The following is a 144,179-nucleotide window of genomic DNA, read 5'->3' on the forward strand; positions in this document are numbered from 1 at the left end:
TACACCCCGCCCCCTTTTATCTGCAAGATCTCGCCTGCACAGGGTATAGCCATTTATACCTGTGGCCCAGTCATAGGTGGAGTCCCACTAGGTCTTCATTATCCCTATGATGTCATAGTCATTCTTGTTTAGCAGGAGGACCAGTTCCTCCTGTTTATTCCCCAAGCTCTTAGCATTGTTGTACAGGGAGGCAAGTGTCCCATTGGGGGTATCCTGCCTTCCCCACAGATCGATCTTGGGCTAGGCTAAGGATGGGTTTCCTCCAGAGCCTTAGCCTGCTGAATTTACAAAGGTTGCCCAGTGTTCTTGCAGTGGCGGTAATCCCCCAACTCCCAGCGGGCTTAGTTTAAAGTCTGGTCAAGCATGTCAGCCAGTTTGGCTGAGAAGAGCCTCCTCCCCAGTGGAGTGAGGTGGAGGCTGTCTTCTCCCAGCAGACCACTGCCTTTCTCACCAAAAAGCAGACTGTGATCATGGAAGCCAAAGCCTTCTTTCAGGCTTCAGGCTTGAGTGCCATGAGTTTTCGAATATTTTTGCCAATGGTTGGCACCAGTGCCGTGGCCTTTGGTTGCCTACCTCAACTTGTTTCTCCCTCCTTAACCCATGACCCACAACTGGGAGGAGCAAGGAAAACACCACCGGTGCCCCCAACCCCTAAGCCCCACTCCCAGAGCCCTATGGTCTCTCATGACCCGGCTGGAATTGCTCTGAGCCATGTCATTTATGCTCACATTGATAAGGAGCATAGGGTAGTGGTCGGAGGGCTGGATAATCTTTGGGATCCTCTCTGCTATTTCCCAGATGTGGGCCCCTGGGAAGTAGCAGACCTCCCGGGCTAGAGGGTTGGGGCAGCAGATTGCCCCCTCAGTCCCCCTCAGGAGGGAGTCTCCCACAACAACCACTCTGCATTTCATCTTAGGGAGAGTAGGGGTGGGTGATCCTCCCTTGCCTGCAGGAGCTGGCATCTCTGCAGGCTCTACTGGAGCTACAAGAGGTTCATACCTGTTGCACAGCCCCAGAGGGGAGGGGACCTTGGTGTGGCAGGCCTTGGGGCCCTTGATCACCTTGGTTCAACCCTCTGGCTGGACAGTATGGGAGATCCCCAAGTCCTCTCTTGTCCTGGAAGGTGACCTTGGTCTACCTTCTGCCTCCAGGGGATGAAGGACCTGGCAGTAGGAGTCTATCTCCTGCTCGCCATCCCTGATGGCATGCAGTATCTGGACTGTGGCCTGGAACTCTTCAATCCATTGCCCCATAGGCTCCAAAGTTGAGCAAACCTCACAAGGGGAAGTGACCATGCTCCTGGTCCCATGTGCCTGGAAATGTGCCGGGCAGCCCCTGCAGCCAAGAGCCAGAGGCTTCATCTGCATGGAGCCCGGAACCATGGGCCCCAGACTGAAGAAGCTGCTGCTGCCATCAGCAGTGTCGGCAGTGCGGGGGGTAGGGAGCGGGGGTAGCAAGCTCTGCTCTGCCCAGCTCTGTGCCATCACTGCGCCCAGCTCTGTGGGGGCCCCCAAAGTGGGGGGCCCAGGGCAGTTGCCCTGATTCACACCCCCTGGGATGATCTTGGGTGCAGTGCTTCAAAATTAAATGAAATGATGAAATGGAATGATGAAACAAAACACTTTCCCTTCAAAACAGCAAAATGGACATCGAAACGAAACAATGTGTTTCGCACAGTCCTATTGTACATGTTCACTTTTCTCATTAGTCCCTAATAGTACCCATGCTAAGAGTGTAGCTACTTTTAAAAAGCTAAGTGGAGGTACACTAGAGGGGCCCATCAACTACATTCCCATCCTTGGCCCAGACAACTTACTACAAGTTTGAACTGATTGTCCCTTTTTCTTCAGGTATGACTGACATGACTGATCTTGATTTATATTAATAAAATAACACTAAACCTTGAGTGTTAGCTTATAAATATGAGATCAAGGTTTGAAATGTGAGCTGAGAATGACACAAAACTTGAAGATTAAAGACATAGGGTAAGGTAACCTGGACAGTATAAAGGGAAGGAGCAGGAATGAGAACAATATTTGAGTGAGAGCAAGGAAAGGGGGGGTCAGAGTTGACCTAGATATTTTCCTGTTCTCTGGATGGCCCTTTATTAAGTAGCTGGGATTGTTTCTTATTACCCTTTAACCCCTCCCTGGTTGTCTTCTTACCTTCCCATGTTCATTAGCCCCCACTACTGCCACTCTCTCACCCCGCTCTCTCTGTTCACTTACCTCCTTAAACAGTTTTTCCCACCCTGTATATCTGAGGTTTAAAGGCAACTCCCGTATTTTCTGTGTACTATCCCACTTTGCCTGGGCTTCAGCCTTGATTGTAGGTGCTTCTAACCAGTTCTTTGATAGCAGCTTCTCCATTAACCCTTAAATGATTTCTGTTGTCTGGGTTGTTTTATGTCTTCTAGCTTTTATGATTTTAGTCACATTTTTTTATCTCTTTTCTGGTATTGTGAAAGCCAAAAACTTACTGCTTTTTAAGCAAAAGCTGAGAGTCCCACAATAACTTGTTTACAGAAGCTGGGACTGCAACCAAAGAATCAAACGTTAGAAGACTCCAAGAAAATTGCTGGAGTCGTCAATATTGGTATAAATAATTACAGAAAATGTGAAAATAGCAAGGTAGGCACCAACCATCACAATTAATTTGCTTTTATGGGGCCTCCCTTTCCTTCTTGCTCATCTGTATTTTAGCTACTTGGATTGTAAACCCTTCAGGGCAGGGACATTATCTAAAATGCAGTGAGCAAATATGCTGACTAGTGACTCAGCCTTCATTGGAAATCTTTAACTTTGGATATTATGGCTGAGCTGGGGATATGCCTGTTTTACTATTAAGCTCATAACACTATTGCAGCTCACATAGAAGCTGATCCTGCCCTCTTGAATCAGACAAAATTCCCATTACAGTCAGTCAGAGCTATGGATTCAACTTTTTATTATCCAGTAATGCTTCTCACTGGATGATGTAATTATCAGCTAAATAAGATCTACTCCTACAAAGTCATTCACCCCCTTTCTCAGAAAGGCCAGGAGCCTTTTTTAGTTTGCTACTTAAGAGGAACAATAGAATAGTTAGTCTGAAAAGGCTCAGCAAAAATTGAAAGTGCCCTTCTGTGCAGTGCAATATAATATTTGCTTAGGTACATTGTACAGTTAAATGTGTAATATGCTAATAGCATGCCAGACTGATAACATAGATAGTTCAAAATGCAGTGCTTCACCATCTTACATTGCCTTCCATATAACTTGCAGTAGCTGCAAAATATGATATTTTTTGAAAATTCATGCCAGGAACATTTGAGTGTGTATTCATACAGAAATATGCAACACCTTGGTATGTAGAACTTTGAGCACACGCATATAATAAGAATTGGCATGGCTTACGTTCCACACACTCAGAAGAGATAAGAAGTCTCCATTATTAGTAATTTGCAACTTCTGTTCTGATATACTGAAATAGTACTGTTACTGTATGCCTTTCCGCAAACTCCAGAAGAATTTACTTAAAATCAGTGCACTTCAATGTCTTACCATGTTTTTGTTTAACGTTTTGACTCATTACATTAACCTGAGCTGCACTTTTACTGAAATTTACATCTTCATGAATATTCAATGGCTGTCCCTTTCACTTGCACTAAAAACCTTGACACCACTCCATCAAAAAGGCCTCAGTGTGGGGTAGATTACCTCTGACTGATCGGTTATTATAATCAATAACTGATACCTGCCCTTTTGAACAATTGAACACTTGACACCCTCCACCAGCTCTATGTAGGCTGAAGACATTCCAGTATGACATAATCTCTCTTTGCCTCACTTTCTCCATCTGTAAAACAAAATTATTAATAATCACCTTAGGCCAAATAGAAAGCCCACCGGAATCTTTCTGTTGACTTCATGGCTCAAGCTTCATAGGCTCTTCACACAGTAAGTTTGATGTTGATTAATATTTGTGTACATGGCTCTTTGATTAGTAACCATGGCTCCTATACAGAGGAGTTTACCATCTCCTGACCAGGACGTTGAAGACCAGACCTTCAGGTGAGGAAAAAAGGATGGAGAGATGCAGACATATTTAAAATAAGTCTTGGCCACATCATGTTACTACTTTTAAAGGAGGCTGTCCTTTAAAATTTAAATATCCTTTAGATTCATCTTTAAAAAAATCATGAGAATAGTCAAGCTCTGAGTCTGGGTTTGAAGGAATGAGGAGGCTGTGTTGCATACATATCAGGGAGAAGATTCCAGGTATAGGGAGCCCCTTGGAAAAATGTAGAAGTGTCAGCCTCAAAAAACAGTTAATTTCTTTTCAGCATATACTGAGGCTGCTGTCAAAAGGGTGTGTTTGGGTTTTAGGGACTCAGTGATATTACCAATGCCTTCAGGAGTATGGACATACTGAAAATAGTCTTTGTTCATTGGATGTTTAGACATCAGCAAAATACAACTGAATGTATTGTGAGTGTTTTACACCACACCAGTCCCTATTTTTTAAACAAATAGCTTGTTTTTCTGCAAAGACTAATCTCTACCTCAAATTTTAAAATCCAGGAGTGTATATCATACATTGTTTACAAGGCAAAAGTGTCTTTTTGAGAGAAAAGAGGGATCACTATAAAAGCCATCTCTGCATACCTAGACTTGTGCATTGTCCATAAAAATGCATCAGTAAACAATAAGAAATCAGATTATAGTTTTGACAAACACATACCAGATTTAAATATCTAGCCACTAACTAAGCCTAATAAATGCTTAGTTGAGGAGATTATATCCATCCAAGCTTCACCTTATCACACAATTCCTCCCTCCTTTACCATATCAATCTGGTTGCTAAACCTGTGGTTCATAGTTATCTGCCACACCTCCTTGATGTGAAAACCATGCGTATGATATGCACAGTGTTCAAAGTGTAATTTTTTTGTATTTAATGAGATGTGATTGGTTGAAATGTCTGCAGAAAGCTAGACAGGATTGAATATATTTCAACTATGTGTGAGAGAGAGAGAGAGAGAGAGAGAGAGAGAGATAGGCTTCCTCTCTATGTGCAGGCTTAAGAGTGCTTGCTGTGGCCTTAGTCATCCTCATCTTAGCCTAGTTCCTCCAGCCTCTGAGTCCCTGACCCTGGCCAAGCTGCTTTCAGTGCCTTAGCATGCAGCCTTCTGGGTCCCTGACCCTAGGCTAGGTATCCTGACACTGGCCTTAGCTCTCCCAGATTCAGTTTAACTCATCACAACAGCCTCAGCCTTCTAGGTCCCTGTCCCCATATTAGTTGCCTGCTACTGAGTTCCCTGCCTGGCACCCCTTTGTGACCTCCATGCCTCCCCCATAGCCATAACCCAGTCCTCCAGTATCCAGTTTAGTCAAAACATGAATACAAGCAAACTTCTTCAACTAAACTTTCCCCACTCTGGGTCATTGTCTCTCCACAAGCTCTAAATGCCCACTTGCTCTTAGGTAATAAGTTTATATGCCCTAAAGCCACACTCCTTCCTGTCAGGTGGCTCTCCAGCCATACACAGGGATTTACATTTTGGCCTGATGACTAGCCTGCCCTTCTCTGCTGTGGCTTAGTCCAGCTGCTTGCCTTTCTTACTTCTGTGCTGCTTGGAGGCTTTCCCCTGGGCTGCTTATTGCAGAGCAACTAGCTCTAAGTCCCTCCTCAAGTGGTAGTTCCTACCCTTACTTTCTCTGGCCTACTTACTTTCTAGAAGATGGCCTTTGCCCAGTTGCTGGCCTCACCTAACAAGTTTGGTTTGCCTCTCTCTCCTTAATGTAAGAGGAGCCTCTGTCTCCCTGTTACAAAATAACTCTTCATTGTGTCATCCCTTGAGACATCCTTACTAGTATTACACGCTGGAAAGAATTATAATGCTCACTAAACAAGGGATAATAAAGTAAACCACATCTCAGCAGACAATCAAATAAGAATATTTTGGGGGAAAGGGAATATAGGAGAAGAAATATAGAATCTGGGGAAGGAAACATTTAAGGTGAAGAAAATACTTGAACCAGTTTCCTGTCTCCTAATTCTCACAAAGTCCAGAGTCTCTCTTTCCCGTCACCTTCCTGTGATGAACGGTACAGCTAAAGATGTGCATCCTAATGTGGAATTTTACCAAACTGAAATTTTCATGCAACTTCTTAATAAAACATCTAGGCAGTGTTGACATTCAAAATATCACTTTTCCGGTAAGATGTCATATATATATATATATATATATATATATATTTAATGTACTTTGATCATAACATACCAACTAGCAGATTGTTACCACCCTAGCTTGCTAAGTGGGTATTGCTAAATGACTTAGCTAGATAGATGAGAAGTACAAAATCATTGGGGACCAGGAGGGTGCATTTACATGTGAGATTAATGTGAAGCAATAAACTCTGGCGCTTATTGCGCCAGCGTTTATTGCTCTCTGGCACTGCTTTTTCATGTGCATCTGGGATTGCAGCACATTGAGCTGGGTCGAAACAGCCTCAGCTGGCAGCATGTCTGGGGTCAGGTCAACCTGCCAGCCTGAAGCCGCTTCAACCTGGCTCAGTGTGCTGCAGAGGGGCTGGCTGGGGCACAAGGGTGCTCCAGTGCAGGGCTAGCTGGCAGTCACCTTGCACTAAAGCACCCTTGTGCCCCAGCTATCTCCTCAGCATCTACATGTGCATTGCTGCATGGTAAAGAACTCTTCTTCAGGATAGTACTTGCATTTGCAAGTACTAATCTGCAGCAGACTTAATTAGTTTCCTGAAGCCTAGTAGGGCCACACATGTAGACTTCGAGATTTTACTGAGGAGCTAGGCAGCTCTGCAGTAAATGTCTCATGTAGATTCACCCAGAATGAGAAGTTTGAGAACAATTTAATACAGTACTTTATAGGTATAAATGAAATATTTGTAAAGTAGCCAGTTCCTCAGCAAGTCTGTAAAGATTCATCAAGACATTAGAAAACATGCAGAGGTCTTTGATTCTTTCTAAAAATGTCCATGCTTTCTCTCTGATAACATAGAATGTGGGAGTATCATCACGGGCAGCTTTACACCACCTGCCCTTACTGTCTATCTTAGCATGACTACCAGCCTTTTGCAAAACAATCAGGTGGAAGAAAGGTGGCATAGTCATGATGGGAACAGCATACATTGCTGGCCATGCTTTTTATCGTGGCAAGAGTTTGTTGATTGGTTCTAATTTTCTTAGTAATTAATTTCCTTATTTGTAAGCTTGGGGAGTAGGTGAAGAAATTTTCAGAAAGATCTTGGATCCAATTTTTGTTAACCACTTTTCAGAGCAATATCATAAAAATATCTGTTTTGAAATCATGCAGGACTTTTCTCTAAGAGCTCTCACTCAAGGGCAGGTCAGAAGTAAAACATAGTGACATTTTAATGTGTACGTTTCATCAAAAAGGTCAATGCAAATCCATCTCTTCACTTTCATTTTCAGGAGAGGAACAGTAAGAATGCACTAATCAGGCACATCAAGAATATACATATTCAGTTATTTTTCAAGTTCTGCCTTCATTTTAAGCAAATGGAGAGCAGGTATTTTCTGAACACCATTCATTTTATCAGGGCCCCACATTAGATGCCAAAGCAGCTTTTAAAGTTGTCATTAGACTAGTGCTTCTAAACACAGAACTTACCTGGTTTATATTTGCAACTATGGGCATGTCTTCTATGGTGTATGAAGACACAGGTATAAATTAGTGCAGACAACAACAAAAAAATACAAGCAGAACATATGGCCTGATTTTAATTCTGTGCACAAGTTATCCTTTGTATTTGAGAACACCCCCTGGAGATTCTGTAATATCTGTAGCCGTGTCCTCAATCTACTGTAAATCAATTCAGCTCTCACAGGAGCATCTGAGCCAGCCTTAAAATTCATAGTATGCTACATACCTTTACATTAATTCTTCAAGCAAGTGTTAACTCACTTTTCACATTCCAGGGATCCCAACAACTAACTTTCCCTTTTCTGTTCAATCCTAGACTGCTCTGGTGTGACAGTCATAACTGGCTGATTTCCTTTCAGCCACAAATGTTTGCTCTTATTTCAGGTTCCAGGGAGCTCTCTTCTATCACCCTTCTTGTTCACTTCATATCTCAGGTGTCAATAGGAGACAGGGAAATGGGTGGTTTGGGCTGAATTACCATTAGAATGCTGCTGGTGCTTATCTGGTTTGCCAGATGGGGGGACCCTATATGGTTCAGATGGGATAAAGATCTCGGACAACCTAGGCATAGTCCAAGAACAGGACAAATACTTTGCCTCAGTTTTCAGTAAGAGTGAAGCAGTGGCATAACAAGGGTTGGTGATAAGGGAAACTGCCCTAGGTGCCGACTTGTTGGGGGAGATGAAAAAAGTGGCTGCTGCTGCTAACAGCAACACATTCATTTTTGTCATTATAGCAGCAACCAGAAGTCATTAATTTCATGTTGCCCTGGGTGTCTGGCCATGTCTCTACTCTGCTGGGGTGAAGATGTCACTTAGGACATTGCTGGGGTACCATATAACAATAAGAACATGAATATAGTTATTGCCATATCTAAGAAGATATCTAATCAAATCGAAGGAAAATTTAGATTGCTTGCTGACACAAAATTGCGAGGAGGATTAAGGATGATCTCCATCCTAGGATCATGAAAGAGCTGGCATGTGAAATAGCAATTCCTTGAGCCCTGACTTTCATGGAATCGTGACTGGGAAAGAGCAAATGTAGCATTGTACCTCCTGTCACCTAACATTGATGTACAAATTAGCATTGTATCTCCTGTAACCTAGTTCCGTTCCCCTCCTCACCCTCATCCCTTTATTGTTAGTCCCTCGCTCGGGCGATCTGTATTTCCCTACCGGCTTTGTCATCTTTTTTGGATTCACAATCCTAAACATCTACTAATAAAAGTCAATCTGTTCTTTATTAAAAAGAGCAAAAGAGTGGCCCAGGAGATTGCAGGTTTGTTGGCTTGACTTCAGTAGTAGATAGGATCTTAGAAAAAATACTGTAGGAAAGAATGGCCAAAGAAGAAAACTCCTGATGGGACAAACACAACATGAGTTTATCGGAGGATGATCATATCAAGTTAATTTAATATCCTCTTATGACAAGATAACAAACTTTTGGATACGGATAATACCACTTGATTTACCTAGATCCAAGGATACCATGCCTCATGGGAAATTATTGGCCAAACTCAGAGGGAAGGTATCAGTGTCACCACTGTGAGGTAGATAAATTGATACATCAAGGTGAGACTGCACCAAGTTACAGGATTTATCTGACTGAAAGCGTTTATCACTGGTGCTCCTCAGAGATCGGTATTGGAACCTATCTTGTGTAACATGGTTATCGGTGACCTAGGTATTGGAACTGTATGCACCTTCATGAAATCTACAGCTGACACTCAGCTGGAGGATATTGGCAAAACAGAAAAGGGAAATTTGAATAATACTGTGGAATGCAGTATAAAGGTGGAATGAAGTTTAACAGTACAAAGTGCTAAGTTATGCACTTAGGGACCCAACACCTGGACTTCAAGTATAAAATAGAAAATAATGGACTGGAGACAACTAAGAAAGAGGGATCTGGGTGTGTTGGTCAATTGTATGAAAACTGAACTGCCAATGCAACACAGCTGTGAACAAAACGAATGCAATCTGAGGCTGTTTCCACAAGAGCACAGACATTTGGTTCCCTGGGGACAACTAGCAGTGGCACACCTTGTGCTGCCACTAGTTGTCCCCAGGGAACACCTGTGCCACTTGCCCTCTGGCTCATGGCATGTTACCCTGGGTTGGGTAGGGGAGGCTGCGACCAGCACTGGGCTGGCCCCAGCAGCCTTACTTGAGGTCCTGGGGCCTCCTGGGGCTGCACCAGAGGTGTTCCTGCTGCTCAGATTCTGGCTGGCAGTTACACTGTGGCTCCAGCTGGCCAGGGTTTGGTTTTGAGCAGGCACCAGTCTGCTATTTTTATGCCCCTTTTTTTGACCCTTGGATATCCAGGGGTCATAAAAAACAACCCCATGCTGCTCCCTTGCAGCGCAGAGAACAGTTGAATGTGTGCTTTGTGGTGCCACAGACATGTCTATGGTGCCATATATGACATGGCTGTGCTTGTCTGGATGTGGCCTTTGTGTGTATTAGGCATTGTGTATGCCATAAAACCAATGAGGTACTATTACTAGTATTGTACTCAGCATCAATTAGCCTCCATCTAAAATACTGTGTGCAGTCCCAGTCACCAACATTCAGAAATAAGTGCTCCTGCTGGCATTAAAAAACCAGGAACTTCCTTGTTAGAGGGTCTTGCATTTCTACTTAGGTTCAGATTAATCATCACATATGGGATCAAGAAGGAATTTTAAAACCCAGATTGCCATGGATTGTCTGGGTTTTGCCTTCCTCTGTAGCAGGGGCCATCGTCCTCTTCCTTGGATCTCTTGAGTGTATTATAACAAACTACTTCCTGTGTTTGCAGTAACAGGACATCAATAGTGTCATTTCCCCCCTTCTTCACCTGTGGCACATTCAGGTGTTTTTCGTGTTTGGGGAATTCTGCTTGGTAGTTGTGCAAAAGGTCCTTAGATACACAAGACCCTTCGCAGCTGCATCTATGATTCTTTGATTTTTGCAATACATAGATAGGTTCATGTTCACACTGCAGGAGTCCTTTTGTTTGTTGCTTCTATATATCCAGATGGCAGCAAGGACTAAGTGCTTTTTCTAACCTCAGTCAGTGAAAAGAGTGTGAACTTTCCTCTGGGAAGTGATTGTGACTGCAGTTGTTTATGCTTTTGTCAAACCTAGATAATGTTAGCCAAAGTTCCTTGTACATAGCTGCATCTGGCCTGAAAGGCATAAACTAATGCAAAACGTGCTCAGTAATGCTTCACGCTGGGGCATATTACACCCAGGTTTCAGAAACAGTTAATTTCTGATGACTGGGGATCCTGGTTTTCTTTGATAAAAAAAAAATCCCCAATTTTTGGATAAAAAGAGGAACCCCAAATCCTCATTTTTCTATGATTAAAGTGACATTTCACTTTACTCACAGAAAAATGTGGATTTTGGGTTACTTTTTTAAATCAGAAAATTGGGGATTTTTTTATCAGAGAAAACCAGGATCACCCCAATGACAAGCCAAGGTGCTTATTTTGACTTGTAAGGCCTGCTATAGTTTGTGCACTTCCTGTTTCACTTTGATAGTGGAGATAGGCTGAGATTCTTGAACTGTCAACTCTCAATCCCTAAAATGAATGTAACAGTGCAGTATTTGGTATTTCCCACGCCTCTGGGCTTTGCGGTTTGTCACAAGGGGCTGGGAAAGAATTTTTTCCCTTTTTATTGCTGGAGATTTTAACTGAGATGTGTCAGTGCTCCTGCTTTACTAAAACCCAGGGGTTCCTGGTTAGAGGGTGTCTCTGCTCAGGTCAGACCGATTACCATATTTGAGATAGTGGTCAGATTGGTACAGACTTTGCACTGAGAGAAGGGCAGGAGAGGAGGGGTGGGTTGCCTCCTTCTGTGGCAGGAGGCATAGTCCTCTTCCTTGAATCTCTCAAGCATATTTTAACAGCCCTTGCAGCAGAAGGATACTAGCCATTGTTGTCTCCTTGCTATATATTGGCAGGATAGGGTGCTATGCCTTGTGGTTGTGTGATAAGTTTGACAGTGTACTTTCAGTAACATGTTAGACAAGGATTTGTATGGGAAAGTTTGGATAGGGCTGATCTCTCAGGCAGGGGGCTGGACTAGATGACCTCCAGAGCCTCTTTCTATCCTGACTTTACTATGATTCTGTGACCTATAAATGTGGTCTTTCCTCAGCTTCCTGTTTTTATGTATGTTGTTGGATTGGGAATCTGATTCTTTTGACTTAGCCTCACTGTGAGCTGCATTTACATTTTCTATTTCCATTCTGTACTTTCCAAGGAGGTATGGAATTTTATGGCATCCCCCTTAAGGCCTGCATCAGTCCAAACCACATACTTTTCAACAGATATCAGTTTTTCCCCAGTTTTTACTTTTAAAACTCCTCTGCAACCTTTTTAAGTGTTAGGCCAGCAGTCTTGTTCTGTTTCAGTTTGTTTCACCCTTTCTATGCAGGCTTCTCTTGTCCCAAATTGTTCCCAGTTCCCAGGGCATGTGGAACATGAAGCATTTCACAGAATACTACTATGGAGGTCCTGAATTTTAGCCTCCTCCAGAATAGCTTACATTTAGCTTCCGGGACCTTAAATTTAGCCTCCTATACTTTTCTTCATTGCTGGTACCCATGTGAACCATGACTGCTGACTCCTCCTTGGCACTCTCAAGTAGTTTATCTACATGAGGTCCACTACCTTTTCATCCAGCAGGCAAGTCACCATGTAGTCCTTCCATACATCACAAACCCAGATATCCATAGGCCCCCACCTGCTTCTTCCTATCCCATAGGAGGAGTATGCTTGGTGTAAGAGGATCCTATGATATCAGCTGGAGTAGTGGATGCCTATCTTTTTGGCAGGCATGCCACAAATTAACCCTGTACCCTCCCCAAGTGCCACTTTTTTCCCTAGGAGCACATGCAGATAACAAGGGGGCAGGGACTGCTTTTCTGCCATCACACAGGCAAGCACATAGCAGCAATTAACATGTGTTAAACAAATTAACACAAAATCAAATTAATGCTTTAATCCCTGGTGTTAATCACAATTAATTGACAGGCCTAGTATTTACTCATTTAAATCATCAGCTCTTTTCCTACACTACAGGTCTTATATCACTTTTTTGGCAATGTGTCTTTCATTTAGATACACTCCTAAAAGCAAAAGTAACATAGAAAGAATGCAATGTTAATTCTAATGCTCCTGATAACTCAACACATTTTATGAACAGGTTTCCAGCCACATCTGATGCATCTTAGAGCTTGAAAGCTAAACAAACGTAAATAGTTTGGGGAGGCATGGTGGGCAGTGTGTGCACACAGGGGGAGAGGGAAGTTAAATTTCTCTTGATACACTGCAGCATAGATTATATAAAAGAATCCATTTGCATTATAAAAACAACTAATTGAAAGGATAAAGTATGCAAGACGTTAGAAAAATTGTAACTCTTGAGGTAATAAGGTAACCATAATCTCTAATGGTTTGGCAATCGCACGACAGAAAAATTGTATCCAAAGGAGTGCACTTTCATACACTCTACCTGTCAGAATACATTATTTCTCAGTCTTACCCTGTGTCTGCAGTTATACAAATCTTTCCAGGTCTGCATCCAACTGAAATCTAAAGGAATGAACATTTCAGATTAGGTGTGTAGAGAGAAAAGACAACACACTTGCTAAATAATAGATAATAATTTTGTAATTCTGCAGCTTTTTCTAAGATCTTGAAATGCTTAACAAATACTAATGGATTAATTCACCCTCAAATATCATTGTGAAGCAGGCAGTTATCAGCTTCCCAATATTATAGATGGACTTCCTTAAAATTCCACCGAATACCCTCAGAATCAGGATAAATGAGCATGTAGAGCACATATGTGCTTCCACTGGTTTGTCATCTCAGCAGAAACAGTCCTCCAGACAGTGGTTAAAAGTTTAGACCAAAATGGCCATACTATTTTGCCACCAGTATATTTTTTTTACTTCTCTTTGGTAAAATGAAGTAAAAAAAATAACTTCCATAACTCTTCTCATCTTAAACCAGCCAGGGAATGGGAAACATCTCAGCAAATGCCACATGCTTAGTGCATTTCCATAGCCTGTTTTTCAGATTATTCCTTTTAATTGTGTAGGAATTATTCCTTTTAATTGTGCTGGCATTGACAAAGAAATCCAACATTGCTTCAATCCAACATTGCCTGCTCTTCTCTGAAAAAAAAATCCCCAATTTTCAGATTTAAAAAAGTAACCCAAAATCCAAATTTTTCCTTGATTAAAATGAAACACCAGTATATATATATGTGTGTGTGTGTGTGTGGCATTTCATTTTAATCACAGAAAAATGTGGATTTTGGGTTACTTTTTTCATCTGAAAATTGGGAAATTTTTTTATCAGAGAAAAAAAACTAGGTTCCCTGTCTATTACTGAGTACCACTGCACTGCTTGATGTTGACTGGAATTCTCCAGCTTTTCACTGAGGCACTGGTGGAACAGGTCTCTCTACTTCAAGTCCTCAAGTCCTTCAACACTGATATTCCATCGGCATTACTTCAGCTGTAGCTGTCATTTTGGAGCCAGTCTGAGTGATATAACTGAGTGGATGAGACAGTGTTCAGTCCAGCAATCATCAGCTCCTAGTATAGTTCAGGTGATGTGGACTTTTTTGTGATCCTGGGCACGAATGATGACATAGTCAATCTGGTGCCAATGCCTAGCTTGTGGGTGTTGCCAAGATGTCTTGTGCCTATTTTTCTAATGGAACAGGGTGTTGATGGTAAGTCCATGTTCCACGCATTTGGTCGAGAGGAGAATGCCATTGGAGTTTACTCTTCCTAGTCCTTCCTTGCCGATGGTTCCATTTCAGAGGTTAGAGTCCTTTCTGATTCTGGCACTGAAATCACTGAGAAGAATAAGTTTGTCTCTCTCTGGAACATCAGAAAGAACTTGGTCAAGGTTGGCATTAAAATTTCTCCTTGGTTTCATTGGCAGCATCAAGAGTTGGGTCATACACACTAATGACAATATTGGCTCCCTGACAGTTTAAGACAGGGAGTCATGAAACATTTATTAATTCTGATAGGGAACTCATTGAGTTGGTTTATGAGTTCCTTCTTAATGGAAGACCCACCTCTGTGAAGTTGGCGTTCTCGTTCCTATTTACCATTCCAGAAGAAGGTATAGCCACCTCCGTGTTCTATTTGCTGCCCATCTTCCACTCACTGGGTCTTGCTCAGTGCAGCTACATTGATGTTGTGTCACCTGAGTCCTTAGGCCATGATTGCAGGGTGGTGCGCTGGGCATTCACTATTAGGGTTGCCCATGATGCTTTAGGTCCCAAAAATGACGGTGTGTTCACTGGTGCTTTTGTCCACAGTAAAGGTGATCCCACTGGATGTGGTTATCCAGTCAGGAAGAAATACAGAATACTTTATTAGACAGGCTGTTTAAGGAACCTTTTCTAGCATCCTCCCCATGAAGGGTGAGCAGAGTGGATGCTGAAGAGGGCTGTTCAGTCACAGTTACAGCTGCCAAATCACACTTCTGTTTCATCCAAGTGCTAGATGACCTTCATAGAATCATAGAAGTAGGGTTGGAAGGGACCTTATAGATCTTCAAGTCCAACCCCCTGCCAGGGCAGGAGAAAAAACTGGGCTCAAATGATCCCAGCTAGGTAGGCATCAAGCCTCCTCTTAAAGACCCCCAGGGTAGGAGCCAGCACCACTTCCCTTGGAAGTTGGTTCCAGCTCCTAGCCACCCTAACTGTGAAATAGTTCTTACGGATGTCTAATCTAAACCTACTCTCCAACAACTTGTGGCCATTATACCTTGTTATGCCAGGGGGCACTAGGGGAAACAAGGTCTCTCCCAAACCCTTCTGGTCCCCCCTAGTGAGTTTACAGACGGTCACCAGGTCCCCCCTCAGCCTTCTCTTGTGAAGGCTGAACAGGTTCAGGACCTGCAGTCTGTCATTGTAGGGTCTCCCCTGTAGTCCCTGGATCATACAGGTGGCCCTCCTCTGGACCCTCTCAATGTTGTCCACATCTCTTGAAACTGCTGCCTTCTTGTCAGTTCATTAAGTAGGAGCTTTCAGACCTCACAATCCTACTTTTGCCACCATTAGTTGGTTGCCAAAGGATTTGAGAAATGTGCTGAAAAAGCTGTTTTCATGGAAGATACCTGTGCATGACTTCTTTTACTACGGAGAAGCTGCTGCACATCAGCTTTCACACAGCTCCTGACAGAATGGGACCTTGATCCAATGGCAAGGAGACCAAGACAACTGGGAATCTCGTTCACCTGCAGCCTTCACCCACCTTTGCAGCTATTGAGACTCTAGCAATCTTCTTCCACCTGCTCCACCACTGAGGCCATGTAGACCCATGGCTGGGGGATGAGTAGATTTATTATGGTCGTGACCCGTACTCACCATGTCACAGCACCATCAAAAGATATACGTGATTTTTCAGGAGGGACACCATTGCCATCTGATGTCCTCACCACATTCTGGTGGTGCTACCACTGCTTGCTCCATGACTGATTATTCATCAGAGTTACCCCTGCTTATTTCTTAGCTAATCTTCGCTGAAGGTCATTCCACTGTCTGCTACCTGTTGATGTGCTGGGGAGCAGTACAGTTCTGCTCCACAAAGAAAGATTATAGAGAGGATGGAAATAGGCTTTTCTCTGTGTCATAGGGGACAGACTAGGAGCAACAGCCTCAACTGTAGCAAGATCAATTTAGGTTGGAAATTAAGAGGAACTTTTTGACTATGAAGGTGGCCAAGCACTGAAACAGGCTACTTAGTCAAGTGGAATCCTCATCCTTGGAAACTTTCAAAAGCAGATTAAACAGACACGTGACTGGGATGGTTTAGTAAAGGGTGATACTGCCTTAAGCAGGGGGCTGGACTAGATAATCCTGTGAGGTCCCTTCCAGTTCCACTTTCCTATGATCCTATGACTTTCAAAACAGACCACAAAACAAGAAGCAAACCCTTTTGTTTTTTATCAAAAAGTTAGAAGTTACACGTAATGGTTGGTAGCTTTTCCTCTGTCTCTGTCAGCCAGTATCTATCAGTCACATTTCAGTGTTTTAAATGATTCTGACATAGCAATTAGGAAGAGATATAGATGCAGTGACTTTTCTAGTTCAGAATTTGTTTGTGAGGGTTTGTTCTACAAATTGCTTCTGGAAAACTTCCTTTTGAAGTTTATCTTAAATGGGAAGTTTCTGTTTCCTGTCATGCCATATTGAGTAATGAAAGGTATTTAGTCTTTCTGTTTAACACAAACAATTAATGTAATCAAGGTGAATAGTGCTCTGTGGTACAAAATAATTACTGGATTAATAAGAAACAATAGGATGATATTAGTAGTAATTTGTTAGCAATAGATACATGCTTATGCACGTTGCATGTCATGAAGGAAAAGGCCAAAAATATCCATAAGCTGAGAGATGTACATGTAGCTAACTAATACATACCTTGAAGTTGTCTCCTTATTGCTGGATGTGGCTCTTTAGTTATACTAAGGGCTTGTAGCTTCTGTTACTCAGGTTGCCTGACATTTTCCATTATAAGACCCTGTTTTCAGCTGTATATAGCTTTGCTACATTTTAACTATTTGAGCTGAAATGTTACACTCTTGGTAACATAAGAAAAGATTAACTGAAAATGGCTCAACTGTTTCTGTAAATGAGAGGAGGAAAAATGCAACTTTTTTGCTAATGGTAAACAATTCTGGCAGTCTTCCCTTTATACAGCTGTAGTGCCAGCATAAGTCAGAGCACAGGTTTGGAATCTGGCAGTGGGTAGCCATTGCAGCAGTGTTGTGAAAAAATCCCTGCAAACATCTGCCGCAATTTGGCAAGCTATGAGTCTTTGAAAAGTTGCAGGTCACATGCTCAGTAGAGCTGTCTTCAGTTTTAGCAACTAAAACTCTTGAAAATTCCATCATCATCAAGCATGCTCAGACCTCTTACAGCTCCTAATGCTGACTGGACAGCACATGGATCCCTCCCACAAAAGCACCAACTATGCTCTACCCTTTTACATCTCTGGTGATAGCTAGATTGCATGAGTGCCATCCTCTCTGCACATAGCAGCTGAAAATGCTCCATTTTTGGGCCAGAAGGCAAAGGCTAGTCTTTCCATGTAACAGCTTCTTTAGAAGCAGGGAGGCTATATCTCCTGGTGCCTCAATGAGCCCCTCCCCTGCTGACAACTCTTTGTCAATATGGATGTCTATACACATGCTCCAACACATTCTAATAACGCATCAGAGCAGACTCAATTAATCGAGCACCTGGAGCATGTATATAGACACCCCATTATTCTTCCAATATTTTAATAATTTGTTTCCTTTCATTAAAATGTTTTAAATTACTTTTATCTTATCCTCTATTCTTTACATACCCAACTACTTATTATGCAGATTGGTAGCCTAATAGCTGTATTCAACTCAATACATTTGTAAGGAAGATTATGCTTAAATGTAGGGACCTACTGAAATTGTGATTTTGTGATTTTTTGCAGAAACCATGAAATTGGTAGGTCCCCTGCAACAAAGCCCAGTACCCTTGAAAAAACATGAGGACCCTTAAAAGCAGAAAAACAGCTAGTGAAGGGTGGGGAAAGGGGGAGACTGCAAACAGAAAGCAGCAGAAAGCCCTAGTGTTTTGAAGCATGGTGGGAAAGGAGGGGTAGGAGGGGGTAGAGATTTATATGGCAGAGTGCAAAGGCACCCCCCTCTGATTGGTCCAGGGGTCCAGAAGTCCCACCCCTCCTCAGAGATTGACAAATATCCATCTGTCAATCTCTAGGGAGGGGCGGGACTTCCAGGGCACCTCCACCAACCAGAGGTGCGGTGGGCCCCACTTAAGTCCACTGCAAAAATGGCAACCAGTGCTGTGCTTGGGCTGTGAAATTGGAGTATAGCCACTCCAATTTCAGTAAGTCCCTGCTTATAAGATAGTTTTTGTAAGAAAAAGTGAGAACTGAAAGTGGCCAGAGGGCCCACTGCAGCCTTCTCAGCTTACTGGCAACTAGAATTTGGAAGAGGATTTCTAAGTATTATAGGAGTGAAATTTTGAAGTAGTTTTCCAAGCCAAAAATCAGGGACCACTAGTACCTGAATAACTTTCAGACTGAACTGGAGAAGCTTATAGAAGAGATAGGAAGATATAATAGGTAGTTCTGTGTGTCATGTATGGAATCATGTACTTGCAGTCACCATATTTGGGTACAAAAGCTACCCCCTTGTAGTGCGCTTGGTGCCTGGTAATCCCATGCTTCAGGGCTTTCACTAGATTTCTGTCCCGCTCCCTGCCCTCCCCCCAGCTACCGTATTTTGTTTGCTTGGGTTATGTTTTTACCTTTATCTGCAGCATTCGGATGTTAACCACAGATAGGAGATACTTAATGGCCCAGGTGTCTTCTAGTGTTATGTGCCTATGAGAAAGAGGCAGTTAAAAACCCTAGTCAGGTGTCAAGGCAGAGGTCTACAATTCAGTCACTACCAAGGGCAAAGTTATATTTTCCAATAGAGAGCAGTTTTACCAAGTCTCCAGGACACTGTTGGTACTCTGCACCCATTCCATAGCCTGTAAATTATGGACCCACATTGGAAGGTTTCAGAAAATCTTCACATATCATGGTTTTGCCTTACTTGTATGTACCAACAAGCCTCGCACACTTCATCTTAACCTACTGTAGATTATAAGCATGTCAGGGCAAGTGCATCATCTTGTGTTTATCTGTAAAATACTGGGCAGCACACAATTATTTTTAATGAATTTGAGCTATATTAATGGACACGTTGGCTAAACATTGGCTTGGGATAGTTTAGGAATAGAGTTTTTATATTTGTGTAGGGGGTTAGACCAGGATGATCCTTGAAGTCCTTCCAAAACTGTGATTCTTTGAAATTTGTTTTAGCCACTGGGAACAACTGGATAAGATTTAAAACACAAAAAAGAGCCCGACTGGATTCTCATTCTACATATCAAATGAAAGTGTTACTGAAAACAAAGTCTTTTCTGCCCCTCTAAATTTATAGCTTGTCAGAAGCAACATGTTCCCACTTACTGCAGCAGAGGTACAGAATTGAATAAAGAAAGCATGCATAGCACCAGCTGCAAATTCTCTTGTGAAAAAGAATGAGTTAAGTGTGTACAGCTCTAGTTTTTAAATAGCAGTCAGGAAGCTCTGTGTTGCCAATGGGGATAATATATTAAGACTATGCAGAAGCTACTGCAATGGAAAAGACCAGAGTGTTAACTCTCCAGGCAACATTGATGGTAGTTCCTTCTTCTGACAGTTCCTATAAAATCAGAGCAGCTGCAGGGCTCAGTTCCTAACCTTCCATCATGCTGGGCCTCTGCAGTCCTCTTACTAGAACACCCAGGGCTCCTTCCAACCCCAGTGATTACTCCACGATATGTGCATAAGTGTTCATATATTTATATATGCACACACTCGGGTACAAGTCACCAGTAGCAGGGTTCTTCTCCTTTCAATGTTATAAGGAAGTGGAGGAGAAAGACTTTGTATATATTAATAAACTATCACGCTGCATGGACACACCAGTTTATCAAAAGTGGGCACAATCTCTAGGTTCTACATGCTGCCAAGACAACCAGGCCTGGTTATCTCATTGTGGCTTTTCTGATAGGCTGCAATTTCTATAGCAATATGTTGCATCTCAGGCTTTTCTGGTGAATGTGAAATTTGATTCTTTAAAAAACATGTACCTGCACTGAAACCTAACATTGGATCCAAAGTGCTTTTAATTAACCCAATTAGTAATTCCATGATTATAGACAGGATTATTTCTTAATAATCATTTAAATTGAATACTGGTAAATTTTTAGGGTCAAGAACTGATGGGACATTGCATTTACAAGCTTGCCTTGAGTGAGAAGCTACAAAACCAGAGACCAACTAGGCACGATTACATGTAATGCTATGTTGCTGTAGCAATGCACTATGGCGATGTAGCATCGGCGGTCACAAATCATGATGCTGCAGCTACATTGCCGCAGCAACATACTCCCTCATTATAGTGTATTGCTATGGTGACACAGCAGCAAGAATAACTGTGCGTGGTGCATGGCACAATACAGAGTGTTACTTGACCATTTAGTAGTTCCTTTTGGAAGAACTAAATGAAGGTGCAGGAGCAATGGCACCGTACGGGCACATGTAGACTCGCCCACTGAGCTCAGATTTTCCAAGTGCAATAATTGCCTTGAAGTACACTCATTAGTGGGAACAACTGTGGTTGCAAAACAGAATTTCAATACAAAAATAAGGAAAAATACCTGCGTTTTCAATGGACAGCATGTAGTGGGTTGTAAAGAGAACAGTTTTTGCCACACCAGAGAACAAAATGTGTTAGCCAGTCCTCAGAAGATCTTGGTCCCAGAAAACCCTGGAATAAAATAACTACCCAAATCAGAGACTAAGGGGCTGATAAAAGAGTATAACATTGGAATCAATTCATAAAAATCAAACTATAGATGAAATTCCCCTCAGCTAATCTATACCCTGTTGCTATAGAGATTCTGATTCTTAGAATACTTGCATAAGACAGCTGGCATAGAACTTGCTCAGCAAGCATTCATGAATAGTTGAAAGACCTGCAGCCATAAAATATTTAGTGCCTTCCTCTCAGACACAACTGCATCAGCCAAATCACAACTGGCAAGTTTGCTCCAGGCAGAAATGTCACAGATTGGCCCCAATGCCAATCATTATATATAGACAGAACTCTGATATGGGGTCTCTCTCTCTCACCCCCACCCCATAGCAAAGTTCTGTCTGCCATGTGCCTCATGGCTGCACTGGTCTAGTGAGGAATACCTATATTTCATGGTAAATCACTGCATCCTTCAAAGGCATCACGCTGTTCCAGAATGCAGTAGGCAGACTGAAGAAGTCTGAGTTGGACCCCTACAAAACTTAGTGAGTTTCCTTGCAAGGCACAAGTTGTGCAACTATCACCACTCGGGTGGAAGAGGAAGTGCCCTCTTTCTTGATAGGCCCCAATTTCCTATCAAGTTACTGCATAATTTCCACATAACTAGGTCTTGATAAGAATATGTAGTGGTCCTGTAGTTTCAGGTTTTTGGGGCATGTAGGTGAAACAGAGGGCCTAAATTAAAGCGGTGGGTTTTAAAAAACAAGGCTTCAATTTTGGGCTAATTAACCCCCCACCCCCACCAGTCATGCACACACCCTATTGATGACTTACCTGCCTCTCCAGCAGGGGGAGGGTGAGATGCCAGCAGGCAGAGCGGTCCCTGGGCTGTGGGGGTTGGTGCTTCCCCCCGCAGCAGCTGCGGCCCTCCCCCATGTGGCACCTTGCTCAGGCAGCCCCGGGGGGCACCACAGCTGGGAAGGGAAGCACTGGGCCCCCAGGCAGTTCAGGCAAGCAGGCAGGCTCCGGGGGTGGGTGAGGGAGGAAGAGATCAGGCTCGCCACTTTTTGTGGGTGGAGCTGCTTTCTTGGACTGCTGTCAGGATGCCTGCAGGGCTTCCTGAAGAGCTGTGGAGCTGCACAGAGCCCGGTGCTGTAGAGGCAGCAAACTAAAACTCTTCGAAGGAGTTTTAGTTTGTTGTGCCCCAAGTCATTAAGACGCGTTACACTGCCGAATTTCCTCGAGCGGCTGGAATTAACACGCAATACGCTGCCAAGGTCAGCAAACAGCAACACCATTAAAGTGGTGCAAAAGTATTAGCCTGCTTTTAAAGTGTCAAGCAAATGCCTCTCGTTTAGTCTACACTTGGCTGTTGGTCCTATCCTGGGTGGGACTGAGCATCCTCAACTGCCACTGAAGCAATTGCAAGTGAAAAAGACCTTCTGTTACTCAGACGGCTGATGAATGCAGAACGCTTAGAAGCTCATGGAAATTAAATGTTTTGTGTGAAAGTCAAAAGGCAAATAAACTATAGTGCGACATCTGTGCTGCAAAAACTCTATGGACAGTCTGTTCTGGAATAATAATTACCTTATTCTGGAATAATTATCCTGCTATGGCTATACTGGTAATTTTCCCTGGGTGGACAAGCCTTTGAACTAACAATTATAACGAGTTTATATATATCAGCCCAGCTCCTTCTTATTGGTCAGCGTAGTACAGTAGCCACTTAATCCATATTGTTATTACATGGTATCCAAGTTCAGTTATTTTGTAGGTTTTGTAGGTTTTCAGCATTTAATTATTTTTACTGTTTATCTGAAGGCCTCTCCCCCTGTTTCAGTCTAAGTACTTGGCCCTTCAATAGGTAAAACAAATCAGTAGCTTCCCTGTACCATATCATCTGCAATTTCATCCCAATCAAGATCAACCAAAGAACAGTACTCCTAAAAAAACGAAAACAAATGTTTTATTTACAGGAAGAGATCTGTACACTCTGCATACATAAAAATATACAAAATCAAAATAGAAAATATAAAAGTGTTAAAATGTATACAAACACTGTTTTAAAAATGTGACTCCTGTAAAATCTCAAGCTTCAATTTGTTGAAGAGTACACATTCATTTAAAAAAATCATCATACAAAATAATTCTCAAAGCTGTTAAAAAAGTACACAGTCTTCTATATTTGAATAGTTCAAGGACTACATTTCATAGAGAATGTGATGATAAGGATAAATGTAAGGCTTTCACAAAGCTGATGTTTCAAGAACAAAAACGTGAATTTCATCACCAAGTCGAAGTGAAGAAATTCATGGTGTCAAGATCCATTTAATTAAATAAATCTATGACAGGCATGCCCAGACATGGGCTACTTTAAAGTCCAAACAGTTAAATCAGGTATCCACTTGCATTAGAGAAAGGATAACACTTGGGAAATATCTATATGTTTTCTAATGACCTTTTAACACTCTGCTGAAATACCTACTTCAAAAAGCAAATATAGCATGTCCATGAATGTAGAGTACATGAAGGGATGAAGCAGAAAGTGATTTACTTTCAGAGATGATGCATTTAACATACATTTTTATCAGATGTGTGTGTTGGTGTCTACACAGCATGTCAATTTGAGAGCATCACTGAAGGATACAACAAAAATAACTAGGTATGCCTGGATCTACAAACAGCTGGAGCTCCTATTTAATAGTCTGTTTTTAACCAGTTAACCTAAATCTGTGCAACTGTTTCATGCAGAGACCCAGTTTTATTTAATACTAAACCATTTCAGTCTTGCTCAATTGGCAAGAAATTGACTTGCAGAAAATCCAAAGGGAATTATTCATCTGAAAGGAAGTTTCCATACCAGGGGGTTGCACTCATTAGTTTAACTTTTTGCTCAGAATGTAGACCAGACAAGAATGTGCAGCTCAGTGTAACTATATGTTGAGGTCTCTACCAACACATACAAGTCTCTAATACAGGTGTCACTTCATCAGCTTTAACAGAATAATAGCATAAACTGTCTCAATAGGGAAGAAAATAAAGGACTGCATTCTAATCCAACGGAGTGACTGCTTGAATGCATCTGCTTACAGGTAATCCTTGAAATCGTATAAGGAATGGGACAGTGGAAATAATCTGTTCACCAAAAAACATGGGGCGCAAAACTAGTCAACTTTTGCATTTTCTCAGAGATGAAAAGAAGAATACCTTGATTTAACCATCTAAAGGCTGAATGCATAAAATGATAGAGAGCACCACAAGTTGAATTAACTGCAGAATTCACAGTGGAAAACAGCATACATAAAACAAATTAAGAAATTCAGCACATTTACCCATGCTGTTTGTTTTTAAGTACAACTCTTTCACCTCAGTCACACACACCATCGGTGCACAGAAACAAGGCTTTTATAATTTTTGAAGGCAATTTCCCTATATACCAATAAAAGCACCAAAACTTAGAAAATCTGGCTTTGCAACAAGTTTAACAAGGGGGATGAGGCTAACTTGGGTATTTACTTCATACAGATTATGCTCCAGAGACACATTTGCACAGGTCTTGTGGCCAGCAGGTCTCCCACTTACACCAAGCAACAGTAATGGGCTACAAGATTGTGCCTTGAAATATGTAAGAAATATGACTTGGATGGGAAAATGCTTTATTTGTCACTATATATGCAATATGTCACAGGTCACCATTGTTAAAAAAGATGCCCCATGTCTTCCGTGAAGCAAGTATGACTGAAACCAAAGAAGAGCATTCTTGAAGTGAGGGAAGACACGTGAGGTCTGTAATTCTTCAGTTCTCTTAATTTTGCTCTTTGCTTCCCTCCCTATATCTCACATAGCAGCGAGCTGGAAGCAAGCCCTCAGTCAGTAACTCGGGTTCAGCTGAACTTGCACTGAATATTTCAGTGTGATATAGGGGTTATAAGGAGAAAAATCTTTTTTGATTATCAAAATGGCTTGGGCAGAATAATGAAACATCACAGGAAGAACCACCTTGGGAGGACTAGGACCATGTGCATAACAACTGATGCTGGGGTCTTTTTTTTTTTTTTTTTTTGGAAGAGGCTGGTGTCTCAACTTTAAGTACCTGTTATAGAAAGATACTGTAGCACCCATCCATACAGACATTTCAATTGTGGAAGGAGAACTGAAGAATAAATGGGGTATGATAGAGTGTTGTATGAAAGATACAGCATAGGTCACAGCTTAAGAAACTATGTGTTATGTGGGAAAAGTGAAGATTTCTTGCCATGTATATATACTTGGACAAGAAAATTTGCACTGGAGTGCTCACTATTACAGAATGAAGATAGGTGTCTGTTGATCTAGTTTGAAAATAGACAAATACATTTTCTGAATACTTGTACCCACATGTGTGGCTGCATTTAAGCTAGTAGTGCTTCATTTTTAACAGGAGCACTTGCGGGTTTTTTTTTTGTTTACAGACTTTATCAGTGGTATACAAGATACACCTAGGTGATAGATTATCCCAAGTATAACATAACACAGTTTTGTTGTAGATAGTTAAATATTGCCTGGTTCACATTTTGTTTCCTGATGGGAGCAAGAATATAAACTTTGCATGGGAAAATGGATCAGAGAATGGCATGCTGTTTGGGTTGGAGAATGTCATGCTATTTTACAGAATCTGAGAAACTCTGCATATAAGACTTTAGCTTACTCATTTGTAACAAAAAGGTCACCAACTCCACTTGTTACAAATGTGCAGTAGGCAACGTAATCTGGACCCAGTATAAGCGAAGGAGAAACTCTCTGATAATCTGAACAGCCATAATTCCAATATGCCTGGACAAAAAAGTCCTGTACATTTCTCAGAAACTGAATAAAAAATAAGGGAGAAATAAAAACTTTTTTTGTTTTTATATCCAGAAACACAGATAGGTTGTTTATCTTTTGTTTTTAAAAGGTGCTGTTAAATATGATATTATTAAAGAAAATCAATATGTAAAGTATCTGGATTCCAAGGATAAAAAGTTAGTGAAAACTGCTTTTTGAATATATGACAAAATGATTTACAAACATACTAATCTGCTCCATGCAGGGCCTGCATTACACTATGAAGAGGTCTGTACACACCTTCTGTCAGCTGAGAAGAATGAAGGCTGAGTTTCTGCAATAAATTCTCTCTGTACTTACAGTGGATGGGAAACCGCATGCCTTCAAGGAGTCGGGCTTGTGTGGAAAGTATTATGGACTTCAGAAATTTATATTGATGTCACTACAGAAAATGAAATAACTAATCATATAAATTTTACCATTACCAGCTGTCTATGAAAGTGGCCCAAAGCCAAAGTATATGCAATATGCTTCCCCCCATTATTTTTAATCGTGTTTCTAGCAACCAGTCACCTTTTGCTGACTGAATATTAGAAAATGTACACTATCTTGTACATCATCATTTTTTCCTGCATTTAGCTCACTAAGAAATCAAAAAGCAAAGAACAGTATTCAGTCCAAAACTGAGGTCTTGCCAGGGAAAAGATGTTTGAAATGCAGTAACATTCAGGTGGATTTTTAGAAGTGCCTTAGAGAATATTCGTGCTGAATTTTAAAAAGGAAAATTATCAGATTGTTTCAATGGGCAAGCCACAACAAGTTTTTTTTGCAGGCTTTACAATTTTTCTGCATGATATGGTCTCCATAACTTTAAATTGAAAAAAAAAAAAAAGATATTTTGTTCGTGTCTCTCTCTCTCTCTCTCATAAAAACCCTTAGTTTTTCAAAAGCAGTAAGTGATCACGACTTGACTTGCAACAAAATATCCCACTCGTAAATCCTGAAGTCTCCCCACTCAAAATTCTTATCATCATCCAAAAGCCAGTTCTATGTTTCTGAATGACATCCTTATTAACAGCAGAATATCTGTGCGTATACATATAGGGTAAGCATTCTTATGGAGTTTATAGACGTGCCCTGGGAGGCAGGGGGATGCTTTAACAGTGCAGCTCCTGGAGCCACACTAATGAAAAGTGCCTGGAACGTCACATGTATCAGCATCCCCAGGCTGAAAAATGGCAGCAGGATGCTTTGAATTAAAGTTCATTGAACGATTAATCAAATCTGCTCCAACGCACTGGAATTACAGCCTCCCTGCACGTGTACAGGAGCCCTTAGTTTCACAGGGCTCTATGTTCTACACATATGTACCAAAGCAGAATTCATTCCTGTGCAAAAGGGCCCATGAACCAGGTAGGCTCATCATTGCCCACTGGCCAGGAGTCTGCACAGGTGAATTTCTTCCCTAGTGGATGCAGAATATGTCTCTTTCTGAAGGAAAGACAAGATTCTTTTGCCTTCATCCTTTGCCAAGTCAGCATAACTGCCTCGCATGAAACATAAGTGTAGTAGTACAGCACCCATTTAAATAGCCGGGCTAAGTGTACAGCAATATCCATTTAAATTTTAGTAAACATCAATCACTAACTTCTGGTTACAGGAACTCTTCGATTAAAATGGAAAGCTCTTGGGTCGCATTCTCATTTGCAAGGGTCTCATCATACCACACATTAACACCCACTTTAAAGTCCCATAAAATGCCAGAAGGATGTAAATGGGATTCTGTAAATTAAATCAAGTTCTATCAACTGAATGTCCAGTTCAAAGCCACGATCATTTTACTTGAAATAAAGTGAATATCCCAAGGAACTGGGAGGAATCTCTCCTCTCCAGCTGACAGCTCTTTTTATGAACCATACAAGCTGGTTCACAATATTAACTTTAACTATTAAATAAATGCATTACGAAGTTGCAATCTAGGATATGTGGCATAAGAAACCACTGACATTTTCTGACAGGTCACACCCACAACAATACATTAGATTTGCCTAACTGTGACTTTGCATCTTTCATATGCTAAGCTTTTTTTCCCCCTCTAACTATTTGCAAAGCGGTAATAAATACTCAGGCTTAGGAAGTAAATAATTCTCATGCCTGCTACTTAATTACAGTTTATAGACCCAAGACTAGATTGGTCTAAGATACATTTTCAAGTATTCTCTTCTTGTTTGTAGAATGACAGTAGTACCCTATTGCACATTGTTTCTGAAAGATTCTCTTCTACAACTGTGGGAAGTGGTTCTGATCAGGGCACTTTACAGACCTGAATCCTGGCAGAACCACTTTCCCTTTCCGGTACAGATCGTCTTGCAAACCTTTGTTCATTCTCTGCACCAGCAACTTTTCATACAGTAGTGGATGATAAGCCCCCAAGGTACAAGCAGCATCATAGTACAGTTCGTGATAGTGACAAAGGTCAGTTTGTCGGACTGAAGGAATGTATTCATACACGTGCACTTCATCACACATGGACATCATGATGAGGATCCCTGAAATAAAACGTAAAATAAACATGAACATATTTAATCACTTGTAGAATATTTTCCCAGCACATCAAGTGATCTGCTTCCTTTACCACTGTATCTTTGTTTTCATTGTTTGTAGCTTAAAATGTGTGACATTAGCATAAATTAATAGAGCAGGTTTTGTTTTATGCTATTATATATAAAAAAAAGATTGTGCTGTCTTGCAAAACTGATACAATGCAGCAAAGATGCATATGAAACTGTAACAGGCTTCTCAGCAAAGCGTCCTAACCATCAGGGCTAGGCTCTGAATAGAGCTCCCTCTAGCTCTTCTCCTGAAGCCGGATCAATGGGCTGAGAGGAAGATATGTGGAGCCAGAAGCAGAGCAAGCCGAAGTGATCAGAGTGAGTGTGACTCAATAAGATTGACAGTGAGACTTTGGATTTTGGCCCCAGAACGCATTAATCATGAGATAAAATGGGCAGATAGCATGGGATAGCTTCTGCCTCACTATGAGTGGGGACAAGGGCAGGAGCAGGGGCCAAAACTCAGTGCTCATTTCAATAAGCTCCACATACCTTCCCCTCTTGGCTACCCAGTACCGGCACTTTGCTGGGACAGGGAGGTGTAGCTTCAAACCTCTTCTAGTTGATGGGGGCCTACCACTCCCAGACAAGCTACGCTAACTCCTAGACTAGGGGTGCTCAACCTCTAGCTCAGGGGCTAAATGCAGCTTGCTGAGATATAGGTATCCAGCTTGGAGGGCTACTCACAGATCAGGAAATTTGGTGGCGGGGGGCAGAGGCCATAAATATGGCCACCCTCTGCTGCTGCCAAATTCCCCAAACCCAAGATCTGTGACTGGATGAAGCAGAGCCATGCCCCTCCCACTGGGCTGGATGGGACCAGGCCACACCTGCTTCCCCCGTGTGGGGCTAGGTCATGCCTTCTTTCCCCCATAGGGGCCTGTTGGGGCTGGGTCACACCCCCTTCACCCTGTGGGGCTGGATCATACCCCCATGTGGCCAGGTTGGGTCTAGGCCACACACCATTTCTCCCATGGGAACAAATTTTACCCATTTTCCATTTGCAGGCCTGGGTTGGATCTGGGCCAAGCCCCCTCACCCCATGGGGTTGGTTTGGAGCTGGGCGATGCCCCTTTCCCCATGAAGCCAGGCCATGCCCACCTTTCCCGGGCCAGGTTGGAGCCAGGCTGCCTCTGCCCCTCTCTGTTCAGCCAGATGGGGTCCTTCAGCAACTGCCCCATGCCTGCCAGTCAAAAAGGTTGAGCACCACTGTACAAGCCTATGTGGCTTTTCTCCTTTTTCCTCTACTGCAATTTTTTTTTGTTTTTTTGTTTTTTTTGTTTTAGACTTAAATATAGTTACCCACCTAACCAGGGGAGAAGGATTTGAAATCAGTGTTCAGTAGCACAAATTACACACTTGCGTCTAAACTTCACACACTACATTTTATACAAAATTTTATAAATAATAGATAACCTAAGGTACTTCTTCAGGCACTTTCTGCCTTTGTATCAATACTCGGAACACAACAGCCTGATTGCATAAATTTCCAAGGGTCTCTTTTATTTCCTTCCTTATGGTTTCAGATATGTGTGTCCCACAAAGATATCCACTCAATGACTTCAGTTTAAACTTTAGGAAGTCAATGTTAGGAAAAGCTGCCCTAGAGAGGAGGGCCTGCCATTTCAGCTTGAATGTTGAAAAGGTTGTGCTTAGCTTAGCTTCAACCATTTTTGGAGATGGTAGGGACTGAATATATGGGTAGCTAAGCCTCTTCTGTGTATAGCTTCTCTGATCTCAGAGAAATTCACATAGCTGTTGAGGAGGATGGGTTTTCATGTAGCACTTGTAGGTGAGAAAGTTTGTGTGGAATCCATTCTGCAATTTTTTTTGAGAGGAAGGAGCAGATCCAGAACACAGCAGACCCATTTACTCTTGCTAAGTGTCTAGCATCATATCAGTAAATGGTGTTAAAGGCTACTGACAAACTCAGCAGTAGTAGCAGAGAGGCCCATTTCTTGTTTAAAAGCTAGATATAGGACTAGGCAGGCAAAGTTCTTTGGGTAGATGTGATATACCTTCTTAGACCAACTAAATAGTTGGAAAAAGTTCTTTGCAAGCTTTCGGGCACAAACACCCTTCATCAGGCATAGGGAGACTCTGCACCATGCTATATATAGGACTAAGTACCATGCTAGGCATGGTCATCCATATTACCACGTTTATGCATGAAGTCTGGCTATGAAGGCATCTGGAAGAAGCCAGATTCTGTTATACCTGTGAAAGCTCCAGTTCCCCAATGGCTTTTCTAAAAATAAGATGGTGTATTTGCCTTCGAAAAGGGATTTTATATTATTTAGTCTGGTTGTCAGGGCACCCTGAACTAGACCACTTTGACAGTCATTACTGATTAAGGCAATGGTTTTCAACCTTTCTGGACTCAAGACACCCTTTGAAAAACATCAACTCTTAGTTTTCACTTGATTTTTGATACAGCAATTCTTTTGTTCCAAAGAACTCAAAAACATTTTAACCTGTTGTGGTCTCTAACATTCTGGACTCCTGTTTGAAGTCTCTGGCATTATCTTGTGAATCACGTTTGCACACCTAAGTGCTGGCATTTTGTGAAACCCTATAGCCCGCCTGAAAGAATCTTAAGGCGCCCCAGGATGCACTAGCACTCTGGTTGAAAATCATCAGATTAAGAGACGGGAAGAGGGGTATTTCTGTTTTATGTACTCACAGAAATACGTCTAAAGATTATTAAATATTTTAGAAGACATTTTCTTAAGAATCCAGTTTTAGAAAAATTCAAGGTAGTTATAACTAATAAATGTACCATATTTACATTAATTTATGAGAATACTGCCACTATGGCAGGCCACCATTCAAGACGATGCTATTTAGTGTGGCAAGCCAGAATTTACTTTGCTTTTCCCATCAAAAAGTTTGGAATTTGAAACTCAAGGGAGTTAAAACATAGAAAATCAGGTTTGGAAGGGACCTCAAGAGGTCATCTAGTCCAACATTTCTCCAACCTTTTTTGCCCCGTGGCACACTTACCTAAGGAGCTATGGGGTGGCGCATGGCCAGCTGCATGCTGATAGGGAAGGGGGGGGCATGCGGCCAGCCGGACGGCATTTTGGGCTTGAGCCATGCCCCCTGCCTATCTGTGGCTGCAGCAGCAGCAGGCAGGGGGTGTGGCTCCAGCCCAAAATGCTGTGGCACACCTGAACGTGCCTGATGGCACACCAGTGTGCCATGGCACACCAGTTGGGAAACGATCTAGTCCAACCTCCTGCTCAAAGCAGGACCATCCCCAACTATAATACCATACTTAAAACAGAAAATGTTATTTTAATGTTTAAATATGCAAAATAATGGCTTAATATTTCATTTCCAGTTTGAAAATGCCCAATTTTCATTGCTCATTAATGCGAAAGGGAACATTCATAGAAGTTAGTTATTCATTGACTCATAGAAGTTAGGGGCTGGAAGGGACCCCATGAGATTATCAGATCCAGCCCCACTGCTCTTAGGCAGGAAAGAAAAGACTGCTGGGATCAGAGGACCCCAGCAAGGTGCATATCTAGTGATCTTTTGAAGATCTCCAGGGTAGGTGACTATACCACCTCTGGGGGGAGTTTGTTCTAGATTCTAGAAACGTGAACCATAAAGAAGTTTTTCTTTATGTCCATTCTGAAGCAATCCTCTCACTGTTTATGTCAATTATTCCTCATCTTCCCCTGGTGTGCCTTGGTGAACAGATGCTCCCCCAGCCCCTGATGTTTGCCTCCCATATATTTATAAGCTGCCACCAAGTCCCCCCTAAGTCTTCTCTTCTCTAGGGTGAACAGTCCCATGTCCTTCAGCCTCTCCCTGTATGGCCTGTCCTCCAGACCTCTAATCATATGCATAACTCTCCTTTGGACTCTTTCAAGCTTCTCCACATCCTTCTTGAAGTGTGGTGCTCAGAACTCCAGCTGTGGCCTCACCAATGCCGAGTAGAGTGGGAGGATGACATCTTTAGTCTTGCTTGAGATGCATTCTTTTCATCCTACCTTGTGTAACAGGGTTGGGCCCTGTTATGTGGCAGAGCCCAAATAGCCCCACACCCAGGAGTAGGGCATGAGGAGAAGCTGGCCCATGTGGGCCAGGAGGGGAAATAAAAAGTACCTGCAGCAGCCTCTCAGTGTGGCTGCACCAGCAGCACAGCAAGGAACACTGATATACTGAGCCTGGGGCCAGCGGGGAGGCAAGCAGTTAGTGGGAGGGACAGTGAGCTCTTCCGCTGCTTGTTTATTCTGTTTGCATGGAAGCCATGCAGGCTTCTTTCAAAGTCTCTGAGGGACAATAGGTGACGGGGAAAGAGTGAAGCCCCCAGGGTCTGACTGACAAGCCATGGATGCATCAAGCCAGCAAGAAAGCTAAGTGGTAGCTTATTCATTGGACTTTATTTTTCTTCTGCAGTTCTTACAAATCCAGGGTGGCCTGGTGGTTCTATATCCTGGCTTCAGCAGAGGTGAGGACCCTGAATAGTGGGTCCTTAGCTTAAGCCAGCAGCAAAAGTAAAAGTGGTTGGCTCAGGGTACCCGACCAAACATGCCTAGCTCTGCCCTGCCCCAAATATTAGACGGTCAATGTGACAGATTTTTAAGGTATTTTAAGGAATTATTTTTGTAATTAACTCTTACCATTAGATAGAGGGATCAGAACTATATTTTAAATGACACTGAGGTTTTCCTTTTAGAACTGGTTATATTTAAGGATATAAAAAGGTAGCAGTGACAGCAAAAGAGAAGTTCATAAATATGTGAATTTTACAGTTTCATTCTTAAGCAAGAAGGGTTTAGAATAAGAAATTTTTAATTGCAAACTGATAAATTTATGAGTCTAATAATTCAGATCTTGTATGTTCGTGTCTCCAAATAGTAACTAGAGGTGCCTTCAGTTTTATAAATGTCTAGCTACTACTGCTACTAATACTTATTTATTCACTTTGCAGTTTTATAAATGCTTTTTCAGCTTGTATGTTGCCAACTTCCTTTTGCTGCTAATGGAGAATTGGTGTGTTGCTTTAAGGTAACAGCTGCCCAACTCAATCAGAAAATGGTCAGTGGAAACACAAGCAATAGTAAAGTACCTCTGGACCCAATAAGTCATATTTTTCTTGATTCCAGAATCACCTTTAGAAAACATGAATGTCAAAACTGGATTTTTTTCTAATGACAAACACAAACCATAACCAGGGTATGTAGTGTTTAACTGCTACATGATGTAGTTTTCTGTAAATATTCCTGAAGGCAATCAGATTGGGCAGGGGAAGGGGATTGGAGCACCGCTCAGGGAAGGTGCACAGCTAATTTGTGGCATACCTGCCAAAAGGGTTGGCCCCCACTGATCTCGTTGACCCTAATCAGTCAGAAAATTAAGTCCAACAGCCAGTACTGAAAAACACAATGCTGTATTAGCAAGGGCATAAATTATGAATGAATAGCTTTTTCCTACCGAACTTTGGCTTCCATGAACAAAGCTGACAATCTAAAACTTGCCAAGATACCCTAGTCTTTCAGTAAAAAAACTCTTTTCTTCAAAAGCTGGTGATAAAACTGCTAAGAAGCCAATAAAATATTAAGTCAAAAATGACACTCTACTCCTTTTCACAGAGCTCTGAAAAAGGCATAATAGTTAAGTTAACCCCCTTGTTCTGTGTGAGCATGATTAGATTTACTTCACAGCTTTTGGGAGTTGTTTTTGTTGATTACCTTTGCCCCCCCCCCATTTTATGTATTTTTCCAACAACTCCTCAACATTCAAACAACTGATCCTACTGTCTGCTAGAGTGCCAAAAACTGTTTGGAAAAGTATTACATAGAGGGAACATCTACACGTACAATTACACCCCAGCTGGCAGCCGGGGTTGCTCTGATCCAGCTCCATGTGCTGTGGAGGAGCTGGCTGGACCATGAGGGTGCTTCAGGGGTGGGCTAGATGGCAGGCAGCCCCCACACTGAAGCACCCTTATGCCCTAGCCAGCTCTGTCAGCATCCACATACGTGTTTCGGCCAAGTAAATAACTCCACTGTAGCACAGTACTTGTGTCTGGCAGTACTATCCTACATTGGAGTTAATTAGTTTATTCTGTTCTAATAGCACCGCATGTAGAAATGATGACATTTTACTGTGAAGCTAATTAATCAACTGCAGTAAATGTCTCGTGTAGATGCCCCCAGACAGAAGAAAAAAAGTTTGAGAGAAGTTAATGCAAAAATGTAATAAATCACAACTACTATGACATCTAGTTCCATCTTCTGTCAGGTTCAAATTTTCCCTACGCTGCATTTTCTAAAGTGGTGTCCTGCTCACTTTGTAAAGTCCCAAGCAATAAGACAACTTGCCGTCTTCAAAAGGGAATTTAAAAGTCGGTAAATCTCAGTCCAGCCCTCCCTTTCTTTCCATTAGTAATAACTAGATTCTTTTTCATTCCCCTCCCTGCAAATAATTCCAATTTTTCCTTGGTGTTTACAACCTTGAGATAAGAGGCTTATGATGTCCTTTCCCTCTAGCAGCACCAAGCTACATATATTTTCATCATTCCTCACAATTCAATTTCTCCTGTCTTAATCACTTCTTGATGGTCTTCTCAGCAATAGCTTTTTGGTATCAAAGTCATCCTGGAAAAGAATCCCTATATTTCAAAGATGTAGAGAGGATATATCACCAGCCTGCTTGCTGACTTGATAACACGGCATGATCAATCCTAGTTTAGTTTAATCTATTTTGCTGCCAAACCACATTGCAAGCTCATACCCAATTCCCCATGCACCATCTTTATTTGTACATTTAAACATTATTGGTTTCCAGGTTTCTCTTCTCTCTATATAGTAAATGATCTCCCATATGAATTAATATGACAGTTTCCAGGTGAATTTATAATCCCATATTTCCAATTGCTCTCAGGTTCATCACCTTGTTGTTCTAGTCTTACCAGTTTTTACATCACTGCCCAATTCAATATCATCTGCAACCTTGTTTAGCATCTATTTACTCCTGTTTCAAGATTAATATTTACATGCGAACCAAAACCAACATGTACAACCGTACTAGGAATGTTCTTCTAATTCCATACATTTCTATATGCCATTAGTCTTCATTTATAGTCCTCCAGTAAGATTTCAAGTCTGGGTGACGTACGTTTATACAGGACAATCTAAATTAATTTTACAAGTAAGATGTGGAAAGGTGCCTTATCACGTTATCAAACACAGCATGTTACATTTACAATATTCTCGTCATCCACTAATTTGATAAGTTTGTGGTTTTTAAAGATAGGAAGACTATTGTTTTAAGAAAAAAATGTTCACAATCTCCAGCACCTCTAACAACCTAAAAGGGAAAATAACCTGCATAGAATAATAAAAATAATAGAGACCCATAACATTGACAAAGTTGCATCTTTAAACACCTAAAACTAGATATTTGGATTGTATAGGAGAAATTGAAAGTAGAATCTGGAAATTTTAGTGATTTTGTTTTTCCCTTTTGTTTTAGAACAGGTACTTTGTAGCTTTGAAAAATAATTTAATTAGATTTGATATAAGCACCATCATAAAACTCATAATTTACTGGCTAATGGGATGTAATTAAAAGGTTAACAAATAAATGCAAATACAAACTTATGGGGAGATAGAAAGGGAAACTACATACCTTTTTCTTGTTTTTTTAATATGACTGATGATAGAATGGAAGCACGCAAGAACACGGAAATATTAAAAGAACTAGACGTGCAAGACTTGACTGAACAACAGCCAAGGACTGGAAACAGGTGTCTATAGTGTGTAAGCACCTAGGAGGTACAAGGATTGTTTAGAATATTGCAAAAAAAAACGGGGGGGGGGGGGGAGCAGCAATAGGGCCAGATTCAGAACCTACTGAAGTCAATGGCAGCTTTTCCATCAATGTAATTTGTTGGGCCCTGAGTAAGCAAAGGAGAATTTAGACAGAAGACTTATAGAAGCAATGTGGAGTGCTAATCCATACAACAAATACAAACACAGAAGGAATATAACAGAAGCAACAATTTAACAGAGATCTGAAGAATAATTCTAAGACAATTAGTTGGGTAAGCTCAAAGAACTCAAAATTGTTGCAAGTTCAGTATGTTTTTGAAACAATTTTGAGTTCTTGAGCTTACCCAACTAATTGTCTTATGCAAGTAGTTACTATGGATCTATCCTGAATTGAGAAAAGATAAAAAAAAATGTGTTTAAGCTATTTTCAATCCTTATGTCTGTAACAAACTATTTTTAAACTTCTAGAACATCGATGTCTCATAACTTTTAATAAGAACATCAGGTAAGTATAAAGAAAATCTAAGATGACCTTAACTGTGGCAAGCATAGTTCATGTAGTTATATTAGCACCATACATTCAAAAAGGTAACTGAAAAAATGTCTCTATGTGGCAAATTTAAGCTATGCTAATATCATCACTTTTCTATCTACATATATATCACATTTTCAAGACCACTAATCATTTATCTTGCTCTCCTTTGGACTCTATCATTTGTCCATGCCTTTCTTGAAGCACTGTGCCCAAAACTGAACATAGTTCAGCACACGAGGCCTTTCCAGTGCTGAATAATGTGGAAGAATCACTTCCTATAGTTTGTGTAAGACATTCCTATCAAATATATATCTCAGTATGCTGTTAGCTTTTTATTATATTTCCATCTCATAGTCAGTTTGTAATCTACTTTAATCTTCCAGTCCTTTTATGCGGTACTGTAGCTCGGGCATTTGATTGCTCCCTCCATAAACAAAGCATTTTCCATTTGTCCATACTGCATTTCACACTGTTTATCTTAAGACCATTCTTCCAACTGACCAAAGTCATTTTGAATCCTAATCCTGTCCTCTCCAATTTGTGCTATCCCACCCAGCTTGCCATCATCCCGAGATTTACTGAGTACACTTTCAATTCCATCCACTATGTCATTAATGAAGACATTGCACAGTAGGGGTGTGCGAAGCAGGCTGTATTTGATTTGGATTCACCCCAATTTGGGGGACAGCAATTTGATTTGCTGATTCAGAGCACTTTCTCGATTTGATTTGGCTAAATCTGAAGATTCAATTCTGATTTGGAGAATCAGCGATTTGGCCATAGACACAGCTTTATACATTTTCTTCTACATGACTCAAGGTACCAGGCACAGGTTGTGAAAGCTGGGACAGTAAGGCAGATGGAGCACCTCACAGGAGCACAGGGGACCTCCCACATGCTCAGTGGTGGGCCCCCTTGGCTCAGTGATCGGCCACGCCAGGACCCCGGGTGCCCCCCAGACCCAGAAGGTACCAGTCACCGAGCCAGGGGACTACTCCCATGGGACACTCCATCTGCCTCACCATATCATTGTTCACGAGCTGCGCCTAGTACCTTGAGGTATGTCGAAAAAACACATAAAAGCTGTGTTTATGGCCAAATCATCAAGTCTCTCTGAATCAAATTGGAGGCTTCCGATTTGATTTGGAGAGATTAACGGATCTCCTGATTCAAGTCAGATTTGGAGATTCGGCTGCAGAATCGGGCCAAATCTCATCCAAATTGAATCAGCGACCGAAGCTTTGCACAGCCCTATTGAACAGTACCAGGCTCAAAGACCCTTGTGAAATCCCATTTCATACCTTTTCGTAGTTTGACAATTAGCCATGTCATGTCCAGTTTGACAATTGAGATATGCCCAATTTAACATTTCAGCAACTCTGTACCTACAGAATAGAAGCTTAATTAGACCATATTTTCCTGTCTAAAACCAGAAAACTACCGAAAACCTAAAGAATATTTATTTTAATAATGGTTTAGCCTGTTTATGCCAAATGAAATTATAAAGTTGTCAAACTGGCAAACCAACTGTTTCTCTTGTACACTATTGCAACTTTGGGCACTAAAACAATTTAAACATTTCAAAAAGCTAGAAAGGATACGTTAAGTTGTCTTTGAGCAGATTCATGATTCTAGGAATTTTTAAATATGGTTAAAATTCCATCTAATAGACACAGCTAAACCTTTGGGATTTTAGTCTGTGATGGAGTTGTCTGAAAAAAAATTAAATTAAGGCTAAGTTCCTTGCTTACTTTCTACGATGGTTTATATAAATGAACATAGTCTTTCTTTTTTTATTAGAATTTATTTAAATTTGTTCTTGGCAGTAGATAATTTTGGTGCTCAAGATCTCAATTTCCAACATGCATCACTAGTACAACACAGTTATGCTTTATGGCTGGGAAACCATTTTTTTAAAATTCCCTAGTTTTGAAGTAAAACAATTTAATATACCTGAGCAGAATAGATATTGTATAAAAGCACCTGAGATAAGGAATATAATAAAAAAAATAACCAGAACCTCACCTCATCTCATCTTCTATTTAAAAGATATAAAGGAAACCAAAAAAATTTGCATGTTTGTAATCTGTTTACTTCATACCTGATACGTGCTTTTGTTTTCACATACCTCAGACTAACTTGGTTACAGAACAAAAAGCTTTACTAGAAATAGTTTCATTTTGGTTTAGATTTAACAATATACTTTATTTGAGGTATTATGAATAAAGCATACAGAAAAGTTTTGTACATGATAATTACTGCAGGGGTTTTGATTTTTTTTTTTTTTTTTTTTAAATGTACCCCTTCTGTCTCTAAGTTTCAGCTCATGTACCCCTTTATAGTAAAATTCTTCAGGGGGCGGGGCTGAGTGTGTGCATGCATGCACACGCGTGCTATCCCCCCAACCCACAGTTGGAAATTCTGGGGGGAGGGGGAAGGACCATGGGGAGGCAGATTGAGGCCCCCACAATGAGGGAGGGAGTGGGGCACAGAAAGGGGCAGGGGCTGGGGTGAATAAGGCCCCACCCAGGCTGGGTTGTGGGACAATTGGAGCCCAGGCGGCCCATCCAGAGGCACGGGAGGGGGGAAGAGAGGGCCCTGCTGCTACACTCACCCCAGCAGAGGCCCAGGAGGCATGTGCCCTCCCCCGGCCTCCACTGGGGAGTGTGCAGTGGCAGGAGCCCCCCAGCATCCCCTACGACCTTTTTAAGTACCCCTAGGGGTACATGTACCCGCAGTTGACAACCACTGACGTAGTGTATGTACAGTTTGTATTTATCATCACTTTAAGAAACAAATTTATACATAATTAGAAGTAATGGAGTGGATACCCTGGATGTTACCCAGTCCATTATATTTAACAAACAAAAAGCAACCAATAATAGACAACGTAACTGAATTATCACTGAAGTGCATCCTTTGAGACAGTAAAAGCACACTGATGTATACATTTTTGTTGGTATTTGGGTTTAGGGTCAGAAAATACAAGTGTATTTGATCTAATTTTAAACATATTTGCCACAGATACGCAGGTGGATTGAAGATGCTATGTAACCAATTGTACTTAATTTAAGACGACTATTGAATCTAGAGAAAATGTTGTATTCCTTTTCAAAAGAAGGTTATTTCATGCATGATTTGGCCAATAGAAGATGATAAACATTAACCACAAGGGAAGACTACTTATATTTATAGAAAAATCAATGCTAAGCAAAGAATTTAAATGTTCCAAATGTCTTTTGTGCCCAGACTTAAGCAGTAATATAATATCTGTCTTTAATGTTGACTTTTACATAGTGCAACATGATTGGAAATCAATATTTATCACTTACTGTGTAACACAAAAAGTTATGCCATTTGTCACAGTATTGTATCCTGTATTTTCATAGATACATATACACTAATCAGTATATCATATGCTGTTAAATGTGTTGTTCATGTTTAGATGTCACGCTGGAGTATTAGAAAGAACCTCCAATACAAAATGTAAGGATAAAAACTGACAGTTGAGACTTGAGAGCCTTTTAAACTACGTTTAATCTCTTTTTTGTGAGCTGATTTTCAAGTTTTAGCATTTTTTTTGCATGCTAACATCTGAACAAAACTCAGCTGAAAAAAAAAAAGGACTATGCCAACATACTTTTGGTTTTTACCTTAATACTACTTGAGTCCGAGTAACAATGATTTAAGTAACTCATTTTACAACTACAGTGTCTTACATTTTCAATGTCTCTTTTAAGGTATGTAAATATATTCTTTTTAAACATTTAGAAATTACAAGTCTTGTAGTTGAACTACTATTTGAAATGGTTTTAAAAATCAAGTTCTGAATCAAAACCATGAGCTGATAAGACAGTGATGATTAAAGTTTGGTTAGCTTTCTTATACTCAAAACTTCCTTGAATACAATGTTTTCATCTTTTCGTTTTTTACACTGATTTGGCACACTGTATATACAAACTAATAGAAGCAATACTACAAGAACTGACTAATAAACCACTGAAATAAACTGGAGACAAGTTTGAACTTCCAAACTACCAAGATCCCTGTATTAACAAAAAAACCCGCAGAAAGACAGTGATGCAAGGCACTGTAATGGAATATGCCCAGAGGCAACCAGAGGCTGAGTCCTCTAAAGAGACACTGCCATCTGGCCACAGCATCTCTATGCCTGCCCCTTTCCCCTGCTGCCCCAGCATGTTGCCTTAGCATGCTGCGGCAAATAGGAGCAGGGTAAGGCTGCTGGGGAACTCTTTCTAGTCGGCTCAGAGGCAGAAAAGGATCTTGGCGTCATTATTGATTCCAAAATGAACATGGGCCACCAATGTCGGGACGTGGTCAGGAAGGCCAACTGCACCTTGTCATGCATCCACAGATGCATCACAAGCAGGTCCAAGGAGGTGATCCTCCCCCTCTATGTGGCACTGGTCAGGCCACAGCTGGAGTACTGTGTCCAGTTGTGGGTGCCACACTTCAGGAGGGCTATGGACAGCATCGAGAGGGTCCAGAGGATGGCCACATGCATGATCGGGGGCAGCAAGGCAGGCCCTATGAGCAGAGACTATGGGACCTGAACCTGTTCAGCCTCCACAAGAGAAGGCTGAGAGGGGATCTCGTGGTTGTCTACAAACTGGCCAGGGGGCACCAGAGGGGAATGGGAGAGACCCTGTTCCTCAGAGCACTACCAGGAGTAATGAGAAATAACAGGCTTAAGTTGACTAAAAGTAGATTCAGGCTAGATATCAGGAGGCGCTACTTCACAGTCAGGGCGGCTAGGATCTGGAAGCAACTTCCAGTCAGGGCGGCTAGGACCTGGAAGCTTCTACCCTGGGGGTCTTCAAAAGGAGGCTATATAGACACCTTGCCGGGGTCATTTGACCCCAGTATTCTTTCCTGCTCATTGCAGGGGGTCGGACTTGATGATCGGCTCAGGTGCCTTCTGGCCCTACCTACTATGAAACTATGAAGCAGTGTGACCCAGACCCAGGTACCATCCCCAGTAAGTAGGAATGTGGGGGATTGTGTGTGGGGGTGGAAGGAACTGCTGTGGGGGGCAAGTCCCCCACCTGCAACTGGCACAGTGCATGGTTCCCTGCAGCAGCAGCAGCAGCCATCACCAGATGCTCAGGGCATGCTGCTGGCAGAGCCCTCCAGCAGCGCAGTGCGGCCCCAGCCAGCTCAGACCTAGCACCATTTGTGCCACATATTGCAGGCCTGCTCCTTCAGGCAGGGCTGGGCTACTCTTGCTGTCACCCAGGTTCCTGGCAACAAATGCAGGGGTCACACATTGGGCTGGGCCAGGTCCTGCCTCCATAGAGTCAGCCTGGCCCAATGGCACATGGGGCACTTAGAAGCAGAACCCAGCCCGATGCACGGACAGGAGCTGAGGGTGGTGGCAGGAGCCATCCCGGTCCTGTTCAAAGCCACATGCTAGTGGGGCAGGCCAGGCTGAGCCAGTTCCATTTGCCATGTACAGACCCCAGATCAAGCAGTGCTATGCCGCTACAGGGTTGTGCCTACAGCGAACCATGGCCCCCCCGAGGGCCTGGCTGGCGGCCACTGCCAGTGCTGGGGAAAAAAAGTGTGTTGCCCCCCCCCTCAATCCTCCCCCACAAACCCCACCCTCCCATCTCAACTGGGTCAAGAGCTTTGGCCTGGCAGTGGGTGACAGGTCGGCTCATTCCCACCCGCACTCCCTGGGATCTGCTCAAGTACAGGCTCACTGCTCAACCTGGGGGTCTACCTGCTCCCCACAGACTCCTCCCCACCAGAGAACTGGCACTAGCTGGAGATAAGGGTGGTGGAGCAGGTCTGGGCATGGGCAAGGCTCCTGAGATGTCTTCCTGCGTGGGAGAGAGCTGGTGCAGAACCAGCTGGTTCTGTCCATGCTCTGGCACTGCTAAAACAACCTGCCTATATCCCCTGAAGTCCTGGCAGGGCTCCAGAGATAGGCACTGGAGTTCTTCTGGCCAGGATGGCACTAGATCCCTACAGAAGACCTGAGCCTCCTCTTGCAGGAGGGCGGCCATGGCCTGGTTTGCCTGCACAGCTGGTCCTGATGTTCTGCCTTCAGGCACTGCAGCAACTGCTATACGGTGTCGGTAGCCATACGGCATGGGGCCACGAGGGGAGCACCTTCCTCCACCACTTTCGGGGACTCCGATATGACTGGCAGCTCCTCGGCCTGCAGGGCTTTTCCCTACAGGATCTGCAAGGGCTGCCAGAGTTCTACCAGACCTTCCTCCAGGCCTGGAGGCTGGTCTCCACCTCCAGGTCCTCTACAGCACTCACCCAGGGTGCCGACCTGCTCATCAAGCTTCTTCTCTTGGAGGTGCCAACAGTAGAGCCACGCTGATTGTGACAGCGGTTGATCCTGGCTGGTGTCACCCATATCAGAGACCTCCTGGACTACAATAGGCAGGAGTGGGTGGACCCCGCTGTGCTGACCCAGTGTATGGGTCTACCCCTGACATGTGTGACCTGCTGTCTGGTCCAGGTGGTGAAATCTCCTCTACCTTTCAACATCCTTGTCTTGGTTGACCACGTCCTGTGCAGGGGCAGTCTCCACACCTCCTCCCCATTCTCCCAGTGTCCTCCAGCACACTGGAGTTCATCATGGAGTTGGCATCTTGCCTAGCCTCATGGCACTCCCCACTCCACCACCTAAGCCAGATAGAGGACACCAGACTGGTCTACTTTTCCACCGCCCATCACAGCCACCTCTACATGCTCATGTGCCACACTATCCATCATGCCGCCTTTTTGTCCCACCCAGACACCAAGTGGCAGGAGCTGCTCAGCATGGGCATGGCTGGGGCACCCCAATGGCTGAGCCACTGGGGACCTCAGCTGCAGGCTCCTCCATTGAGCCGCCACCACCACGGGCAGATATGTGGCAAGCTTCACAGACAACACAGTCTCCTGCCCCTTCGGTGGGCAGAGGGAGACCCTGGTGCACATGACACCCCATCCGTGGCTCTACCAAGTCCTGGGACCTCCTTGTCAACCTCCTCCTGGCCCTGGTCAAGTAGGCCCTGTACTTGACCAGGAAGGAGGCTCTGGCTGGAGACTGCAGGACCGCTTTCCTCCCACTTGTCTGTGCACATTTCCATGCAGAGTACCAGTGGGCATCCACCAGCTCCCTGGATGCCTTTGAGGACAAGTGGGTGTGGCCCAAGGGGCTCTGCTCAGTGTCCCCCTCAGGTGCACTTATTTTCACATTTTGGCCCTTTGACGCAAACAACACTCCTATCCTGTTTTTTTCATTAGTTGTCCCAAGGATTTAGTTGCACCACTCACTCATTAGCCCCACTAGTTAGCCAGGATGCCCTTAGGGCTCATGGTATAAGTGTTACAAATAGAAAGGAACTTCTGAGGCCCAGCCAGTTGGTATCTAGGGACACTACCCCTTATGCCAGCTGGACTGCTGAAGCAGCAGTAACCACTGTACCTTCTACCTACTGCAGCAATCTGGAAGTGGGGGCTGCTGCCTGGCTGTGACCTGCTGCCACCTGCAACAGCATCTGCTCTCCGGGACCTTCAGCCCCATGATTGCATGCCTGCCAGACTCAAATGGGGGCTACATGGCTGCCTGGGCTTTGGCATAGGCACTGTAGCAGAGCCACCTGCACCTCTGGACCAGCTGCTAGTGGGCCTTGGCTGCACAGCTGGCCTTCAGGCGGCACTGCTGTCATGTCTTCTGGTGCTCTGCCATCTGGGCAGCTATTGTCCAGAAGATGTGCTCCTTGTGGTGGCTCACTTCGAACCGTCAAAGTGTGCCCTCCTGGCCCCAAACAGCCAGGAGAAGCAGCCATCTCATCTGCCCTCCAGCTGGGTCCCTGGTGCTGCTCCTGCTCAGGCTCCTCCATCTGAGTCTTGCCACTTGTCTCACTAGCAGAGATCCTAGCATTCCCTGTTTAAAAACTGAAAATTCTTTGATAAAAACCACAAATTCTCTTGTTAAAATATCTAAAATCTGTGTTCTTCTGCAATTAAAATGAAATGCCACTACGTATACAGAGATCAGTTGGGCAATGTTTTATTGATAGAGTCAAAATTTTGAAGTAATCTGGAACCCTACCAGTGCCTCTATCATCATAATAAAATGAATTCTAAATACCTATACACTTTGGCATTTGATTATAGGTTTATTTATCATTAAAAAAAAAATCAGAGTTGCTTCTGCTCCCTTCGCTCACCAGGATGCGAGATGCTGAGCAATACTGATATGACAGTGCCCCTCACTCCTGACCTGCAGCCCCTGCCTGTCTCCACTATCTCTCTCCAGGCAGCATTCTACCCGAGTACCAGGACATGAGTCCAGCTACAGCTGTCCCACCCACTGCTTTGTGGTTCTGAGCAGTGCCAGCCCTTGCACCTGTGTGCAGGCCCCAGCAAACATGCTATTCCTGGGCCCTTGAGTGGGTTGGGCTGGACAAGCCCCTTCCCTTCCAGGCTGGCCTCCTACATACAGGCTGCTCTAGAGGGTGCTGGGGGGCTCTAACCCCAGCTCTGGTGGGTGCTCCTACCCAGAGCACTCCTCCATCCCTGACTCCCATCTCTCTCTCTTACCCTTCTCTCCCTGCTGCCACCTCCACCCCTCCCTCCAGCCCATCACCCCTCATCCCCAGTGGTTCCTGGGACCAGGAGCCCCCTGCTAAGGCTGGGGCCACATGCTTCTGCAATAAAAGTGAAACAAACAAATGTACTCTCTAAGTACTGGATATAAGTATATGGGAAATCTTAAAATGTCTGTGCAGATTACAGTAAGGCTGAGGCCATTACCAACACATCTGCTCTACCAACCAAGAAAGTGATATAAATAAGCCTTAGAATGAAGACTGCAGGAAAAATTGTGCCTAAATTTACCTGGCTAGACAAGACACCTGAGTACCACATCGCAAAGATATCTGTAAACTAACCATGACAGGCAACAGCACACTCAAACATGCCATGATCCTCCACAAACACTATCCCCAAAATGAGATGTGACTATGTTAGCACTCTCAGTAGTACTAATTAGCTTGCTTTCAGCACTTCATGAACAAAGAATGACAGAAAAAAATAGGACTGTAATGCAACTCTGAAGATCACCTAGTCCAAGAATCAGCAACCTCTTCCCACTGTGGGCTCCCCTTTGAAGCCCAGCCTGTGCTGCAGGCTGCAAACTTCTGTTACCTGGACATAGGTGGAGGGAGAAAAATTATTTGGGGGGCTGAGCACACACACACACACCCCTGCCCCCGTCTCTCCACAGGTCACTCTGTATGGGAAGGGGCGGGAGGAGGGGAAAGGGCTGGCGGGGCAGGGCAGTGGGGGCAGATTGAGAACCCAGCGGTGAGGTAGGGAGTGGGACAGGGGCCAGGGCAAGCGGGACCTCAGCCAGGCAGGGCGGTAGGACAACTGGAGCCTCAGCAGCTCATCCAAGGCCACAAGGGGCTCCCACTACTGCATTCACCCCAGCAACGGCCCAGGGAGCGTGTGCTCCCCCATCTGTGCATGTGGTAGAGGGGGGCACCACCATGCATTGCACCTCACTCCCTACTGTAGCTGCCGCTGCCCCAAGAGCCGCATATGATGCCATGTGCATCTTGCTGCAGGGTGGGCAAGGGGTATGATGCAGCCCAGCGGTAACAGGAATGCAGCACTGCACGGTTTCCAGGGCAGCTGCCACAGGGAGCAAAGCACAGTACGCAGCAGCAGCCCCGTGGACAGATCGGGGCGGGGTGTCACACATCACCCAAGGCCCTGGCTGGGGCACGCTCAGCAGTGGGAGTGCTCCCTTCCTCTGCCCCATGCCCCTGGATGAGCCACCTGGGCCCCAACCATCCCACCACCCAGCCCAGCCAGGACCTCACACACCCCAGTCCCTGCTCCACTTCTTCCCCCACTACTGAGGCCCTGATCTGCCCCCCAGCCCCTTCCCCTTTACAGAATAGAGACTTGCCTGCAATGCTGGGCATCCAGTGATCCACATGCCAAACTGCAATCCTGGCTCCACACATCCCCCTTTCCACCCCTGCTGCACTTGCATAGAGCCCGTGGCTGGCTGCTTTGCGGCCCTACTTGCTGCTCTGAGTTTGCAAGGGGGGGGCGGGGGGGCTGATCCCTGTTAACCCCGGCCTTCTGCTGCCTATCCCCTAGAATAAACAACTTCCCATGCACTTACCCTTGTTGCTGATCCCCAAACCCAACAGCAATGGAGAGGGCGAATTCTGCAGCAAGGGCAAGCTCAAGCATGAGAGAACAGTGCAGATGGGTGTGGAGGGAGCACTGCAGATGGGATGGGCAGAATGGAGCACCTGCATACCACTGATCACCTGTGGCTGATCAGACCGTCGTAGGCCAGATCAAACCTCTTCACAAGCTAGATCTGGCCCAAAGGCTGTAGGTTACAGGCTCCAATCTAATCCAACCCCCTGCTCAAGGCAGAATCATCCCTGCCTCAGCTATTCCAGCCTTGCAAGGATGGATATTCCACAGCCCTTCTCAATAGCCTGTTCCAATGCTTAACCACTCTTGCAGTGGGAAGGTTCTTCATACTATCCCAACTAAATCTCCCATGTTGCTATTAAGGCTTTTCTTGTCCCCAGGAGCCACAGAGAAAATAGTCTGTTGCCATCTTCTTTATACCAACTCTTCATGCATTTGAAGACTTACCAAATTTTCCCCCAGTCTTCTCTTTTCAGACTAAATAATCCCAATTCTTTTAATCTTTCATCATAAAGCATGTTTCCTAGCCCTCTAATCATGTTTGTCACCCCTCCCGCCCCATTAGACACTTTTCCAATTTACAGTCTTCTTGAAGTGCAGTGCCCAAAACTAGACACAGTGCTCTAGGTGAGGTCACAGCAATGCTGAACAGAATAAAAGAATAACTTCCTTTCACCTGCAAGTGAAACATGCTCCCAGATGTTTTTTTCTGTAAAACTACAGTCTAGCCTAGGTCACATAGTTTCAACATTGTTTCAGCATAATATAGTAGATCAGAATCTAATACTAAATTCTTATGCTGGACATATCAATCTGTTTTAAAAAGAAGCACATAACCCAATCTGGTCTCCTAAAATATGTGGACAATAATTGCCTGAACTCTGTTTCAAACTGAAACCCTGCTGAAAGTGATTTAAACCATACTGGCTTGAGATGGTTTATACTAGCCTCAAGTGAAAAGTGACATTACACAAAGCTGTTAAAGGCTTGTTGCATCTAGCAAAGTTACAGTCCAAATCAAGCAAAAGAGTACACACTGGTGACAGGAAGATGATGACCCTAAGCAAAGTAGACAGGGACTTGTTTATATTGGCCAGAGCCAGGGGGGTGGAAGAGGAAGGGAGGGGAAAGGGAGTGGCATTCTTATTCATTATAAACTATTATTCTCAATTCTCTGACAGTAGCTTTACTACAAGTGAATAGGAGAATGGGCATGTCCAACCTGTTTCTGCTAGATGTGATATACGTGACACAGCACTGTCTGACAGTGTGCCAATTTGCTGACTAGGGATTAGAGCAACTTTCATGAAATCTGGGTGCAGACATAGCATTGTAGTATTGCTAGTGCCCATTATCTTCAATCTAGTTGGTTGCTGCACAATGGTATCAAAATAAGTGCCAACAGAAAAGGGAAACAGGGTAAAGTTCCTGATCTATATTTAATACCATTCAATTTCAGAATGGTACCAATGAAACACCACTTGTGACATGCTGTCGTCCTCCACCCCCACTCCTTAATAGAAAACTAAAGAACACAAACATCTGAAACCACCAAACTGAAACCGATGGCAGGGGAGCTGGGGAGTTACAAAAGTACAGAGACACTCCAAGGCCAAACAAAAGCATCAGTATAAGATGGGGTCCTTCGTGCCATCAGCACTTTATCAACATGAACGTTTTACACTGTGCATCTATATGGGAATCACAAACTGCAGTGGCATCACAGGAGATTGCCTCATGGTTGTCATCCCAGAAAGATGTATACTGAGAAGCAATAAACTTACACGTTGACCATCAACCAGAAAGGAGGGATATAAATCTGACATTTTGACCAAGAAAATTGAGAGATGGGGAGCCTGGGATTTAAAAACCTAAGAATAAACATCAGTACTGATCTCTAAGAGGAGACCCACAGTGCACCGCTTCTCAGAGAAGAACTAAACAATTAGTCAGATTAGTTAATGGACTGCTTAGAACTGAAATTTCATATTTTATGAATTGCTAGTGCTCATTATCCTCAATCTTTAATTTTGTTCACTTATTGTTATAACTATAGAGTTTCATTGGAGAAAATATGGAGCAGTGGTTCTCTACCTTTTTAGACTAAGGGCACCACTCAATAGAGGCACGGTAGCCCTCAGAAAATGCCAACTTCTAGTTTTCACTTCTTTTGGTTATAGAAAAATAAGAGGAATTCTTCTATTGCAAAGAACTCAGAAAGATTCTAATGGGTCAGAATGTTTTTAAATACTATAGATTTCTATGTAAAAACTCTTGAGTTTATCTTGTAAATCATGTCTGCATATCTAACAGTGCTAACACTGAGCAGCTCTCTTGAAAGGCTCTTAAGGCACTCTATGGTGTGCCATGGCACCCTGCTTGAGAATTATTCATTGGGGGCTCAAATTATGTTACTGAGGCATGCATAGTTGGAACTAGGGCACTGAATGAAGTGGATCAATGTCAAGCACCTTATCTTCGACTGATAAAGATTGTTGTGTGGGCCTACACATCATACAACATACTGCTGTAACAGAAATTAAGTGTGGCAACTAATATTCATGAAGATGTGCTATAGGAGAGATGGCTGCATATCTCAGTACTAAAACCAGAAAAGCAACAAAGCAGCTGGTATCAATAAATAACAAAGAAGGTGCAAGTTTAGCATGGGCTTTCAAATAATTTTTGTGCTCGCTAGTTTCCTTATATTTTGGCACAATTGAGATTTTTTTTTTAAATCTAGTTATCTTCTCAACTTCTCAGAAACAGCCAGTTTGTCAACAGCTCTGACTTTCAGATATGTTATCCACTGTAAATAATACAGCAAGATTTACTCCTTTCTGCAATTCATCTGACTGCAATCTACAGAACATCCTCAGCTAGGAGTAGGTTCTATTACCCTATCTCACATTCTGTCACCCTCCTCCAGAAACTTCTTATTGCCACACTGAAATAACTGGGCTCCAAATATCTAAGAATAGAAGTGTGAACATGGTGATTATGCAAGGAATTAGAAATAGAAGCTTGGGAGCCCCTGTGTTTTAGGACTAAACTAAGCAGAGTTGGAGGGGAAACAGTTCAGGCTCTGTGCCTAATGCTTCCTCTTTGATCAAGTGACTGGATAGTAAGCATAATCTTGGGTGGTGGGTAACTGTTCAAACATTTGCCTCCCTGATATGCCATCCAGCATAACTAAATCAGCACAAGGGAAGTGGGAGCAAAGAAAAAATAAAAATAAAAATGGTGAGTTGCCATTTCTTCCCTTACATATTAAGAATTATAGAAGCAAGTTCAAAATGCCCATCTGGGATCTACATAGGATGTTACAGAAAACAGCCAGCTTTTGACTTCAATAAAGAATGCCCCCTGTACAGTGAACCCTATTCTTCCCTTTTAGTGATAAAAATTCCACCAGCTTAAATTAGAAACAAACCCCAAACCTCTAAATAAAAGTGAAAGAAGATTGTCCTAACCTGGTTCAAAGTTTTGATATAGATTATGCTGAGGTAACAGAGTCATAAAAACCATGGAGCTGCTCTATGTAGATCTGTGATTCAGAGCAGTGCTTGAATTAGTTTTAAAAAAATCCCTGGACATATACCATTGCTGAGCTAGAAATCAGCGCCTGAAAAAGTGTGCCAACACCCTGGCAATAATAATCCAGAAAAAATCCTCCATGGACACCTTTTGGTATCCTCTTTTCTAACAGGGAAATGCAGTTAAATGCACTGTTAATTAAATACACCATTCTTTTTCTAAAATATGCTCTGTGCCTATATTTCAATTACTTTGTTTTTGTCAGTGTCCCTATCTTGTTGCTTATCTCTTCATTCCTGGTTCTTCTTCATACTGTTTTTCACTCTAGTGATGCACCTTTGTCATGGTGTTTTTGCCTTCCCAAGCCAAAAACCATAGCGTTCATATTTTGTCTTGGATCTCTCTCTATTCCCACTTTTTACTCAGAACATCTTTAGTTTTTTGTGGTTCTTAAATGTTCAATTATCCAACTAATGCAAATTTCATCCTTGTATAATGTCTCACTGGAGGGTTGGAAGTTAAGATTCACAGCTGGAGTATTGCTGAAATCAGATTTTGTTATATTGCCATGATTAGAGACATGAACATCTTTGTATCAGTTGGTTTTCAATGTGTGCACTGCATGAAATTCATTATCGTCAATCTGATGATGCTAATTCACTAAAACATATTAGGAAATCATTGACCAATGAAGCATGTGCCTTTGCATAAATGTATAGGGCTTAATCCTGTGCAGGCAAACCCTAGAAGATTGCTGCACAATGTAGGACAATGGTAGATGAACAGCTTTAGTAAAATATATGCAGAAGCTCTTCACCGGAATGCACAGCCACATTCGTCACAATCATCCTACATGGTCTTCCATTCTACTTTCTACAAAGGAATGCCTTCTCTGAATTGAACCATAATGCCAGATCCTTTTCTTTTCATAGATGTCTCCTTGAGACTTGCCTCTTCAGAAATGGAGCTCACTAGCCAAGAAAGAAACGGGTCTGATTTTGATTGGGGTTCTGGAAATCACCACAGTAATATCCACCATCACCTCTGGACATTTGGAGTACTAGACGGCTGCACAGTTCTAATGGAATCTACAGCACTGATGTACTTTTGCTTAATACTAATCTCAAAATATACACCTTTGGCAATATATAGATGAACATACAGCAAGCCATTTTCTCAATGTACATATCATTAATCATCTGCCCTACTGCGCTAGAAAAGTTTGCAAGTATTAAGAACTATTTGCAAAAGGAACACTTTCAGATATTAGAACCGTAGTGTGTTAACGTTTTTCTACCACATGCTCAGATGCTACAAGTAATTCTAGTGATTCAGTAAGATGTATTTGAGGTGTAACTTATTATTCAATGCATGAACAGATGATGGAATTTGATTTTTAGATGGTACAAGCTACATACCTGTTTTAATTATAGAGGCAAGGTCAATTAGAATAACTTTTTATAAGTCAAAAGTAATTTTTATTCTTCCTTCAACTTTTCATGAAAATGAAATAGGTCCACCTACCTGCGAAAATTCATGCTTGCAACATACTCTAACAGCAGGCTCTTTTTCTTAATATAGACATTTTCAACAGAATGGTTTTAACAGTATGGACACTTAATAAATCATTTCCTAGGTGTCTACTTGAAATTAAGATGTTATATTTTATGACAATTATCATTTATCTCTTCTCTTTATTAAATCTGAATCACGCTTCCTGAATTATTTATCCCAGAGTACATTGATTTTATTTATTTCTTAAGAATGACAAACAATCAAGCAATACCATGCAATTTAGATTTAAATTGCATTGCTACCATATAATCCCTCTAATTTGTGTCTGTCATCTTCAGTTTTAAACCAATATTTGCTGCTTGAGTTACTGACAGATACCCTATCTGAAAAATAACGTCCCATCAAATTTCTGTCAAACTCCATTATACTATTTATGCATTATTCTGCCCTTTATGTCCACCTCTGACAAAATGCGGTCTTCCAGTTTAAATTACTTTTACGCGTGCTTTGCATAGATGTATAAACAGGAGGCTCTTAAAATATGACAAATGAATTTATTGAAAATACTTCAAATGCATCTATCAAAATAGTGATTAGATGTCAAATGATGTTAATTACAGATAACAAATGATGCTAATTACAGATAGCAATAAGTTTATCTAATTATTTTGCTATCTTAAGACTGAACAATATCTGAGCATCTTCGCAGCAATATCTGAGAAAAAAATATAAGAATTTAAGTAGTGTATTTAACTCCTTAGCACTTCTCCCTTTCTGGAACAGGAGCTCTGCATGGCTTTGATTCATTCAGGTTTCAAGAATATTTTTTCGGGGTGTTTTTTGTAGGAGGACGCCTGGGAGAGTTAGTTGGTAGGAATTTAAGATGGAGGGGATACTACATTTATTTTGTTCTTATGGGTGTAAAGGCCTTTCCAGGAAGGTTTTACGGTATTCACTAAAGAGGCTCAGACCCTACATTGACAACTGGACTATTTTCTTGGCCTGAGGTTCAGTGACTGCTAATTTATCAAAACTTTTGAGAACCCAGGGAAAAAATTGCAGAGAGAGAGAGAAATAACTAATGCTTCAGCATTATTCCACAGCAAAATCTCTCTCTATTGAGACTTTTTTGAGCCCAGGTTCCAAAAATATCTCTTTGGGATCAGGTGGCTTCAACATTCTTGATGATCTATCAGGTTGCTATGTTTAAAAATAGAGAGGCAATATCCAGTGCAGTTTGATTCCAAGTTGCTGAAGTCCTAAAACTTACTATTGTTTGAGTTGATGCTGGAATCAACATGAGAAGTCAGTAGTGGATGCAGAGCACCAGGGAGGCATGCTTTAGAAATGTTTATGTGCTTGTAGCAGAAGCTCAAGTATTCAGGGAATAATCTTCATCTTCAGTCCCAGGCACAGCAGGCATTAACAGTATGTTCTGATTATGAACACATGGTCCAACAGAGATGCATTTGAGGGAAGATCATAGTGTTGGACAAAACTAGACCCAGAAGGCAGACTTGTTGCAATGTGTGCGTCAGACAAAAGGAAATATGAACTCGGGATCAAAGCATTCTTCTTCCAGAAATATAGCATGGGAGGACCAAGAAACTGGGTTGAAGTTCAGTTCCTCCAATCATATAAGAAAATTGGGAAAGCAGTGGCCACACTGAGGCTGGAGCAATAGTCTCTGAGCCCTATCAGGACATTCCCTCTCCCTTACAATCAGACCTAGACAGGTTACAAGGGTGGGCAGACGAGAATAGGATGGGTTTCAACACAGACAAGTGCAAGGTGATGCACCTCGGGAGGAACAACCGGCACCATACCTACAGGTGAGGGAACTCCCCTCTTGTCAGCACGGAGGCGGAAAGGGATCTGGGGGTCATCATTGACTCCAAGATGAACATGGGCCAGCAGTGTGGAGAGGCAGTCAGGAAGGCCAACCGCACCTTGTCATACATCCACAGATGCATCTCAAGCAGGGCCAAGGAGGTGATCCTCCCCCTCTATGCGGCACTGCTCAGGCCGCAGCTGGAGTACTGTGTCCAGTTCTGGGCGCCACATTTCAAGAGGGATGTCGACAGCATGGAGAGGGTCCAGAGGAGGGCCACTCGCATGATCAGGGGACAGCAGCGCAGGCCCTATGAGGACAGGCTGCGGGACCTGAACCTGTTCAGCCTCTAAAAGAGAAGGCTGAGGGGGGATCTTGTGGCCTGTTATAAACTAGTCAGGGGGGATCAGCAGGCACTGGGGAAGTCCCTGTTCCCCCGAGCACTGCCAGGAGTGACCAGGAATAACGGTTACAAGCTGGCAGAGGGTAGGTTTAGGCTAGATATCAGGAGGCGTTACTTCATGATCAGGGCAGCTAGGATCTGGAACCAGCTTCCAAGAGAAGTGGTGCTGGCTCCTATCCTGGAGGTGTTTAAGAGGAGGTTAGATGAACATCTTGCTGGGGTTGTTTGACCCCAGTACTCTTTCCTGCCATGGCAGGGGGTCGGACTAGATGATCTACTCAGGTCCCTTCCGACCCTAGAAACTATGAAAGCAACATATAACTTGAATAGTTAAACTGCCTCATGAATCAAGCATATGAACACTTTACCGTGTACAATAGCATCACATGAGCCATCTCTTTACAACTAAACCACAAACAACTTCCATAATGAATTATAGCATATTAATAAAACATTGGTTTATAAACACTTCCCAAGTTTCTCACTGCAAAAGGCTCAGACTCTTGTGTATTACATAAACACATGTTCTATAGTGTACCCTGCTCTATATATGTATACAAATACAATATATGTTTTATAGTGTATGTACAAACTGGATACGTGCATAGCACAATAACTACATATTGAGTAGGTGACTGAGCCACACCAAAGTATAGCATCTTCGATCCCACCTACTTTGTAAATGAATTACTCTCATTGTAACTGCACCAGAAACAATGAAGGGAAGGCAGCTGTCAAAAGGCTGCTATTAAAAGACTTGAAAATGAGGGTGAAAGCTACTTAATTCCATAGCAGCTATTTCCTGTATTTTTAAGGCTTCTAACAAAGTTGACCAACCTGACTATTAGAAGACTTTCAACTGAGAAGAGTTTATCACATTCAGGACCACTAATACCAAAGTACAGACTGTACTGTATACTTGAGGAGCATCAACAGTTTGTATTGAGGTTTCATAAGTGCACCTTCTGGGTAAGTGCACAGCCTTTTGTCAGTCCCAAGGCTATGTACTTAAACAGAACACACCATAAATTATCTATATCTATATACAGATATAGAGATATACAGATATAGATATATATATTATATTTGTATTTATAATACACTTCTGCAGCAAGAAACATGGGACGTTCTTCATTAAAGCACCGAGGTAAGTCACTGGTCTGTTTATACCATGCTTCCCATTCTGTATACCCTAGTCAGTTATTTTCCTTGCACTAGCAAAGCAAGTGGTACATGAAAACAGGCCTCATTATGTACCTGTGTAAAATCTATTTTACATGTCTGTTCGGCATCGCTAAATGCACCTACCAATGAAACCTGAAGATGGTGGGTTGGGCTGTATCTTCTCTTTAGTGTTCTCCTGAATGATATCCCAGAGCTGCCATATGAACTTAGGATGGAGAATGTAAAATGGCTGGTTTGGATTCTTCCTGCGATGCTGTACATATGGAGTGAAGAGGTTGTAGTCTGGCTTCTTGTACCACTGAGGGGAAAAACAGAAATGAATCAACACACACTAAACAGCAACCAAAAGGTAGCACCAGCAGTTCTGTGTTGAGTCTGAAGTACAATGCATAGGCAGCAAGTCTCTCTGGGCTGCTGGACACAGTCTTAAGTGAGCTAGTCCCTAACTTGACTGTTTTGCTTCTACCCATGTGAAATTCACTCCAGTACAAAGAAGCAACACAACATCCTACTCACAGATCCGCATTAAATATTAGATAGGGCATGAAAGCCTTACTGCTAGACATGCACACTAAAATTCACTCCATCAACCTTGACTCTACATCACTTCTCCATTCCCACTGCCTGCAGTGTAGAAGTAAACTCAGCTAACTTGAACAAGAGGCAGACAGCACCCTACTTTAGCTGCTGCTAAGAGAATTCACCTGATGAAACAGGCAGGTTCATCCACAGTTGTAGTCTATTCAGATCTGTTGTCTCCCTAGGATCCCACTGCCAGTAGTGGCCATAAGAGAGTCAATTGAGCTTTTCCTGTTCTGCTACATCATCCTCAGAGATCCACAGAATAATTGCAGGGGATTTTTTTGTTTTGTTTTGCTATAACCACACTTGACTTTGGGGAGAAAGGGGCCCAGCAAATAAATCCAGAAGGCCAGAAACCCTGCAGGTGACATACTGGGTTGTGCATTTGAGAGAATAGATAGATTGGGAAAGGTTCTGAAAAAGTTATTTACTTTTCAGGTGTCTGGCTTTTTCGAGACTGGCACTAGAGGAAGATGGGAAATAGGGATGTCATTTCTCCACTTTCCCTCAGACCATCCCCCCTTCTCCATACCTGCCACATACCAATAATTTTGCTTTTGTATGAAAACATAACCAATAATCTAAGCAACAGTATGATCTTGCCCCAACTTCTGATATGACAATCCATCAACCTCAGAATCATCTACTCAAACAGAAATGAGGTCTAATCAAAATATTTCTGCCTAACAAACACGTTTCTATGTAGATGTGGCGTGTTGTATCTAAAAGTTTTTAAATCTTGAGATTAATTGAAAGGAGTGGTAGTGAGGTTGCAGGGAGGGCTCTGGAATTAAACTACACCTGATCTTAGATGGCCAAGAAGCAATTAACTGCAGGTGACTGTGTGTTGCTTTCACACTGGTTTGAAGGAAAATGACTAAACAGAGGGCTTACCACATTCAGATTTGCAGAGTAGGGAGCTGGATCCCAGGCCACTAAAATGACATCTTTATACAAGGAGCTGTCAATGAAGTGATGATTTGGATTGGTAAGAATCTGTGAACACACATACAAAATTGCACACCATGAAATCTCCCACAAACAATGAGAATCATCATCAAAACAAACAATACTAGCAAATGGGAATCTGTATCAAAGTAAAGCACAGCAACAATGTGTGTGTATCAAGCTTTGCAGAATATTACAGGTCACTAGCAAATGAGATAATACATCCATGCTTTTTTTTAGATAGTCACAAAAGGAAAAACAGATGTGAGATAGATATTAACCACTATATTGATAAAGATAAATACAAGTGATTTGGGATAGCTTTAAACAGGCAATACAATTTACTCCTTAAGAAAGAACAAGAAAAACAACCTAGTTTGCCAAGGGCTTCTCATCTCCATATACCTCTTTGGAGGCACCTAATTATCTGGTAGGTTTGTGGGTAACCACAACATTGTCTGGTTGTACACCGCACCAGAAAACAGAACTTAACCCGAATAGCCCGGCTCTAAAAGGGCTCTTCTAGTCATGCATATTAACTGAATCTCCAGTTACTTTAACCAAATTCTTATGCTAAGAAAATATAAGTGACAAATAGAAACATTTGAAACACTGTTTCACCAGACTGCAACTCTCTATCACCAATACAGAGTATGTTATGAACCTCCCAGAAGATGTGTGTGGATATAGATGTCTACTTCAGAAATTTAAGATAAAAAGTGACATCATCCCAGATCCTTTCCATTCTTTGAAAAAAATAACAACTTTTATTGGAGATTGTGACCATCCAATTTTTTTTTTTTTTTTTTTTTTGAGGGTGGTTTGGTTTCATTAAAAACAGCCCTCATTTAAAATGGCTCCAAAAAGGCGAATTAGATTAAAATAGAGTGGTCCAACTCCTGGGTGTTGGTGGGGGAAGGTGGATGTGCAGCCCAGTTCTCCAATCTCTTGGCACGTCTCCTAACTCTTCCCCTGTACATTTTCCTTTCCACTTTTCTTGACACATTCTCTCCCTAAATTGCTGTTGTCTGGCCTCTATCCAGATCTCTATGATCCCTGATTCAACCAGCCTCAGAAAGAGTTGGTAAGAATGATTTCAACACTGATTTAAGCAGCATGAATTTCGCTCCAGCTGTTATGTTAATCTGCATTCCAGACAAATTAATTCATACCAATTTTCATTCCCCTTTAGGTTCTAATGAGCCATATTTGATGATGCATATTTTTTGAGAAATAATTCTGTCACCATAGTAACATTTTTCCTACTGTAAACTTTAATATTAATGACTTTTCATCAGCTTTCAACCACACTCTTCTAACTGTCCCCAGCCATCACGATCTTTAACCTCCTTTTATGGGTAGTTTTCTTTTAAAAATATAAACTTCTTCATTAAAGTGCAAGATCAACAGAACAACCGTTTAAACAGTTTATGCACAACACCTCACATTGCAGCTGCCACTACAAAAGGGGAATTTGCCTTACCTTAAATGGGGTTCTTTGAAATGAGTTGTCCAAACAAATTCTATAATTAGTGAGCACATACTGTATGTATGTAACATTTGTTTTTTGAATTACAATGTCTAGTGCAGAGAAGATTTTGCCCCTTACCTGTTCCCAGCTACTTAAGCTGTAAACATAAGAAGAGGGAGGTCATAAATGCCACTCAGAGCCTTGTTGAAGGGACTAAGACACAGAGAAATCCTTTTAGCAGGAATAAGGAATGAAGAACGAATTACATAATCTGTATAGGGAACACATCCTGAAGAACTAGTTACCATATATTAACTAACTCTGTCTTCTGTGATTCCACGTCAGTGTTTGAAATGGAAACACTCAACAAGAGACAGGAAAGTAGTCTCACTTAATGAATGACTACTGGATAGTTCTATCAATGGTAGCATCTAACCTGGAAGCCCACAAGGACTAGTGATAAGCGAATGTGTCAGCAGAGCTCTTGAAAGATTTGAAAGGCTGGGAGACCTGTAGCTAAGCGATATATTGGGTTGTGTGACTGACAGTATGAGGTGTGGAAACTACCTGAGCCATGATGTGTGGATCTTTGTTCAATCCTTCATAGAAGTCTAAATGGACTCTCAGACCCATTTCCAAATCACCAGGCACATCCACATACACCTTAATGCGCCATTGCTATGGCACATTAAGTTGAGTACCTCTAATATGAGGTACTACATAAATGTGCAGTAGCCAGTGCTAGTGAGCAGTAGCAACAGGGCATGGTCTTTTTGTGACACTTAATGCACAGTAGACTACTACACTAGTCTAATTCTACTACACATTAGCGCATGAGCAAGGTTTTCCCCATGACTACTATGCATTAAGCATCTTGTGTAGACATGCCTACTGAGCAGAAACAGATTGACCCTCGATTGCCTGCAAATGCCATGAAGCATTTGGGAAACTTTTTGAATATCCTTGTTTTGTCCAAAAAGAAAGGCTTGATCTCTCAGCACATCCAATGTGTGAAGTTCCTATTTATCTAGGAGAGAGTGAGGCTTCAGGAAGAAGAGAATAATGTGTATGGATTAGTTGAAGCAAAAGTCCAAGACAATCTTAGGCAAAAAATAAATAAACCCTACAGTGAGTCCTTTACTTGTTCCTGACCTTCTCAAAGAAGGATCTGTTTATCTTCTTCTGCCTGAGGTAAAGACCACTAAAACTTCCATGTGCGTGAATAGATGGTAAAGGGACCAGGCTGCCAAGGAATCAAAGTTGTGACCTGTTAAATCAGTAAAGACCAAATTGAGATTCCAGGAAGGAAAGGACTCTATGATAGACAGAAAAGATGCAAAGAACATCCTTAAGGCACTAAGACAAAACTGTAATTAAGAATACACTAAGTTTCTGAAAATATGGGCAATCTGCAGAAACAGTCACCATATATGCCCTAATAAAGATATACAAAATATTGTCTTCTTTCAGGGACAGCAGATAGCTGGAATTAAAGTCCATAATAGCAGGAGGTGCCTTTCACTCACCTGATTAGAGAGATGCTTCCATTTCACTGCACTGGTGAGCCTTGTAGATGGCATTCATTTGTAGCCCAGTGTTTGGCTCTCAGATGAACAGCGCAGCCTCTGGCTCTAGTTCTCAAAGAAGTGCCAAAGGGACCAATGGTTTGAGTGAGAAACTCTTCAGCTCAGAGTACCAAACTGTCTGGCCCATGCTAAATGGCCAACAGAATGACATGGCTCAAGCTCCACTTAAACCAATAATATATTTTGCAAATGGGGATTCCTGTACATCAACCTATTTGTGATGTACCAAGCTTTCTCTTCCAGAGCAAGCATGAGCCCAGCCTCACTAAAAGCTATATTCCTTTTCCTGTGGGTTCTGTGGCCTCTGGCACATCTACTCTTACCCTCCAAATAGAATATTATGTGAAATAAGGCATAAAAAAGTAAAATAAACTAAGTTAAATAAAAAACAAAACAAGGAAAGATACAAGTCAAATGGATGGGTAAAGCTATATTGTCTTGCATCCAAGGCATGAAGAAGAAATGGCAGGCCTTAAGGGTACTAGAGCAGGCAATGCTATTAAAAATACTGTTCTCACACATATGGGTTGCATGTACCCCAAGAGTGGAACCTGTCTGAATGATCTCTGAAAGAACAAATAATTTAATAAAGAAGTAATATGAAATGGCTGTGCAAATTCTCCTTTAACTGTTTTGAAACTGCTACAGTAAGAATTTGCATAGTATATTTCATGTTGAAAATGCTCTAGGCATTAGATAATTAACTTTTAACACCCCTATAGAGCTAGGTGGCTATTACTAGCTGCAGTAAGCAGATGGAGAAAACTGAAAGGAGAAAGATACATGGTTCATTCAAGGCAAGAGTTTTGGGCAGTGATTCTCAGCTTGGGTGCTGCAGCACTCATGGGCAGGGGTGGGGAAGAGAGGGGAGAGGAGGTTGTGAGATCCTTTAAGCAGAATGCAGGATGCCACACAATGTTAGCATTGTTAAGAGTACAAACATGATTTACAAGACAAATCCAGACATTTCAAATAGGAATCCATGTAGTGGAAAACATTCTGATCTATTGTGGCCTTTCCAAGTTCTTTGTATTGGAGAACTGCTTTCTTTTTTTCCTAATCAAGAAATGAGTGGAAGCTAAGAGATGGCATTTTCCAAAGTGTGCCTCGAGTCTAACGAGGTTGAGAGCCAATGGTTTAGTGGACCAATTTTAGGAGGCACTTTTCAAAAATTGAAAAAACAACCAAACTTCAACCACAAGAGGTCACTACAACTCAACAAACATCACCTGCAGAAGATACTGTTTTTCTCCCCCTTATAATCAAGGGAGTTCAGCTCCAGTGCAGTATCTTCTTCTCCCATGGCTCTTGGGTTCTTTCTACTTTTCAGTCAGACTTATAAAGTTTAGCCCCAAGCCAGCCCAGCCCCTCTCCTCATTCTTCCTCCAAAAAAGATGCGGTCATCAGGAAAGTAGGAGCAGAGAAGGGAGATTTGGGGGCTATGAAACTATGGTAAAGATGGAGAATGTGTGCCACAACTGGCACAGGCAGCCTCTGTGTGTACATAGCAGATCAGGGAAAGGATGGGCAAGACAGTGGCAGATATAGGGCAGGGACCAAAAAGCAGAGCAGCAGATTAAGAAGAGAGCCCAGGGCACGGAGCAGAAAGCAAAGCAGCATACTCATGAGAAGAAGAGAATTAGTGGCACACAGGAATGAGCATGGCTAATTTGTGGTGCACCTACCACAAAGGTTGACCCTCACTGACCCTTTGAGATGGATAATGGGGACTAAGGATTGCAATGCCCCCTGCACTCATGACCTTAATCTTCAGTAGATTCTCTGAGAACTACAGCCTTGATCAAAACTAGAAGTGCACCGATACATCGGTTCAACATCGGATCAGCATCGATACAAAGAAAATTTTCTGTATTGAAAATCGGCCTGATGTGGCCAATAATTGTCCAATAAATGCCTGCGTGCAACCTCAGTGCAACAAGCAGGCAGTGAGAAGCAGAGCCCGCAGCCTGGAGAGTTGCGTGCAGCTGGTAAGTCTGGTGTGGTAAAGGGAAAGGAATGGGGGCAGGCAGATCAAGGCCCACATGGTGAGGGAGGGAGTGGGGCTGGGGCTGCCCAGCCTTGGCCGGGACAGGCACATGACACAGGAAAAGCTCATTGGCAGGTTGTGTGTGTGAGGGGGGGAGGGAGTGGCTCCTGCCACTGCACACGGTTCAATGCTTGTCTGGAGGCTCCTGCTGCCGCTCCCGCCCCCTCATCCAGAAGGTCATGGGGTGGGGGGCATGTACCCCTGGATCTGTGAAGGGCAGGGCGGGCTGGGGCCAAGCTATTCCTAGCTGGGCAGATCCATGGGCACACACTCCCCCACATCCCCATGCCCTCCCAGATGAGTGGCAGAAGCAGTGGCACAAGCCACCAGACAAGCATTGAATGAGCTGCATGCAGTGGTGGGAGTTGCCCCATTCCTCCCTTCCCGTGCCCCCCCAAGGAGCCATGCCTGCATCCTGCACCTGCCCTGGCCCCAGCCCGCAGCTGCAGGCCACCCCATGTCACACAGATCCCTGAAAGAGGCACATTCCCATCCCGCTGCCCCTTACATCCCTTTCCACCACACCAGATTTACCAGCTGGATGCAGCTCTTCAAGCTGATTCTGATTGGTATTGGCCAATATGCCTCCTTAAAAATCAGCTATCAGTATTGGCCCAAAAACTGCTACTGGTGCACCCCTAATCAAAACTTTGCGAGATAATTCCCTGGCACAACCATAAAGGAACTTCTGATACCAGATCCAGGATTCGTACAGAAAGCTATGGCACTTTTCTTGTGCAAGAGCCGTTAAACCTACACATTTCATTTACTCTAAATTATGATTATGTACTACAATGGTTCTACCATGCACTGCTAGTTACCAAGTCACCACGGGCTCTCCAGATTACCCAACCACCTTAGACTAAAAAGGTTTGATTTTCTTGGGAGATGAACCTTTTAATGTACAGAGAAAAAAAATTCACACATATAGATCTGCAAAAGAACCTTACCTGAGAGTTAATGATGCGCATGGTTGTTTTATTCCCAACATCTTTTTCATAACCGTGTGTAGGAGCCGAATTAAATCTCAGAACTGCATCATGCGAATCTAAGGGCATAAGAAGGCTACATTTATTTATTTTTACTAAAAGAAAAAAAAACAAATCAAGAACAGCAGAGGGCTGTAAATTTTATTCATCTTGGTATTGAAAAGGCAACTCTTTTGGATGACAAGAAGCTCTCTTTTCTGTTCTCCTTTAAAGAAAAAAGAGACTTTCTTATTCAGCCCTGGGCACTGTGCGAGAGTCTCACATGATTTCGCCCTAGGGCTCCCACCCCTTTTCTGCCTAGGCTTAAGTTGCTTGATTTATTTATTTTTAATGAAGTTTCGTATGGCACAAAGGGCTTATCTGCCCTCAGACAGAAGCATCCTGCCCAGAACATTTCCAAGCATGATGCCCCCACCCAATTATGCCAGAAACAGAGGCACACTCATGAGCCAGTTCCAAGATCATCCCAGAGAATGAGGTATTGAAAACTGCTGTTGAAGAACACCCCAATGTAGCCTTACCAGGGTGGTTCTGAGTAGCACTCCCTGGAGTTGCCTGTAGGTGGTGGTGATGTGCCCAGAGAAGTACATCCAGGCCTGGGTGCAGAGAAGAGTCCTTCCACCAGCAGATGAGAATGTGCTTATAGGAGTGAGTGGATGGAGTGCATTCATGGCTGTTCTCACTAAACCAGGCCACCACTACCATGTAGATGTGCCCAAAGTCCATAGGGGCTGCAGTTGCTGACCAGTGCTTAAAATCAGGCCTCTTCTATTGAGATGCCTAAATCTGGATTTAGGACCATAACTTCTAGGTGCCAACATAAAATGGGAAGAAAATTCTCCCTGTGACTTCAAGGAAAAATCTCAGTGTGGCCAGAACAGTTCTTTCCCCCCTCCCCCTCATACACATACCTTATTTAAATTACAAAGATGTGATTAAAGCATTTGGAATTGCCAGGTATATTTTATTTTAAAAACAATGATGATAGGAGCCCAAAAAGCAAAGAGAAAATTAGTATTTGTGACAGCATTTCTAATAAGAATGCAGGAGAGGGAGCTAGAGGGCTAGTAATAAAAAAGGTCCTGGAATCCTACTTTAAAAAAAAAAAAAAAATTCTTTTTCCTGTCAGAAGATAATTAGTGACAACCCACAGTACATGCAATATCACATAACAAAACTATGAGATGGAGGACATCTATGCCACCTCAGTGTCACCAAGAAGCGTGCCCTCTATACTCGCTACCTGCTTTATATCCACTGATCTTGGAAAAAAGTCAATATTAGAGCAATATTAAGTTTGCACCAGTGCGCACACCCAAGACAAGAAGCGTGTAACGCATGCTCAGCATCACTCTACAGTGGCTATATTGCCTCTTCTGGTAAATGAAGATTGGGAGTGAAGTCTAATTTTCAGCAGCACTCCTGAGAGTGGAACCGGCACATAGGCAGCAGCAATATGCCCCGAGTGTACACCTAGGCCTGCATGCACTGCTAGACCTTGGAGCCTCTTGTGGTAGATCTCAGAGCCTCTTGGAGTTGATCTAAGGCTGGGGTGGGGGGCTGAGTGCCCACATGCATACCCCCCAGCCCAGCAGGTCAGTCCATGGGGGAGGGAAGGGATGGGGGGCTAGATCAAGGCACCCGTGGTGAGGTATAGTGCCACAAAGGCAGGAGCAGAGGTAAGATGAGTGGGGCCCTGGCCACATGAGACTGCAGGGGTGGGGTGGGGGGCCATGGTGGCAGTGCATGGTAGATCTAGGTTAGCTTTTAAATGCCAGAGGTGATCTCCTGCTTAAAAAGGTTGGAGACCTTTGGAATGCCACCCCAGAACACAAAACCTACACTTAAATTAACCGGCACAAGAAGATTTTGACTCATTTCTAGTGACAGCATACAGAAGAAGGGAGCAATTTCACCTCAGTCAGTGGGACTTCTTATGAAATTGGGGGGTTATCCTGATTTGATTTTAGCTGCCAGCCAGCAGGGCACTTGTGCTGTGCTGGAAGCCTATTAGAGTAGTTTGATAATGATAGCAGTTCTAATATATCCCAGAGATTTAAAGGGAAACCCATCTGTGTCAGAAAGATGAAAGGAAGACGAAGCAGGTGAAATCCTGGATGATGAAAGAATTAACTAGTGCACATCGAAAGATTTTTATAGGCGGTTCTAGTGCTCAAAAAGCCAATGGGGGAAATTTGAGGAATAAAATTCTTCCTTCTCTGGACCCTCCTAAAACACTGCGATTGTCTCACATCAGTGAAGCGACACCGAACAAAGCTACCTTCATTCATTTGTGAAAAGAAAATTTAATTGAATTAGTTTTCTACTTCACAATCCTTTCCTGACACTTTTACAAGAACATAAAAATGCCATTTACTAGGGCCATCAAGCCCAGTACCCCATCTCACACAGCAGAGGAAGGTTTCAATGCATGCTGAAGGAGAGGATGAAAGTGGCATGTGCCCTGATTCTCTCCTACTGCATCTTCCAGCAGCCAGAGGTTTAATAATATTCTGTCTCCCATACTGAATACCTACTGACAGACCTTTCCACCAAAAACTGGATCAATTGGATATTGACCTATCAGCATCCACAATACCTTGTGTCAATGAGTTCCACAAGGTAATTACACAGGGTGTGTTTGTATGTGTGTTGAGGAGGAGGGGACATGACTTTCTTTAGTTAGTTTTAAGCTTACTAATAGTTTCAGGTTATATCCCTAATTCTAGTAATTGGAAGAAATTGAATATAATAAATCTTTATTTACTTCCTCTGCATCATTGAATATTTTGTAAACTTGTCTTATGTAGCCCCTCAAATGTCCCTTTTCTAATCTAAAAGTCCAAGCCTACTTTAGTCTCTTCTCGTATGGTAGCTTTTCTATATTTCTGATCACCCTTCTTGCCCTTTGCATTTTTTCCAATTCTACATCCTTTTCAAAGTGGGGAATCAAAACTGCACAGACATCAAGATATGGAAGCGCTATAGATTTATAAAAGGATATAATGATACTTGTTTTGTTTACAATTCCCTTTTCAATGACTCCTAACCTTTTATTAGTCTTTCTGACTGCTACTGAACTCAGAGCTGATGTTTTCAGTGAACTGTCCACATAACTCCAAGATTTCTTTCCTATGTTGGAACATTAATGCAGAGCCCATCATCATGTAACGTAGTTTGAGTTATTTTTTTCTTCCCCCAGGTGTATCACTTCGTACTTAACACTGAATTTCATTTGCTATCTTGTTGCCCATTTACATTATATTCTGAAATCCTTCTGCAGTTTGTCTTGGTCTTTACCATTCTGAATAGCTGTGTGTTATTTGCAAATCCGGACACCTCACTATCCACCTCCCTTATGAATATATTAAACAGCACCAGTCCCAACACAAATTCTCGGGGGACCTTCCTGTTTACTTCTTTCTATTCTGAAAACCAGAACCACCGATTTCTATCTTGAGACCAATTTTTGATCCACTGATTTCTGATTTCCCTTTAATCCCACGACAGCCCAATTTCATCAGAGACCCTGATGCAGGACTTTTGACAAAGGCTGTTTGGAAGTCCAGATGTACCACATCAACTGGATCACCCTGATCCACGTTCTTGTTAACAGCTTCAAAGAACTCTAACAGGTGAGGCACGACGTCCCTTTACAAAAGGCATGCTGATTTCTCCCCAGTAAGTCCTGTTCATCCATGTACTGGACAGTCCTTTTTAAAAGCACTGTCTCTACCAATTTGTCAGAATCACTGTCCTGTAGTCCCCTGGGTCCCGTCTGCAAAATAGGTTGTAGTCAATCCATGGAAAGTCCTGCTTAAACCCTAGTGATACACCTGTAAAACAGTGCATGGAAGTATTTGGGCTTGTTTAAAATTAATATCACCTAGAGAGGTAAGGTTAAATGATTCCAAGTCAAAAAGCTGCATGAGAATCTATGAACTACATCAAAGTTATTTTATGGCCTAAGAGAAACATAGGATCTCATACAGACCATCTGAATTTTGCTCTAAAATATCTTGCACCATGCTCAAACAGAAAAAAATCAATTAAGTTTTCTAAAGGACAAAAATAATATAAATAATCTGTAGAGGAAATAAACATGCTTTACACAACAATGTAATGTCTGTTGAAAAAACAAGCCACCACCACCACAAAAAAAAAAAAATTCAAACTGGAATTAAGTAATGGTGCCCGGTTAAATTAAGTAGGGACTGCTGGCCTCATTTTCCTGTCAGTTACTCCTGTTTTATACTTGTGTAATTCCATGTACATCTGTAGACTTGTGCTGATAAAATGTGGGCGATAGAAGAATCATGCTTATTAGAGCTATTCTGAAAAAAAAAAAAAGATCCTTTGGACAGATAAACACACACAATCAAGAAGCATTTTTACTCACCTATTTCATCTCCTAGAGAAGAGTTCAGTATTGCACCAGCAGACATAACTACAGCACAGCTTCCAAAACCATGTGCATAGAGTTTGTCCAGAGGAATTTGAGGAACATGCTTTTCCCATCCAAGAGTTGAAAAAGGGGCTTCCTTGCCATCTATTGTTTTCACGTTCACCCTCTCTTTGACCTCACAGAAGAGCTGGTCTCCCGTCAGTCTGGAGTTTCGCTTCCCTTTGAATCGTACCCCATGCTTGTTGGTATTCAGGTAATCTTTCATGGCTTTCTGCAGCCGAGGGTTTAACATCTTGGAGGAGACATCCCCTTTCCAAAGTTTGTAAAGGAAAGATTTTGACATTGTTGAATACAACCCATCCCAGTCATCAGACTCATCAAACACCTGGCTTTTCCTGTATCTTGGGTTCCGTCTCCTTCTTTTCTGATGGCTCCAGTTATTCTGGAAAACATTTTCCTTTTGAGTGTCCTCATTTGTGGAGATGAATTTCATGATCTGCTGGATGTTGCTGTGTGAACGAGGCTGGCCAGCAGCAAATAAATAATCACCAACCCCTTGATAGAAAGTACTTTTTGATTTTCTTCTCATCTGAGAAGGAAAAAACTCATTTTCATTTTTAAAATCATCCTCTAGTTCAGCCCATTTTTTAATGCTCCCAGTCCCCGATTTTAATCTAAATGAACCTAAAAGATCTTCATTAAGAAGTACCTCATTTCCATCTATAGTTTCAGAGAATGATGGATCGTGTATTGCTCCCATAATAACTCTCTGTTTGCCCTGAATGGGCAAGAGTCTCTTTGTCTCAATGTAAGACAAGGAACTTGGAACTGGTTCTGCAGTGTTACCATCAGTAAAATAGATGAAGATCACCAAGAAAAGGAGGCCCCATGCAAATATCCCAAACAGCATTAGTTGTTTCCATTGCTTCAAGTTAGGTTTCATGGCAATGCCTTTACCAACTCCTCTGTGCCTTGAAATATTGGTGAAGATAAATGAAACCTGGAAAGAATATCAAATATTAATCAAGAATGGTTGTAGAACTCAATAAAAAGTAGAAGTACATTAACATGATCTGGGAGGAGCTGGCTAAGTGCCTATACAGTAGCATGGGAGACTGAGGGGCAGAAGCAAACACGGGAGCTTGAGGATACCAATGTGGTGATGCACTAAGTCTAAACACATAGCGACAGCTGCTTAACATGGAAGTTCATGGCCAGTTCATACAGCAACACTGGATTCCAACCTTGAGGAACAGTCATTTTCTTGTTTGCTTCTCCTATAAATTGTAGCCCACCTTAATTTAAAGAGATTATTATTCACTATGCAATAAATTCAGCTGCTCCCTCTGCAGCTATGAATGGCCACAGTGCAGTTGAACTAACCTGAATCCACTTTTCAAAGTGGGGATGCAAAGAGCATACAGATTATGCACGATCTGCCTAAGCTACTGGTGTAGGCTGGGAGTGCCGTGCTGGGAAGGTGTGGGAGGGAGAAAGAGAAAAGAGGCACGGAAACACATGGGAGGTGCCGCTGCTCAAACTTTCACTAACATGAGACACCTCCATTTTTGCAGAAAGTGATTCTGTTATGCAGGTGGATTCATGTATCAGCTTCAAGTTGCCCCACAAAATATTCAGCAGCGTATTTTACCCAGGCTGGCATGTGAATAGCTGCGTGACTTCACCATGCAGTTTTGAATACATGTAAAAGTAGCCTCTGAACCCAATTCTTTCCTCACCCTTGTATAAATCAGAAGTAACTTAGCTCAAGTCAACAGCACGGCATGGGGTAAGACAAATGTAAGTGACAGGAGAATCTGACCTATTCCTACAGGAACAGAACTGTGCTGTATACAGCAATATGATTTCTGCATGTCTGATCAACAAATAACATGGAATATATTTTGTCAAACGACTACCTCTGCTCAATCAGTTCTTGCTTGTGCCACTACCAAACAGTCTGATTATAAACTGTGATAGTTCTATGCTGGTGTAACGCCACTGAAAATCTCTCTCAGCTGGTATGTAAACTGATGCATCACCATTGGGTACATCATCAGCTGAAAATGGATTTAAAAAACTGATGTCATTTGGCTGAGAATAGAGCCTTAATGCTTAAAACCCAATAATCCTCCTATCCTCTCCAGTACATCCTCTGGCACTAAAGATGAAGAAATATTTTGGATGTTTGTTTTCCAAATCAGGAGAAATTAAAGAACTGTTGGAACAAGTCACCACTGTAAGCATCCTGCTCTGATGCAGTAGGGTAAGTTTGTTTAGATTTGGCCTAAATTTGTAATTTTTTGCTATACTAAAACCCTGGGATTCAGGATTATTAATTATTATTATTAAATATATATATATAAAGTATATATCACCCAAGTAACAGGGAGGTGTTTCAGTGAAAACACAATGGAGCACAACAGGACTGAGGGCGCATTAGGCACATGGGGTTACTCTACACCATTCAGCCGGCCATCTCCAGAACAGTATATATCATACAAAGGAGGGACGGGGGAAGGAAGCAGCAGGCCTCGCTTAGTCTTTCCTTTCAACATGCAATTTAGCCATTGAGAAACCATTTAGGAGCCTTGTCAGACCTTATGCAGTAAGCTGAACAAATGTTAATCAGCTTAGTGTTGTTCGGGTTAGTGGAGCAGTCATATGCAAGGCAAAAAAACCTGTCTCTGACTGTTCCCGACCTGCACAGCTGTGACTTGCCACTAGAGGCTTTGTGAGCAGCAGCAGGACTAGGAGCTAGCTAGAGGAAGGAAGGAATCGCTGTTCCTGCTGCTCCCGTGTAGAGCCAGGTTTGGAAGCTTTGGGGACTGGGGGCTTGTCTCTACTAGAAGCACGCTACTGAAGTTCTGCTCACAGAGACCCACAGAGCAGGTCCCCCAGCTGGGCAACTGCTAGCACTCCCACTACAGCATGGCAGAGTGCACAGTACACCCTGAGAGGCTGTGGCAGAAAGTGTGGGTGCATCTATATAGTTTCTGGGGGCTTCCCTGTGCCAGCAAGAAGGTCACCTTGCTCCTGCTCCTTGCTTCTGCTCTCCTAGTGGAAGCAGAGCAAGCTAGTACAAGAGGCAGGGGGGAAGAAGGGAGGACTTGGGGGGGCACCACCTTCTAACAACAACTCGGACTGGCGCTGAGTGAATCTGCGCAAGTGACAGTGGGGGACACCACCTCACATAGCCTTCAAGTGGCTATAAATCCACAGATACTCGACAGGCCTGCAATGTCTCTTTGTATGCTGCACACATTGTGGTAATAATAGCTGCTACACAGGTCACCTCTGCAAAGCTCAAAGGTGTGTAAGCATCTATCTGCAGACTAGTCTACTGGGGTCTTGACTTTATTGGAAAATGGGTCATGTCTTGTTAAGTAGCAGCTAACTTGGCCCTTGTCTGCATTACAAAGTTTTGCCAGCACAGCTATGCCAGAGAAGGAGAGGAGATCAGACTCTGCAGCCAATGTCACTCTGCAGATCCACGGTGGGGGGACAGTCCTACAACTCCCCCCCCCCATCCTGCAGTGGATGCAGCTCTGCCAGTGAAAACAGGCTTCTACCACTGCAGTTTCTCTGTTTGGGAAAGTAGGTGTAGCTTTGGCAATAGAAAAGCTTCTTCTGCTGGCAAAACCATCTGTACCTGAGACCTGTAACATTGCTGCTGCTGCTGCTGCTTCAGATGAAGCAGCTTGCCCACCCTCTCCCACACTGTAGGTATAACCTTTGTGTATAATCTAATTTTACAACTTGCACAGATCCAGCTTAAAAACCTTTTAAAACCTATTAGCTAGTCATGCCTGACCCTTGGCAAGGGTTTCAAATCAATCACGGCCTGCTTATAACTTTAAAGCATGTTAAACTGTGCACCTCCTCTAGGTCCAAAGCTAAAACCATGTTAGCTAACATGCTTTAATTAACATTTACAAACCATTTCAATTAGCCTAGTCTAGATAGAGCCCAGGATGCAGAAAAGCCGTTGCCTTTGTATATCATACAACTGATAAAGCAGAGATGCAGTGTCACACATGCCTAGCCAGATTTCACTGAAGACACATTTACTTCTAAGGTACCAAAAAATTAAGAGTACGAACCCTTATGCTCTGCACACATTCAGCCTGGTTTACATAAACGACATGAGGAAAAATATATTAAGCTAACTGATCTCTTGCCTGGTCCTCCATGCTGCAATGTAGTAGTATATTCACCAGTGTTTCTTTTTTAACCAGTCAAGGCTGTTTCCCTTGGGAGGCATAACTGTATGCAACTATGTTGCAACCTGAATCTGCCCTGAAGTTATTCCAGCCTGCCCACTCATCTGTGCTCAGATATTTTGCATTTTTAAAACAGCATTCTTCACCTGTCTGAATGACTTTCACCCCTTTTTATCATTTTCCCAGATGCTTTTTCCATGGCTTTGTAATAGTCACCTTCGAAACCAACATGCAAGATAAGCTACCCATCTCTCACTCAGATATGCCTCCTACTGAATATCCATTTCAACTAAGTTTCACGTAAGAAGCATCTTCCACAGTCAATCTAACCTAAACAGTGAAGTCTGCAAGATCCCATACTTTGCTACAGAAGAGGACACTATCATTTGCCACTAATTTTTGAAATAGGTCCAAGTACCTATTTTAAATGATTCCATCAAGAAGTCCTACATTTTCCCCTCAATTTTTACAAGTTTTGCTATATTCTATCATCACAAAACTGTGAGGCACAGAAAAGTCATGACATATATTTTCCTTTTTCTTTTTTGGTCATGGAATGAAAAATTCTCTTCACCAAAAAGGATGCACTTTTTCATGGCTGCTAAGGCTGCATCTATACTAACCTCCCCCAAGCAGAAGCTCTGCCACTATCATCAAAACACCAGATCACAGACAGTCATCAGCTTTTGGCAACTCTGCATCCCCGCTGTAGCAACAGTGCCACCAGAGCACAAAGTGCATCTTAGGAATACATTAACTGCTGAAGAGACAGCTATGTTGGTAGAAGGTATAGGAGCATCTATACCAGTAGTTCTCAACCTTTTTTAGACTCAAGGCACTGGTCCATAATTTTGTGAATTCAGTAGCACCCCATTTTAAAACCTAACTGATGTTATTACCTGAGACCAGAGGTTCTCATCTTTTTCTGACATCCTTTAAAAAAATTCTCGCAACACCCCAGCACCCTGGTTAAGAATCACTGGTCTACACACTTTCTCTGTCAGTGGCTGGTTGACAGGAGAAGCTTCACTCCACCTAGCAAAGATGGTATTAGTAGAAGGGAAGGTTCTGCCACCGTGGAAGTGATTTGGGCACGGACAAGAAGTTGTGCTTGCATAACAAAATTTTATAATGTAGACCAAGTTAACCACAAGAAATGTTTAGTGGAGACAAAAAACAAACAAACATAAAACCCAAACAATAGCAGGGTTACCATACGTCCAGATTTTCCCAGACATGTCCTCTTTTTGGGTCTTCTGATCTCCATCCGGGAGGTTTTGTTTTTTTTTAATATGAACAAATGTCCAGGATTTTGGTCTTCTCAGTATCAAAGTTTTTTCTGGCACTTCCCAGCTTGTCCTAGCAAGGAGCTGCTTGGGGCTGTGGGGAACAGAGGAAGGGTAACTGGAAGCAGGGGCTGCCACATGCGTGTGTGTGCACACACATGTGGCTGGCACACAGCCAAGCAGATTGGTAGAAGCAACCCCAACAGTTGAATACAGGTAAGTCTATGACAAGCCGGGGTTGGAGGGCCAGGGCTTCGAGACTGTCTAAGGGGCTGTGTGGGGTGTCTATTTGTGGAGGCGACAGGTGGGGTGCCTGTGGGCACTGGGGAAAGCTGTCTGCTGAAGCTGCAGCAGGTACTAAAACTGGAGGGTAGGGAGAAGGTACCTGCCCTTCCAGCGGAGGAAGTGGGCAGGGGCCCTTTGGGAGCAGCAGGGAGCCGCATGGCTAGGCTAGCAGCAGGAGGGCTGGTGCCACTGCTCGCAGGGGTAGGGTGGCCAAGAGATGCTGCAGGGCTGGGGGGAGCAGGGGGCTGTGGGTCAGGCATCAGCAGGGCCGGGGTGGGCTGCGGCTTGGGAGTGAGAGGCACCCCGGGGGGGGGGGCAGGGGACTGTGGCTTGAGTGTGCAGGGCACTGGCAGCTCCAGGGGGCTGTGGGTTGGGAGGGAGGGGCACTTGCGTGGCCCAGGAGGGAGGAGTACTGTCGATCAGGAGTGAGGGGCACTGGCAGGGCTGTGGGTAGGGAGTAAGGGGAAGCAGCCCAGCTGGGCGGGTTGTGGCCTTGGAGCAAGAGGCAATGTCATGGGCAGGGCACCAGCATATCACTGGCCTCCCACCTCAACAGGTGTCCTCTTTTTTGAAACTGGAAATATGGTAACCCTAAACAATAGGCTTATATACTATAGTAAGGTAGACTGACTGAAATATTAGATATCCTTTGATTCCTCTAGAACAAATTCTCTCTCACATATGCATACTCAGTTAATTCATTGCATAAAACTCTCAAGCTGTATAAGCTATTTCCAATGGTAATACCAATTCCAAATAACCTTATTTCTTTTCTTTGCATCTAACTGTGCCACCTCTTCTCTCACCCACAAATTCCTTATTTCATACAAACTGAGACCACTTGCACGGTTAAAAAAAACCCAACAACAAAACTCCTCAGGCTACCTACAGTAAGATTAGCATAATTGACCCTGTACTTAGAAATAAACCAATCTGTTGTTCAGTGACAGTAATAGCAGACCTTTTTAACTCCTGTGGCTGAACCCCTTATTTTGCCACATCTCCCCTGCTGGTGATTAGCTGACCTTGGTATCCACTACCATCTGGACTTTTTTTGTTGTTGTTGCTTTCCACAAATTCTGCTGAAACTAGTCAAAAGATGGTGTGGGGGATGGGGGAAGTGGCATTTATTTAGTTTTAAAACTACAAACAAACAGTTTCTATTACTGTCTCTATAATGTCTTTAGACATTTCTAGGAAATACTCAATCAAAATTAAATGAAGCCTTTTTTTTTCCCCATGAAAAACATCAATCTACAAGAAACAGATCTATAACCTGTTAAAATTCAACTAACTGTTGTTCTCTGTCTCAGATGTATAGCCCAGGGTTTTTGAACAAGAGGCACTTTTAAATTTTTCTAAACTAAGGCCTCCTGGCTATTTATCAAATGAAAAGAGATGGGAGAGATTTTCTGTTCCTTTGGAGCAATCTCCCCCCGCAAGATGGTTTATTGTTAAGTTAATTTGCATAGACCCCAGGAGCAAAGGTCAGGATGGTTCAAGTTGATGTTCTAAGCTGTGCACTGTTATGTTAAATAAGGTTATTCTTGGTTTCAGCTCCACTGTGAGAAGGTCACCTCAGGGTTATTCATGGCAGTGAATGCTAGTTGTGAGCAGCATTCCCAGGATGCTGAGAATCAGACAAGGGCATATTTGATGGAAAGCTTATGTGGCCCAAGTATATAGCAAATATTTTTAGACAGCTTCTGTCTTAGGCAGCTAAATCGCTGGTATTAAGAAACCTCTGGCATAAGACGAAACAACTGAAGGCTGCATTTCAGGGGGAGGAGGAAGAGGGAAACGCTCTTAGTTTTTCCGTTAGTGTGGGAGGTACCAAATTACAATATCACATCACTTCTGCTATGCAAGCCATACAGAATACGCAGCAGCAGAAAGACAAACCTGTGGAGAGTTGTGGCAGCGAGAAGATGCTCATTAGTCTGTTTATTGCACAGGCACTTGTCTACTGGCTGTGATTAGGCCTCCTAATTAACTAACCTCTTTTGGACAGTCTCAATCAAATCTAGCCTCCTTTAATCATGCTCTGTCAGAGAAGTCAACTGTATTCAGTAGGGAGTTTTTTGTGGCAACGTAAAGCAATCACTTAAAAAACAAGAACATCTAATAATGCAGTGCCAGCCGATCTACAAAATTATGATGCAAACTTTAGACCAGAGTACCCCCTGGAGGCAGACGCTGTGGCCAAGCACAGACTTTATACTTTTAGTGCAAGTGATCAGAAACTGGTCTGTGCCACCCATAGCAGAACACGAGTTCAGCACACAGAACCAGTCTATACCCGTACCAGAAAAGTAGTTTGGCACACACAGACCAGTTTAAAAATGATGGAACCTGGTCTAAATTTGTTCCCCTACCACCAAAGTGTGTATGCATGCTCTGTTTGCTACCGATCTAAACTATGCTGCTTACAGAAAACCACACTAACTTGGATCTATTCCACCTCAGACTTTTTTGAATGTCTGTATCTAGCCCTAGCCTATATTTCCTTAGCTTGCTAATGAGGAGACAGTGAGGAACTACGTTACTCACAGAAAACTCCATAACTTAAATCGATTCTACCTGAGGCTTTTCCAATATTTGTATCTAGCCTGTAGGAGGCAATGCTGCCTAGCCTCACATTGTCAGTAAGTATAAGACAGGCCTCTTAAATCATGACATTTTAAAAGCAAACTGTCTGGGGGTTCTTATCCACCATCATGGGGAGGGCATAGAGAATACTATATAAAAGTGGGACAGTTACAGGGCTTACTTGCTAGATTTCTCTACTAAAAACTTAAACAGTCAATTAAAAAATGGAGGGTGAGTGGTTGCAATGATAACTCACTTCTGGCAGCTGGGATTTTACAAATGTCAGCACAAGACACTCAGTAAAAGTCACTGAGAGCTGGCAATGCTGCAGCTTGAGGCCAGCCTGAGGAGGCCTCTGCCAAGGAACTTGACCTATATTATTCCATAGGACAGTAGAGTTTGGTTGCATAAGTCTCTGGGTTGCAGTGGGAGGCTAGTGTCATCCAAATGGAAGCTCTATGCCTTCAGTATCCCCTCCCCTCCCATCTCACTCCAACTACTTGATGTTGAAGCCAAACTGCCAGGAATTTCTAATCCAGGAGCTTCAAAATGCAGATTCCAAAGCACACAATAGACTAGTAGCTGCTGGGAAAACTATACCCATCCTTGCTGCCACATGTAGACTGTATGGAAAAATCTTCAAGTAATCTAGTGGCAGAACAAACTGTGGTGAATAGATGAACTGGCCCACCTCTTGGCTGCATCTATCATCTCCCAGCACCCCTTCTGACTGATCTCAAAAACAGTCACATCAGAGACTCACAACCCTCTAATGCAATTAAAGTAAAGGATTTTATCTAAGGATTTCACCCGAGGTTTCTGTTCATCACCATAAACTTAACAAAGGGCAAACCATCTCTTTTTTTCATATTCATACTTCCATTATCATTTTGGGACCTCTTCTCTATAAGAGGGAACATGGAGTAAATAGCATTATACATACAATGCAGAAAATACTCCCTGTAAATCACCTCCTGAATTCTCAAATCAGAAAAAGAGGGCTTGATTTTCAAGTATGCCAGATCTGTAATCAACTCATCTGAGGACAGGGGAAAAGGTACTTGTTAAGCAGTTTTTACATTTACATGCTGCCAACACAAGGGTAGCAGACAGCCGATCAGAGCCTGGCAGAACTTGAGAGCAGCCTTGAAGGCTGACAACAGCTGATAGCTGCTCCTACAGGTTGCTCTGCAAAAGCCAGAATGCTACAGCAGTGAACACTTACTGTCACCCCCGCCCCACCAAATGTGCCTTCTACAGTTGGAAGGACTGTAGTAGGTGACACAAAGGCTGTTATGGCAGCTTTACACCACCTGTAGCTCCCCTTCAGAAGGTAATTCCCCATCCATCTATTTTAGAAACCTTTTTGTCGCCTCTCAGCCGCCACAGAAGCACAAAAAAGACACAGTAGGGCCAAGGATCCATCCTAGACATTTTATCGCCATTATCTCCTGGAAAATATATATGATATCTAGTAATGTTGCCGGATTACAGCAAACTATTTGTCTAAGCAATGGAGAAAGTTAGAAGCTGTTAGCAGCAATATGCGCTGCTGAAAATATCAGTTATCTCAAAAAATCTGCAAAATGAACTTAAACCTGGTGAACCCTATTTCTGCCAAGAGACCTACTATGCAAGTGAGCATGCTAGTGGCCAGCACCTGCAACCCCCACTCATGCAGGCAGCCCTTGCACACAAATCCTCCCATTAACCTCAGGCCCTGAAGGAGCTCGCAACTTTGTGTAGTCTGAGCTTGTACATTTGTGATTCCCTCGTGCTCACTCTGAATTGAAACTAAGATTATTATTATTGTTTATTATTTTTATTGCAGTAGTTCCCAGAGGGCCTGATTAGCATCAGGGTGCCATTGAGCCAGATGCTATACAGAGGCAGGAAAGCACAAAGATCATAAATTTAAAAGGCAAGCTAAAAAAAAAGGGTGAAGATAAAGGCCAAAGATATAAGTGAAGCAATCATGCTGATGGCCATGTGTTTTGTTAACACAGTTTCTCCTCTTAATTCATACCCCTATTACTAAGTTATTTATTTTTAATGTGGAGGCACAGTGGAAAAAAAGGGAATAGCAGGGGAAAGAAAAGACAAGATAAAAGGAAGAAAGAGGGAGGGTTGTTGAGAAAAGGGGAAGGATGTTGAGAGTAGAGAATGGAGAAAAGGACAAATGAACCACAAGAAGCTCACAACATAGATCAGGGTGAAGAGCCAGACAACACCTCCCTCCCTCTACATGGGCAAGTACAGTCAGTGTTACAGATATCAGGAAACTGTACTGTTGGAGATGGGAGAGAAGCATAATGGAGCTCATAAAGTTTTTTCCTATTCTACAGGCATTGTCACCTGTTGGATAAGGTGGGAAGGGAAGAGAGAATTTCCTGTTGCTCCTAAGTACTGGGCCCTACCCTATGAAATTTTAGTTTACATCTTTCATCCTCTGTCATTTGAAGAGGCAGTCACTCCCCTAAATTCTTCTGCCCAAGGACAAAACTCTTCATGTTAAAGTCTAGAATTGGATGAGCTACAGGACTAAATGGCCTCTTCCTGCTGGTTGCAACAGGCTGACTACCCCAGGGAGTTGCTGCTCCGCTTCCTTCAAATTGTGTATATGAGAAGAGGGAATCCATTAGGGAACAGCCTTCCTGGTGGCAGAAGTACGCCCCCAGGATCCCTACTGTTCTGTTGACTAGGTTTCCTCCCTGAAGCAAATCTTCTGCAATGGACTGTCTGCCTATAACTAGAGTGCTTATGTCTATTTTTCTCATAAGCCACTATGGGGGTGTTAATAGACCCCAGCAGTAACTGTAGAAGAGAGAGGAAGTTCTAAAATAAAAGTGCATTGGCACAGTATGACCAATAATTTAGAGAACAAGCAGGAAACCATTACCTATTTTCAACCCACTCTGATTTTCTATGGAACCAATTCCTCCCTGCCCACTCCTTTCAATTTAGAAGAATGAATGAATTCCTTTTCTTCTGCAGAACTACAGTTCAAAGCAGCACGCGCCTCTATTCTGACGTCATGTTTAACCAAGCATGACTGCAGGAACCTTCTGTGAGGCACTGCAACAAGATAGAGAGAAGTAGAGAAATGAACGGCCCATTCAATGTTTAATAAAATGTAAGGAAAAAAGATTCAATCAGAATAATTTTTAGGAGCAGCTTTTGAAACTGTACTTGCAGAAACACACAATTAGAAAGAGAATAAAAATTCTTCAAGTTCTTCTTTGAGAAAAGTTGACAACACAAGCCATTACAGTCTCACTAAATTACACAAACCTCAGTGACTGCACTCAAGACTAAGGCCACAACATACAATACAGTCTTCATGCAATTCTACACTTGGTATCAAGTAGCTCATTTTATTTCTGCTGTTGGCAAGGTTAGAAGAAAAGTCTTTTTTACCCTATAATATGTTCGTAGCTGCTAACATAGGTGTAATCACAGTGCAGAACAGCCATCTGAACTGCTTCCTGAAAGATGGAATATTTATGGTCAAAATCATGTGAGCACAAAAAGCATGGTTCCAAAAGTTACTTAAATGTTACAAATAGTCAAAATGTGCATCTCAAATTCAAGAAGAAATAGTTTGATTTTTCATTTTCAAGGCAGTAATGTTTTTGATAGCTCTTCATTTACACTCAGAAAATATGTAAAGCAAGTCTGATTTACCCTTTAATTGGTCAATAATTGATTTAATTATAAAATACCATTTGAAGCTACCTCCTGATTGCTATTATTGTTTTATTTACATACTCATCACACATGCACCCATATAACATCTTCTCTATAAACTTATTTTGATCTACTTAGACAGATAGAATAATAGGTTTTCTCTTGAGAAAAAGTTTGCCAAACTAACGGACGAAATCCATTTGGCTGGTTTTATATTCACAGTGTTAAAAAAAAAAAAAATGAATTTCCTGTGCTAGCATACTCCCTTTTTTTTTTTTGCATACTTAAAAATATACTATAATATTTATGACTATATTGATGGCAACGAGCCCATTAACACTAGTTGAGATCATAGAATCATAGAAAATGAGGGTTGGAAGGGACCTCAGGGGGTCATCTAGTCCAACCCCCTGCTCAAAGCAGAACCATCCCCAACTAGATCATCCCAGCCAAGACTATGTCTAGCCAGGTCTTAAAAACCTCCAAGGATGGAGAGTCCACAACCTCTCTAGGTACCGGTTCCAGGGCTTTACTACCCTCCTCATGAGAAAGTTTTTCCTAATATCAAACCAAAACTTTCCTTCCTGCAACTTCAGACCATTGCTCCACTGGCTTAATTCTGCAAAACAAAATGAAGAGGCACTAATGTGTCATTTTCTCCATTTTGGTACTGTCCCATTGACAGCTGAGATATTTTCTACTTTTGATCAAGATAAAGATCTCTTTTGAGGGATGCACTTATACATAGCCCTATGCCCATCACTGCAATCTGCCTTTAATGTCACCTATTCAAAAATGTTGCAGCAATCTAGGATGTCTAAGATCCACCAACATTCAAACAGTATGAGCAGTCTTTTCAATTAAATGAAGACTAACAATCTGATCTTTATAGCTTTGTACCTTCTGCAGTCAGTCATTTACAACTGGTCATGGTGGATGTACAATGTTACATTCCAGTCTTTTAGGCTCTTTACACTTATTTTGCCTAAGTCCAAATAGACAGTTCAAGACACAAGATAGTGGGGTAAAAAAACCTGGATCTTTGAAAGCTATGATGCAATATCACTAGTATAAATGAGAACATTTTGGGGCTGCAAGGAATATTTGGGTTGCAAGAACAGTACAAATAATCATTTGTACTATAAAATGAAAGGATCCAATTCTGCCCTCACACTAGCTTTATCCCATTTTCATGCCTCCAAATTACACCAACATAATTGAGACTAGAATCAGGGCCAACACATAATTTTAGAGCAACATGCAAATGTAGACAAATCTGTTAAACAGGAAATATATTTCTTTTCAAGTGGTTTGCATGGCCTTCCCTCTAGAGAGAAGGCTCAATTTAAATACTGACTTTGAACTCTATCAGCAATTGATTTACATATAATGTATTCCTGTACGCTCATTATTCAATAATAAAAATTGTCCTACATTTCCTAAAATGATTTTAGTATAGCTCTGAAACACTGCATCTCTGTTTTGCAGACAAGAGGTGGCAATATCAGCTCCCTTCTTTGCCACGCATGCAGGTTGGGCATTCCAGCCTGCTCCTGGATGATGGGATTGGGCGCACTTGGCAAATTTGCACAGGGGCAGAAGTAAATTGAGGTGGCAAGGGGTGTATGGCTGCCAGGTGGGAGCCTGTGAGCCATACGCTAACCCTTTGGGGGTCAACTGGAAGCCCACAGGCCACCAGCTGATCAGTCCTGCTGCAGTCTTTCTGTACATCGCATAGCACTCCCTTTATCTTCAGTTATTATCACACACAAGAATATTATTCCCTCCCTTCAAATTCCTCCACCTATTCCACCTCTGAGTAGCCATGGGCAAGTAAAATTCTGCCAAAAACATTTTCCACAGGAAAGAAAAACTGTGGCTGTGGGGTCTGGCAACAAGGTGCTACACATTTTATTTTAATACCTCCCCTAGGGCTCCACTCTTCTGGGTCCTCCTCCCCTTTATGAGTAGATCAATGCCTGCCTCTATTGATGCTCTCATTTTTCTTAAACAGCATCAGGCAGTGCCCATCTTTTGTTATACGTTTTTACAATGCTTAACACAATGAGGTTTTAGTCCCTGCCTTCAGCTCCTGGTTGTTCCAGCCTTACAAATCAGCCAAAACAAGCAAAGCAACTAACCACTTTTTCAGTCAGTTAGTCGTTCAGTGGAAGGTTATCAATACAACCTAAAAGCTAAATGCCCCAAGGGATTTGATTTTAGAGGGGTCGATTCCTTAGCTACCCATGTATGGTTGGAATAGTTTTCCATTTCTCCGTGGCCAGTTATTTTGTCAAGGTATGTTTATGAATCAATTTTCCTCTTACAAAGAATCATCTGTATCCAAAACAGATCTTTGGGGAAGCTTTTCAATCCGTTTTTAGTACTTTTAGACACCAAAGGTGCATCAAGACACGCATGAATTTTTGGTTCCATGGGGACAAGTAGGGGCCACCGCTTCTTGTCCCCAGGGAATGCCCATGCCACATGCGCTTTCATGAGCAGCAAGTTGCCCCAGACGGCATAGGGGATGATGGAGTCAGCACTAGGGCTGTGCAAAACAGCACCATTTGGTTTCAGCTTCCATTTTGCCATTTTGAAGGTACAGTTTCATTTTGACTTTTCATTTCATTTTGAAGCACTGTTCCTTTTTGTTTCATCAAAACTGTTTTGATGTTTCACCCAGATTCTATAATGGGGAAATCACAAAAATGCCTATAATTTGTTATTTATTGCCTGATCTGAAGGAAAACAGCAGGGAGGGTAGCCCCTGCTGAGGCCACAAAGTCTGTCATGTTTCAAGAAGATAGGTGCAGGGGTTTCTGGGAAACTGCACCTCAAACAAAACTCGTGTGTGTGTGCGTGTGCTAAGGCACAGCTGTTTTTCCCTCCCTCCCCCAGAGCACTGGGATTGAAAGGCACCTCAGGAAAGGATGACAGTCACTGGCCAGCTACACAGTCAATACCCAAGCAGTCCTTCTGTCTTCTTCCCCCTCCTTTTCCTTAGTCTCTGTGTCCCTGCAAGCAAGCCAAGCTTCAAAACTCCAAAAGTTTCAAAACTTCCAAAATGTTTCGAGTGCCCTCATTTCATTTCGAGGCTGTTCGGAAGCCCTTCATGTCATTTCAATTCTGCTGTTTCGAGCTTGAAATGAATCAAAACAGTGTTGAAATGAAACACCTGGAGAAATTTTGCACAGCACTACCCAGCACTGTGCTGGCACCATCAGCCCTACCTGCAGTCCCGGGGGGCCTTCCAGGGCTGTAGCCATGGCAATCCTGCCAGGCATAGCCTGACCGTCAGCTGCAACACAGCTCCAAGCAGCCCATTTCCACTCTTTAGCAGCACATGCTGCCCGAGTGTGTGCTGCTTCAGGTTTTTTTCTGCAGTTTTTTTTTTAACCCCTGGATATCCCCCAGTGGTGCCCCCCCAGTATCAGAAGGCACCAGTCACCCATGCTATTGAGTGACAGTCTTATTCTAACCTTCTGCTGTCTTACATGTTGTACTCAAGGGGCACATCTACGCATGCAAATGCTCCTGGTCAGCCATCTACACATGCCATACTGCCTAGTAATTACTCCTGAGTAAATCTGCGACTTGTATTTACAGGTAGCAAATTTACTCAGAATTAAAGCAAATTATTGTGCAGTAAGCGTCTGCACGTGTAGATGGTGATATTCACTGTACAGTAATTAGCTTTAATGCCAAGCAGGGTGTCTCTTGTAGATGCGCCCAAGATTCAGCTTTTTCAGTATAGGAACAAGGCACTGTAAAACAGTCTGGTACATAATGTAGGAAGAGGTAAGGTATATGAGCATTATTCCTGTGTCACTCTATGCCTGAGTGTGAGGTTGTTCAGCAGAACCTTGCTTGTTCAAATCAGTAACTGGGAAGCCTATTTAAAATTAATGAAATGAGAATGCAGTGAAAATTATGTATTGCAAATGTATACTTTGTTAAACTTCAACTTATACTTAATTTTAATTATTTATTACATTACTATAAAATATAGGAATTGGATATTCTAAAAATAAACAAAACAGCATTAAATATGAACCTGCTTTTAAATGTAATAAATCTTTGCTAAGGGAGGAAGAGAGACCTCAGATTACCAAAGCATACAGTTCCTCAGGGAAGGCATTTAATCTGCTTGTGTTCACACGGCCCCAGCATCTTTTCAGAATTATTCCAATATACCAATACAATAAAAGCTCATTAGTTATTTTATAAAGATAGAATCAATAGTAATTCTGTAATTTCTACATAACCATAAGTAGTTAACCATAATTTCTAACCATAAGTAGTATTTGGGGGAAAATAAAGAACTGAACAACTGTCCTATTCCATGCAGAGTCAGACGTTGCCTACGTTTTGGTTCATTTTACCATATTTTTATAATTATAAAAAGGTCCAGTTCCTCAAACTTCAGATTAAAGAAATCTTACTCACACAAGTAAGTAACCCCATTAACTTCAATATAAGGAAACAAATACAGCTCAGCTTCTGCTAAACTAGCACATGCTTACATGTGTTATTGTATGACAGCCTAAAGGAGCATGATTTAAAGTTAGTTTCCTTCTTTCACACTATTCCATCTGGGGCCTATTCCTGTAGTCCAGGGATATCCAAATTCCAGGCAGATGTGGGCCACGCAGGAGGGCCACAGATCATGTAGGCACCCCCTTGACTTCCCCCGACCGCACCAGCTGCTCAACTCAGGCAGCCCTCTCTCCCTCCCCATCAAGGCTGTGAGTGCAACAACCTCCCCTGCTCTCCTGGCTGCATGTACCACCCAATCCACCATAAAGAGCCTGGCTCCATCCTTTGCCTCCCACACAGTTCAGGTACCCTCTAGCTCCCTCCTGGCTGCTGGGGCAGAAACAGCTTGAGGAAGGGGAGGAAAATGGGATTAACTGCCAGGCAGAAGCCCACAAGCCACATACTGACCCTTTGAGAGTGGCACATGCCCTGCAAGTTGCCAACTGTACAGCCAAGCTATAGTCTTTCTGCACAAAGTGCTCCTAGTATCTTCAGTTACTATTATACACAAGAAGCGACTCCAGAATCAAACCCTTCACCTTCACTTTTACAAATATAGTCTCCGAGTCTGGTCAATATTTAACATTGTCTTTGAAAGAATTTCCCACTTCCTCCCATGCCTGAACCATTTTTGCAGATATTTTGAAATATATTATATGATTACTTTTAAAAAACAAAGAGAAAAATTACTGACAGTGGACCAATTTACACCAAAATAGATTTATCACACCCATCAGTGATAATTCTAGAAAGTTTAATTGTTAGGATTTGATAGAGTGTTTCATGAATCCTGCCCAATAAGCTTTTACAATTCTCAATAGACTATGTTCATTGGACTTATTTACTAATTATTTCCCAATTACAAGCATCCCACAGGTCTGAATAATTTTTGATGGAGTGAGCCAACTTAGTTCCATAATACATTCAAAGACAAATTAAAGAAGTAGTCTGTGTAGTAGTCAAAGCAAATGCAAATGTTGGGGGGTTTTCTGAGGATTTTCTAACATTATTACCATGCATAAGTAACAGCTGGTGCGTGTCAAACCTTTCATGGTATTGTCAGGCCGGGGTTTCTGCTTAAAGTTTTCAGTAAACGGAGATAACTATTAAAAGCAAGAAAAAAAGAAATATTCCAGCCTGCAGATACTGTAAATGTCGCTGTCTCCATAAGGATATAGAATCTGGACAAGCATATGAAGCATAATCACATATTTTCAAACCACTTAAATAGAACATGCCCCAGGGCATGCTGTTGAGGAGCCAGCATTTTTCAGCAGCAGGTAACAGATACAGTTTCCTTTCCAGGAGTCTCACAATCCAAGCTTATGTGAGTTCTAATATATCAGCTTGCTGCCAAGCACATTGTTTTAAGGAGGGCGGATGTTGGTGTCTTTAGTTCAAAGTTAATTTTGCTTGACTTGAGGATCAGAGGATTTGGAAAATTACTCTTCTGATACACTGGTTTCATAGAAGCATGAAACTAACATTACTAACGCTATGGTGCTTAATTCCATCATCTTCCTTCACTCGCCCTTTCTACTTTCAGCATAGCATTTCACTGGAACACAGAAACACAAGAAGGGATCAAATGGGTCAAAGACCAGTCTTTTCTGATTGCAGACCACCCTTCGATTGTGTTAAGTCCACCAGTGACAATGTTTAAAGTTGCATACTAATTCCAAAATCTTCTTTCCAAAATGGCTTCCTTTAATTTCAAAATCCCTGAGCAGCAGCATTCCTAACCGTATCTGCCATTGAAATACCAGTACACCAGTTACTGACGCCGTAAGCTTTGACCCAGCTGTCCTTACTGTTATGAAATTTTCATTCAAGTTTGTTTGTTTCCAAAGCATCTGACATTTCCTTGACTACTTCGCACAGGCACTTGCTATTTTCTTTCTCTGCTGCCTTAGCCACAGATAGGAGAGTGTTTTGATTTTAAAAGTACTGCACTTCAAAGAAGAAAAATAGAACTCAGTTTTGTTTAGCAGACCAGAATTAGGAAGTCAGTGTTACTTTGTGCCTTGAAGGCATGAGCTCCTGCTGAGGCTGATGTGATATCACACCACATCAGAGGGAAGCAACCTTCCCTTAGCTAACCTTGGCAATAAAAACAGAAGGGAAGGGGGGGTAGGGCAGGAGTCTATGGTATCTCTGTTTTATGATTGATCCTGGGGAACCCTAGAGGAAGACTCGCTGCATATGGGGGTAATGCCTAACTTAATCACCATGTGGATATAGTAGAGAAGGCCCCTTGCCCTTTCAAATCCTCTCACCAGGTGAATCTTGAAGTCATGCCAGGGACACGTGCAATCTACTTCTGAAGAACTGATTAGCATCCATTTAATTGCTGTAGTACTTGTTTCAGAGCTGAATCACATCCCGGTTGTTAATCTTCACACCTCATTTACTTGAAAGATATTAAATCAAAGCTAGCAATTAAAGAAAAATATTAACTTTAATGGGGTTTACTTTGATTTTTTTCTTTTTAAAGTTCAGATCTCCTAATGATTCTGCAGTAAATAAGAAAGCAAATCCAGAAGCATAATGGAGAGAACAATGGCACTATCAATAGATGGATACAAATTGTTGCAGGAATAATAGTTAGCTTTCTTGCCAATTTTAAATCTGAGCCAATCCCTTGGCCATTGTGGCCATGCAGAACCCCTCTGAAGTTCCCAATTAGCGATTGGTTCTCCACTGGCGACTAAACATGCCATTGGTATGTGAGGCCTCCCTTTAGTTTCATACACAACAGTAATCAGTTAGTGGCAGAAGACAACTGCAACAGAATAGATGCTGCATATCCAGCTATTCAGTCAAGGACTTCTTGCAGGCTTCTTTAGAAATAAAGTAGAATGTCAGCAGCAATAATTCACAGCTATCTAGAGCTCCTGTTCTGTCGACCCTGTCTGACCAGTTTCAGACCTAGACAAATGTATGTATGCCAGCTAAATGTGGCAGAATTCTCTCTGCCTTGATTTTAAGATGACACAATTCATCAATATGAAACAATCTCCTCTTCCCTGGTGTCCCTGCTTACCAGAGGAGTTACTCAGAGTAACAGCACCAAACATCAAGTAGAGGACCTTCACATCACTTTCAAACAATGTTTTTTAAATAAAAATGCTTGTACCAGATGGGATGCAAAAGTATTTTTTCAGTTGCACAGTCTGCTCAAACTATGCCCTTATTTATCTCACAGCGACCTTGCAACAGCAACATATCCCTAGCGACTGCAAAGCTTAATTATTGTAATTCCTTGGTCCTAAAGCTTCCAGCAGAGCCTCTCTATTGCCTGCAGCTTTTGCAGAATGTAGTGGTGTATTTGCTCACGGGTTTCAGTAACTGTGATCACATTACACCCACCCTGCATTCTTTACATTGGCTGTCTATAATCCGGCAGATTGATTTTTTTACTGTCTCTGTTGGCCTTTTTAAAATTCCTAATAATAAAGACCTTACATACCATAGGAATATACCCATGTATTTCCTTTGGTTAGAGACTTCACCCACACTTTTTGGGGCCTAAACCAGGGTATCCTACTGTAACTCAGCAGACTCCCAGGTCTTTGCTATGGTGTTCCTTAAGATGTCCCACTTGCCACCTGTATCAGCCCCACCCTTTTCACCTTTGCAGGAACATGGTCAAGACAAAAATCACTAAGTTCTCATTATTTAAAAAATAAAGACCCCTAAGTGCTTTATTTTTCTCTGAAGCATGCAGATGGCAGCTAAACATCTCAGGCAATGTAAAGAGCAGTCCAAGGGCATATTAAGTGAGCATAACCTCCAAAGCCTAGGAGCTATTGCCACCTGCTGTGCTTTCCCAGCAAGGCAAGAACAATGAACCCCTAGGGGACCCCTGCAGGACAAGATGATATTCAGGCATGAAACACCTCTCCCCTAGGGCAGCGGTCTCCAAAGTGGGGTGCGCACACCCCACGGGGTGCGCAAGACAATCAATGGGGTGCAGGAAGAAAATATTAGAACTTCTATTTATTTTTTATCTAAAAAATAAGAAAGAAATTAAGCTTTTCTAATATTTAATATATGGATTGACACTGGCGCCCTCACTCGGTCCATATGTCAGACGGTCACGTGTCATGTACAGTACGCAAGGTATCCTGAGGGAAGAGTGGGAGTTCCACAATGCGGAGGGGTTGACAGTGGTGCCCTCACTCATATTGGGGGTGCATGCTCAAAAATTTTTTACTGATAGGGGTGTGCGATCAAAAAAGTTTGGAGACCACTGCCCTAGGGGACTGGCAAAAAGCATAACTGGACCAGAAGACCACTCCCTCCTCCAGGTCCCCCAACCAAAGCACAGGAAAGCATAAATTCATAGTAAGCTATCAATTCCTGTTTTTAATGAAACACCACCACAAACACACTGTCAGTCCCAGGGCTAGTATTGCAGGGGTGAAGGGAATCCAGACGCATGTCAGTATAGAGACTGTAATTGTGCTTCACTGAAGGTTCCTTCCCACCAGAACAATATGCTAGTAAAATAGCCAAGCAAAATCTGACTGCAGATCACCACCATCATGAATCCCTACACTTTTTAAATTAAAAAAAAAAAATAGTAGTGAAAGTAGTAACACAATTAACATGAACAAGAAACATAGTGGGCAATGAGTCATTCTAAAAATATAGCTATCTGTTAAGGGAAAAGGATTGAATGCAGTGGGTAGAACCATTTGTTATGGAGAGATGCTAATCTCTTCCCCACAGAAGTTTTCCATTACAACCTCCAATTCTGAGCTTCCTAAGTTCATCAAAGTGAAACCTGGCCACACAAAATTTCACAGGTGTGTGCCAAGAAAAGCTTTGCTCTGGACAGTTTGAGGAAAATTGATTATGGCATTCTGAAGATATGAGAAATCCAAAAAAAGTGAGGTGTTCTTCATTTCTTGGGCAGGTTCCTAATTTTTTTTGGCTCATCATAACTTAAGAATGGCTAAGCTTTAGAAACTCTGAATTTGCTTTTAATATGGCTTGGTGAACAGTGGTACCTTTCATTGGTTTTAAGCGATTTTATTAGCAAGAGTGGATTTGGGCACACAACTGATGTTGTGATGGCTTGTAACACTGGATGCTGGCTTGTATTTACTGCAGGAAAGCTCATCTGACCCATCACACACCACCTTGTCAACTCATCAATACACATGATGTTTAGGAGACACAGAATAAAAGGCTTAGTCCTCTTCCCTTAAATGCAAAAAGGTTTAGGATTTTTTCTGGACTTCACAAGTTCCATACAGAACCAACTTTTCCCCAAGCCAGATACAAATGTGTTCCTATAGTGCTTACGAGCCTTGCCAGAACCAAAGCACCTTCAGGCTCTCAAGATCTTCCCTGACTCAGTCTACTGGCTCCATAGTCATAACCCTAGTCCCCACCCCAAGAAGCCTATAAAGCTCCACTATAAAGGAGCTTCACACCTCACAGAGCACACAAGGATTGCCAAAGCTCTACTTCAGTTGTGCTTACACACACTGTTGGCTTAGTAAGAACTCCCTCACTTCTAGACTGACTGCCACCTCCTAGCTGAAGTCCTCCTTTTTTACCTTGTGGCATCTTCCTCTACCTTTCTCCTTCAGTCTGCTCCCATTTTCCAGTTCTGAATGCCACACGTATGCTTCCCCAATAACAACCTTTCCACAAGCTCCTCCGTAACTGGGGAGTTCTACAAGGATTTATAAAGTTATTAAGCATATTAAAATCCCAGACCAAAATAACAACAATAATAATAACAAAAATAAATCTCTTCATTAAACTGCAATGCAGCAAAACCACTTGAGGAGACCTCAAGATGCAATTAGTTTTCCATGAAGATGGAGCCTGGATAAACCAAGAAATGCCTGTACAGCAGGAATTGATTCCTTGCAAAGAGTGCCTTGTTAGTACAGCTTCCAAAACATTTTGGTTTTCATAAAGAAAAAAATGTTAGTCTTGTGCATTTGTTGACAAAAACACCTATACAGAAAACTAAGTTCAAGAATTCCCTTCTACACTTGTCACTTCCTTTGACAGCAATGATCACCAACTGAGTTGTCTAGAAAATATAAAGCCCCACAGTTGATGGGTGAAGGAAACCCTAGGACAGTTCTTGCGTTAAAAAGGCTTCTCTGCAAAGTACATTTTAGCACAGAAAATACTGCAGTTAACAAAGAGGCCCATTCTTTTGGAGATACACACATGCATGACTCCCATTAATAGGAGTTAGGAGAGTGCATCAAGAAGAAACAGACTTCAAAGCATCTTCATTTACCAAACATTGATCGTGCACAAAAGCGCCTTTTAAGAACGACACATTCTTTGCCCTATTGAATCTTCCTCCTCAAAAACAAAAGGCTGTTGTGGCAGCCAGACTCCACACTATCAGAAAACCCCTACATTATTATAATCCCCTAAATTTAAACAACATTAACAATTATGACGCAGACATAAAAGCCACAAAATTCAAATGATTTTCCCAAGTGGCAAGAACAGCACCAAATCATTTTGCATCTCTTGATCAACTCTATACTTTCCCAAGCATTTTGTTCCAGGGGTGCAGACGTTAAGCATTTAAGGTAAAACACCGGTGGTTAACTAACCTAAACACTTGTCTCAAGAGAACACTCAGCGCTCAGTCAATTATTAGAGAAACCACCCATGCGGCAGTGATCCACAGAGTCCAGTATGCCTTCCTAACACATTTCTGAAGATGGCATGGTATGTGCCCTGCCATGAATCCTCAGGGTGTATGGTGGGACAGAACTATGGTTAGTAAATGCAGACAGTATTGAAGGGTTGGGAAAACCTCTTAAGCCTCCTTAATGCTGCAAACTCACATAGGGCCCCATCAGCTTTAGCCCTCCTTGATGTTTGGATTGTAAACTTGGCTATGAATGTATTTCTGCAAATGTATTGATCATGGCATAAGGCCCACTGGCAGGTTTGTTTCTTCAGGATACTTTCTAAAACAGGTTACAATTCTTTGTGCAAATGTGTGTGTTCAGCACCCAAAATCTTTAAGAAGTGTTTTGGAAACATAATCTTTGTGTAAGCACAGAAAGTACTTTTCAAGGTTTGTCAAAATAATGAAAAAACAGGACCTTTTAATGCACTTCTGCCTTTTAAATGTTTTGAGTCTAAAGTAGCTGAGAGATGGGTATGTGCAGGGGGAGGGGGAAAAGAGAGAGCGAAGCTTTCTATACTTAAGCTATACTAAAACTCAATTCAAGCAATTATTTTTTCCATCTAAGATTTTTTTTAACCAGATTTCAGTCAAGCATCAATTTTCATGGGTGCATTATAAACTCTAAAGTAGAAGATTATGAAGGAAGGGGCTGACAACTCAGTTAAAGTCAAGCAAATTGTGAACACTAAGCCAATTATTTGGCCATATTGTAATGAAAAATTCTTTGGGCATACATAGTAAAAAAAAACACCACACAAAACAAGCCCTTCTTCATTGTTAACAGAAATTTTTTAAAAGAACATGGATAAGTATGGCCCTAAACTTGCCTGCTATGTACCGCAAAATAACTAAGATAAGTTTCAAATTTGCCACTATCCATTTTTATTATAAAACATGTATATCTAGTTATGAAATTCAGCTACTGTAAACTATTTTACGTGAGTAGTTGAAATATAGCTTGTAGAACAAAAAGAATGATCAGTGAACAAGGATGATTACTGAAACATGGCTTTGTAGAAATTATATCATACACATTTATTGCAATTTGCAAAGCACCTATTCTCATTCTAAACATTGTATAACACTTTTTATATACAAAGTTCACGGAATATAAAGGATATAGCAAAACATATCCTAACTCATTTATGTTTTTAAAGGTATTTATTTCTTACCTCCCATGTTTGTCGTCTGTGACTGACAACAGCTTGTAGTCAGAATACAAATACTTCTAACAAAGTCAAGCAGTCCTGATCCAAAGCCCACATATCAATAGAAGATCTTCTACTAAACTTCAGTGAACTTTGGTTCAGGTTCATAGTGTATTACATGGCTTATAGACTGCTCAGTCTATAATATACAGCCTGGTAAATATTCCACAACTGCTTGAGAAAAAACATGGCAACTATGCTACATGTTTCAGGTGTATAGGTAGAGATGCTTCATCAGCTTGACGAAGGTACTTTTCAAGGTTTGTACCTGAAAGAAGAATTTTCCCAACTATAAAAGACGGTCTAATAAAAGATGTTGGGTTTACCCAAAGAACCTTGGCAACTATCCTAAACACTTATTTGTTTTTTGCAAACATATCCTTTACAAAGTATGTATGTTTTCAAGATACCTGAAATAATAAATTGATACTCAGTTAAGTTTGAAGTCAAAGACTATTTCTTGTAGTTATCAAGGGCTTATTGTTTATAACTGACTTATTACAACCTGACACTGACTTGTAGATAAGTTTACTGATAACTGATGATTTGTTTTACTGATAACTGATGATTCAGATTCCATAAACATTGGAAATGCAGGACCAGTACCAGACTGTACCAGGACAGCTGATGCAATTATTGACCATTCTGCAGAGCCTTACAAGGAGGGGGCTGGTTTGCTTATCCCAACAGTGGTGGTAGGTTCTGTGATATGGAAACCTGTCTATTAGGAACTTGAGTCCACAGGCCATCAAGCAGCCATCAGATGGTAACAACTTTCATTTGTTACCAAGCCTGGTTCAAAGTGACAGGCTAAAGGTGAAAGGCTCCATATCTCATTACCAGTCACATGAGCTATCCAACCACACTTTATGTTGTGAATTCTAAGATAGCTACTATCCTGCTGAATTTGTGCTGTATTCGGGGAGCGTTTTTTGAACTAGCATTTCTTTAGTTGTATACCGGTCTCTTTCACAAGGTTTATAAAACAAGTCCTTGTTACTTTTATATCCAGTTGTGTGTACCCATGCTTGTTTTACTAAAGCGATCATGATTCAATCCCATACCTCAGCATCATGCAAAGCTCCTATGAGAAACAGAAATGAACTAATTTTATTTTTAAGGCATTAAAACAAAATCACAGGATTTAAATCTTGATTAAAATAAAACAGATGTTGGACTGAAATAATGGATTTAAAAGTGTGTTGTTATTGTACTATTGTGGAACACTACACTAATGGTCAAAACTCCTTGCAAGTATACTATCCAAGATTACCTGCAAGTTTTCCTGTACGGGATCAAAGCTTTTGTTTACACCTGGTTTTAATGTAACCAAACCAAAAGTATCTTTCAAAAGACTTACTAAGAAGAAAATCCTCTGCCAAGCTTCAGCAAACAAGTTTAGTAAAGGGAAGTTGGAGAAACAGAAATCATCTTCCGATGCTTTGCAAGCTCAGGAAGCTCTAAAGGCTGATCTGATCACTGATTTTTTGATGGTTTCTGACACAGGCACAGATGGCTACTGAATTCACAAAGTTTCAGCTATAATCCCCCAAAATCCCCTCCATGGTGTGGCTCATGGATCCCTTCAAATGATGGATGCAGGCACAAGAATGGAATGTATATTCTGCATGGTCATCTAGAAACTTCCATATCACAGGGACAACAGTCCACCCAATTCCCAATCTTTAAAGCTCAAAGTATTTCCATTTGCTTCAATGGACTTTGAATCAGGCCCTTGAAGAACAGTGCTTACTGTGTTTAAATTAGTTCTCAACTTTTTTAGCCTCAAGGCACCCCTTCCGTAACTTTTCTGAATTTTGTAGCATCACAGCAGTTGAAAAATCACTGATGTGTATTTAAACTCAGAAGAGATATGAAGGAGAGCCTTGAGGCTAGAAAAATTGAGAATCAGTGATCTAACTGGTGCCACTTAAGGGCAGCAAGGCCAGATCTCTCCCTGCCATGCCCTGCCCTTTTCACTCCTCACCCCTGGTCCAGACCTCAGGGGCAAGGACAACAACCACTGAAGCTGCTCCTGCAGGGTTTCACACACCAGCAACCACCTCTACAGCCCCTCCTACCTGTCCTGGGGACATGGAAGGAATGGAGAGCACAGGCTGGATTGCAAAGTGCAGTTTGGTCCAGGCATCCATGCACCACTGGCAGCAGAGCACGCTGCTAGGAGCCTGGGGGAGGGGGCTGTCTGCAGGTATGAAGGTGAGAAAACCAGTAGAGGCAGCAGTTTCCAGATAAGCAGCTTCAGACATTGCTCGAGTAGCTGGGGCAAATGCAGGGTGCCAGATGGAGGAGGAGGGCATTTATCTCCCCATACAAGGGCCATGCAACGTAACAGCCCTAATGGGATCACGCATCACCCTGGTTGAGAATCACTGATTTAACATACTAAAACATGGGAGTACAGAAAGTGTTATGAATGCTCGTGTGGTAGCACCTATGAAGGCACACAACAAACATTTATTTTCTGTCTAGGTATTAAATGCCTCCTTCCTTAAAGCACAAGGGAAGTTTAGAAAAATGCAACAAAACAATGATAAGGACACATCTTCAAAGGAACTAAAAAGGTAGTAAAGGCCACATTGCCTCCTTGTGCCTGATACTGTAAGATGCAATGCTGCACACACTCAACTCCCAAGGAATTCTTTAGAAGCCTTCAGCTTTGCTCAAGATTGGGCTTCTAAAAAGTGACTAGCCTTAAATAGCCCTTTCAAGGCCAGTAAACAGTGACTGTCAAAGCAACTGCCAAGAACAAGCTCCAAGGTCAAGGGCCCCTGAAAACAGCTCCTGACATTTAACTCCAAAAACATACATCTGTCCAGATGCATTAAAATTGCTTTACCAGTTTATACAAATAACTTCCCCCCCAATTATATAGTTGGTCCAATAAGATATCATATATTTAAAAAGCACAAACAAAAAACCCAAACACATCGCAGTAGAGATATGTTTTATTAGACCAACAAGATTTTTGCAAAAAAAATTCTTTCATTCTTTAATAAAGAAATTTTTTTTGCAAAAACCTTGTTGGTTTAATAAAATATACAATCTCTACTATGAGTCCCAATTGCCTTTTCCTCTAGATCAATATGGCTACAGCCTGGAAACCCAAACACTGTCATACATTTCTTGAATCATCACAACTACAACACTGAAACATAAGCATTATGATACCCTTAATCTTCAATCTAATGGTTGCAAACTCATAATTAAATTTGTACACAAGTCTTTTTAAAAAAAATGCAATTTGACTAAAATAATTTGATTTTTCCAAATGAAAAATATATTTTGTTAAAGAATCACCACTAATCATTTGTCAGAAAAGAAACTCTCTTCCATAAATTCCAGCAGGGGCTAAATTATAATGTTAGTGTTTTCAAAGATTCAAAAAATAAAATTCTGCTTTGTACATAATCACTCAGATTTAACATAGTAATATAATTCACTTCTTCATTTTGTATTATACAAACATTTATACATGTGCTAAGTTTTGAACACAGGACCATAGTTCCATTTGTGGGGAGACAGAATACATTTCATAAATAATACCTATGCATATGTGTTTACAGGGTTTTTGACTGTAAGCTCTTTAGCACACAGACAGCACTTCCTCTCATGTCTCTATGCACTATCTAAAGCATTTTCAAAGACACTTTCAAAATACTCATCATCTATGAATGAAACACTCACTTTAACTCACGTACCTCATAACTTTTAAGTTTCATAATTGATTATCTGTGCCAACATTTTAATAGGGAGTGTTTCTAACTGCAGAATTTTAACAGAGCCCTAGATATATAGTATGTAATTGGATTCAAAACACTGCTCTGAGTTAGCACAACCCACGAAAACCACATTAGGTGACTTTTTCAGCTACATAAAATATAAAATGCAAGGAGCATGAATTCAGAACAGGCCCTTAAAGGTATAAAGTTCAGAGCAGAAACAAGTACACAGCTGCTCTAAAAACAACTGTGTTCAGATAAGTCTGAGAGCAATTATTTTTGCAGAATACTGCACACAGTCAACTGCACTAAGCAATTAAACATGACAAAAGGTCAGACGGTGCCTAATAAACCATTTACTGCTACAATTATACTCAAGTTATAGGCAGCCTAACATTTTATAACAATAAGGAAATGATTCAAGAAAAACCTACCTTGTTTTAGTTTATTTTTCAGTCACTACTTTCAGCATTAGTCACAATTTTTCATATGCATTAAACATGCAAAAAAAAGTAATATCAGAACATGTTATTTACGAGAATACCTTTATTCAAGAGGAGGCTCAACAGCCTAATTCAGCAAAATAGACTCTGGAACTGCACTGCAAAAGTGATAGCAAAACCAGGTATTCTGTTGTCTGAATGAAATCCTAACGCCCATGTTCCAAAGTTGGTGTGGCAGGAGAGTCATCACAACTTTTTCAAAGTGCCAGCTGCCTCACTGACCACCTTCCCTCCATTTGCAATCTCTGTTGAGCTCCATTGGCATGCCTCTCTGCCCCCATAATTTGTAAATACATCACATCCCAACAGCAACTACAGAAATGGTTTATATGGACACTCAGTATGCCAAAAAATAACTATTTCCTCATAATGCCATTAACAGGCAACATAAAGAGAGAGAGCCAGTACCAGAAACCATATTGTCTACCTCTGCAGATCACTAGCAGGCACTCTGCAAATTCTACACCAGATGCTCCCAAGGTTTTTCTTACTTTGTACTCCCTTTCAGATTTACCAGCTGCCTGCATACCCATACCACAATACATTTAATATTTTAACCCCTTAAACGCCAATTATTATAATGAAAAATAAATCCACCATTACAGTTTCTCCCCTATGCCCCCCCCCACCAAACTGCATACCCCAGGGGTACATGTACCAGTTTGGGAACCCCTGCCCTACACCACAATTTAAAGTGGACTCTTATGGAGTTAACAGAAACATTTTGAAATTGGACAAGCTTGGATTATCAGTAAGCATGAACTGATAAATATCCAGAGCACGCCATTGGTGTAACTATTTAGTAACTCTATTCAGGACGCCAATCTAGATCAGTGGTCTCCAAAGTGGAGTGCGCACACCCCAGGGGGTGTGCAAGACGATCCATTGGGGTGCGGGAAGAAAATATTAGAACTTCCATTTATATTTATTTTTTATCTAAAAAAATAAGAAAGAAATTAAGCTTTACTAATATTTAATATACGGATTGACACTGGCGCCCTCACTCGGTCTGTATGTCAGACGGTCACGTGTCACATACAGTACGCGAGTAGTACATGTATATAATTTATAAATAAATATACATATATTGGGGGTCCATGCTCAACATGTTTTTACTGATAGGGGTGTGCGATCAAAAAAGTTTGGAGACCACTGATCTAAATAACCATATGGCTTCTCTGAGTTTATTGAACTGCACCATTTCTCACTTCTACTAAACAAGAATAAAGGTCAGATTCTGTAAAGGGGGGGGCAGGGCATAAAAGAAAATAACTATGTATGAGAAACAATTTCAAAAATTCAGAAAAATGGATATGCAGATTTTATTCTGCTTCTAAGTGAATGCGATATGCTGCATAACACAAGACATGTGAACATTTTCACAATTTTCCTGCCCAACAAGCTAGTTAAGGAAGGTTCCTTTTAACATTTTCTTACTCGGGCACCTAGGTGTGTAATCTCAACATTCTCTTAAGAACATTTTATAATTGAATTCTCTTGCAATACATAATTTTGTCCATTTTTCAAGGGGGGAAAAAACAAGGGGGAACGGGTAAAACACTCAAGAAGTAACTTTACATATCAGTTCTGTTGCAATGCATTTATAAAACCTGACTTATGAGCATATGTACCACAAGAGAAAACATCTAATCTACCACCACAGGCCAAGCTGCACAGGTGCATCACAGGACGCTTCTTCCTATAAACCTTGCAAAACGCACAGCAGCTCTCACTAAGGTCCCTATCTTGCCACTTACACTTCAGAAGCAACCTTTACTGGGAACTTCACCAGAGTTCTTTCTGGGTGGGTGAAGCAGACCCCTGCCAAGAAAGGCCCTCCTAACTCTTGCCCACAGGACACAGCCTTCTCATTTCATAGATGAGGTAGCCATTTACTCCTGCATGTACAACACAACTTTCCTTAGCTGTATGATTTATGGTCTTAGCAAAAAAGGTGCACTTAACACGGTGCGCACTCACTCGTGACTTTCAGTCAAATAAAATTTTTATCAGAAAACTCAAAAGCCGCCTCTTCTGACAGAGGGGCAGTTTTAAAGTCAAATTTCAGTTTGCAAACCCCAATCACTGACAGGAATGAGCTGCTAAAAAATCTGCAGGAATTTTAGCTTCAGAGAGAAAAACATTGACCTCTGCTGAACACACCTTATTATCAAAACCAGCTGAACTGTATCTTTTTCTTTTTTTTTGCTCAAGCGTTGGGGGAAAAAATTGCGTTCAGGTTCGGACACAGTCTGACCTTTGGAATGAAAACGTGCAAAGCTTAGGAAGTTGAGTGACTTAAAACTGAAGATTAGCTTGAAAGCCATTAGGTTGCCCCTGCCCCACCCATTGCTTAACATTTCCCCCTCCCTGCCAACATGTGAGAGAATTACATTAGTAAACCTTAAACCATGCAAGGGAATAAACTATTTGGACAGGGAATCAACTGAGAGTGTTTTTTTCTAATAACGACAAAGGCTAGTTATCATAAGCTAGAGAAGATACAGAGGGAGCTGGCTGTGTCTGAGTTGGAAGTTATTACAGATGCAAGTTTCTGATAAAATATATAATCATTTTACAGATTTTACAGAAAGGATCAACTTTTTCCTATTACAAGGAAGCTTTTTCTGCCCCCCCTTTGACAAAATTACAAGGGAGAGTCCAGCCACCTAACTGGTAGTCTGAAGTTCAACCTGAGAAAACAAACATAAAGGGGAGTGGAAGAGCCTTGGAAAGCAACAGCAAAGAAATTCTCATTTAAATTCCTGGAAAGCACTGCTGCTCCAAGCCGATCTATTCAGCTCTCAGAATGGGCAAGTCCTGCTAAACACACACAGATGGATACACACACACACTCACACACCCCCATGCTCACTCACACACTCTCAACCCTCCCTCGCACACTCATCTCATGCTTACTCTCATGCTCACTCTCACACGCACCCCATGCTCACTAACACACACCTCATGCTCACGCAAATTCACTCATGCTCCTACACACACACATGCTCAGACTCACATGCTCACTCACTCATTCACACACTTGCTCTTGCACACCCACCTCATTCACTCATGCTCACTCACACTGTCACTCTCATTCACTCATGTGCACACACATGCTCACTCATTCCCTCACCCGTGTGCACTCTCACACACGCACACGCTCACTCATGCACATGCACGCTCACTCACGCACCTATGCCGACTCATTCACACACATGCTCACACACACGCTCCTTCACTTGTGTGCGAATGAGTGAGCATGTGCATGCATGCACACACACATGCTCACTTAGCCATGCACGCCCACTCACTTTCATTCATTTGTGCTCTCACACATGCTCCCACTCATTTGCTCACCTGAGCCCATGCTCACTCTCACTCACACGCGCTCTCACGTGCACACACTGGGCTCACTCTCACACGCAGGCACTCGCAGGCTGTTAGGACACACTGAGCAAAGGATCCCAGGACCCCAAGGCTGGGCGGAGGGTGGTTCATTCCGGCCAAGGGCGCAAACCCCAGCGCCCCCCGCCGTGCAAGCCCAGCGCGCGCAGCCTGCGCCGCGGCGGCATCGCAGCCTCTCCGCTCTCCCACCCGGGGCGGGGCGGGGGGGGGCAGCTCCCAAACTCGGCGCCCTGCAGAGCCCCGCGGAGGGGAGGGGAGGGGAGGGCCAGGGGGCTGCTGCTACCCCGGGGCCCCAGCTCCATCCCCCCGCGGGTTTGAGCCCCTTGAACCTCCCGCAAGCCTTTGCCATTGTGGCCGCGCTCCCTGCGGGGCACGGGCAGGGCTGGTACCTCCAGGCGGGAGCGGAGGGCGCTTCCGCACCACCCTAGAGAGCCGGGAGCCGCCGGTGCCGGTGCTGGTGCTGCGAGCTGGGGCTGGGGCTGGGGCCGGCGGGGGGCGGCGCTCGCTGGTGCCGGGCCCGGGGCGCGGGCATGCTGAGGCTGCCCCGCCGCTCCTGCTGCCGCCGCGGGAGCCGCCGCCGCCGCGTGTGCGGGCCGGGGAGGGGGCGCTCGGCGCGGCGCTGCCCCGGCTCATTGTTCGGGGAGGGGCGGGGCGGCGCGGGGGCGGGGCGCCGGCTCCTCACCGCCCCCGCGGTGCCGGCACCGGCGGTCGGGGCCTCCGGCAGCTGCGGGACACACGGACACACCCGCCTCTGCCACACACGCACGCCCACCGCGCAGCTGCACCCACGTGCGCGTGCTACCCACACGTGTGCCACAGGGGCGCGCTCGCCCCACACGTGCGCGCGCCCCCCCCCCGATTCACACGCGCATGTGCCACATTACACCCACGTGCGAGGGTGCCACATGTGCACACGCATATACAGCCACACCATGTGCCGCATATGCACACGCGTGCTACACGCGCGCCCAGACGTGCCGCCCGTGCACGCATAAACGTGTCACACGCATATGCACACACGCGCGCGTGCCACAGGCGCGCGCCCGCCACACGCCTGCCGACACCCCAATTCACACACACACACACACGCATGTTTCACATACACGTGCAAGAGTGCCACATATGCACACGCATATACAGGCGCACACGCGCGCCCAGACGCCCCACGCGTACACGCGCCACACGTCTATGCGCGCGCACACACACACACACGGGCGTGCCCCCGGCAGGGATGCTGCAGCCTGCGTGCCCCCCCTGCTGCCCTCCCTCTCCTCTTCGCCCATCTCCATCGCCCACTCCCCTCGGGATCCGCTCCCCGCCCCGGGCAGAGCTGCCGCCTGCTGCTCCCGCCCCTCAAGCCCTGCGGGAGCCGCCGGCGTGCGGGGCGCGGGGGGCCTGTGTGGGGCTGCCTCAGCGGTCCCCCAGCCCACCCCGCCCCAGCCGACCCGGCAGCTTGCAGGCAGGAGCGAAGTGGGTCGGGGGCGCGGGGAGATGGGAGTGGGGGAAGGAGGAGCGATCTCCCTTTCCACGCGGGGCAAATTGGACTGGGAAATGTCCTGGCCGCCGGCCCAGAGAAAGAGACAAGGAGCTGGCCCTGCCCGTGGGGCTGGCGATGGTCTGCAGGCAGGGGCAATGGGAAAGGTTGGAGCTTTCCAAACTAGGGAGGGTTAATTAAGGGAATCTTTTTTTCAAGCCTGAGAAGAAGCAAATGAGCTTATGTGTAAAGGATCCAGAGAGCAGGGAAAGGGAGGAGGAAACAAAGCAGAAAATATTATAAGATGCAACCCGAAAGCCAAGGTGAAATAGGGATTAAAAGTCACTGGTCTAAATCCTGCTTTGTACCCCGCACCTTTAAGCAAGGAAACAAAACTGATCCCTCTTGTCCCCCTTTCAATGCCTTCCCCGGAGGAGATGCGTTAAGAAGAAGTGTTTGGACACACATTGATTTTATTTTCTTTGGGTCAAACTTTGCTGCTCTTAGGCATAACAGGAATTCTCCAGATAGCCTCTCTCACTTTTTTCACTAGTAAGAATTTGGTTGGGGCTGTGATCACACCTTTTACACTGGAAATATGCGCCTGCTGAGATGTAAGGGTTTGCATACATTGTTTCTGGCAAGACTGGGGCCTTATTGTGAATATATATATTTTAGATCTAAAATGCCCAACAGAAAGTTAATGAAAAAGTAATTTGCTTAAGATGTTCAAACAAAAACTTAAAGCACTGAATACTAAAAAGCAGGCAATAGTATGTTCAAAGCATCAAGGTAAAATTAAAGGTGCTAATTCAGAACAGAATAACAAATAAAAAAATAGCTAAATTGCTGAAATAACCCATTGATAAAGCAAATGGTGGACATAAATCCATAAATAGTTTGTCCACTTAGCTTAGTTTATTGCTATTAATATTACTCATATTAACATCTCCAAAAGAGGAAGAAACATGAATGGTAACTTTACAAAAATAAAACAACTTAAACCATAGGCATAAAGTGCAAGGGAAATAGTTTGATTTCTCTTGTGCATTGCAGATTAATGTTACTAAAAAATGTCCCCAATAAAAGTTCTAAATATATAAATATTAAATCACAAATACTGATATAAAGTGTGTGACAAATAGTAAGACTCTTCTAATGTATATTACCAATGAGTTTTATGCTAAAAAGTCTTCTCATCCAAGTGTGGTATGTACATGAAAATTTGGCTGCTGATTTTGTGTTCATTATAAGGTTATGTTGTTCTTTGCAAGTTATTCCCATAAGTGAATACATTTTCAACTCGACTATATTTAACTATATAAAATAACTATTTTATATATGTATATAATTAGCTTCAAGTTGAATATTACATTTGAACATGCAAGATCTATTTCCAGGAAGCTCAATAGCCCCTCTCTCTGTCTCTCTCTGTCTCTCTGTCTCCCTCTCTCTCTCTATATATATATGCAACAGACCTATATATTTAAACAATATATAATGTGTGTGTGTATTTTATACCTGCTTATATTTAACAATACCCAGCAAGCTTCTTTGTAGGTTCACACAGTGAATTGGAAAACTTTATTTAGTATACACACACACTAAATAAGTGTTTTCCAATTCATTGCATGAAGCTACGAAGAGGCTTGCTGGTACTGTTAAATTTAAGCAGGTATTTTATTAAAAACATAGACTACAAGGTATATATATTCCTAAACCAGTTTTCTTATTTTAAGATAGGCTTCTGAAAATGTGTGTGTGTGTGTGTGTGTGTGTAACAATTTTAAAATATACCATTCTTTCATTATTCTATTTGTAATATTCCTTCACTGAAAGTGAATTTCAGTTGGGAGCAGAATGTGAATGAATAATATGAGCAAGGTAAACATTTTGGAAAAGCTGGTATCACCCAGATATTTCACATGTGACAATAAGGTGAGCTAAAAGAAATACCCTATAGATGCTTTTCTCTGTCACCAAACAAATTCTGGAATGGAAAGGGAGGTTGGGTTGGAGCATTCTGTTTGACTATTGAGTTCTCATTGCATTTACTGGAAATAGATCTTGCATGTTCAAATATAGTATTTATCTCTAGGGGGACAGATGGCTGTTGTTTGCAACCCAATAAGGTTTTGTCCTCTGTCATTCTTTTTTCTTCTTTTTTTTTTTTAAATGTTGGGTCTTGGGCCAAATCAGCCAAATCATTTCCAAATTTTACTGATTGACTAGAGCTCAATCGTTCAAGTCTGTGTGGCACTACCACTGGCAAATATCTTACCTCCCCAACTCTTCAGACTGGGACTTCAAATACTCCCAAATCCATGGCAGGCATACTGTGTTCCAGGCCCAAGCCCAGAGGCCTTCCAGTTCATATGTCCTCTAGTCTCACTTGCCCTTAGGGAAAAGGCCAAAACTAGAGGGAAAACCCAAAACCAATCCCCCATTACTATAAATTGTCTAGCAGAAATCCTCCCATTGGGAGGCTTTAATGAACTCTTTCAGCAGGACCCGTCTGTAATGCAATAGACAGGTCTCCACCCTCAAATATGCCAGCCAAGTCATTCAAGGCCAAACAGGGGATTTCCAGGCCAGCAAAACCACCATCATCCATGGTATTTCCCCTGCCAGGTAAGTATTTGTGTGCAACTGCTTTTGGCTCAGACAAGGAGCTCTAAAACCTAGTATGTCCTATAGTTCCTGCCATTGGCACCAGTCTGATCTCAGGATGATGTAACTAAAAAGCAACTCCATAAAAACCAATGCAGTTACACTGAGGTAAAAGAGATGTAGGGCCAAATTCTATTTCCCCTATTAGACATCTGAGTGGATTTAGGCATCTAAGTGTGACTCTGTTCCACACTGAAAATCCATTCATGTATCTATTTTGGTACCACACTGTCATCTAACCCATATGATTAAGTTGCTAAAAAGCGGAAAAGTCAAACCCATCCCCATTTTGCATTAACTGTTTTTCATGGTCAACCAGGGTGAAATAAAATAGCATGTATGCACATAAATCCATTTACGTACCTAATAGGTGGAACAGAGTCTGACCCTGGTGTCACAGCACCACGAGGAGGAGGATTTGACAATCAGAAGGAGGGCAATAATTGGAAGGTTCAGATTTCTGAAGAGCCTTCATGCCATGCTCATGTATGAAAGAGTTTGCCCTCTATATATAGTTAGCAATAGGGTAAGGTTTTATGTGCATGATTATGTGCATACACATATAAATAGGTTATTTCTGTTCCTTTGTTACTGAAATTAATTTATCATTTTGTCTTGTTACTGGGTTGAAGTAGTACATATACATAAAGGGGATAAATGACCTAATTAAGGCTTAGTTAGAGACATACTGCTGAGATGCACATGAGAAATGCTCGCTTCTCCTCAAAAAGTTATAACAGATCCTTGTAGTGATCTAAACTGTCAGGATAAAACACACAAACCTCCAAAGCCCTGTCACAAACCAACGTAGCACTTACCGAATGGCTCTACAGCAAATAAAGTAAAATCCTGATCCTGATGAAGTCAAAGGGATTTGGCCATTGAATTCAGCATGGCAGAAAACATCACAAGGATCACATTTGGGTATTATTTCTAGTTTTGAATGAAGGGTTATTTTATGGCTACCCCAATATATGGACACTGTGAAGACATGGGAACCCTTGTCTTCCCCTTTGCATGTTTCCTGAGCATCAAGACAGCTGCAACTCCCACAGATTTGTGGGGACATGTCCAAGTACATTAGCCCCACCCCTGCAACCTAGCAAGCATATAAAGCAACAGTGGGATGAATGCATAATATACCTGTCTGTTATATGGGTACAATAAAGGACGTTAGTGAGTCTGCTCCCTCCAGCACCTCTGGGACAACACAGCAGTTCCTATTCTTCCAAAGTGCTGCTTTCAGCTCTTGCCTTTCTACCATGCCCTTCTTTCTCATCTCTAATGCAGCCAAAAGAAAACCCAAAGACTGTACATACTGTGTTTTTAGTAAATGCTGACCCAGCTTTTGTTTCCAATCTTGAAATGGGTTTTTAATAACATAAATTTGGCTTCCTCAGGCTTCTGAAGTGTATTGTATTTTATGTTGTTCACATTTGGAAGTGGATTTAGGAACTGAGCCTAAAGGGATTAATATTTTACCTTTAGGAGAGGTTGTGGTCTGATTTTCTTTTTCCATATCACCTTCTAAAAACTATTGGTGAAATATCTTTATCTCTAAAGCAGCTATTTCTCTGCCCTTCAAAGGCACCCTGATGAAATCCTCAATAGCCGAATGATAGGGCAGGATTCAGATATGGTGGTATGTCACGCTCACAGTGTCTACAGCACCCTGGCTCAAAGTAATTTGTGCAGCAAGCATTTCAATACACATTTTTTGGTGGGAAGTAAAGTGAAATGCTTACCAAATGACCACAGATTGTTTCTAAGCCTGTATGTTTTGAACACTTTCACATCTATAGCTACAAAACAATCTAATTAGGGAGCAGTTTCTGAAAGCCACTGAAACACAAACTAGAAAGTAAGTGCTATTTTGACGTAAGTAAGGAATGTAAAGTGCACAGAAATAGCTCCTAGTTGCAGCACAATTCAGAGGCACTTCCTAACCTATATCCCCCTTGCTCCTGGAGGAGTGTAGAAAATGCTAATAATTTACCACTGGTCTGCACCAGCAGTAGTAGCATAAGTGGAGGTAATTGGGGCACTGGTCCTTGGTGTCAACTTGAGGGAGAGGAGCATGTAAATAGCAGCTGCCACGCTGTGACCCAGGTGCAACTGTTATGCTCTGCGTTACCACCACCATCACCACAAAAGTGCCCAGTGATGCCTCTGATCACTACTAAATGCCTCACACTCACCAGTGGCTCAAGTGCAGTCAGCCAGCAAGTGGAACCAAGACCCTGCCCATTCTATACCCCACCCCCCATCTGTTCAAAGGATGAGGTAGCCATAAACAGGGATCCTGGTTTTCTCTGATAAAAATAAATCCCCAATTTTTGGATTTAAAAAAGTAACCCAAAGGCCATATTTTTCCATGATTAAAATGAAACACCACTAATAGATATATAGATAGTGGTATTTCATTTTAATCACGGAAAAATTTGGATTTTGGGTCACTTTTTTAAAACTGAAAATATGAGAGAAAACCAGGATCCCTGGTCATAAAGACCCACCTTCTGCTGTGTATCCAGACCAAGTTGTCAGCATCTGGAGAAAGGGCCTGGAGCCTGTGCAGGCCTGAAGTAAAAGACACAGTCTAACCCAGGGGTGGGCAATTATTTCAGGCGGAGGGCTGCTTGCTGAGTTTTGGCAAGCCATTGAGGGCCGCATGACAGGCAGCCGGGGGCAGATAAGTATTAATTTTCTAAATTTTTTAGGGGCCCCCTGGTCTGGATAGAATGGCTTGGTGGGCCGCATTTTGCCCACCCCTGATCTAACCCCAGGATTTCTCCTTGTAGATGGTTAGGTTAGAAAGAAATATTAAACATTCTGGAAAAAAAAGAGATTTCCTGGGCTAATTGTCACACCTTCAGTGAAACCAAGGGATTATTTTAATAAGACAAAGCAACTAGTCAACAGTGACAGATTTTGACATGAGCATGAGTTCGGTCTACAAACTCGACAATTTCTGTCTCATCAATTTTTTACAATGCCACTGATAGGCAGTTCCAGAACTTTGTCCTTGGCTCAAGTTTGTTCCTGGCAGATGCCCATTGCACCCCCATGAGCCCCAGGACCCCCAGACCCTCTAAAGGACTACGGCAGACTCCAACCCACAGCACAGCCAAGAGGTAGATGGGGCCCAAGGTGGTAGGGAAGTAGCACAGCTGCAGGGTAGCTGAGAGAAGGGTCAACCCCCCACCCCCAGCTCCTACTTTGCCCAGCCCCCCAGTGAGCCATGCAACCGGAGCCTTGCAAAGAGAATGCGCAAACAGGCATGCTCTAGGCCCAGTGTGTGAGGTAGCGCAGGAGTTTGCACAGGAGGGTGGGCAGGCGGGGCACGAGGCCCTAGGCAGGGAGCTTGAAGGGAAGGGTCTGTACAGTAGTAGCCCAGACTACTACGAGGACCTTGTTGGGAGGGATGCGTCGCACCTCAAAGCTCCCCCCTGCACCTGGACCCCTCTGCTCTGGTACCACTGGGGTCTCCACCCAAATGGAGCCCATGGCTCCAGCCTCTACCCAAAAGGAGCCTGTGGTCCCTTTCCCCACCCACAGCCACACAGATGGAGCCCCAGCTTCCTGTGGAGGCTCCCTGGCACAGATGCAGGCAGCTGGCTCTGGGAGCACTGACACCTCCCCTTCTGGGATGTGCTCAAGGGTGGAGGCCCTGGAGTGCCAGATTAGGGAACTCCAGGCAACAGTACAATGGCTGCAAGCTGTTAGAGGTGCAGAGCAGGAAATGGACACCTACTTCCAGGCACTCCACCCCACAGCTAATGATGCCTTGGCAGAGATGAATAGCTGCCATGAGGTCCAGCCAGGGGTTGCCTGGATGGAGGTAGTCTCCAGCCCTAAGAGGCACTGCACCAGGGTGACTGTTCCCCTGGAGCTGCACCACCACTTCAAACCCCTCACATTAGCTGAGCTGGCCAAATTCCTGGCCCCAGCATGTGAGGAAGGAGAGCCACCAGCAACTGTGCCCAGAAGGAGATGCAGAGTAATTGTGGTGGGCAATTCCCTCCTGAGGGGGACAGAGGGTGCAATCTGTCACCCTGACCCTGTAGCCTCTGAGGTTTGCTTCCTCCTTGGGTCTCATGTCTCAGGGATGTGACTGAGAGTATCCCCAAAGTCATCTGGCCCTCAGACCACCATTCCATGCTACTCATCCACATGGGCACAAATGACATGGCTCAGAGCAATCCCAGCCAGGTCATGCATGACTACAGGGCTCTGGGGGTGGGGCTGAAGGGTCTGGGGGCTCAGGTAGTTTTTTCCTCAATCCTCCCAGTCATGGGTCATGGGCCTCAGAGGGATAGATGCATTAGTGAGGTGAACAGAAGACTCCAGCGATGGTGGCATTGCAAGGGGTTTGGCTTCTTTGACCACACTCCACACTTCAGTGGGAGAGGTAGCAGACTGTTGGAAGGGATGGCCTCCACCCATGGGCAACTGGTGCTTCCTGAGTCTGGGGGGGGGGCACTTACCCCTCCCAGTGGACTGTCAGCGACTGGGGAGAGGGGTCTCCCACTGCTGATCCCCCCACCCTGTGGCCAATCCTGCTGACCTGCAAGTGGCAGCGGTGCACCACTGGAGCTTCCAGCCATACTGCTGGCACTTTCAGCCACAGGGGGCTGCTTCTCCTGGCACCCCGACTCAATGGCTGGCAGTTTCAGGGGGCACACCAATGTTCTTACCTGCCCCCCTTGCCCAGGAATGCTGGCTGATGGGGTACACCAGCTCTATCAAGGGGTGCATGTGCACCTCTGTGCACCCCCTACACGCTGCCACTGCCTCCACCTCACCTGGAAAGAGAAGAAGCTCTTCTCGGCCAGGATGGCTGACCTACTTGACAGGGATTTAAACTAAGATCACTGGGGGATGGGAGGTCAATAAACAGTTCTAGCCCAAGTCATGCCAATCACAGTAGCATCAGTTTGAGTAGTCCAAGGGATCCCACTCTGACAAAAGCCCTAGGAAAGGTCATGTCCCATCATATAAAGAAGCCTATGGCTTCCCATATGGCAGACTCAACTGCCTGTACACAAATGCCAGGAGCTTAGGTAACAAGCAAGAGGAGCTGGCCCTTCTCCTGACTGATAAAGATTATGACTTCATAGGAATAACAGAGACCTGGTGGGACTCCTTCTATGACTGGTTGATAGGTATAGAAGGCTATACCCTCTACAGGAGAGATTGTGTTGGGAAGGGGGTGGGGTGTAATTCTCTTTCACAAAGAGCAGTACACGTCCCTTCAAACTGAGTTCATTAACCATGGAGGGAGTTTTGGGACCCTCTGGGTTAAAATATTGGGAGAACATGAGGAGGGCAATATACTCATAGGAGTCTATTACAGACCTCCTAACCAAGAAGAACTGGATCTCAAATTCAATAAGCAGCTGGCCAAGGCCACATGTTCTTGATGTACGATTGTCATGGGACACTTCAACTTCCCGGACATCTTGTGGGAAGAGCACACAGCCAAGTCTGACCGGTCACGTAACTTTCTCACCTGCATTGACAACCTGTACCTGTAGCGTCAGCAAGAGGTCTACAGGCCAAGTAGAGGAAAGGTACTGCTGGATTTGGTTCTGGACAAAGAGTATGATCTGGTGAGTGATCTGAGGATTGAGGGCAAGCTTGGTGATAGCAACCATGATCTGATTACTTTCTCTGTCCAGTGCAGGGTGGCCAAATTCCTCGGTAAAACAGAAATCCTCAACTTTGGGAAAGCTGACTTTCACAAACTCAGGAAACTGGTTAGTCAGGCACTAAGGAACCATGGCCCCCTGGGAAGGAGAGTCCATGAGGAGTGGTTGTTCCTAAAGAATTCAGTCCTCAAAGTGCAAGGAAAGGCCATCCCATCCTGCAGGAAATGCAGTCAGAGGGCAGGGAAGCCCCCTTGGCTCAACAGAAATTTTTTGGGTCTCCTGAAACTTAAAAAAGAAGCCTACACCTCCCTTCCAGCCCCTATTGTCTATGAAACTTATAGGCACAGGCACACACTTAAAGTCATGCGATTATGAGACTACAGACTCCATATTCATGAGATGGCAAGTTCTTTACAATAACAACAGAATAGGTTCCTCAAGGGCAGTTCAGTAAAAGCTTTTAAAAAACTGCTAACTTCTATGCGAACTCAACCAACATTCTGTTAGCATTTTCCATTAAGTTCTAGAGCCTGACCCAAAAAGATGCTGACTTTTTTTCATTATTTGCTATTCACGGTGCCATTTGGTAGGCACTCCTCATCTTTTCCTATTGATTTCAATAGGAGTTGAGGGTGCCAAACATATTGCAGCATTTAGCTGTTAGTTATTAAAAGTCAATCAGTACAAAACTTCACTGGAGCTCAAAGATTGGATATTTAAATGAATGTCCTGAGAGAGATGAATTTGGGAAGAAATTTTATGTAAAAATTATTTAGAATTAATCTCTGCACTCTCTGCAGTTGTGAGTTATGGAGGCATTATTGATGAGTTGCAGTGGGCTGTCTCTTCTGTTGGAAAGGTTAACTGAAATAATCGTATTTTTCACGTAACAGGTTTCTCAAGAACAAATCTGCCATGTTTGCTGAATCACCAAGAAATGAAAAAGAAAAAATCATTGAATTTAGAATGACAGTTTTCACAAAGTAAAGGAAATGAGAAATGCATATGCACCAGTCTGGCACACAAGCAAAGACATGGATGCATTTTCAGTCTGAGATCTACTTGCAGGGCAGTACTTGACTAATCTTTTGGCAGCGATGTAACAATGCAGCTAGATGCCTGGGGCAGCGGCAAATTCTAGCTGCCACTGTGCTATTGATGTGATTGTGTGGCTGCTGCAGCAGCATTTTTTTTCTGCCTGCCCTATCCCACTCCCCAAGTTGGTACCTAGGGTGGCTGTCTTGGTTACCCTGCCCTAATTTTGTCACTGCCTTTTGGGGTCTCACACAACTCATTCTGTCCACTTTCTGAGCTGCAGGGCAAGCTTTCTCTGAGGCAGATTGACCTGGTCAAAGGAAAGACCAGCTTGACATAAAAGCCTAAATAAATCTTTTAAAAAATCCAACCAAACCACAGGATGAGCAGTTCTATACCTCTTAAGGGTAGAAAAGACCTTTGCATATGCTCTTCTGTCACTTGCCCTCAACAGTTTCTATTCTACTCATTAAGAACGTTTGACTTGGGGGGCCTCCTCACTGGAAGGGATCTAGGGACCATTTTCTCCTCTCTTCATTGTCAATGCCAGGCATAAGCCTAATGAGCTACTTGTTTGTCTGATATAAATGACAGAACTTGGAATATGCTGCTCTGCAGGCTGATAGAACAGCCCTTAACATTCTTCCTAAGCTACTGAATGCACAGTGTGTCCCCGATGTTGGTTTCCAGTGTCTAGTGGCCATCAAGATCTGCCTCTTCTAGTTCAAATGCAATCCATGTAGTTGCTATGGAAGCAGTAGTATTCCTTCAGTATTGGGAACAGGCCCACAAAGTCCTAGCCCCAAGTGGGGCTGCAGCTGCTCAGGAATCCCATAGGTTGCCTTCTAGTCTAGGACCTGTTGGTGAATACCAGTTTTCTGATTAGAATATCCATTTACTTTGCAAATGCATCAAAATATTTTTGTGCTGAATTTGAAATGTGGGGGAGCTTTTTCAGTGAGTGAAACTGTTAATAATTACTCTGATACTCTTTCTTGTAACTTTTTAGCTGGAAGTAGGAAGCCCAGATTTGCTATCCAAAGCAATGTCTGAAGAATGCAGCCTGAAACTCACCTGTTTTTTTTAGCACACCCTTCTCCTCATGCATTGTCTCCAAAAATATTTAAAGAAAAAGAGTGAAGTATGAACATAGTTGTACATACATCTACTCTTTAATAAGTATTTATCTGTATTGTTATAAGTAACTTATGTGTGTCATACTTTGCACATACAATTATCTGCCTGTAGCAGGACACTAAAGTGCCTGCTACTCTCAGATCAGAGGCACAGGTGCAGGTTGCTAGGGCAACAACTGGGGAGTCAGCTGACAGGAAGGGGCAGGGCCTGGCACATATAAACCCCAGGGCTGAGGCTAGGAGGGCAGTTCTCCACTAGCAGCCAAGGGAGAAGGAGGTCTGCCAGAGCAAGCAGAGTAGAGAAGCCTGATGGCATGAGCAGCTCCTGTCTTCTGTTACGGGGTGGAGAATTCCCTGATAGAGATTGAATGATGTTTAGCCAGATGGCTTAGATTTTATGTTATAGCCCAGGGGCTTGAGTTTTCGGTTTGTAGTTTTATAAGACCGGTGGTTTGGGTGAGGGTATTAGGGGTTGGAGGAAGCCTCACAGGGGATCCCCGGTGGTGTGGAGACCCCGGCGCCAGACAGGGCACAGAATTTTGGGGTGCACTGACCCTAGCCCATAGTGAGGGGGCAGCGAGAAGCCCCAGAGCAAGAAGGGCTAGCAAGAAGCCCCAGAGAGAGGGGGCAGCAGAGCACCAGGAAGGTACAGAATGAGACAGAATGAGACAGGGCTGTGGAAACCCCAGGGAAGACAAGGGGAGGGCCAAATTACAAGAAGGTCCAGAGCAAACCATGTCAGTATCATCTGTGAGGCTTGGGCTGTGGTGTAGGGGAGGAAAAGGAACTGCAGATAGCGCCCCCTGGCACTGGGGCAAATAAACGGGCAGTCTCCCACTAACATCTATTAATTAATCAAGATCAAGGCATGGCAGGCGAGAAGGCAGGCGGTTGGCCCATAACAGCAGGGCGGAGTCACCGATAGACAGACTCTAGTATAGGTACTCCTGTCACACTGCCATAAGAAACAAAATGCACTACTAATTCAATTGCACATTTCTGAGCCAACTGCAGAAACAGTATTAGCATTTGTGATGCCAGCAGCATAACTGCCTAAAGAAAAGCTATGTAAAACCAGTTCTTATCTTGATTTGTTATTATTTTAACATCATAACTTTACAGTATAAACATTACATTTTGTTTCAATAATAAAAGATAAAATTTTTGTTGTTAAACCAGAGGTTACTTACCCGCCATCCCTCTACCCCCAACCCCAACTTGTTTGCCTTCTTATATTGGGCCCTCGCATTGCTGAAGTAATAAAATATAGCACATTACTTTATTTAATATTGAAAAACTGAGCTCAGTGCATACGCAACACTGATAGTTAAACAGTGCATTTTACAAGAAGGAGAAAAGTAAATATAGACAGGAAAAAGGATGTGTTTTGAAATTATGTCACTTTTCAGAAACGAATAGATTCTGAAGAGACAATTTTAATTAAAGTCTTTATTTTTCACTACATTTCATAGTTTAAAGATAGTATATATAAGCAGTGTTCCTCACTGGCTGGTAAAATTTGCCTCTCCCCAGAATAAAATTTAAATAAGATAGCTCTGCATGGGAAACAGAAGGACACATTCTACCTTACTTAAAATACCTTGTGGCATAAGTGAAGGCAAAACTTGCTCATATATCAGGGTATCATGCATGCATGTCATCTAAAAGCACTTTTCCTGCTGTTGCCCCTTAGTAGGGTTTTTAAGCCACTGGATTAGCATAAATACACTTCCCACAGTTCTTATTCATACTAACCGTAAAGGAGCCCTCTACCTCTTCAGAGCCGACATGTAAGCCCTCTCAGGTCCATGAGTAGCCTTTAGAACCCCTTTTCAGATGTTCTGCCTGCTCCTTTTGCCATACCGCTTAAAAAGGTTTGGCACAGGCCCTCTGCACCTCAGTGAATTTCAATTATGTCAATTTTACATTGCTGTGTAAGGGAAATGCATGCTTTTGCTTTCTGTTTCTTCTCTCAGAAGCTGCCTTTTCCATGAACTCTCAGAACTGTCTTCAACCCCCGTTATTTCAGGTGACTTCTGGCTGTGAGACAGAAATATTTATGTCCATTAAAGTGGGTGGAAAAAAAAGAAAACAGATCTTAGTAAAAATACTAGAGACCACTATTTGAGACATATTACCTTTATTTTCCCTGTATTTAAAAGGAAATTATGTTTTTTCAGGTGGAAGCAATTGTGGTTTCTGTCTACGTAGAAGTCTCTATCTCCATAAAGCTTTGTGTAGCTAGGCAGGATAAGGTGCCAGATAAAATGGGGAAAGGGATTAATATTACGGCTGGCTAGAAAGCAAAAGCTACATTTTGCAAAACTGTTGAGGCTTTGTTCTGTTCTGAGATGTAACAGAGACCTTTGGAAATATTTAAAGAGAAAGAATCCAACTCAGGAATACCTGATGGTCTGGTGCTTGGGATGCTGGACGTACCTCTTCAGAGCTGCATCTTGAGCCTGGATCTCCATGACTCAGACAAATACCACAATAAGGCAGTTTTGGTAGTTCTTGAGTGGGTGATTTACCTTCTATGTCTGATTTGAATGTTTTACTTAAACTGATACTTTTCCACAAATGGTTTTGGTTCCATCAGTTCAGTATTTTTGGATGAAATAATGTTTCGTTGAAAAATTCCTGACTGGCTCTAAAAGGTGTATAATACAGGGTGTATCTACATGAGATACTTTACCATGCAGTAGCATAGTTTACTATGCAGTAAGCATGTGCATCTACACATGCAGATGCTTATTGTGCGGTAAACTTTGCTAATCATAAGTAAATTTGATAGCTGCAAGCGCAAGTACCAAATTTACTTGTGATTTCTTACTGTGCAGTAGCACTCGTGTAGATGTCTGACTGGGAGCAAATCTGCTCCCAGTCAGTCGGCGACTGGGGGTGGGAAATTGTTCCCTGCTCCCAGGAGCTGCCTGTTGCTGGGGTGGGCTCTGCCACTAGACCCTGGGTGGGGACTATGTCCTCCTACCCCAGCAGCAGGGAGCTCCAAGCCTCCCACTCCAAGATCACAATCCTTATGTACCAGCCCTTGCTTTGCCCACTATTGCAATTGGGGAGGGTGGGACTGAGAGAGCCTTATGCTCTCACTTATCCCAGTGCCGGCTCCTGCAGTTGTGGAGCCGGCACTGGGAGCTCCCTGCTGGTGGGGACTAGAGAACAAGCTCCCAAGCCTGTCCCCCACCCAGTTCCATGATTACAGAGCTGAGTGGGCAACAGGCTTCCCAGCTCCTGCCTGTGATCATGAAGCAGGGCCTGGCAACTGTCCCAGCCAGGGGCAGGTCCAAGCCCCATGCCCCAATTGGGTGACCAAGGCAGAGTCACAGGCATGGAGTAGGTCCCTGCCCCAAACCATCAGTGGGGCAGCTAGCAATGAAGTAGACTGGCAGATTGGGGTAGGGGGCTGGGACCTGCCCCTCCCCTGCAGCTCTTTCCAAGTCCCCTGCCCCTGACTGGGAAGTCAGGGCCAGGAGCACCCTGCTGCCAGAGCAAGGAGACATTGTCCTTGCCCTGGCAGCAGGCATCTCCCCAGGGGCAGGGCACAATGTCGCAGGCCCAGGCAGGAGTCAGCTGTGTCCTGGCCTAGTGCTTCCTGCCAGGCCCTGGGCTAGCACCCAGGGGGAACCTAGAGCTCCACTGGTGGCAGCAGGGGCCCATTGCAGGGTCCCAGGAAGTAGGAGCAATGTATTGCCATTAGCAGCAAATCTTCTGCCACTTCCCTGCATGTGTGGACACCTGCCTGGGATCATTTACTCATGAGTAGTTTACTCATGAATAAACTGCTTCCAGATCTAATGCATGTGTAGATACACCCACACAAAATTAAAAGGATGGTGAGAAACAAGTCAAAGCAGAGTCTGCCCTTTGATTTGTCAGGGAAACAGAGCTTTTCTGCCAACAGCTGAATTGAATATTGTGTCCCTTTTAGCACAGTGGTGATTACACAGCACTTTGTTTACTCTCCTTTTTTTTCATTTCATCCATCATTTGCAACTCAGATTTCTAAAGTGATTCTACAAAGTCAGTTTACTGTACAACACAAAATGAAAGTCAAGTTAATTTTGCACTCTACCCACCTTAATCTGATTAACACAAATTAGGTGTGTGCTAATAAGACTGAGCATATGACCGTAAGGTGGAAATCCTCACATTCCCTTTGTCCACAGGGAAAATGGAGTTTCTCTCTAATTATGCAACTTATAAGTATCATGAAAAAAAATTTTTATCACAGTATTGTGACTGTTTTCATTTTGCTATTGTGACAACTTGGGGATTCTCCATTTACAGTTTGTGAATTCACTTTGATATGTATATATCTGTCCCTGCAAATTCCATTTTCTATTTAATACTTAGTTATCTTCCCTATTGTTCTTTACTTGGACCAAAAGCCAAGGCTTTGTGATACAAAGTTAACATCAGTCTTGTTAAACCATAGATTGAGCTCTATTCATGTAGATTAACTTCTATACATAGAAGTCCCATTGAACAAAAAGCTGGCTCCTGGAGAAGACAAACCAGTTATTTAAATCTGAACTCTAAATTTGAATGAATCACCTCATAATGACTGCACTCATTTGAAGAGGTTGTCAAGCTTAGACTGGAGATGATAAAAAAAAGGGGTCTCTTGCCAGCCATTTGGGTAGGAGTCCATAAAGAAATGGACTACACAGGACATAGAGAGACTCCATATTCCAAACAAGAAACCATGAGCAAACTATGGGAGACAAAGTATTGTGGACTTTTTAGAGGACTCTCCTCCAGATTGATGAAAAAAAATGAGACAAAAAAAATCATATGCATGTTTACTATTTTGTCTAGATCTCTTATACTAGGTAAAGTAAAGAGTTGTTGTCTTCTGGAACTCATACAAAGTCTGTGTGTCTGCTTGCTTCGGCTATGACAGGTTCCAGACCATGGCTGGAGGTTACTGAAACCAAAGAAAGCTAAAAGCCCATAGCAGAGATGAAGCATGGCAAGTTCATGCCAGAGGCACCCACATCTTATGGGTCAGTGCGGGTGCTGATGGTGATACCAACTGTTTTTGTGGCCTGCATAAAGCCAGTGCCCAGGTTTGTTGCTGGAGTCACCCCTCATTAGGAACACTGCTAGCATATAGGTCCGCAGTGCAGTGGCTCAGTTCAGACTGGGAGAACCAGCCTCCCTATATCAGGTCTGAATTTAGCTCTACAGGTTCAAAATGTACGGCATTATTTTTGTGCTGCATCTCTGTGACAAACACGGCATGTCTACATATGTGCTTTACTGTGCATTAGATTAATCTAATGTGGTGTAAAGCATCGCCATCTACATTTCAGTTAAATGGGATTATAGTCTATGTGAGGTGTAGCGAGGAGCTTAGTGCTCCTTAAGGGGGCAGGCTGCAGGAAAAATAGACTGCAGGTAAGGCAGAGGGTAATTGGGGAGCCACATAACCCAAAAGAGGCTGGGCTTGCAGAATATAAGCCCAGGGTTTGAGCTGGGCAGGTAGTCTAGCTCTCAGAGGAGCTTCTGACCTGAAGGTCTGCAGCAAGGCTCCTGACTAACACCTGAGCTGTGATAAGCAAGACTGGCAGTTTAGAGATTGAGACTGTAGGGGAAGTGGAAAGCTCTAGAGGTGATGAGGCCTGAGCCCAGGAGGGGTAGAAAAGGCAGACCAAAGCCCAAGATGGGGTAAAATTGTTTGAGGTGCAGGATTGGTTGAGGTACAGGGTCCAGGGCCTGGGAAGGGCCAGGATGGTTAAAGGCACCAATGCTGGCAGCCCCAACAGTGGCAAAGACTGTTCCAGACTTAGAGGCCCACATTGGCTGGAGTTGACACTGGGGCTGAAGGCCCACGAATGAGAGATCGACCGAACTGGACTATGGGGCTGAATGCCCAATGACAAGCAAGTGATTGGTATCATCTGCAAGGCTTGGAGGTGGATAAAAAGAGAGATGAGGAGGCCATGTAATTAGCTCTTAATGTGATGAATAGTGACACCTGTATTCATGAGCATGCAATCTCACTTGGGGAGCCTTTAGGCAGACTCTCTTTTCTCTAAAAGCATAATTACATCAAGGCATAGAAGGAGAGCTGAAGGGGAGATTGCCCAAAGAAAGTAAAGCTTATAACCACTGAGGGGAGATCCAAGGGGTCCTAGCCATGCCTGGGTTGGGACTCTGCTACAGGGATCATTCGGCTTTAATAGAATCAGCTCCAACGTTATACTGCTTTAACAGAGGAAAAACCATATATATTAATGCAGCAGTTGAAGTGCTGGCTTCTACTCTAAGCATCAAGTTTTGGGGCTGTCACTAGATATGTGATTGGACTCTTATCAGTCTGCAGCATAAAAGACTGTCTGTTAAGCCACTGAGAACATTTTTCACAAAGACGCTTGTGAAAGATGTGGGCTTCTGTACCTGTCTAGAAGTATCCCAGATAACTGAGTCTACGAGAACGAGGGGGAAGTGAGAAGAGTAACAACCTCTCAGGCAGAAATCTTTTTATGGAGGATTATTGTTATACTGTAATTAACAAATGCTAGGAGGCATCTCCTCCCCTTTACACACACTTATGGTTTTCTTTACTTTCTATGTTGATAGCAGACTGTGGCTAAGAAACAAATAGACAGTCAAATGATATATCATTTTGAGAGTATATTCACTTTTTGGAACACTTAGGATGCTCTGAGGTTTCACGGATACCTTTTTACACAGGGGTAGATGACACCAGCAATACTAATTTTGTGCCCAACAGAGGTAAAGCACACCTTATTAGAAGTAGAACCATCGCTGGCTCCTAACAATGTTACAGATCGATCCCGTTTTAATGAAAGAAATAAAATGCAAAAAAGAGTATTAAATTAATACAGACTTCATGTTTGCTGAAAATAAATTTTCAAGCATTGGTATTTAATTTCAAGCTACATTCTTTAGATACGAACTTCATAACAATTATTTATAGATTCAGTCTCTCAAATGGTTTTATAACACAACCAGCATGAGTAACATATGATCAAGTTCTACAGTCACTTTTCTCCCACACACATACTGATGGAAGTCCTTACTGCTGAACACAATTGCATACATCTCTTTTCCAATCTATGCATAAGTTATTACTGTAGAGGTGAAAGACCTGAATATATAAACCACTCACTGCTCTACCTGCAGTACCTGAGCCACAAGTCATAGCTTGCATGCATCCATCTGAATTTATATTAGGAACTTCATTTTGATTCCTGATAATATCCCAGTGAAACTCAATCTTCAAAAGAACTTAGTGTTACCAAGACATCTGATAGGGATGGCATAAACCCTGGCAAGATAAATTGCCATCTCCAGTATCTTTTCTTTTTTACTTTAACATGCAACAGTGCTCACACAACTTGCTGCCACTTTTTTTAAGAGTTGGATTGGATATCATAAACAGAAGGAATATGACCAAAATATTTTATTCTAATGATTCCTTGTCCTCTTCCTGAGGTATCTAGGGCAGCAGTCACAAATGTTTCCTGGTGGTAGCTTGGAATGACCTTACTTGGGTTTGAGGTGAGCTAGCACTATGCCCCACAAGCTACTGCTACCGCTGCCTTCTCTTCACACTGCCCAAGCACAGTACAGGCAGTGTTGTGGTCCCCACTTGCACAGGCATGGCCTCCACTGTCAAATGCCACCAAAGGCCCCCAGCTCCAGGGGCCATATTCACCAGCTCCAGGGGTCATATCCAATGGCTCTATGGGCCACATCCAGCCCATTAGCCATAGGTTGCAGAGCCCTACTCCAGGGCATGACATAGCTTTCATGGAAGAACTTGAAAATCTATAAACACTATCCAATTTAAGGTTTATACATTATACTCAATTTGATGATTTATAGATTTGATTGATATGCTGCCTTCCTCCTTAAAGGCCCATGGCAGCTCACAATAAAAATAAGATCAATTATAAAAACAGATAAAACTTTATAATAATGTGATAAAGTAACTGTCCAGACAGTGCCCCAAAATAGCTCATAACTTAATACCACCAAAATATCTCATAATTTAATGCCACCAGTGTAATCTCAGCCATCTGTCCAAATAGAAAGGTTCTACAATGCTTCTGGAAAATGCCCAGGCTTGGGCCCTGGAAGACCTTAAGGTGACACAAGTTCCAAAGCTGAGGAACATCCTCCTATCTAATTTCATTACAGGAGGTTGCTCTCAGCTGATGTTTGGGATCTCAACAGAACAAAAGGGAACATATCCAACTTGAAGATCTAGCCCTCAGATTTGTGCGTATACATTGTGCACGCACGTGTGCCTTGTACAACAAGCAGTCATGTCCAGTTCCAAACACTCTCTGGATAGTGCTATGCAGGTTTCTGCAAGTTGAAACAGCACATGTAATTTTGTAAATGTGACATTGATTTGGGCACCAGTATGCAACTTGAACTTAGTGACATTTCACCCCAAGGGTACCCTTGGCCAATAGCTAATCCCATTAACCCACCATGGCTGTAAGTGGTGCTATTCCCATCCTAAATGAATGGTGACAACTTTCACTGAAACAGCATCTGTGCTGCACTCTAGCTTCTCAGCTATCGTATGCATTCTTTTGGATTAACGTATTTTTGCAAAGTGATTTCTTTTTCTCCTTGTAACATATGTCCTTCTGATAGACATCCATCTGGCTTGTGCATTCTCCCACATTTGCTACAGGCTCTCCCTTCACTTACAGATTTATAGCTTGCCTGGATGCAGCATTTTGCTACTTCATACACTGCCACCTCATTAGAAATGGATTTTATTTGGATTTATGTAATTTCTTATGCTCTAGCCTCTCCTATTGTATTGAAATCAACCTTTGGTCCCCTCTGTATTAGTTTTCATTGAATTTGTCTCAAACACTATTTTGTGTTGAATCCTTTCATCTATATCAGGAAATGCGGAGCCTTTAACTAACAAACCTGTCCTAAACCATTCTTTGGATTCAGTTGGACCTTGTACTGAGTCATTAAATTTATAGCATGCCAACAGTGAATTAGCTTTGGTGTGACTGATTTATCACAACCCATTTTAATACACTCAGCTGACATCTAGCCAAGCACCAGCCATGTCTCTAGCTCTTCCTCCTACTCAGGTGAGCAGATAACATTTTGTTACCTCATCTGTAGATTTAAGGGACCCTGAAGGGAGCTCATACGTTGCTTGAAGTCCTATCACTTCTCAAGAAGACTCATGTCTTCACAATTTTTTCCTCTGAGCATCAGCTTCCATATTCCTTTATAGTGTTCGTTTTTAGGATTAAGGCAGAGTATCTTAGTGGATGGGATCAAGGATACACGGTTCTATTTCCAGCTCAGTTTCACCCTTCTGCACCTGCAGCGTAACCTCAGGAACTTTGCTTCACTTCTCTGTACCTCACTTTCCGCCGCTGTAAAACAGGATAATGGATACTGACCTTCTTGTTCAAGTCCTTGGAGAGTTACTAATAAAAAGCACTATAGGTGCTCCAGTTCTTCTGCTGAAGTTTGCCTAGGCCCTGAGGTAATCCACACTTACAAGTTCTCTAATTTAATGTAATATGTCAACACCATTTTGTCTTTGTGGGTATATCCTGCAGGAAGCAGTTATGCCTTAAAGAAATGATGCAGTGAGAAAAACAACAAACGTTTCCCAATCACTTTGCTCTGCTTCAAAATGCAACATCTAACAATCTGCATTTCACCAGCAGCTGAACAGCACTCATGATACTTTTCACAGTAGCAACCTGTGGTGACTTCCAGCATTCTTCCAACTCAGTAATTGCCCACCTCTATCTTAAATATTCACATTTCAATACCAGTAAAAATAAACACACACAGACGAGACAATACTTTTTTTTTTTTTTTGGTATTGGTATTGACCGTTTCTAATATTTATTAATCATGGATAATATTCTTCTAACAACTTAAGTGATTTGGAGCCAAAGCAGGAAAACAAACAAGCAAACAAAACCTATGGCACTTGGACACCTAAGTGTCATTTCAAACCTTTTGAAAATGTTATCTTTTATCTTTTTCTTTTTTCTTAGATTCTAAAATCTCTGTTTTTTTTCCTCCAGTGTTTTCCCCAGACAGAAACTTCTGGGGCTTCAATCATTTTATCTTCTTTTTTTAAACTGTATTTTTTTTAGTAAAATTTTCACTTATGCCTCTGCTCAGCCTTTGAGTCTATGTCTACAAACACCTTCAAACACACCCTTCAAAAATCCTAAAACTTTTCCATGCATGAGTTATCAAATACTTATATTTAACCCTCCTGAACACACCAAGGTTAAGCCTGTTAAGACAGTAGGTTACCGTTTTGCCAGTAGGCTGCACCACTGGCCTCTGGTTTGGTTAGCTCTTCCTCCAGTAAAGGCAGACAAGCATATCCCTGTTCTCTGTTTACAAAATTACTGCTTTAAATCCCCTTCCCCAGGTAGGAAAGGAAATGGGTTGCAGGTCATTCTGGAAAAGGCAGAGGACCCGTTCAGCTTCTACTTAGTAGAGTGACTGAAGAGGCTTAATGAACTGGGAAAAGAAGTGACAACCAGAAGGCCCAGAGCTTCAGGCCCAGGGAAAGAGCTAGAGGGCTACGCAAGAGAACGAGGAGCAAAGTAGCAGTAGCAGCTCCAGAGCTAGACTGAGGAGGCATGATGAAAAGCTAAGACTAGGGCAGGGCGGTCCATCTTTGCAAAGAGGATAAGAGAGAGCCACTTGCTGGGGCTGGATGGCAAGATGATAACACATAGAGCCCCCAGAGCAACTTCAGATAGAACAAGGACTGAATGAACTCTGGCCAGTGGGATCTGCAAGCCAATATCTAATTGCAGAGATTAGACTGTAGGAGTAGCCCCAGTGCTCTGGACGGCATGTATTAATGGGGCATTTTCCCTAGGAACAGCATCTCAGCTCTCAAGGTTTTGTGAGTCTCATTCTAATTTGTGTTTTCTTCAGGCTACAGAGGCTGAAATCCAGGGAATATCTCTGTTATTTAAAAAGTATGTTTCTAGCCCTGGTGGCACTAGAGAAAAACTTGAAGTATGGTGCAAACATACCCCAAAGGCTCCAAAAGCAGAAGGCAAATAAAAAAAACCCCTACAAAACACTGGGGGGAAAAAAAATCTCTATTTTTAAGCCAACTGTAATTTTCCAGCAACATGACTCATACTTCTAAAATTTTGTAATTTCCTTCTTTACTGAAGTGTGCCTAGGGTATGAGTGAAGAACTGCTTGTTACCTTTTACTGTAACTCTTTAAGTCTTGGAGGATTTGCACACCTTCCTTTCTGCAAACCCCAATACAGAATCATGCTACATACTAACAGAGAGAGTGCATACACTGAGGACACCACAAGGCTTGTGAACACAGACCAGACTTACCTGGAAAGCTTGACACTAGACAGTGAGGGCAGATGGGGCACTAGGCCCTGTTTGGAATCCTTTCTTGAGAGTGACAACCACTGAAATAACAGCATTGGCTCTGTGCTTACTCCTAGACTAAGCTCACTTGATTAAAAGCCCAATAAAGTCCTTTTGTTACTGGACCCATGTGCTTTATTTTCCACAAAGTAAATCACTTTTGTATCTTTAAACACAAGGATTTTTTTTTTCAGAACATCCCAGTTATGCTTAGTCATGTGGAAGAGTCCAATGTATTGAGCCTGCCAGCATGTTTATTAGCACCACACTGCTCCTCCATCATGATCCACCAGCCTTAAATTGGTTCAGCTAGAAACAGAGTCTGACCTCAAATTATTTCCTTAGCAAGTCCTGTGATGTCACTAATACAGAGATCAGATTTCATTGGAGAATCAAGAATAAAGTGAAGCTGGGTGCAGAGAACTCATTTAAAATCACAGCTGAAATAATGCTGAATGCATATGAGAAAATTACTGACAAAGTAAATTGCTTTCCATATTAAAATAATTTCAAGTTTGTTCCAGTGTGAAAGTCACTCTTTAGGTGTCTAGGGCATTAATATTAAGCTTTCTTCTTTTGCTTTATCCTAGGAATTAGCTATATGAGAAACCCAGGCAGAGACATTCAACTAGAACAAAATCAGAACAATCAAAGATATGGGATCTGGCGATACTCTCAAAGGCAGTACACTGACAATTAAGTTTCTCACTAATCCCCACGATGCTTGTGTGCTTATAAGCCTATGGAAATTGGGTTCGTACAATTCATGACTTTCATTTTTTCTAAATTGGGGATTTATTCCTTTAGATTGCCATTAGTCCTATCTTTTAAAAAAATGCCAATTAACCTGCTATGTTTGAAGCAGTTTTTCTAGACAAGGTGAACAGCAGCTGAGGTGACTGTCTGCAGCTCAGAAAATCTTCATAATTTGCAGTTGTTTTTTGTACTACCAATCACTCCCGCTGTCTGGATGGACTGTTCTGAAAACACATCTGAGTAACGGGTTATTAGAAAACACAGACCAAATTCTGCTCTTCTTTATAAAAATGTAATCCCTCCACTGAAGTTTATAAGCAAGGGCAGATTATGGCTGTGGGTCTATCCAGAAATCCCCTAAAACTTATTGGTTTTCTTAACACATTCACGTCTTTAACATGCAAGTCATGGGGCTGAAAAATAGGCTGGACTCACAAAGGAAATAACACTTTTACAAGGGTTCATATCAGTAGTTAGAATTTAAAAGCCCATAGAAACTCCAGCTCAACAGAGTAAGATGAAGCATCCACTCAGCTCCTTTTGAGCTGACAAAGTAATTTTTATTAGTGTTTAACCTCTACTGTTCAGATTAGCCCTTTTTGCATCTAACAGTTTTATTTCTCTGCCAGGAGAGTATACATTCTTCTAATGGATCTATGAGAAATGGCAAGTGCAGGCAACCAGAAATGTGGGGTAAAGAATCCACAACCTCAAAGAGGGGCTGGTGAGGGATTGGGGGTGGGGAGTAGAGGAAGAAAAGAGCATTTAGAGAAGAAGTAGTTATAACTTTTTTTAAAATAAGTAATAATTCCTGTTCTCTATCGGTGCCCAGGAGTAGGACTGGTAGGGAATTTTTCAACAAATACTTTTCTTCATTAGAAAAAGCTAGGTCTCTTGAAACCTAGAGTTCCTGAGAAAAGGTCAATTGTGTCAAGTATCCACATTCAAAATGGATTTGAAAAATGTTTTGAAATGGTTTAAACACCTGGTTTTGATATTTTCAAAATAAAAAATGCTTCTCAGTTGAAAATGATGCTTTTAAATCTTAGTTAATCCATATTTTAAAAAATGAGGTAAAACAATAAAATGTCAAAAATTACAATAAAATATTTTGGTTGACTGGACATGATTTCTTTTTTCATATTATTGGTTTGAAAATGTTCGCATTTGACATTTGGGATAAGGCTTGAAATATGCAAAACTCTTGCAGCATGGAAAAAAACTGAACTATTGCTGGCCTACTGCCTCACTGGAAGCAAACAGGTGAGATAAGGAAACTCAAATGAGTTCTCATGAATCTCCTGCTGGAGAGCTGACCTTTTAACCTCAGGCAATGAACCTATACCACCATTAAAAAAATAAATGAAATTGCAAACACTTCTTCCTTCCAGAGATGGCCTTTAAAAAAAAGCTGTATTAACCAACTGTTAACAACAAGGAATATACAGATGGGCATTGACACCTGGACCAGGAGGATGCATTAAGGGACCCCTTGTGCACGTGTATATGTGTAAGAGAGGTCAGTTGAGTTTGGACCCTATCTGCAGAGGCATTCTCCTACCCTTCCCCAAAGTCCTGAGGCCAGCTGTGTGCTGAATGCTAAAGTGATCATGGACAGAAGTCAATGATATGACATAGGGAAGGTTATAAAATGTATTACAACAGACCTTCTCTGCTTGCTTGAGCCTTTGGACTTCAGTCATTATTGACATGAAAGTGACAACTGCTGCAGGGGCCTTCATTCTTGCATCTAGATATTCAAGATGATCCTTATAACCCCTACCTCTTGCTAGCAACACAGGATGAAGAGGGAAGAAACCCCAAGTAATCACTTCACTAAGTTGGAATATTTTCCCTCACCATTTCCAGCACAGAGTGTAAAAAGCTGCTACTAGCTAGAAGTCCCAATGTTGGGAGGGCTGCTCCCTCATTTTCTCACAACAGTTAAGGGAGATCTGATCACTGCTAGAAACAAAGGAGATTAGACCACACAGCCCCATAACCCAAGTGGCCCACCTTCCACCTGGACTAACTCCTTTATGACCAAGGTAATATTGCACTGAAAAGGCATTATGACTCACGGGACATAATGCTGCCTCACAGTTGAGCTGTACCCCTCCACTGTCCTGCCCCTAGTACATTTCTGCTTAAGATGCCTCATTTTCCCAGTAACACTGTTATTTATTCAGTTTGTGTATCCCCTGCTAATTATGGAGAATTTGTCCACTCTAGATTTCAATGACTCAAGCAATGGGGCTTCCATCAGTTTCTTTAGCAAAGCATTTCACCATTTAGGAGCAATCAGTGTTAGGAAAATTTTCCTGCTGTTCAGACTAAATGTTCCTTTGATCAGTTTAATTCCTTTACTACTAGCTATTTTCTTAAATCACCTTAAAATTTTCTCTCACTTCAAGGAGCCTACACCCTTCAAATGCTTGTATAGAGTTATCCTATTCCCTCTTAATCAGTTAAAGTAACTGAGCTAAGCGTATTTATTTTTTTAATCTTTTGATAAATTAATCCCTCAAGTCCTTTAATCATTTTTGTTGCCCTTTTCTGAAATTCCTCCAGTTTGCTGAAGTGTTTCTGATGCAGATGGGCTTAGAATTGTTAGGTGTAGTCTACGTGTGGCTTCACTAATCGCTCCTCCATAGCCCATCTTTGGGATCTCACCACACAAATGCAGAGAACTGGCAGAAATGGTAACTGGCAGCTTTTCAGACACAGAGCAATAACCTGTTTGGTACAGGGGCTGCTGTCAGCGCCACAATCAATTGTAATCATAGTGTCAGAGTTGAGCCCAAAGCATTTTGTTTGACTTAAATAATGAAATACAGACAGCTTGTCTTGCTAGTCCTAGGAAAATGTCAGCATCCTAATTTCAGGAGGATACGCAGGAGAATTAGGAAAGATTCTACTTTCCCTTGGTTCCTGCTGTGAGATCTCTAACTTGGGGTGGGAAGGTGTACGGAGGTCTTTCCACCTGGGGCTTCCTGCAGCTACCAGCTTTTCATGGTCAAGTAATTCCAGGCAAATTACTAATTAATGCATGTTCTTGAGTCCTGACAGGGGAATAAGTGAGATTACAAGCAATGATATGCAATAGTGGAAGCAATATGCACAGGGAAAATGCAAACCAAGCGTGCTGAAGGGTACCCCAAATGGCTGTGTGTCAAAAGGGAATAAAAGAATACAGTGAGAGAAAGCATGTCTTGATCTAGGTGATCCCGTGTGGCTGAAAAGTGTTTAGAAGAGGAATATGGGGTAGGGGAAAAAAACAATTGCTTCAAACCAATTCTGCAGTTGTCTGATCCTGTGAGTGATCGTGTACAAATTTGGGTCCCTGCACAATGCAGAGCAGTTTCAGGACGGCTCCAGTTATGTGCTGTTTTCTATGGCTTCAGGAGGAAATGCCTGTAATCAAGCATTGCTAGAGAGCATTTGTACTCAGACCACACCCTTGGTTACAGCATGGAGGGATTTAGATTGCTCTCCTACATCACAGGATCTCATATGAGGACCTATCAAATTACACTTATGTTCTTGCTTTTTGTTCCGCATGCATTGTTTTAGATTATTTATTTGTGTACCTCTCCCAAACAAGCAGATGATCACATTTCTCAGCTGAAGCCGATGCATATATTCAACACCTTTTTAAATTATCACGCGATACATGCTGCAGCATCAGCTGCTAGTAAGGAAAGAATGAGGCAACATTACATTTGGTACAGTTTGTGGACTTTGATTTAAAGTTAGGTCAAGGAAGTACAGTCAATCTAATAGATTTCATTTTGACATAACGGGCCTTAGCTATTATTAAAATATTTTGGAGCATATTTCCATGAAAGGAAATTGAGATTAGCATTTCTAATGCATAGAAACACAAAATAGTTAATTGTTTTAGATACTGAGTATTAGGGCTATGCAAAATTTCTCCAGGTGTTTCATTCTGAAGCTGTTTCAATACATTTCGAGCTCAAAACAGTGAAATCGAAAAGAAACAAAAGGCTTCAAAACAGCTTTGAAACAAAATGAGGGCACTTTAAACATTTTGAAAGTTTCAAAACATTTCAAGTTTTGAAGCCGGGCTTACTTGGCTTCAACACCAATCCCAGGTAGCAGTGGCAGCCTTCTCTCATCCAGCACGCAGATCCAGGGGCCCGCACCCCCAAGAGAGCTGCAGGGCTGTGCCGGACTCCTCCTGGGGGTACAGATCCCTGGATCTGCACGTCACATGACAGGAGGCTACCACTGCTGCCTGGGGCCAGTGGCAGCAGCAATCTTTCCAGTGCTGGACACGGGCTGCACCCAGCGCTGGTCCCAAGCAGCAGTGGCAGCCTCCTCTCATCCCACGTACAGATCCAGCAGTCTGCACCCCTGTCCAGCACAGCCCAACAGCCCTCCCAGGGGTGCGCACCCCCAGATCTGTGCACTGGGTAAGAGGAGGCTGCCGGCAAGTGCCATGGGTTTTGCTTTGAACAATTTGAGGTGCAGTTTCCCAGAAACTTCTAAACCTATCTCCTTGAAACTTGGCAGGCTTCGTGCACTCAGAAGGGGCTACCATCCTGGCAATTTTCATCTGAATCAGGCAAGAAATGACAAAGTTTTACACATGACAAAATTTTTCATGATTCCCCATTATAGCCTATGGATGAAAAGTGGAAATGTGTTGAAACTGCGAAACAGTTTCAACAAAAGGAAATGGAACAGTGCTTTGAAATGAAATGAAATGATGAAATGAAACACTATCCCTTCGAAACAGCAAAATGGAAGTCAAAATGAAACAGTGTTGTTTCGCACAGCCCTACAGTGAATATGTACTTACAAATGTATCTTAATACAGGAATAGTATGACTATTGATGATACAGCCCACAATGCACTGAACTAAGTTTAGAATACTACATAATACCTAAGTCAACTTGACTAACCCAAGAACGTAGTGCCAGCCTCCTCCTGCCTCCCACAGAAGAGAAGCAGAGAGGGAATTTCTGCATAATGACATCCCACAAAGTCACATGATTCCAGCAGAAGGGGTTATCCCCTCCTTTCAAAGTAGGGAGGAATGTATAAATTTCCTCCCCACTGCCTTAGAAAAAGCTATCCCCACATCTATCTAATCACAGACCTTACAGCAGTGATTCTCAGCCAGAGTGCCATGGCACTCTGGGGTGCTGCCATACCCTTTGAAGGGTGCCTTGAGGTGTGTGGAGATAAGTGATGCGTGAAGAGAGAAACAGATAAGTGTAGGCTCAGCCTTGTCCCTGTCTGTCTGATCCTACAACTCCACTGCCCAACCCCTTTGGAAGGAGGTAAGTACTATAATATATACATTAGTTTCTGAAATGGTGTGGTCTTTTCTGGATGAGTCAAATCAATGTATTTCTACTGTCAGGGCTTCCCCTGGCCCCAACCTTTCCAAAAAACAGAACTATTTAAACAGGGATGCTTCAAAATAATGGGATGGGTCCAGAGGAAAGCTAACCTCAGCTTTGAATTTAGTTTGTGTCTAAACTTGCAGCATATTTTTCTTGCACACTTTTGCAAAAATACTGTTCATTTAAATACCATAATATTTACACATCACATCAGATGTTTATAGCTAGTTACAGTTTTTGACAAAATAAGAAAAAATGTGAAAATGTACTTGAGAAAAACAATGACCTTCCAGGGCTGGTTCTTCAACTCCTATAAATTCATGTGGAAGGAATGTAAAAATTAAAAAAAAAAAACAAAGAACAACAACAACAACAAAAACCTATGAGAAAGTCTTCTCTCTTCTTTAGAAACATCTTCTTCCTGTGTGTGATTAAATTTACTCAATTTAAATTAAAATCCCATCTATTCTATTCTCCTCTTTCTCAGTGAGGGAGGGTCTGGGCAAGAACCAAATACCATCTTTCAGAACAAGGCTAAATTGTTTCCTTTATATTTAGCGATCTCAGACTTCAGTGCGAGTGCTAGCCCGAGTAAAGCTAGTGTGATTTAGTCCTCTTTTATTACATGAAGGGATCAAGTTACATTAGCTTATTCAAGGCCAGATTCTGATTATCTTGGTTATGAATTATGAACACAAATAGCCCCATCAGTTTCAGCAGAACTACTCACTATACTCAAGGCAGTAAAAATAGGACCATAGTTAATAGCCTGGCAGTAACTACTCTCTTAATCTGGTATTCAAATTATTCAAAGAGCAATCAAATGAAGGGTGTCTTGAAGCTATGGATGAAGTTTCTTGGCAAGCTTTGTATCAAATTGGTCTCTGATTTTCAACCTGTGTATCTAGTTGATTTAGTTATGGCTGTTCTGATTTCAATGAGACTTAATCAAATTCAGGTTAGGTGAGATTTGGCCCTTTGATTTTAGGCCCAGTTTCTTCCACTGTGTTCACAGTTGTAGCTAATGGCCTGAAGAAGTTGGGATGGTAGACATATTTGGTTTGAAATAAATTAGGAAAGAAAAAAATGAATCCAAGGACTTTTCTATACTAGATAGTTTTGCCATTATCCGGGTATAGTTAAAGTGGCATTCTCGTTAAGCCTGTTGCCAGTGAAATAATGGTTAGAAGTGCTTGTACTTGAATTGATTATTTTGAAGTAGGAAGCAAAATAATCTGTGTATAATACCAATTTATACTGGCATAAATGTGTCTAAACTAGGGCTAATACCTAATCAACAAAGAGCAATAATTAAAAGCCTTTGCTATGTCAACTAGGTCTCAGTTACCAGAGCACATTGCCAAAAATTGCATCTAACTGCAGAAGAAAGTACCAAGATCTGCATCAGGTAATCCAGGTATAACAATCACTATTCTGAACAGACGGACTGATCAAAGCTCTTGATGTTTCCAGGCTATATTACAAGCTCTCTACAAGGGCATTATACAATGTTTCCTCTGCATGTGTTACCATGCCTACATGTCCAGCAGCCCTGAAGCCTTCTCCTAACTTGTGCAGCCTAAAGCAATGATGGTTTTAGGCTCAGTGGCAGAATTTTTTCTACATTAATTCAGGTGAGTTTTGATAAACATACTGAAGTGCTTTCCTCACCATACAATCCTGCATAATTGTTTCTCAGAAAACACAATGTTTCCCATGAGCATATTACTTCTGCATGTGCCAAATTTAAACACCTGTGAACCACACTGCAGGACCCCCATAAGCTGACTCTCCTATGGTAATGCTCCTATGGCCAATGTTTCTGTCTCCAGAAGGGTTTCCCACGCTCACAAATGGTAGGGATTTTCACTGCATATTGCTCAATTGACCTGTACCTCATTGATGAACCTTCTCTGAAGGTAGACACCTGGCAGTGCTGAGGGACTAACCATACTCTGTCAGATTCTCTCCCAACCCCACAGGACAACCCATAGAAGAAGTCTGAAGATATCCTCAATGCAGGCTGAATCTCTTGGAACGATGATGAGCTTTAGCTTAAGGTTGTCAGAGCTTTGGGAACTAAATCTATTTTTGCGCTCATTGGCTGAAATCAACCTTTCAAGAGAGGCTGATTCCAGACAACTTCCATTTCCTTACAGTAGTTACCATTCCAACTTACAGTAGGACGGTAGGAAGCCATTAACACATTTTTTTCCCAGTAAGGAGATTTTTCTTGTAACAGAATGTGCACCATAATAGTGGAAGCTGGCATTTAAAGCAGATCAGATATCTAGCCTGCAGGAGCTTGTACTTAATATCAAAAACAAAAATACATTCTCTTGTAAAAAGACATAATAATTCATTAGGTCTGACATTTGATTTACCTTTTCCTGCACTGGTTTAAAAATAGATGTCATTCATCTGTGCACATATGAATATGAATTGCATCCCTGTTTCATATACACAGACAAAATGAGAACCTGCAGGTTGCTAAGACAAGAGCTCAGAAGTTTAAACATGACAGAAATGAATTTACCTTTAAGCTGACCCTTAGAATTATATGTATGCATTATGATGCATTTTCTTAATGACATGACCTCAGGCAACATTTTCCACAGGATCCCTTTATCATTCAGTGGAGAGGACAGACCTACTCTCAGGATGAAACAGGGTTGTGTATAGTTTTGTCTGTAGGACCTGCCTCATTTGGTCCCGAAGTTGGAAGGTGGGTACTAAATGCATCAGGGGTTTGGAAGAGCAGGAAGAAGTATCTGGTCATGGTAAAGGCTGTTGAAATCTACATGTGATAATTGGATTCCACTCCATCCCCTGCCACAGAGGATGGAGCATCAGTCAAGTCAGCCTTCTGTGAGCTCAGTAACAGCACTTCCCGAAGGAAGAAGACCCCCACCTGACATCCAGCCATTAGCACAATGCCAGTAAAGTCATAGCATAACTTAGGTCAAGCTACTACCTTCCAAGCACAGGTATACAATGCCCTTGTTTCTATGAGAACAAGTTCTCTGGTCACAATTTCAAATGACATTGACATTGACATTCAATGACAGGGTGACCCAAAGCTGCCCTTCCCCCCACTAAAATCCCCAGGATGCTTTGGTAATATCTGTCTTCCTATTGGCTAAGGTTCATGAGCGGACAGGTGTGGCTTCACAAAAAGAGACAGAACACCACTTAAGCTGCATGTTGTGGCTTGGAGATGAAGAGGAACTCTGGATCTCTTTGGAGACAGGAGTGTCTGTGAAAGCCCAGATATTGGTCAACCACAGAAACAGGAATGATTGCTTTGCAGAGGGGACAAAAGCCAAGAACTACAATGAAGACAAGATGCAATATCAGGCAAAGGCAATGGATCAGTGGCGAGCCCACCATAAAGCAGTTATACCACAGAAAATCTGAAGTTACTCCAGGGACCTTCTAAGAAAGGATGCATGAAAAGCATTTTATGAGTGCTCCATCTCTGTCTTTACATCTACACATGCAAATAATTCAAAGCAATAAACTCTGGAGCAGTTTGAGCCAGAGTAAGATACTCCTAGTTGCAGCGTCTACACATGTGCCCGGTAGGAACAATTTGAGCTGGGGTGGAGCAGTTTATGCCAGGACCACTCCTGCCTTGCCTGGCCCAGGCTAGTAGGCGGCAATGCTGCTCTGAGTGGCAGCGTTGGGGGTTGGAGGGACTGGCTGGGGCATGAAGGTGCTGAAAGTGCAGCACCTTGTGGCTAGGTGGCAGGCAGTATTCTGGCTCCCAGCTGGCTTAGCTGACCAAGCACAATTTATGCCTGAAGTCAGCATCTACATTTAAATTAATGAATTTCCTCACCATAAGATTGTACTGTCCCTGACACCAGTTGTAATACCCAGAGACAGTACCATCTTACAGTGGTGTTAATTAGTTTACTGTGGCCTGATAGAGTCTCATGTGTAGATGTTGACTTCTTACCCTGCAGCTAATTAGTCTACTCCACAGTTAAGTGCATGTGTAGACACAGCCATGTAGTATGAACTGAAAAGTGCAATCTCTTAAGTGCACTGAAAATAAGAGGATAATAAGGAGGGTGGAAAACTGGCCAATCTGGATGCATTTTATTTCTCCTGCTAGGCAGTAAAAAAGTTGATAAAGAATTAATTTATTGTGAAAGGACTACCCATCCTTCCATTACAAAGAAGGTAAAACCAGAGCACACTTCAAGACCCAGAACTAAAGTGTTCACTTAAGGTCTTCTTCAGCTGAACAACTTCATGACGGGCTCCAAAAACTGCCCCTGTGCCAAGCTGTTCAGATTGTGCAGACAGTCTGTTCACTTCCATCTGCCAACACGGCTGGAGCTAAGGTTTCCTCATTAGCTTCATAAATATTGTGTGATACACAATGTGTAGCAATAACAACAGGATATCTGACTTGCTGAGGTGCAGTCTATGCACAAGAAATTGCCAGAATCCTGTCAAATGACCCGGAATACATTCAATAAGTCATTCTCAACCTGCTTAGATATTAATTGAACCTTTCTTTGCTGCTGTCCATGTGTCAGATGTCTGGCTTCATGAACCAAGGCAGAAAAGGTAGGACAGGCCCACCAGATTTATTATCGGCATTTTAATGCCCTCATTATGAATGTACCAAATAAGAAGGAACATCCCTGCTTCTAGCTTTGGGAAAAATCCAGTGTTTCTGGTTCTAAAAGGCACCACACACCTTCTCCCTAATGTTAATGTGAGGGAAGCATTCCCAATGACCCACTAGCTCTTGAAAAACCATAGAAAAAAATTTTTTTATTCACTCACTCAGAGGCAAGGTATAGAGAGACAGAATGAGGATATGCCCCACATTACCCACCATATGCTAGGAGACCCATTGCTTCAAATCCCTACTTTTATTTCCTGTGTGTTGCTAAGAGTCAATCTTGCAGGATATACAGGAACCCCTCCATGCAGACTGTCCCCAGGGAGTATTTTTTCCAAACCTGAGCTGAATTCCTGTTGAATGATAGCAGTCTGGGGGTTCAGCTTCCACAGCACAATTGTCACCAGCTTTTTCTGTATAACTGACATGAGAATTCTGGTGACCATGTTTACAGAAAAGAGGAAAACATGAGAAACTAGGATATTTTTTTTAAAAAGTAAATGTTTTTAGATATAAAAAAGGAAATTGTGAGACAATCACCTTGAGCACCTGTAATTAACTCCAGTGAATGTCAGCATCAGCCAACATACGTAGAGGTTGCACAGCATTGGCATAAGTGCCCAGATGCATGCATGGTGTGTGCCCCCAGCAGCTGGGGGGGCATGGCAGCACTGGGGCAGCAGGAGCGTGGTGGCAGTGGGAGCCCAGCGGTGGTAATTACAGAGCTGCCGCAGACACTGCCGGCACTGTTGGCATTGGGGCGGGGGTGGCAAGCGTTGACCAGGGTGTTGGAGGCTGGGTGGCAAGTGGTAACCACCCACAGGTGCTGCCAACAGTGTCGGTGGTACCTTTTTCCAGGGGTGCACTGCCACGCTCAGGGAGTGCACATGCACCTTCATGCACCCCCTACATGTTGCCCCTGCCCAGATGCACATGTGCTCTAGCAATATGGCATCGTTAGCCACTGTAAGCCAACCAAGCTTAGAGCAGCACAGCTTTCTAGTGAAGACATGGCCTTAGACTGTTTTTCTTAGGCGGTCACTAGCTGTGTACCCAATTTAAGGCCTTGGGCAGAAGTTCAGGTCACACAGCTGCTGCTGGAGTCAGTCTGTGCCTTGAACATTGTGAAGTGCTACCTAATGCTAAGTTCTCTGGAAAAATCAGGGTCTAGGCTGCTCAGATTGGGTACCAGATTAGCAGCTTTTGATCTGAATCTCTCTTTGCTTCATTTCCCTTCTTGTAAAATGGGATGACACCATCTCCCTCATCTCAGAGATGTATGTTGTGAGGTAAATATACTGTCTGTAAAACACCCAGAAACTATAGTGACAAACACTGCAGAATAACTCTCAATAATCTGTCTTCAGAGGAGGGTTTGAATAGTAAGCAGTACATAAGGCTTGGCACCATGCACTGAATGAGGAGGAGAAAAAAAGTAAATAGTTTATCATTAAGTAAGCATAATATACTGAATAAATAGAATATACAGGGAAAATATAGGCTAATATATATGCCTCTACTGGGCATGTGTAAACTGGAATTATTCAATGGCAGTTGGCCAAATTTGAGCAAATTACATGGAGAAGGAAAAGACACATTCCAGGCAAAAAGTCCCTCTTGTCAAATTTCACAAGCTCCAAAATACGAGGATGTTGCCTCTGTTTCAACATAAGCAAAACAAGATCTTGTTCCTTAACCTTATGGTTAGAAACAGCTCAACCATTGTTGGCTGAAATTTTACAGAAAGTTCAGTCTGAGACAGCTAGACAAAACACAGCTGAAATGGTTAAACTTTTGCAATGTAATAGGAAACTGAAAACAGAGCCTTTTAATGGAAAGGGTTGGTCATACATAATAGATGGTGATGTTTTCAGCCCTATCTGTAAAGATACAAGCTAGTTTTATTTTATTTGTATTTTTATTGTACTGCTTTTTGTATTAAAAAAAGAGGGAGAGAGATAAAAAAAAATAGAAACCAAATAAATTCCAGCATTACAGTACTGGATAGAGCAATTCAACAAAAAGTGCTCCCATTCTGCATTTGGACAAAGCCAAGACCTTTAAAAATTTCGTTACCAAAAAAATTGAGAACACTTATCTAGCATCTTGGAAACCCATGTTTAAAACCTTCTTCTGACTGATTCCTGATTACTTCTAGTTATGGGCCACCCCATGAAAACAAATGAATGTGTACACCAAAGCAAAAAGAGTATAAAGATTCCAAAACATACTAGTAATAAGGGGAAAAGTCAATCTCCAAACCATAAAAGATACTTCGCAAGTTCTGCCTACTTCTTAGCACTCATATTCTGTCATATCTGTTACTTAATTTTCAAAACAAGAAATAAACCAGAGTGCAACCATTAAAATTGTGAGGAAAATATTTCTAGCTCTCTTTTATATCCCCACTATTCATTTTAAATGCTGACAGAAGAAGACTGGCACAGAGGCTACATTTGCAAACATGAATGTTATGAACAATTGATGACCTCATGCCAGACCATAAATTTTGAGTAATTTCTTTCCAGAATGCCTTGTGAATCATAAGGGCTATCCATCTTTTACTTCAGTTTAGCTCAACTGCAGGATGCTGTCAAACTTGTGCAAGCCTATTAAGCTAGAAACAAAATACCTCTGAATGAAATGTTGAGGTTTATAGTGATTTAAAAAATCTGTAAAATGGTTTAAAATGACCCAAGTATAGCAGCTAATCAGAATTTATATTTCTCATTTGGGTGCATCTACACATGCATTTAAGCGTGACTAAATTTAATGCGCATTAAGCAGTATTTGGCAGGTGTCTACACGTGCAGAGATTTGGCATTAATGTTAGTGCCAAATCCCTGCAGCCCTGCCATATGCTGCTAGTGGCAGGGCAAAGCCAGCACTAAAATTAGTGCTGGGTTGCAACTACACATATGTTAGTACTTTAAGTAATCAAACCTATTTTTCATACCTGCATTTGCAGGTATCAAATGTAGGCACGATTAGCCTCATTTTGCCATTTTTAATATGCATTAAGGGTGCACACATGTGCATTAAATTATACTAATGTGCATGAATGTGTCTTATGTAGACAAGTTCATCCATTCAGACCTATCCTCATACCCCAACCTTTCTGGTGAAGACGTAGAGTTACACCAAGCTTTTCACCATATAGTAATGTTGCTACAGTGCTGTGCTTTAGTACTTTGTTTTGAAAGTACTAAAGTACGGTGCAGTACCGGTGGTTACTGCACCATGCATGCGGTGCACAGTTCCATTTCACTGCTGTGTCACTGTAGTGGTGCACTATACCCAGGGAGCACACCACTACGGCGATGTAGACACATGTGATTGCTACTTCCCCATAGCATGCCATGCAGTAATGTAGTGCATCTCTATGTTGCTGAAGGGCAATGTATAAACATCCCCACTGTGTGCCTAACTTAAGACCTTAAGCAGAAGTGCAGGACACTCGCATACAAATTGAAAGTCCTGTACCTCTTTTCCACATGTAACTCCTCTCTGGGGAATGAGAACTTAGGAGATAGCAACAAGGCAAACTACTGAATTTTATTATCTGGAAAGTGTTTGAAGAAAAGTAAAAGTGGTAAAAGCATAGAATCAGAACTCAACAGATCTGGTTTCCGTTACCAGACTTCTTATTTGACCTTGGGCAAAGTCTCCATGTTGCCAAGTAATTTGGTTGTCTTTATGTAAAAGCATCCCCACTTTCCAAAGGGTGTTGTGAGGATGAAGCCATTAGTGCCAGTGAGGTATTTCCATCCTAGGGTCATGAGGGCCAACTTGTGGCCCATGTACTATAGGGGGCACAGGTAATTTTTGTGTGTGGGATATGGTAGATCAGGGAGGGGACAGGCAGCACAGCCAAAGCAGAGCATGGGTTGGGCAGGGGAAGGGCATCAGAGTGACACTCGGAGATGATGCAGGGCTAATTTGTAGCATACCTCTCAAAAAAGATTGGCACCTAGTGTCGTAGGCGACTTTTTGTAGGATCGGACCGATTTGTAGATAATGGCAAACTTAGCGTGGTCTGCCAGTTGGAATGTTAGTGAACTAAACAGGTATTGGCATAAAGGTATTGTCTTTGATCATAAATGTCACAGTTGAAGTGAGGGTTTTTGTTTTAATGGTATCTGAAAACTGATTTTTTAAGATAAAGTATTTGGTACCATTGCACTCTAGTGAGTTTGAAGCTATTTTGTAGAAATCCTGGAAGCTCTGTTATCACAGTAGACCACTGCACATTCAAATAATCTGTCTATCATTTGGATGTTGCTATAGCAACAACCTAGTTCCAGCTGGAAGGAACTGGTTCAATTGTGCCTGCATATCCTGAACTACAAGCTTGCTTTCTCCCATTGTAAAGCAGTAAACTGTCATTTATAATTTGTGGCATAAAATAACACCTAAAAATGGAATTCAGTTAAAAGGATACGATGCCCCTCCCAGCTTTCATTGCTCAACATATTCTTTGCTTATATCCAGCTGTATAAACTGGTATCTCTTCTAATGGATTATGTGTAATTTTTTCCAATGCATTTGTTGCTGAACTAGAGTCTATATTAAGAAAAGCAATTTTACAGCATTTTAACCAATTAAGAACTTTCTTAGCATTGCTATAAATAAAGATGCCATTTTGTGGTATTTATCACTAGTACTCCTCCAGCTTGTTTGAAGGAGTGTCTGCAGCACAAGAACTACAGTAATTACAAATGATCTCCATATGGTACCATGGCAGGCCAAATTGATGGTGTTTTTTTAGGTCCAAATGCTTATCTTCCAAGTCACAAGTGAGAGAGTGTTTCAAATATGTCTGCAGCTTCCCAGGGGCTCTCTGTCTCCTTGCTTCATGTGGATTAAGGGTCATGAGAAGGTTGTCTTACATTCGGCTTCTAAAGCCAGATCACTGACAGTATCATTGACACTGAGGAAGTGAGCACTTAGCTTGCACAGTCTGTTTTTTAAGGACAATATAGCTTATGTGCCCCAGCTGTCAAAATTGTCCAGGCATCAGGGTAATATGTTGGTGAAGTGCCAGGTTTCCAAGGTGAAGAGGGTGAGTGAGACTGAAGTACTAAACCCATCATCTTTGTTCAGTAAAGTTTGTTCAGCAAGACCTATTATGCCCCGACTGACACTAATGAAACCCCACTAGTTCAGATTCTGCTAGCACAAGCCCTTGTGCGAACGCTGGTACGTGTTAACGATTTGGTTCCAGAACAACAAACATAGCAATAGTTCTGTGGATGATGCAATTGCACAACAAGGAATATCATCCAATTTACTCTCTCCCAGCAATGCAGAGCAGTCCAGGGATGTGGAGACTTATTTGTCAATAGCACAGTAGCCATACAGCAGAGTGGGAGAAGGACAGATATCCTGAACAAAAAGAAGTCATTTTATTCAATAGTTTTTCAGAGTAGAAACATGCGTCAAGGTTCCTAGACTGGCATTAACTACATGGTGCAGAATCTCTGGTATGGTTTTTGGCCTATACTTTGAAACAGATATTATTAAGCTGCACATTTAACAAGAGAGCTAGAAACAGTGCAGGAATAATGCAGCCCATTTTGCAGCTAATTTTCTTCTTTTTTTAAAGAAGAAAGTGCCTCTAAATAGAAGTTAGCAATTAAATAATCCCAATTTTCTTGTGGGATCTGCACATTATGGAGGTTAATAGGATGGAAGAAGGCTTATGTTGATGTTTGGGTGGAGACTGCTTTCTTCAAGGCTAGTTTAACAGGTCAGCAGCACATCTGTTTATGTTATGACTGCAGTGTCTGCACAGAAGAAAGGGAAACTTTCATTTAATCAACATTTCTATTAAGTGAAAATTTCCCTCTGCTGGAAAACTTTCTTACTTTCTGCACTTTCTACACTTTTCAGAATGAATAGCAAAAAATTTTGAGAGCCTGGAACAGCAGGATTGAGGTCAACCCTCTACACCCAATGCAAGATTTTTCCACAGGCAGGAACGTGCGGGGAGCAAAATGCAGCCCCAGCCCTGCACTGTCACTGCTACGTGATCCCAGCCCCAGCCCTGCCCCTGCCCACCCACTCTGCTCCCAGACAACACTCCTCATCTGCCTGTGACCCCATCCCACCTACCCACCCAAGCACGCCCTGTCTGTAGGGGTCCCAGGACAGAGTCCATGGAGACCCTACCCATACCATCTGGCTCCCTTGACAGTGGGCGTGGGGTAGATGGGCCAGGGTGCCCAGCTAGATGGACTAGGTCCAGTGGCAGTGGTGACACTGGCAGTGGCAACCAGGGGAACCTGCCGTGGGGGCTGCCAGAAAGTTAAGTCTTGCAGTCGTTTTACCCCTACCCTGCTGTGTGCTCAGGGATGGTGGTACCAGCTACATGTACCATGGTCATTTTTTGATATTTCAACATTTTTCCCTCTTGCTTAGGATGTAAAGCCAAATTACTGACATTATCTTTTACTTTAGGATTCCCTTGCGTCCTTAATCTCTCCATCATCATTCATCTCTGATCCCTTGCCTCATATAATTAACTCATAATATAATCATTAAAAATATTTCTTGAAGCAAACAGCCTGAATTTCAGGCTTAACTGATTCATCTTTTTGCTTTTATGTTGTGCCCCTTACCTGCTTCCTTTTGCATTTTGTTTACATTGCAGACTTTCTGGGCAGGGAACTGTAGTGCCAGATGCCTGGAAAAATGTCACACACTGGGCGTGTCTAGATGTGTATATTAATGTGATGCAATAAACTCCAGTGCTTATCGTTCCAGAGTGTATTGCTCCCAGGTGCTGCTTTTACACGTGCACCTGGAACCACAGCATGCTGAGCCAGGTAAGAGCAGCCCCAGGTGACTGAAGGTCTGGGGGGATCAGCCTATCAGCCCGGGGCAGGCTGGGGCATGAGGTGCTCAAATGCAAGGCTAGCTGGCAGGCAGCCCACATACTGAAGTACCTGTGTGCCACAGCCAGCTGTAGCAGCATTTATACATGTGGCGCTGCGGATTAAAAAACTCGGCAGCAGGGCAGTATTTGTACTATCCTGCTGTGGAGTATATTAGTTTCCTGTGGCCTAATAAGGCCACATGTGTAGACACCAAAATATTTACTGTGGAGCTAATTGGGAAACTCCTGAGTAAACATCTTGTGTAGACTGCCTACTATGTACTATTTTATATTTAGGTCCTTTTACTACATGCATCAGCATGACACTTGATATGGAAAGAGGTCAATAACATCTGCCAGAACCCTTATTTTTTCATATTTAGAAACATCCCTCAATTTTCTCTGCCCTAGTCATCATCCCTCATTCTAACGCGGGGGAAATGGTCTGTCTGTCTGTGAACCCCATCAGACTCACTAGTGGTCACAATTTTTAGGAGATCTTCTACAGAAGGTTTCCTTTGTTCTCCCCTTCCCCCTTCAAGTCCCTTTACCCAAGCAACAGGGTTTCCCTGGATTGCTCTTGCAATAGGTCAGCTGGAGTGGGAAGGGGGACGGGGCAAAGAAGAGGATTGATTCTTATGCTACAGCCCTAGCATGCTCATCTGCAGTGCTCCCAGCTGTTGCTAACCTAGGCAGTGAGGCTGGTCTGGAACATCTAAGTATACTCTCTCATGTGGTAGTGCAGAGCACTAACAATAGCCCAAGGGATCTCTGTTGAACAACTTGATTTTTAATGAGCAGACGGAGTGTGGGTTGCACTGTTTAAGATAAAAGAAATCATAATCCCGCTCCAAGCAATTTACCAACTAAGGGCTAGATTGTGGCTTTGAGCCACATCCAGCAGTAGAGAGGAGGTGCGGAGGTGGCAGCTCCTGCAGGCATTCTGAATATGGCAGGCACAGTGCCTGTGGGAACACAAAAAGCTGCAATTGCTGCTATAGTCTTTTATAGCATGCAGCACACACTCCATGTGATACCCAGCAGTGGTCCTGCTCTCTACCCACTCTGAAAACAGAGCACCTCTTTCAGTCCTTATGATCTGTGAAAGTGAACTTGAACACAATTGTGCCTGGCCCTACAAAAGGACACAGGAAGCCTCCTGGCACCCTCCTGACACAAAATTATAACCAGCTGACAGGGGCTATTAAAGGAACTACTGTATCACTTGTTCTAGACTCAGTCTTATCAGTCAGCTTCTGTCTGTAAGTTGCTAGTTTTTTCCTACTAACATTTACCGGGGCACTGGTAGTTCAACAAGAGGCAATCATCTCCATGGTCAAACAGATTGTCAGTGAGCAGATCTGCATATAAGCACATTTCAAGACATTTTGTGATCATTAAGTTTTACTTAAAATGGCCAAAGGTTGGCATGGTCACCTCTTTATGCCCTAAACCCAAAGATCTCTGTTTACCTGGCCTGTTGTAACTGTTAATAACCAACAGGATTTCCAGGGTAAGCAATTACACCACTCTGGAGGGAGCTTATTCCACAGTCTGGACACCCTGACTGTGAAGAAGTTTTTCCTCATTTTGAGCCTGAATCTGTCTTCCAGGAGTTTGTGGTCGTTACTCCTGGTTTTCCCTTCGGGTGCCCTGGTGAACAGTTGCTCACTGAGCCCTTGATGTTCACCCCTGATGTAGCAGTAAGCTGCTACCAAGTCTCCTCTTAGCCTCCTTTTCCTCAGGCTGAAGAGTCCCAGATCCCTCAGCCTTTCCTCGTATGGCTTACTTTTGAAGACTCTGATCATATGGGTGGCTCTTCTTTGGACTCTCGCAAGCTTAAACTAGGCAGCTTGGACCCTGGTAACAGTTTAGCTGAAGCAGTGCAGAGCTCAGCATGGATTAGTGTACTCTGCAAACTTTGCAGCCTAAGATGAGCTTTTTGCTGCCACTGTTACACTGGTCAAAGCTAGTTCACCTGAAGCTGCTGTGGGTATGTCCACACCTTACTTTATCTGCTTTGTAGGCTTATCTGTTGAACAGATGATAACTGGTTAACTTATTAAATGTACATGTCATGTCTCCCTACCAGCTGACAGACATAGCAGCATGCTGATCATTTGAGTTCCAAGCAGGCTGAAGAGAGACCAAGCTGAAGATTACATTTTCCTTAAGGAAATCAGAAAACTTGCACTTATGTGCTGACATATGAAAAAAATGGGCATTGTTAGGTCAGTCAACCAAAGGCCACAATAGACAGGCCCTGATCTACCAGTGCTACTTTGTCTATAGAGATGAAGATGACAAAACTATAAATCAGATTGTTCTGGTGAGGATAAAAAGACATGGATTACTTAAAGCCAAACTCTAAAAACATTAAATGTGATCAATACTTTGAAAATGGCCCAATACTTTGTAAATTAAAGGGCTTTCTTTAGTTTCTCTTCCAATAGTATGTTATCAAGATGGATTTTTCAGGTTCTAATGAAACTTCCCTGGTGTATATATGGGCAGCACAAAAACTCAACCTTCTAATAAGAAACATCTGCTTTGTGGATAACCTTATCAGACCTGAACACCACCACACACGTACTGAAAAACATTTGGCCCAACAATACTGATTCTTCTTGCAGCTTTGCCAAGAGCATCCCTGCTTGGTCACTCAGACACAATAATGCATTGTTAAGTAATGAGTTTCTTAAAAAGTGCCAAACACTGTTATGCCTCATAGGAGCTGCTAAGCAACTGGTGCTTTTGTGTAGATGGCATAAGCAGTTGGTGCAATTTGCAACTAACGTGTCTTCCATTGCGATGTAATTCCTTTCTAAAGGAAACTAAGTTATGGTCTTTTCAAGAATAAATGTTGGGGGGGCTCACACCTAGATTTCAGGTTAAATGTTTTTAACTGTGGATGCAAAGAGACTTATGTGCACAGAACAGTGTAATTTATATTTTCAAAAATCAAGTGTAAAAAAATGAATATTATGCCAGATTAAGAAACAAAACAGTAGGTCAGATGAAGACCATGGATTTATGCCAATCTCATCAGATGAAAATGTAGCCCAGTAATTTATTTTTACATGTTTAAGGCAGCAGACCAGTGATCCACCACCTTCTTCCTCCTCACTGTTTTTGTTTACAGTAGTATAGAGCAAATAAAAGCAAGCAATAACAGGAAGCCTTCAGACTTTAAGCTATGTCTCTCATTCTCTTATTTGTGATAGATGACCTGGGCAGAGATCAGACCAATTATAACCTGGTAAAAACCATTATAATTGCCAATTCTGTTGACTTCCACAGAACTATGTCAATTTAATCTAGCTGAGAATCAGGCTACTGGTGACAAAGTGTTTTCCTAAAGACATATATTCAACAGCTTAAGCAAAAAGATTTAAATTGAATGTCAGGCATTCAAAACTGAACAACATGGCAACTGCACACAGTTTGACTGGGTGTCAGAA

General features: G+C 42.5%; 1 protein-coding gene across 2 annotated transcripts; it reads right to left on the reverse strand.

Annotated features, from left to right (window-relative positions):
- Positions 1–23,022: 23,022 nt before the first annotated feature.
- Positions 23,023–100,340, reverse strand: ST6GAL2 (ST6 beta-galactoside alpha-2,6-sialyltransferase 2). Of its 2 annotated transcripts, XM_090021190.1 has the most exons (7): positions 100,071–100,340; positions 68,235–68,525; positions 67,520–68,114; positions 63,082–63,179; positions 56,974–57,075; positions 55,621–55,795; positions 23,023–28,426 (listed from the first exon to the last, which is right to left on the reverse strand). In XM_090021190.1, exons 2-7 carry the CDS (start codon positions 68,466–68,468, stop codon positions 28,158–28,160), a joined length of 1,473 nt encoding a protein of 490 aa, XP_089877316.1. In that variant the 5' UTR covers positions 68,469–68,525; positions 100,071–100,340; the 3' UTR covers positions 23,023–28,157. The 2 variants fall into 2 exon arrangements, with proteins under 2 accessions (XP_089877316.1, XP_089877306.1); XM_090021180.1 differs by having other exon boundaries at positions 67,520–68,525.
- Positions 100,341–144,179: the final 43,839 nt, after the last annotated feature.

The sequence above is a fragment of the Crocodylus siamensis genome, chromosome 1, assembly GCF_052110815.1.
Source record: "Crocodylus siamensis isolate JL-2025a chromosome 1, ASM5211081v1, whole genome shotgun sequence".
NCBI lineage: Eukaryota > Metazoa > Chordata > Crocodylia > Crocodylidae > Crocodylus > Crocodylus siamensis.

Excerpts from the sequence above, each read along its gene's own strand:
- ST6GAL2 (XM_090021180.1), bottom strand. The coding sequence starts at position 68,468 with ATGAAACCTAACTTGAAGCAATGGAAACAACTAATGCTGTTTGGGATA. Across the intron at positions 63,180-67,519 it reads TTCTCTAGGAGATGAAATAG|ATTCGCATGATGCAGTTCTG; the intron begins GTGAGTAAAAAT and ends TTATGCCCTTAG. Across the intron at positions 55,796-56,973 it reads ACTCTGCAAATCTGAATGTG|TGGTACAAGAAGCCAGACTA; the intron begins GTAAGCCCTCTG and ends TTTTCCCCTCAG.